Source organism: Pogona vitticeps, chromosome 2, assembly GCF_051106095.1.
Source record: "Pogona vitticeps strain Pit_001003342236 chromosome 2, PviZW2.1, whole genome shotgun sequence".
Classification (NCBI taxonomy): Eukaryota; Metazoa; Chordata; class Lepidosauria; order Squamata; family Agamidae; genus Pogona; species Pogona vitticeps.
Window position 1 is genome coordinate 246,789,375 of NC_135784.1, and position 144,179 is coordinate 246,933,553.

The window sequence follows — 144,179 nt, forward strand, 5'->3', positions numbered from 1 at the left end:
CTGAGGAGTTCCACAGGGCTCGATTATCTCCCCAATGCTGTTTAATATCTATATGAGGCTGCTGGGTGAGGTCATCAGGGGGTGTGGGGCATGGTGCCATCAGTATGCTGATGACACTCAGCTCTAAATCTCCTTTTCTCCAACTGCAGTGGATGCCATTCTGTCCCTTCAGCGCTGCTTGGAGACTGTGCTGCAATGGATGCAGGAAAATGGGCTGAGGCTGAACCTGGACAAGATGGAGGTCCTGAGGGTGGGTAGCCCCATCATCAGCGGTCTGGAAAACTCCCTCCCTTTTGGGTGGTGACTCTTACCGTGAAGACTGAGGTTTGCAGCTTGGGGGTCCACCTGGATCCGGCGCTCACCCAGGTGGCGTCAGTGGTCCGCTCTGCCTATTTCCATCTTTGGCAGATTGCCCAGCTGCATCCCTATCTTGATGTTGGGGCACTCACCACTCTGGTCGATGCACTTGTAATCTTGAGATTAGACTACTGTAATGCGCTCTACGTGGGGCTACCTTTGAGATTGATGAGGAAGCTTCAAATGGTGCAGAATGTGGTGGCCAGATTTCTCAGTAGGGTGAGAAAACATCAACACATCTCCCCCACCCTGGCTGCCTTGCATTGGCTACCCATTCGCTTCCACATTGACTTCAAAGTTTTAGCGATTACATATAAAGCCCTAAACGGTTTAGAACCTCAATATCTGGCAGAACGCCTCCTCCTTGTTCTACTCATATCACTCGCTCTAGCCAGGAGGGCAGCTGAGGAGCCTGACGCCAAGGGATGCCTGGAAAGAAAAAACAAGGAACCGGGCCTTCTCGGCGGTGGCACCCCATCTTTGGAACAATCTCCCCTCCGAGATCCATTTGGCCGCTTCTCTGGGGATTTTCAATAGCCAACTTAAGACCTGGCTGTTCAGGCAGGCCTTCCCTCTGGGCACCACTTAATCTATTCTCTTCTTCATCTTAAGTGACCTTCTATTGTTGTGATATTGTTGTTATTTGAATTGTTTTAAATCTAATTGCTGTGAGCCGCCCAGAGTAGACATTGTCGAGATGGGTGGCATATAAGTTAAATAAATACAGTGAATGAATGAATGAATGAATGAATGAATGAATGAATGAATGAATGAATGAATAAATAAATAAATAAATAAATAAATAAATAAATAAATAAATAAATAAATAAATAAATCTGTTACTTCAAATGGGCAGTTTGGGCAGAAAAGAGAGCTAATTTGTTGTTCTAGTTAGGCCTATTGGCTAGATGTGAATTTTTCTAGTGTCTTCAGTGTTAGGCTTTTTGGTGTCTGGTATTCGTAAATGTATTGACAGAGGAAAAATACAGAAAGACATAATTTTAAAATATTGTTTCTTCTTCCTCTGGTATTATTAGCACGAACAAACAATTCCAGTGTGTTTAGCCACAGCTTCAAATATTAGCATGAACCAAAAATTACAACATTCAGTAGTACTTCAAGAGCTTTTAATAATTTAGAAATATAGAACCATAGGGCTGGATGAAACCTCAAAAGTCATCTGCTCCATTGTTGGTCCAGGCAATTCGCTACAACACCAGTTCATGACATTTCGTGTATGATGCCCTAACAATCACCTTGCCCCCCAAACATACCCCTATACCACGCCCTATTACGACAGGAGCAAAAAGCCCACTTTTTCAGAGATGGATACTTCAGTCTTTACAGGTATTCTGTTACTCTATTCTTCATTCATGGTAATTTAATGGACAGGCAAAATGGGGGATTAAGAGAAAACCACCAATGTCTGATGTTATTTTTGTTGTTGTCATTGTTTTGTCCTCTGAAGTTGGAACCAACTAATGGCAACCCTAAGAGGTAAGTGATATATTTAAGGAGTGGTTCTACTTCCCCAATCAGTTTCCAGGGCTGAATGGGAATTCGAATCCTGTTCTCTAGAGTCCTAGTCTATCACTCCATGCACTAAATCATACTGGGAATGAAGTTGCTTTTAGTATGCCAAAAAGTCACAGACTTTCACAGTTTCACAGTCAAACAGCTGGTACTACTAAATAGTTCTTCCTTGCTTTTTTCAGCTATGTCTTTCACATTGACCCATTAGTCTGGGTCCTGTCCTCTGCAGCATGAGAAAACAAATTTGTTTCATTGTCTTTTTTTCTAGGTTAAGCTGGAAATTGCTGCTGGTGGAACAGTCATTATTCTGAAGTGGTTTCTCTGCCTCTTTCATGCAACATAATATCTGCCAAGGTATGACTCTCAACAGACGCATTTTGTGCTCTTGTGCCTCTTCTAGGTCTGCATATTGCACTCAAAGGTTGCCTTGGCAACTAATTGTTTCGTGACTGACGTGTCAGCTTTCCAAACACACTGTACCTACATCATTCAACCTACATCATTCCTTTGAGACCCCTTCAGTCCCAGTAAGGGTGACAATATTGGACAAATACTTACAGGGTTGCCTCTCATTAGTTGTCTTCAATGTATCCTGTGCACTTATGCACAGTATTATATGGTCCATACAGTAACTCTGACAAAATGCAGTAAAAAGGAAAAGATGCTGGTACGTGCTACCAGAATTGATTGCATTGGCAGGAACAGAGAGGTTGAACTTTCATTAACTGCCCCAATGTTCTTATATTGTGAGTATCATGATCACACAAAGTGTAGTAAATGTTCTTCTCCTCAGTTTGCTGAAATTTCATAGATAAATCTGACAAGCAGAATGCATTTTGGCAAGGTTGCTAAATGTTTCCTTTCAGAATAGGCTTTCAGATACCAGTAAGCGCTGTATGGATGTGTAAAAACTAAAGAAAACAGGCAGTTTTATTGAACTGAATGTGATGGTGAGGAAGCTTTCTTTCTATTAAGAATGTTGTTTTCTGATTTGGCCATGAAATATTTAACAGCCCAGAGGAAGGGAGAAAAGAAGGAATGTGCAGTAGTCTTGAAATCAAAGCTGATAAGAAAATAATGGAAGAGAAGGAGGGCTGGCTATGTGAGAAAAGCAGCCTGTGAGGTTCATCAACCTATCTGTGTAGTGTTTTTGCCTCTTCTTCTTTCTAGATCTACATATAGATTGGTAGGTTTATATCTCCTTCTCTCTGAAATGATTTCCTGCTTCTTTCTCTTCCTGGAAGAGGCAGATTCACTTAACTTTATCGTAAGAACTGAACGGATGGGCACACAGAGATGCCTCTCTTAGGAGACTCTATAACCATATATAGGGGGCTCTTTCTCCTGTACCCATTCATTGCTTGAGTAAATCCATCTCTGGGTGAATTTCCTCAAGCAAATGAGGATGCATCTGCACAGCAAAGGAAATGTGCATTCATTCACTAGCCATGAAGTTGTTCCAGGGAATTCAGATCTGTTCAATTGAAGTGGCTACACTTAAATTGAGCTGCTTGCAGTTCTACTTACAGCCTTGCATGTGGTGTTGTTCAAAGAACTGAATGAATAGGCAACGAGACAAGTTGTTCCTTGTCTCAGTTGTTAACTTCTGATACAGGGGTATGCATTATTAAGCTGTTAAAAAAATAAAAATAACATGACAGAGCATTGCCCAGTAGGAGATGCTTAATAATAATAATAACAGTAGTAGTCTTAGGAGAGAGGCTTTGCTGGGCAGGGTGTGTATGGTGTGTTTGTACCTTAATGAGATAAGAGCAGGAGATGAGGGATAAGATAGGAAGGTGCTTTGAGGGTGTGTGTACTTGCACCTCATCCCCCCTTTCTCCATGGATTTAATGGATCACATGCTTGAATCAACCTGAAAAGACATGAAATTATAAAAGGAAAAAGTTCCCTAGTGGACAGGAAAAGCTACAGATTGGGAAGGTGGGATTCTGGGCTGATTTGCATTTTGTCTGGAAAAAAAAATGCCACTTTGGGTGCTTTACAGCATATAAATACCATGAAGTACCATTTAACATCACAAAAACTAGGGATAATAAAATACAAATAAGCAATAAACTCAAAACATTAAAAAACATCAAAATAAAACATTTAAAAATATTCAAAGCAATTAAAACATTTAAGAATGGTGGACATTGGACAGATAGGCTAATTAGACTCAGCTGAGCTTGCAGGTACCCTATTTTCCCCCAATAAGACCTAACTTGAAAATAAGCCCTAGTATGATTTTTCAGGATGCTCGTAATATAACTGCCGCATACCCCCAGTGATCCCTGTGTGTTTTGCCTCTCACACAAGTTCACCTTGGGCACAACTTGTTCTTTACCCTTTTATTCACTGCCACCAGAGGATATTATCCCCACTATATCAATTATGAGTCTCACACTCTTGCTGCCAAATAAAACAAGGTTTATTCAAGGATACATAAGTGAATCACAGAAGGAAAATCATGGATGTTCTATTATCTTTCATTCAATAAACGTGTATTTCAGTACGTATAAGCTTGCTTGTATTCAGTTACTGTAATCAAGGTCTCAATATATTCCCTGTCTATGTACTTCTAATTCCTTTTAACTCTTTAATATACTCTAACAAACCAACTGTCCAATATCCTGTCAAAACACTTCACAGTCTTCTCTCTAACTGTCCAAATGCTTCACCATCTTGTCCCTAACTCTCTCTCTGTCACACTCTAACTGCCTCTCTGGCACTCCCAGTTCTCTTGACTCCGCCCCTCCTGTCCTGTCATAGGCCCCTGCACTGGAACTCTAAAATGACTGACAGGAGTGACGTGTGGGCTGTCTGCCACAATAACCCTACCCCAAAAATAAGCGCCAGTTAAGTGAAACCCCACCCTCCACCCTTGTGCAGTAACCAGAAGAAGATGACATGACTGTATTTGAATAAATGTAGATTGTTGTACATGAAAAAAAAAACAACATCCCCTGAAAATAAGCCCCAATGCAGTTTTGGAGCAAAAATTAATATAAGACCCCGTCTTATTTTGGGGAAAATATGGTATGATGTTTTAGCCAGGTTTGTAGTGACTTTTTAAGTATTGCCAGCGAAGGGGCCAAGTGAATTGCACAGCCAAGGAGCCACTGCCAAGAAGTCCAATTTCTCATCTTCTCCCTCCAGGCCTCTCTTGGGATTAGCATCCTCAGATGGCCTGCTTGGGATGTTCTTGTAGGATGGGCAGATCTTGTTAAAAGCAGACATTCTGCCAGGTAGTGAGGTCCCCAACCATTTAGGGCTGTGAAAGAAAGTTGAAAGAGGAGAGTGCGCCATCTCCTCCAATAAAAGAAATTGCGTTAACAGAATCAAAAGAGGAAGTGAAAGAGCAGAGGAGTTGACTAGAGATGAAAGGGTTAAAACAGAGATTTTTTCTGGTAAAAGAGGGAAACGGAAAAGAGGAGGAGCTAAAGTATGGGAGGAGAAAATTACAGCAGGAATGGGAGAGTTTTCAGTGTACCAAGACATCAGTGTAGAGAAAAGGAGGAAAAGGGATACAAACAAGCGTGTGATCTTTTAGATGATTTTCGGAATTTAAAAGTAGAAGGTCTTCTACCAGATCCTATTGAGGGAAAGGATGAGGCAACTGTAACTGAGACAACAGAATGGATGGTGGTCGTGTTCCTGAGAAGACATGGTCGCTCAAAGATGGTGGTACGCCCAGACCCAACTTTCAACAAGCCTCCTCCCGAGAGGGACTGGGCACACCACCCATGCTGTGACATGATTTGCACGGTATGGAGTGTACCCTTAAGGAAACCGTTGGATGAGAAACGATTTGGTCTGGCTCCCCAGACAATGTTAGTCAAAATGTAATTACAGAACTGAATGGACATTTACCAGAGTTGAGTTATTTTGATCCTACCAAAGTTGTTGCTGACTCTCTTGAAACCAAATTCAATAAATCTGTTAATGTTTTGAATGAACCGTTGCTTTATTTTCCTGCGCAAAATGTGCAACCGTCAAAATTTTATAAAGAACCCAATCACAAGGGTTTTATAGGTTAAAACCATCACCTTGAAGCTGGCACAGAATCAGACAGGTAACCAGTGTAAGGTGGCCAGAATTGGAGTGGTATGTTGATATTTATTCACTCCATTCAATAGTTTGGCCGCCATGTTCTCGACCTGTTGAAGTCAAGGCAGGGATGCAGCTGGGCGGAGCAGGCCACAGATGCTATCTGGGACTCCGTTGATAGTGCTGGGTTACGGAAGTACACCCAAGGTGTGAACCTCATTCTTAGTGGAGAGGGTACACACACACACACACCCAAAGAGAGGGCGGCATCCAATCTGCAGACAGGCAGACTCTGAGTTTTAGTTCCAAAAAGGAACTTTCCCCATGTCTGCAACTTGCCCAACAATACAACGAGGCATTGCACTGCCTAGTTGTATTGGTTGCATTCTGTGAATGAATTATTTTCTATGATCAAGTCAGCATCCCATGCTGACACACTGTGCCTTTGCAACAAATGTGTGTGTGTGCATGCATAGTTTGTGCTCCTTTGTTTGAAGAACTGGAGTGTGAAACCCAACCCACAGATGCCTCCACATAACTTTGAAACAACTTTCTGCCCTATTTAAGATGGATGTGCCTGGCGAAATTCATCTTACCAAGAACTTTACATCTAAGAAATACCTCCTGGCAAACCCCATTTTGCCATGAACATTTGGACGTCTGACACTTGCTTTGAAGATGTAGGATTTATCCACAAAAGCTTGTATAATATATGTATATATTACTTTTTTATTAGTGGCCTATAAAGGTATTGCCTAGTCTTGCATTTGTGTTTTGTAATGGCCACATGGTTCACCCCTTTTATTTCAATGAAACATGATTGTAGCTCTATCACCGTTAAAATGGCTACCAGACTATGAATGATAAAATAGTAAATTTTAATTCTAAGAGCTTGTCCTCTTGAGTGTAGGCTCAAATGCTTTGTACATCGCTCTATTTAATGACACGAATGCGCTCAGCATGGATTGTAATCAAAATTTCAAATTAAATACAAAGCAATGTGAAAATCTGTTGTGAATAGGCTAAAAACAGAAACCTATTCAGCTAGGGCAAATACGCATATCCACCTGACCCTCTTTCAAATCAACTCTTCCATGGCAAGTACAGCTCAACTAGATCAATTTGTCGGGGCCAGCCTTGTTGGACGAGGCGCTGCATAGAACGGTATACATTATTATGGCTTTAAAAACTAATTGGCTTTTTGTTTTCTCAACACGGGAAAGGCACAAAGCCTAAGGGCTGTTTCCAGCTTTTTAAACGAGTGTTCTAATGATTGTTTGCCCTTGGTGGAATTATCTGAAGACGACTGGATGGGTGAGAGGGTCATCTGGGAACTAAATGACAGAGTGTTGAAATCAGAACATAAAAAATCTTCTATAAGGAGCAGCTTTTGGAAGTGTAGGGCATACATACTAAATAGTACTCTTCACTGTGGAGGTGTCAGACACAACTATATTAATAACCATTCATAGCCTTTCTCTCACAAAAGTCTTTTGGCTCTATTTATACTGAAAGGTCAATTGTCATCTGTTTAGAAGTGTGACAAGAAGCTGACCAGTTTTGCCTTGGTGCTGAAGTACATTTTCAGAAACAGTGAACAGAATGACTGCAATTATTATGTGATTGAATAATCTCATGCCAAATACATTTGACAAGTAGGACAGCTGAATGAAGCAGCGATCTAAATGGGAATAGACTGGTCAGCCACATGCTGATGAAATCAAAATTTGCGTGGGCAGTTCATGCATACTGTGTTATCTTTACTATATCTGTGTATTATTTTTGCATTCAAACTCCCTGACCAAGATCAGTCCTCTTTTCCAGTACTGTATATGAAATGTAAAAAGAGTGGTCTTTGTATTGCCATCACCATATGCAGGCTGCTTAAAAGGTCACTGTTGAAAATGCCCTGCCTGACACTCAGTGAGGGAATGTGATCTGATGAGACAGCAGATTGTACTGAATGATCCTCTGCTCCCTCTAATCCTCAGGGATTCTGCATTCCAGGCACCAGACAGATAGCTATCAACTTTAATGCATGGCAGATCTCTTGAGGAATGTGACAGAAGAAGTGAGAATTCTAGGAATCATGACTCACAGTGTAACTTAGAGTATGCCTACATTAGCTGCTGGAGAGAGCTAGTGTGGGTCTCCTGACTGTTCACGTAGAAATGGCTCCTACCAACACCATGGAGCAGCTTAATAAATGAGCCATTTCAGGATACAGTGGACCCTCTACTTACGGAATTAATCCGTATTGGAACGGTGGCTGCAGGTTGAAAAGCCTGTAGGTCGAGTCTCCATCGACCTACAATGCATTGAAAACTGATTAATCCCGTAACCGGCCGTTTTTGTTCCATTTTTGTTCCATTTTGTTTTTTTTCTGGTCTGTAGGTCGATTCTCTGGCTACAAGTTGAACCTAAATTTTGCGGCCAGAGAAGTCTGTAACTTGAAAAGTCTGTAAGTCGAGCCGTCTGTAAGTCGAAGGTACGCTCTATTGGCAAATTAATCGCTTCCCTTGTTCAGCAGAGGGCAGGAAAAGTGGGGTAGGGAAATATTGACTGTATATAATTGCGAGAGACCTGGCTCAGCAATAGTACGCAACTGGTCCAACTCTGGAGGCATTCAAGAGAAATTCAGAGAACCACCTGGCATTTATCCTTTGATTTGTATTCCTTCATTGAGCAGGGGGTTGGATTCAATGGCCTTATACGCCCCTTCCAACTTTATGATTCTATAATTCCATTGCTTCTGTGCTACATTAGTTAGAAAATTTAGTTTGAAAACATCTTTTCTTTGCCTTCTCTAAATGGGCCTGTCCAGAAACTGCCTGCAGTCAAAGCCACCACCATAGATTGAACTGTGGGTGGTTTCTCGACTGTCCCTTTAAGGCAAGGCAAAGAAAATATTTAATTTTTTAAATTAAAAAAATAACTTATATAGATAAGCAGAGGAAATGATTAAGTTGCCAGTGTCCTAGAGCAGCTTAAGCTGCTTCACAATATTGGCAAACTGAAAGAGGAAGGCCTGGCTTACATCCATTCCAGTGATCACACACTTTGACCCTTATTCAGACATGGATTGGTGAGGAGCCTGATGCACATCCCAGTGATGCTTCCCTGCTGAAGGATTTGTTCCAAAATTTACCTAGATTTGTTACAGGCTTAGATTAATATTTTATCCTCAATTCCATTTTGGGATCTTTCTAAATCTTACTGCAGTGGCATAGAAACAGAGGCCAATATCCTGTTGAATTAATTATATGCTTAAGTAAAGGTAATCATGTAAGTGCCCCCTCTCCCGCCAACTCCTGTGGGCTCCTATTTGTATCCCTAGTGTTTTAACAAAAGAGACAAAACATAAAGAACGGCTTTCTTTTTGGCATTTTATGTTCTTTTGTTGACTGCCAAAAGCAAGCCACTGAAATGCAAGCATTTGTGCTAACAAAAGAGGGGTATACAAACGTTTCATGTTTCTTTCATGCTCCCTCATTCATTTATCTCTTTTTTCAGGCAACCTCTCTTTCACACTTTGTCTGTCAAATCACAGAATATTTTTTTATCCAACGTGCAAGCCTGCTTTCCCACATATCCATAAGAAAGCATTTTAAAAAACCACAAGTAGCCATGCTATCTCTAAAGAATGGAAGAAGGATATCTTCAGTTTGCCTACTTCACAGGGTCAGAAGTATAGAGACATACTAATTTGTCACAATTCCGTTTGGGGGCAGGGATGAAAAGAATGCATAGTGAGATCTAGCTGTTTCTGAATCAAATCATGGCTTCCAGTGCTTAATTTGAATTCATTATTAACTTGGGCATAGCAAGAAACCACAGTTTTACATGACATGCTTCCTAAGTGGGCTTTCATCATGGAATCCTCCTGCTTTGTTCCTGGGATTTTATAATGGGAATGAGTCCAGACAACCTCATTTGTTTTCTTACCCCTGCTATAGTCATTTTTTTCCTTCTGAAAAAAAGGAAACTAATACCCTTTTGATTTGTAAAAAATGAACCAGCAATAGCTACACAGTGCCTTTTGACTGACAGCTCTAAGAATTGTGCACTGGAAGCATATCTGTTGCTCAGATGAGGTTTTAGGCCAGATTTGATATTATCTTGCATAAGAATTAAAGAAAAGGAAGAGGAACCTATCACATCCTTTCTGAATGGATTAGGTGTAAAGCCCCCTCAGAGAGTAACAGGCTTGACTTGAGCAGTCCTTCAAATGCAATAGATCCCAGATTCCAACTCCATCTAGGGGAGGTACTCCTTTCACGAATCCTAGAATGGTGATGTCAATCTGCCTCCCCAACGGGGAAAGAAACTAGCAACAGTTGTCCATTCTGAGCAAGCAGCCACTACTGAACACTTTTCTGTGTTAACCAGGAGCTAAACTGAAAGTCAAACTAGGTACCATATTTTTCTGGGTATGACACCCCATGTATAAGATACCCCCCACTTTTCTAACCCAAAATTTCTTTATTTGCATGAAAGTGGAGGGGGAAGGCAGGGATCAAAACGCTTTGTTTCCTGCTTTCCCCCTGTCACGTTCCTGGGGGTTACAACAGCAGAGTCTGATAAGACAGTCCTATGTCAGGAATTCAGGGAATGCAGAGCCGACATCCAAATACCAAAGCCAACTCGCACAACGTAGTCCAGGGTCAGAGTTCAAAGCCAAGAGTCTGGAGAACAAGGTTCCAGGTTGTCAGGAGCGTGAATGCAAGCCAGAGGTTTGACTTGTTGCTTCCACAGATTTTCAGCCATCTGAGAGCTGTTATATAGTAAATCAGCCCCTTGAACTGCTGGAAGCCTTTTCATCCTGTCAGAACTCAGGGCTAGTTGATCGGATGTTTCTGTGGGCAGCCTTCAAGCGATCCTTTGACCCTTTTGTCATACGTCTTCCCCGAAGTCTGGCCCTCAGCCTGTCTACTGGGGGAGGAGAATCTGGAGGTGATTCAGGTGTTTGTATTTCTAATTGTTCAGCATTCTCCTCAGCTACAGTTAATCCTTCAGGTTCCGGATCTTTGGCTGCACTCATGACACCCCCTCCACTTTCTTGCAAGGAAAGTGCATTCCCCCTCCACTTTCTTTGCAAAAAGCTGCTTTCCCCTTGCAAAAAGTGGAAGGGGAAAGCACTTTCCTCCAATAAAGTGAAGGGGAAAGAAGGAATCACTTTTTCCACCACCTTTTTGGTGAGGAAAGTGCTTTCCCCCTCGACTTTCTTTGCAAAAAGTAGAGAGGCAAAGCAGGGAAGTTCTTTGATAGTTCCCCTCCTCCTTACAACCGTGTATAAAGGGACCCTCAATTTTTCCTCTGAATATTTTAGGAAAAAGTGTCATTTTATACACAGAAAAATATTAATTAATTAATTAATTAATTAATTAATTAATTAATTAATTAATATGCCGCCCACAAAACCTAAAGGTCTCTGGGCGGCTTACAACATTTAAAAAACAATAAAAAAGAAAAACAATTAAAATACAGTGGTGCCCCGTATAGCGACGTTAATCCGTTCCAGGATTAACATCGCTATACGCAAACATCGTAAAGCGAAATTAAAAAGCCCATTGAAACGCATTAAAACCTGGTTAATGCGTTCCAATGGACTAAAAACTGGCAGGGACAGGGTGGGTGGGGGATCCCGAAGTCTTCCAGGCAAAAGCCTGGAAGCCTTCAGGACCCCTCCTCCCTGTCCCCGCCGCCCCGCGCTGCCTTCCCTAGCCGAGATCGGACTCCCAGGAGCCCGATCCAGGCTGGGGAAAGCAGCGAGGGGTGGCTGCCAGCTAAGGGGACAAGGTGGAGGGGGATCCCGAAGGCTTCAGGACCCCTCCTCCCTGTCCCCGCCACCCCGCGCTGCCTTCCCTAGCCGAGATCGGACTCCCAGGAGCCCGATCCAGGCTGGGGAAAGCAGCGAGGGGTGGCTGCCAGCAAAGGGGACAGGGTGGGGGAGGGATCCCGAAGGCTTCGGGACCCCTCCTCCCTGTCCCCGCCGCCCCGCGCTGCCTTCCCTAGCCGAGATCGGACTCCCAGGAGCCCGATCCAGGCTGGGGAAAGCAGCGAGGGGTGGCTGCCAGCGAAGGGGACAGGGTGGGGGAGGATAGCCCTGCCATGGCTGGACTCTTGGGAGTCCAGCCATGGCAGGCTAGCCCCCGCGGGTCCAATCCAAGCCGCGGGGGGAGAGTGGGAGAGCGGGGGGATCCGGATGCCTTTCAGGCATCCCGGGCTCGTATCCCACCCGCCGCCGGTTACCCAAGGCTGGGTAACCAGCGGCAGGTGGGATCCGAGCCCAGGATGCCTGACAGGCATTGGATCCCCCCACCCTCCCCCCGCGGTGGCCTCAAAAGGACCCTTCGGAAGGGTCCTTCGAAGGCCACCGCAGGCATTTTCCCCCAGCTGAGTGGCAGGAGCGCTCCTTTGGAGGCTCCCGCCGCTCAGCCGGGGGAAAATGGTGCCTATGGGGAAAACATCGCAAAGCGATTTTTCCCCATAGGCACCTTCGTTATACGATCGCAAAAGCGATGGCATTTTTGCCATCGCTATGCGAATTCGTCATTAAACGGGGCACTCGTTATACGAGGCACCACTGTACAATTAAAATATATACTCTTAAAATTGTCATCAGGACCCACAGTTGATATTATTTCAGTTAGAAACCTTCTGGCACAGGAAGGTTTTGATCTGGCGTCGGCGCCAGACGAATCTTCCTCGGGAGGGCATTCCATAGTCTGGGGGCAGCTGCCAAAAAGGCCCTTTGTCTACAAGCCATCCCTCTTACCTCCTTGAGGGACGGCTCTTTCAAAAGGGCCCCCTGGCTAGATCTTAACTGCCGGGTTGGTTCATATGGAAGGAGGCGGTCCTTCAGGTATCCAGGGCCCAAGCCATTTAGGGCTTTATACGTCAAAACAAGCACTTTGAATTGGGCTCGGACAGCAACTGGTAGCCAATGTAACTTAAACAGAATCGGCTTGATGTGTTCCCTAGAGGCCCCACCACTCACTAGCTGTGCAGCTCGATTCTGGACTAGTTGCAGTCGCCGGACCATCTTCAAAGGCAGCCCCACGTAGAATGCATTGCAGTAATCTAGTGCATTTATAACTGTCATGAGCCTCTGCTCGTCCAGGTGGGGCCATAGCTGGTATAATTTCTGCAGCTGAAGGAAGGCGCCCCTGGCCACTGAGTCCACCTGGGCTTCCAGTGTTAGACTGGGGTCCAGGAGCACCCCCAAGCTGCGGACCCTGTCCCTTAGGGGGAGTGTAACCCCATTCAGGACAGGGAAGTGGCCCTCCAACCTGTCCGGCGAAGCACCCACTAACAACACTTCCATCTTATCTGGATTGAGTTTCAATTTATTAACCCTCATCCAGTCTATTATCAGGTCCAGACACGAGTTCAGCACAGAAACCGACTCACCTGGATTGGTGGGAAAAGAGATGTAGAGCTGAGTATCGTCACCATATTGCTGACTCCTCAGCCCAAACCTCCTTATTTATTTATTTATTTATTTATTTATTTATTTATTTATTTATTTATTTATTTATTTATTTATTTATTTATTTATTTATTTATTTATTTATTTATTTATTTGTATCCCGCCATCTGGTCTATGCGACCACTCTCTGATGACCTCTCCCAGCAGTTTCATGTAGATGTTAAACAGCATGGGGGACAGTATAGAGCCCTGAGGAACTCCATAACATAAATGCCATGGCACAGAGCAACTGTCCCCCGGCACCACCCTCTGGACGTGGTCAGCTAGGAAGGAGCGGAACCACAGTAATGCGGTGCCCCCAACTCCCAACCCAGCCAGCCTATCCAAAAGGACACCATATTTGATGGTGTCGAAAGCTGCTGAGAGGTCCAGGAGTATCAACAGGATCAAACTCCCCCTGTCTCTCTCCCAGCAAAGTTCATCATACAAGGCAGCCTCCATCCCAAAACCCGGCCTGAAATGGATCCAGAAAATCTGTTTCATCCAGCAGTGCCTGGAGTTGCCCGGTCAGAACCCACTCCAACACTGTACCCAAATAAGGGAGGTTTGCCACTGATCGGTAGTTAACCACCAATCTTGTATCCAGGTTAGGCTTTTTTAGGAGTGGCCGAATTACTGCCTTTTTCAAGGTGATAGGGACCACTCCCTCTCTCAAAGAGGCATTCACAGCCTCCTGGACCCAGGTGCAAACCCCCCTAGTTGATCTTCCAATTAGCCAAGATGGGCAAGGGTCAAGTGGTGTGGTGGTAAAATGGACAGATCCAAGGACCCTGTCCATGTCCTCAGGTCTCAACAATTGAAACTCATCCATTAATACTTGACCTAAGCACAGCACATCCTCTGATTCTGCAGTAATGGTGGAGTCCAACCCACTGCGAATCTGAGTGATTTCTCCCTCAAAATGAATGGCAAACTCATCACAGCAAGTTGATGAGCAGTCCAGGACCTCCACCGGATTTCCCAGCTGAAGAAGATCCCGGACCACCCGAAACAGCTCTGCTGCATGACATTCTGAGGAAGCAATAGGGCTGGAGAAATATTGCCGTTTCACCAGCTGTATTGGCACGAAATAGGCCCGATAATGGTAATATGGGCCTGCTCCCACTGCCGGAATAAACCAGAGGGATTTTTATCATTATTATTCAGGCTAAAGTCGCCTTTACTTTAACCTCAATACAAAACTTTTGTGTTGGTGCGTGTGTCCTCACAGGTGAGTAAGCAAGTGAACAAGGGGTCAAGTGAGCAAGGACAATTGGGCAAGAGAAAGGATGAGCAAGTGGGGTGGCCAATTAGAGGCAGGCAAGTGATTTATTTTATTTATTTTATTATATTAGATTTATACCCCGCCCATCTAGTCCAAAGGTCTACTCTGTTGGGGGTAAGGGGTGAGTGATCAGGCAGCTGCTAGCTTTTTGGCAAGCCCAGTGCTTTAATTTTTTTTAAAAAAATTCTGCTATCTGATATAACACTATAATCAGATAGCAGGAATTTTTTTAAAAAGCGGATGTGTCATTCAGTGTATCAATCCCACATCTGTCATGAAATAAACAGACTTTTGGCAGGAGAGCAGAAAAACTCTCTACCAGCACAATGCTTTGCATATGCACATACCTCATGTGTATGCTAAAATTAATTTTTTTAAAAAGCAGAACCTGATACAACATTGGTTTTTATTGTCAAAGGAATTGAGTCCTTTGTTAGTAGGTTGTTAGAAACAGAGCTTCCTTGCATAAACAGCTCACGGGTTTCCAGTCGTGTCAATAGATGTTTATTGCTTAAATAGTCCAAGCTTTCAATGGCAATATCCTGAGTCATCTTCATCAGGGAAGACATGATATGAACTAAAACAAATATCTTGCCTTCCTTGATGAAAGTGACGTAGGATATTGCCCTCGAAAGCTTGGACTATTTAAACAATAAATGGCTGTAAACCCATGAGCTGTTTATGCAGAACATTCATCATGAAAGTTTGAGATCTCTCAGAGCTTCCTTAATTGATGGAAGATGTCTGGTTTTCCCATTACAGTGGTGCCTCGACTTACAAACGTCCCTACCCAGCTCCGGTCGCAACATTTTGCTTTGACTTGCGAATGGAGCTTCCACTTACGAACAGAAAAAAAGGCAGGGAAAAAAGGCGGGCAATTCAGATTTCTAACTGTAGGTGGTGATGCGGCTGCTTTGTACTGTAGCTCTTTAACTTTTGGCAGTTAGAGAGTGTGTTGTCTTGGGAGAGCCTCCTGCTTCGGTGTGTGTGTGTGTGTGTGTGTGTGTGTATGGGTGGGTGGGTGGGTGTGGGTGTGGGTTTTGGCTGGGGTGGGTATGTTTCTGTGCTGTGTTGTTGGTACTTACTTTCAACCAGCTCTCTACCATGCATTCCACAGAGTGTTGTTTGCTGATTGGGGGGGGGGGGGCGGGAATCAATTTTTATTGATTGCTGAGCCTGTTCTCTCCTCAGAAATCACTGTGTGGGATGGGGGGGAAGACTAATGATAGCTGATATGCATTTTCCTAAATATCTCATTTGAACTGAGCAAACCAGCTTTTATATACAGGCTATGAACAGGGCTGTGTCCTCACAGCTACCCTGTTTGGGATCTTTTTTGCTGCCATGCTGAAGCACACCTTTGGAACTGCAACATAAGGTGTCTATCTCTGGACTAGAACAGCTGAAAAGCTCTTTAATCTCTCTAGATTGAGAGCAAAGACCAAAGTCCAGCTGAAATGCATGCGGGACTTCCTCTTCACCAATGATGCAGCTGTTGTTGCCCATTCTACTGAAGACCTCCAACAACTCATGAATCGCTTTAGCAAGGCCTGCCAAGACTTTGGATTAACAATCAGACTAGTTTGAGAAACAAAATACTTTTATATTTAGAGGGGCATGACTTAGAGCTGGGATGGCATGCCTTTTTTTGGTACCAGAATGCCAAAACCCACAGGTACTTTCAAAACCATTATATTAGAAATTAATTGTACACAATCTGGGGAAAAAATGAAAATGAATACAAAGATACCAGGATGGGTTTCACCTATAGAAGCATTCATACATCCCAATCTTCTGAACTTTGAGAAAATCTTGACATATACAGATATCTTAGATGTAAATAAGAAATTAAAATCGAAAAAAGATCTGATAGATCAAGGACTAGACTCATCTTGGTGGCCCATAATGCAACTACAATCTAGGTACAAAAGAGATTTACAAATACATGATTTTTGTAAAGAACAGACAACCCTTGACCAAATAATTTTAATGTCAGATGATAAATTAATTGGGAAATATATATAAACTTCTCTTAAATTGGAAAATGGCTGATGAACAGGTCAAAGAAACAATGGTACAATGGGCAAAAAACTTTGGATACAATATTAATCTTGAAAATGGCAAAAGCTGTGGATTCGAAACTATAAAATGACAATGGCATCATCTTATGAAGAGAACTTATACAGTCGTGCCCCGCTTTACGATTGCCCCGCATTACAACAAAACCGCATTACGACAACGTTTTTGTGATCGCAAAACGATGGTCTGAATAGGGTTTTTTCACTTTGCGATGATCGGTTCCCTGCTTCAGGAACCGATTCTTCGCAAAATGACAATTTTCAGGCAGCTGATCGGTGGTTTCAAAATGGCCGCCGGGTAAATAAAATGGCTTCCACTGTTTTCTGGGACGGATTCCTTGCTGCACAAGCACCGAAAATGGCCGCCCTATGGAGGATCTTCGCTGGACGGTGAGTTTCCAGCCCAATGGAATGCATTGAAGGGGTTTCAATGCGTTTCAATTGGCTTTTTATTTTCGCATTACGTTTTCGTTCTGCAGCAATTTCGCTGGAGAGAATTAATGTCGTAATGCGAGACACCACTGTATAAAATGTTCTATAGATGGCATTTACCACCTGATAGACTAACTAAAACGATCAAGTAAATTTTTGATCAAGTAAATGTTGGAAATGTCATAAAAAACTGGAACTTACTATTATCTTTGGTGGACATGTGATAAAGCAAAAAGGTTTTGGGTAAAAATACATATATGGCTTGTAAATATAACCAGAAAACATGTAAATTTTAAACCAGATTTTTTTTTCTATTAGGTAAAATATCAGAAAATGTTGATAAGCAAAATGTATATTTAATTCTGTGTATTTTAACAGCTGAAAGGATTATATTTGCACAATACTGGAAGAATGAAGAAGCACCTCCAAATGAAGAAATAATTAAAAAATACTGGACTGCTTGGAAATGGACAGACAGACATTAAAAATCAAAGGGAAGGAAGATTCAGAATTCTATCAAACTTGGAATCTGTTTTATCAATGGCTAGAAGCACACTGTATAGAATAAGAACTTAATATGTATTGTAGCTGTATTAACAAATGATTATAAACAAAACCCAGGAGACAGGATGTTAAATAAGCACAGATAGATTTATTATTATTATTATTATTATTATTATTATTATTATTATTATTATTATTATTATTATTATTATTATTATTATTATTATTATTATTATTATTATTATTATTATTATTAATAATAATAATAATAATAATAATAATAATAATAATAATAATAATAATAATAATAATAATAATAATAATAATAATAATAATAATAATAATAATAATAATAATAATAATAATAAAACTTTAAATCAAAACAATCAGACTGAAGAAAACACAAGTCATGGGCCAGGGTATGGATTCACCTCCCTTATTAACATCTCCACACAAGAACTGGAAGTTGTTCATGACTTTGTGTACCTTGGCTCGACAATCTCTGACACTCTCTCCCTAGATGTCGAGCAGGATAAACGCATTGGCAAAGCAGCTACCATGTTCTCTAGACTCACAAAAAGAGTATGGCTTAATAAGAAACTGACGGCATATACCAAGATCCAGGTCTATAGACCCTGTGTCCTGAGTACACTCCTGTACTGCAGTGAGTTCTGGACCCTTTATGCATAGCAGGAGACGAAGCTGAACACGTTCTTTTTCTTTTTATATCTTTCTTTTCTTTCTTTCTTTCTTTCATCCTGAATAACTTCTCTATTAATTGTAAAAATTTGTTATATTTGATAAATGGTTTATATGTTAGCAGCCTCCTAGAGTGGTCGTTTGACCAGATAGGCGGGGTATAAATACAACAAACAAACAAACAAACAAACAAAATATGCGCTGTCTCCGATGCATTTTTGGTATCACCTGGCAGGACAAAGTTCCATATAGAGTAGTCCTAGAACAATCTGGAATTTTAAGCATGTATACATTACCAAAACAGCGACGTCTATGTTGGCTCGGGCATGTCGTGAGAATGGCTGACGGTTGGATTCCAAAAGATCTCCTGTATGGAGAATTAGTGCAGGGAAAGTGCCCCAGAGGCAGACCACAGCTGCGATACAAGGATATCTGCAAACGGGATCTGAAGGCCTTAGGAATGGACCTCAACAGCTGGGAAACTTACATCTGAGCAGACAGTGCAGCATGGCCTCTCCCAATTTGACGAGGCACTTCTTCAGCAGGCCGAGGCAAAGAGGCAATCCTGAAACCAGCCAAATCAGGGAGCTGGACAGGGGACAGATTGTATTTGTCTTCAGTGCGGAAGGGATTGTCACTCTCGAATTGGCCTTCTCAGCCACACTAGACGCTGTTCCAAGTCCTCTATTCAGAGCACGTTACCATAGCCTCTTGAGACTGAAGGATGCCTAATCTAATGCACAGGGACAGAACAGGGCCTTCTCTTGCACATAGCGGAGTGCGATTTACCTTGAACCAGCACATATGTCTACCCTAGTCCCTGCTATTCCCTTATGGAGGTGCCCAGTTAGTAGATTCCCAGTTCAATTGTGACAGAAGCAACTTTAAGAAGTCAGAGCTGCAACAAATTCAGCTTTCAGACAACTCCTCGTACCCCAAGAAAATGCTGACTAGGAGATTCCAGGAGCTGTCCTCTGGAAAATGGTTTCATGCTTTCAGGTTGGTGGTGGTGGGCACCTGAATGTGTTTGTTCCCAACCTTGGAATCTGTTTAATAAAAGGTTCAGAGTTTCACTTTGTGGGATTTCTAACTTGGACCACCTTAAGAGTCACAAATGCATTATATATGAAACGTTATATAAAACATTAGAGAGGAATGGGGAATATATTCTCTTCCCCGATTCCATATGTCACCCCAACCCCATATTTGTAATAAAATTGGGCCTCATTTTTAATGCATTTATGTTTTCATGTATTATATTTGTATCTTTAGTAAATGGTAAACAGACTGCTCTCTCAGTTTCTGCAAGGAATTGTGCCATCTGCTGGATGCTGAAGGCAATCCAACACAGAATTTCACTTCCCTTTGCAGGAATCTAGAAACTACATTAAAAGAAATCAGTTACAGCAGTTATAATAGTTAACTGTCTAATGGCCATGCGGAATTTTGCTTGTCCAAAACCCACACTTGAAAAGAAAGTCAGGTTTAACTGCTGGTCTTCCTCTGCTATCCTGTGCACATGTGTTGTACCTTTTCTTTACATCCGGGTGTGACTGGCTAGTTTGTTTCCATAGTAAAGGGATGCATCTTATCCTTTCCCTCCAAAATCACATATATCAATACATAGGTCCTAGATAATATGGTAAGAATCATATTGCCAATTTAGCTTTCTTAAGACAGATTGTATGTCTTGGTGGCAATCTGCCGCTCATTAATGAAGGGCTACTTGCATTCCTCGGCATATTTGTAGGAACATACCTAGCATCTCATTAATAATAATTCTGTGACATCAAATAAATTTTGACTTACAATAACTCTTTCCAGAGGTTTCTAGGTAGAGAATACACAGAAGTGGCTTACAATTCCCTTCTTCAAGGGGCACCTTTGGACTACCATGCAGCTTGCCCAAGCCAACACTTCTCCTGGGACACTTCATGATGACTCCAATTCCCAACCTCTGACTCCACAACCAGATCCCTAAATCATTGAACTGTCCAGCTCATGATTAGATGTATATCATCTCATCAATGAAAACACATTGAAATTAACAGTGAAAATTCAGTGTACAAAATATTGGTTAGAATATGGAGATTGAGCAGTGGAGATAAACATTGTTAAATTTAAGAAGGTATTTTGTGGTGAAAGAATATATGATAAAATAAATACAAACTAATGGTTATAACATTGATTTAGAGCAATAGACATAAACTTGGCGGGATCATATTAAACCTATAAAATTAATAAGCTTAAAAAGAAAAAGAAAGAGAAGGTCCAAGAAAATGGAAGATTAGTAATGATAGATATCTTGAAAAATTGCTATAATGTTTTCTTTTTCTCTTTATATGATTTCCATTTTTAATATATTGTATAAGTGGATGTAAGAATATTTTTTGCTCTCTGGAATTCTTTCCTACCCTACCCTCCCCCTTTAACCTGGTTCCTCTATTTGTACCATTACCCCTATCCCTATGAAAATTAATTTAAAAAATTAAAAAACCAACAAGAGTGAGAATTCAGTGCCAGCAGCAACCACTCCCAAAGTCATGAAAATAGTACAAAGATCACACAATCTGACAACCATCTATAGCACACGTTCTCCCCCAAAATAAAAGGTCCTCACTAAAAACAACAGCTTTTGTAGAGAAAAAAATTAGTCAACATCAGAATTAGAAAATCACTCAGCTCCGTATTTCAGCCGACTGAAAATGTTAGTTTACCCTTGATAACCAAAGGTGTAGATAAGCCTTCTGGAGAAGGCATTCGATAGTATGTATTTACTTACTGAAATAGTTCTGTACTTTTGTTGTTTAGTCATTAAGTCGTGTCCGACTCTTCATGACCCCATGGACCAGAGCATGCCAGGCCTTCCTGTCTTCCACTGCCTCCCGGAGTTGGGTCAAATTCATGTTGGTAGCTTGGATGACACCGTCCAACCATCTCGTCCTCTGTCATCCCCTTCTCCTCTTGCCCTCACACTTTCCCAACATCAGGGTCTTTTCCAGGGACTCTTCTCTTCTCATGAGATGGCCAAAGTATTGGAGCCTCAGCTTCAGGATCTGTCCTTCCAGTGAGCACTCAGGTTTGATTTCCTTAAGAATGGATAGGTTTGAACGCCTTGCAGTCCAGGGGACTCTCAAGAGTCTCCTCCAACACCATTTCTGTACTATTTAACATAAAAAGACTCACACAAAAAACATGCAGTTTGCAGAAAAGGATTGATATGCAAGGGACAAATAGTCAGCAGCAATATTTACAAGCATATGTCAGATATTCATTTCTTTGGATTCCTGCACTGAGCAAACAGTTGGATTTGATGGCCTTATAGTCTACTTCCAACTCCATTATTCTATGATTCCATGAAAATGCTTATGTGGGGAAAACAAATTTTAATCTAGAACCTAAAAATAATGGGATTGGTGCCAGATATGGTTCCTTAGAGCAGGAGTCCCCAAACATTTTCACCCTGCAGACCAGCTGGGGAAGGTGGGGCACCCCATGTGCTTGTGCATATGCATATATGAGCGCACACATGCATGCGCAAACAACAGCATGGCACTTGTGTGGGGGTGTGCTCATGCACATGTGCAAACGGTGGTGTGGTGCTTGTGGTGGGGCACGTGCACTCGTATGCATGTGCAAATGACAGCACTGTGCTCTCACATGCGCAAATATGCTGCGCGAGGGTGACTGCATGCAGGGGGTGGGGTGGGAGGTCTGTCTCCACAGCCCGGTCCAGCTCAGGCCACGGACTGGCACGGGGCCATGGGAGTTGGGGACCTCTGCCTTAGAGAACATTTCAAAACCATAGTCACAGAGGTCTCACCTAAAGTTGATCTCTTCCTCATTTTCAATTTATAAAAATGCACTTGGGAAAAGTTTTTGACTGGTTATAACATGTTGATTACAGATTCATATTGGAGCTGACATTTATTCATATACTTGGGCTTTAAAAGAAAGTACCAACACTCTGGACTCAAAAGGAATTGGCAGCCTGTAAAGACCGAAAAGATGTGGTTTGAATGACCTGATTAATGTAGATGTTACCACTAAGAATGTATGTTCCTCACGTATGGGTGGGGTGCCCCAGTTGCTGCTGGACTGCAACTCTCAGAGTTCCTCGCCACCAACTATATTGGCAGAGAGTTGTAATCCAACAAAAGCTGGGCATTTGAATGGATATCCACCAAATTTTGATCAGTGAAGACATCCAAAGCAAGTTGTTAGATGTTAAATGTGGCTTAAATACCAGGGAAAGTGGAACTTCAAATACCAAGGGTCCTAAACCATTAGAAGTCTGTAGATCAGACATGGTTATGGGTTCTGCACTATTGTTGCCAAACCTTGGTGAGGACCCTTTCTTACTATGTACTGTATGATTAAATGCATCCGGGTATGAAAGATAATAGTCTGAAGCTCAACATCAACAAACAAAGATCATGGTCACTGGTCCCATCACCTCCTGGCAAATAGAAGGGGAAGATGTGGAGGCAGTGACAGATTTTACTTTCTTGGGCTCCATGATCACTGCAGATGGTGACAGCAGCCATGAAATTAAATGATGCCTGCTTCTTGGGAGGAAAGCGATCACATACCTAGACAGCATCTTAAAAAGCAGAGACATCACATTGCTGACAAAGGTCTGCAACGTCAAAGCTATGGTTTTTCCAGTAACAATGTATGGAAGTGAGAGCTGGACCATAAAGAAGGCTAACCATAGAAGAATTGCTGCTTTTGAATTGCGGTGCTAGAGGAGACTCTTGAGAGTCCCCTGGACTGCGAAGAGAACAAACCTATCCATTTTGAAGGAAATCAAGCCTGAGTGCTCACTGGAAGGACAGTTCCTGAAGCTGAGGCTCCAATACTTTGGCCATCTCATGAGAAGAGAAGACTTCCTGGAAAAGACCCTGATCTTGAGAAAGTGTGGGGGCAAGAGGAGAAGGGGACGACAGAGGACGAGATGGTTGGACGGTGTCATTGAAGCTACCAACATGAATTTGACCCAACTCCAGGAGGCAGTGGAAGACAGGAGGGCCTGGCATGCTCTGGTCCATGGGGTCATGAAGAGTTGGACAGAACTTAATGACTAAACAACAACAAGAGATGCATGGAGATTGCATTGACAGGATTTAAGCATGAGTTTGAGAACATACCCTAATGCTACCTGTATTCCTGAAGCTTATCACAGTTGCCAAGAGATATAAAATGGAAAACAAAATAGGCAGCTGTATCAATCGTGTGAGCAAAACTAAGTTATTCTCCCTCTACTTTTAGTAGAGATTAGTCCAGATCAAAAGGGCAAGGGATACACAGTTTGCAATTTTACCCATAATCTTATTGTAGAGGGACGTGGTGGCACTGTGGGCTAAACCGCAGAAGCTTGTGCTGCAGGGTCAGAAGACCAGCAGTTGTAAGATCGAATCCACGCGACGGAGTGAGCGCCCATCGCTTGTCCCAGCTCCCGCCAACCTAGCGGTTCGAAAGCATGCAAATACAAGTAGATAAATAGGGACCACCTCGGTGGGAAGGTAACAGCGTTCCATGTCTAAGTCGCACTGGCCATGTGACCACGGAAGATTGTCTTCGGACAAAACGCTGGCTCTATGGCTTGGAAACAGGGGTGAGCACCGCCCCCTAGAGTCGAACACGACTGGACAAAAATTGTCAAGGGGAACCTTTACCTTTACCTTTTACCTTATTGCACTGTGACATACAGCACAGTGTTTTTATTGTCTTCTGTATTATGTACAAAAATTTTAGTCATCATTTTATGAATAAAAAAATCAGCATGTAACCATATTGCTGTAACCACCTAGGCTTGTTTATGACAGAGCAAAAAAGATGCAAGCCCACAGCAGGGGATATCCTTCACATGTGGTTAAGCTAGCTGGACACTGTAAGCTTGTAGTTTCCGTTCTCATCAACTTCTGAAGCAGTTTGATCTCTGATTCCAGTAAAGCCTACCTAGAAACAACAATAAATGAGATGCTTGTTTTAGCAACCAAGTTATTTTTCTTATTTGTTTCTATATAAACTTTATTTGAAAAACAAGAAAAACTCATACGCGGTCTAACCCACCCATATATATGAAATTTCACATAGGCTCTTATAGCTGATATAGATTTTTTTTTTTTTTTACTAATCTATACTCGTTCACGGCTTTTCAAAAACGTATTTGAAGGTAGCCTACAGTATTTTTAAAAATGTGAAACAATCTGATATAAGTGGAATCAGACCCAGCAGTTGTAACAGATATTAGCCTGTTGACATATTTAGGATATTTTCATTTTACATAATAGGTACAAAACAGCATATGATACACTAAAATCTTGCTGCTTGGGGCTATGTTCCAGTGCACATGATACCAAAAACTATCTCAAATCTATATAAATAAAAGTAAGTTTCTCTCTGCTTGCCTATCTGTTTCTTATTGTATCATGTAAAAATGGCTGAACAGAGTTTCACAAAATTTTTAGTTTAGGTTTGGAATTGTCTGATTGCTGGCTGGATAGCTCAGTGGTTTAGTTCTCTGGAGCCAAAGATTGGTAGTTCAATTCCCCATTATGCCTCCTGTGAGTAGAGCCAACATGTGCGGCCTTGGGCAAGCTGCACAGTCCAAGGGATCCCCCTAAAGAAGGGAATGGTAAACCACCTCTGAGTATTCTCTACCTGGAAAACCCTGAAAATGGTTGCCATAAGTCACGGTTGACTTGATGGCACATGGTTATTATGTTATTATTTCAATGGTCTGAGTTTAAAAAACATTGTGGGGCACACTGTGGCATCTGCCCAGATCATGAATATTAATGGGCTTTCTGCATGTACCAATGAGAGTGCTGGGGAGGCGGAGTCACCAGAGTCCCTGCAGGAGGGGGAGAGAGAAGATTTGTGAATTTGGAGTTTGGGAATGGAGAGAGAGAGAGAGAGGATTGGTGGTTGAGGGTGGATGAAGTGGGATGTTTTGTTAAGAGTTAACAACATTGACTGTACCTTCATCACCTGTAATAATAAACAACTTCTATTTGGTTCTTTTTAAAATGACACATTGCTTGGACCTCTATCATTAATAATAAACAATTTTGATGTAATCAACTGGTCACAGCAACACGACACATAGCTTGTGCCTTTTGCTTGGTGAAACAACCTAGGGACAGGCGGGAATGTGACAAATTGGTGGCAGAGCACTGGGATATGAAACAATCCAGCAAAAAATGGAATTGGTTTGAGTTTGAAGGTATTCCTACCTAGGAGGGGTTAGGATCTGTGGTAAGAAGTGGTTACCCATTACAGTCTTCTGGAAGACTTCGTTTCAGGGCTTCCGAACCCAGATCTGGAGAATCCTAAGATAGGGAAAATACCTACTCAAGATAAACCATTTATCTCAGATTTTACAAGACCAAGTGGCTAGCTCAAAATCTGGAGTTCTGAGGGTAAAGAGCAGTAGCAGATGGAGTATAAGCCTAAGTCAGGATAGGTCTGAGGTGATAATAAAAGCTAAAAGTAAAGAAAAGCTAAGTAGAAAGTTCTTCTTGTGTCTGGAGACAAGAATCGCACAGACAGCGAAATTTTGTGGCAAGGGTTGCACGCTTGGAATTAGCCAAGGCAAGCTGCTTGGAAAAGTGCAACCTTTTCAGCAGTGGAATAGGCTGCCTCGAAGGGTGATGGAGTCTCCTTCTTTGGAGGATTTTAAGCAGAGGCTGGATGGCCATCTGTCGGGAAGTTGGACTGGATGGCCTCAATGGTCTCTTCCAACTCTATGACTCTATGACTTATTTATAAGGAAAGCCACTGAAAAAAAAGTCCGTTTCGATCTTGTGAGGGAAAAGAACCTGTCTAGTTTAATAAGGAATTGTGTTGCCACCCAAACAAAGTAAAAAGTTGGTTATGGAGGCACAGGTTGACCCCCAAGGTGCTGAGGAAAATGGGAACTCTCAAATTCAAAGTGAAGAAGAAACTGAGGGCTCAGTAATAATTGCCTCAGAGGGAGAAAATATCCAAAGCACCCAAGTGGGTTGGCCACTTTGGTCAAGGATATAGTACTATTTATACAGACCCTACTTATTAGAAAGATTGAAATTGCCTCGAAAAAATTAAAATATCAAATGTTGGGGACTTTGTCTGCCCAATTTCAAAATCTGGGAATAGGGACAAAAATCAGATGAAGAATGGCAGGCTACCATGCAAAAGGATTTCAGCAAGTAAATTAGCGTCTCAGTCAGATAGAAGATCTGATGGAAGAGAAGTTATCAGACGTTAAACAACAGTTAAATGAAATTGCACTAACTTCAGAACTGTGTTTATTGAGTAAGGTACCAGGTAATATAGATGGGTTAAAGAGTTACCCAGTGAGCTATTTAGCCACAACGGTCATAAAATGTTATGTTAAAAATTGGATTACTGTTTTGGATCCATTCTTCTCTTCCAAAATTGGAAGAAAGCAGGGCTATGGAAACAAGAGGAGTGTACTGAGAAAATATACTAAGGGACAGAAAGGAATATTCTTTCAGGTGTGCTGAATGATTGTCCAAATCAAAAGGAAATTGAACAATGGGATGTATTTTACAAATGGTCTTGGTTTCCTTAAAGTGTTGGAGTAACTTAGGTTTAAACTAAAATATAATTGTAGGTTGATAACTGGAGGGTAATCAAATAGTTTTAAAAAAGAAAGCAGAAAGTTGGTTTGATATTGAAATATGAATAGTGCGGATGACTGTATATTCTCTGTTCTCCCATCCTCAAATTTTTTTCCCTCTCCCCCCACTAGTAGGTAAAAAATAAATATTTTTTTAAAAAAGAAACTTTCTTGGTTTGGAAGGATTGCGCTGATGAAAACATTAATTTTTTATTTAGGATGTCACCAGTACAATTAACAGAAGATGATTTTAAATTCTGGCTAGGATTGATTAATAGGTATTGTAACAAAGGAAAGAAAGCCAAAATAAATAAAAGGTATTCGTATAAGACAAAAAAAAGAGAGGAGGTATAGGTATACCAAATATTAAAAATTATTATGCAGCTAATCAGCTGAGGTTTGTGGTGGAAGTTATATTTAACCCAGAAAGGTTAATTTGGAAGAAAATGGAATAATCAGAACTACAGGGAGGTATTGAAAAACATCTGTTTGGTATAACTAAAAAATATAAAATAAGTGAAATTAATAATCCTCTTTTTTAAAAAAATGATGTTAAATGTGTGGTATATCTATGTCCATTTAACTCTCCATTAGGATTAGTGACTAAAATAGAGAATTTCCTTGCCAATATGAAAGTCTATTTAGAATTATTTAAAGAAAAAAACTGATTAGATTAAAAGATTGGTTGGATAAAATGAGATTGAAATATCAAATGAAACAAATTCTTCAAAATAAGAATATATCATGATTGAATTATATGCAATTAGAAAGATGGACTAATAAATGGGTAAACAAGTATAACAAAGGTAGAAAATGTACAAAGTATGAAAAAGTTTTATTATCATATGAAGCTGTTCAGATGACTGAGTCAGTGAAGGGTGTAGTAAGTAAAATTTATAGACTCCTGCTAAATTTAGGAGAAGAAGAGATTAAGAATGAAGGATTGAAGTTAGTGTGGGAACAAGATTTAGGAAAAATAATAAATGATGAATAATGGATGAAGATATACAAAATGAGGGTTTTATGATTTATGTCAGTGAGAAAGAATTTTTTTAAAAAACTAGGTTTAAGATGGTATTTGACACTGATAAAATTGAGTAAAATTAGTTGTAATTATCTGAATGTTTGTTGGAAATGTGAAAAGGAAATTGGTACATATTTTCATATATGGTGGGAATGTGAAAAAGTACAAATATTTTGGAAACTACATTGGTGCCTCGCTTAACGGTTACCTCGTTAAACGACAAATCCGTTTGATAATGAGGCTTTTGTGATCGCTTTTGCGATCGCAAAATGATGTTTTAAGGGGAAAAATTCGCTTAACGACGATTGGTTCCCTGCTTTGGGGATTTTTTGCTTAACAATGTTTTTAAAACAGCTGATCGACGGCTCTCAAAATGGCCGCCCGCTGTGCAAAATGGCTCCCCGCTGTTTTTAGGATGGATTTTTCACTTTACAGGCACTTGAAAATGGTCGCCCTATGGAGGATCTTCGCTGCATGATGAGGTATTTAGCCCATTGGAACGCATTGAACGATTTTTCAATGCATTTCAATGGGCTTTTTAATTTCGTTTGACGAAGATTTCGCTCTACAGCGATTTCACTGGAACGGATTATCCTCGTCAAGCGAGGCACCACTGTAATTTTTAAAGAATTAACTGATACATGTGAAAGAGATATATAATTTAATCCTTCGTTATCAATATTTGTAAATGTGGAATATGATATGATGAGCAGAGTGTTGATTACCAATTTATTAACAGCAGCCAGATTAATAATAGCCAGGAATTGGAAATCAAAACTTGAATTTCAAATGGAAGAATGGTATAATGATATATGGAACATTGCTATAAATGATACATTAACTTGTAATTTAAAGGTTAAGAAAGGAGAGATTAAAAAAAACCTTTATGATATGTGGGGCAGATTTATTCAATATGTGCTAACAAGAGGAAAAGGGAAAGTTCCAAACCAGGAATCAATGCAGTTCTGGAGAAGAGGACAATAAAGGAAGACAATGGGTGAAGAACATTACTGCAACAGGCCCCAACTAGGGTGGTGGGGAAAACAACTGATTCGTATTTTGGTTTATGTATTTTATATTGTATTTTATGAAAAAAAAGTTTAAAAAAAACAGATAGGGGGAGCTTTATCTGAGATCTATTCACAGATGTCTCTGGAACAAGCTAGAGATTTTGAAAGGTATATTCCCGATTTTGGATTAATTCAAAGCATCTAACGAGAAAATTTAGATCAATTCCAAAGAAACCTGAGGAGTCTTTTGCTCAACTTAGGGCACGTTTGACTCACTTTCTTAATAAATGGCATGGTTATTATTTCAATGGTCTGAGTTAAAAAAATATATGTGGGGCACACATACAAATCATTTTGGGAACCCCTGGGGGCATCTCAATGATTTGATCTTAAACAGGTACAGTATATGGATTTTCATCAAATTTGAAGGATATATTTGGAGTGCTGTGACTTAAAATGTAGGCTATGTAACTACATTGTAGCACACATAAAAAGTTTCTTTGGGGGTTTGCAAGGCCATCTCCAAATGTTTCTCTTAAATAGCTGGCTGAATTTTCCCTGAACCACAAAAATCACTGCGGGGATCTCAGGGGCACCCAATGTTTTCCTCTTAAACACAGGATTGATTTTCACATAAAGGGTATCTTTTAGGTGTTGTGACTTAACAATGTAGGCTATGTAGCATACACAAATATCATTTTGGGAGCCCCTGGGGCACTCCAATAATTTTTTTCTATATGACTGGAAGGATTTTTACCAAATGGAAGGGATTATCTTGAGAATGTTCTGATGTAAAATATAAGCTAAATGGTATGTACGAAAATCACTTTGAGATGTCTCAAAAACTGTATTTTTTGTTGTCTACCAAGTTGTGTGACACATAATTTTAAATACATTGACAAGTTGAGTTTGGAAATGAACATGTTTTGACAGGCCATAATTTGATGGATGAGGGGCTCAAAATGTTCATTAATAGGAGCCCTTCTGGCTGAGAGATTCTGTGAAGTGAACTCATATTAACTGAATGAGTACCAAGATTAAAAAAGAGAGAGAGGCACAAAACAAAGGTACAAAAAGAAGAGAGAAGGCACTAGGGTGAAGAGGGAGGTCAAGGGAAGTCAGAGCCACTGGCTCATAAGGGTACAAAACTTAAGAAATTATGCTTTCCAACATAACTAAAATCAAATTTTCATTTGCTTAAACAAATTACAGTATCAATCTGATTTGCCATCAACTGACAGTTCCTTCAAGATACTTGTTCAAATTTCCTTAGCTGCTGTTACAAATAATGCAAGTTGTCAAGCTATGCCTTTATTTTTAATTTTGCCACTGTATAATTTATTAATCTCCTAGTACACGAAGACAAATGACAAAATTACAAAAATTGTTTTGGGAGAGTCATGCAAGACAGAAAACTATAAATGATGGGCTATGCCTCCTGTTCAGCTTCCTCCATAAACATACAGATCTGCCTTTTAAATAGCAAAGTAACCTGTGGCCCTTGGAGTCAACTTCATTGGATTGGTGCTCCCACTATCTATTGCTATCGTCTATGCTGAGTAGGGCTGATGGAAGCTGCAATCCATAATCTGCATCCTTGCCCTACAGTAACATACCAGCAGCTGGTATCAACTACAAAGGCTCTTCTCAGATGTGGAAGAGTGTTTCCATAAATACTTTGACAAGTTATTATTTTTCTTTAAATACTGAGAATAATAATTTTTCATCACGTCCCTATCCATACCTGTTTGGAATTAAGCAGTTTGCTCATCCAGTCAGACAGGAGACAGTGTAAAAAAAGCACACAGTGCTGCATCTGCCTGATATGTACTATTTATGTCACCTGTTTGTACCAGTATTTCTTTGACAATCTTCTGTCAACCATTTCATTTCTTTGACAGTCTTCTATCAGCCATTTCATTAACATCTTCTGGAGCCATTATTGAATAAATGCAAAAGAAGGGAAACATACCAGCCCTGTTCTTCCCTGTGCATTTCCATGTCTCTTCAATAACAGTTTTTGTGTTTATTCAGTAACATTCACAGTCTTAGTGGGGTTGGTGTAAAGTTGGCACAACTTGCCACAGGTAAGTGCAGCTAATCAATGAGGTGCCAGTCATACCTCCATTGTGCAATTGGGTACATGACAAGACATGCAACCAAGATGCACCCCAACACCTTGTCATTTAGCTGCAAACTATGTGAAATTTATGCAGATAACAACAGAATTCTGGCCACTGACCAAATATGGCTTTAGTTTGCCTCAAATCATACCCTTAATGATACATGATTAAATAGAGGATAGGCCTGTTTCCACTTATAGGATGGTTACTGGTACACTCATGGATAACACAAGAATGCCTCAAAAATCTCTTTTGTACTATTTCCAACGACTTCATGCAAACTCACAAATGTAGAGAACATGGTAGGTGCAAGGAACATAAGTAATATCTAAAATGTCTTAGAATTTCATTTTACAAAATAGAGATGATAGAATTATGCACAGATGCACATGTGTGCATGCACAAACAAATGTATGTAAAATTTCAATATACATATATAAATATAGATAGCATAATATGGTTGTTTGCCTTCTTTTGTAGATGCACTGTGGATATATAGACCTCTGCAAATTGAGATGACTAAGCACTGGTTTATTTAAATGTCATTTTTTCATGGCAAACAATATTCAAAGCAGTTCACAACAAGATGAGAAAAATTTAGATGACAAAATAGATAATTCAATAACAATTACAAGTCATTGTATTATTCAAATATACATATAATTTTTGAAAAAGTAATGATCAAAACCATGTCATATTAATAACACCTAAGATTAAACAATCCACCAGTATTTTGAGCAAAGGACTTTTAAAAATCCAAATAACATCAAAAAATAACATTCATTTAATATTAAAATCTGCTACAGTTTGAATTTCCTCTGCCACCTTCAACAATAGGAGGAGCTTCTGTAGCTGCAATCAGTCTGGGCTTCACCATCTCAGAGTTGGCAGAATACAGGCAGAGACCACAGAACAGGTCTGGCAGAGCTTACAACTTAGAATGCTCTTTGATAATATCTTGCAACTTTCAGGTGTTCCTACAAATAATTGACTATGTAAAGAGATTCTTTAATGAGGAAAGTTATAAAATGACTGAAAGAAAAGGCCGGTATATGACTTTAAGCTCTAATTCTAAGGAACTCACCAAAGTGTTGTGCTCAGTAAGGCATGTCTTAAATGGAACATATTTTGTAACACATGAAGGATCACATCATTTAGGGTGTTGGCAGAAAGAAATCGAATGTTAATACTGTAAATGCAACAATACCTATCAATGAAAGGTACTATCTGAATTGCTTATGCAGAACAGTGAGGTCTCAACTGAGAAATAGTAAAGAGAAACTTCTGTTTGCTGTCAATGAAATCTCTGTGTAATCTTCTAATTCTTCTCCTACTGAATGTTGGACATCATCACAATATCATTACATACCCAACTTATTTCAAGATGCAGGACTTTTTTTTTAGACATAGTTCTCTTCACCCTAAAGGTTTTTATCCCTGCAGATTTGTCATCTTCTAGTCTTTCCAAAGCACTAATCATTACATAATATCCAAGAGGAAAACCAGCTCAACCTGCTGAATGGGAATTTTACATATTGGAAAGTTTTGAAATGGCAAGTATCTAAGTCTTGCATAACCTGCTCATCATTTTCCCTCATTCACACCTTTGCATAGGAGTGGCTGGGAATGCCCTATTATTCTACAGTAGGAACTCATTGTAGGATAAATTCTACATAAACATACTTTCAGGAGTAGATGGAACAGAAGCCCACTTCTTGCTTATTCCCTCCCTCTTTCTGGATGGCAAAGCCCAGTCTTTCCTGCTGCATCACTCAAAGAGATAGAATGAGCAAGTATTCCAGTGTTGTGCTGGTAAATTTGGAAGTGTAGGTGTTCAACACCGCAATCTCCACAACCATGTTCATAAAGAATATCTGAGGTGGGAGAGAGCAGTTATTGAGCTTTATCAACAAATTAGTTCTATCCGTTTCCATCTCCACTGGGAGCAGGTTTTCTATTCAAGACCAAGCAATCTCCAGATACTATGCATCATATTATGTATAGCCCCTGAGCAGTATTTTCAGCTTCTCCCCAGTTATTTATTTCTCCCTCAACTAAACTCCATGTGAACAGATGCCTAAGCAATGGGAAGGGCAAATTATGTCATTTTTCCTGCAGATCAAAAATATAGGGCACTTCAGTCCTGTAAGCCTTGGCGCTACCACACCACTGGATTTGGAGATGGGGGGGCAAGTCAACAACCATGGAGAGCAAAAATTTTCACTTGCTTAATTCATCCTCTTATAGTTGAGAGCAAAAGGTTGAGGAGCTCTTCTGAGGTGGTGTCTGTTTCTGTAAGCAGTGGGGGAATGCTTCCAGGAAGAAAGGAGGAAGTATGCAAACAACACAGGGCAGCTGTTATTTCTACTTCCTGACACTCACCCTTTCCTGGAACTGTGGCAAAATGGACCAGACTTGTGGCACTCTAGCAGAGGACAGAGTATTTTTAAGAAAGAGGTGTTTGTAGCACTTTTGCAGCAGAAAGCAGTGATTTTTCTGGAGCACAGCACTGGGAAAGGGTAATCTCTGCCTTCCCAGCCACCCCACTGAAAAATACAACAGGAGATGATGATCTGTCCCCTCAACCTGTTTATCTAGTCAGTCTCACTGGGGTGGAACTGAATATGGTTCAGTGAGTTGGGCCCAAGTGCCCTCAACATGCCACTTCTGAGAAGCCTCCTGGTGAAGGCATGAGAAGGTGCTGCTCCTTAAATAACCAATCCTCTCTCCGGAGAGAGATCAATAACCAAGCCAAGGTGGCTGGGATCTCTTTTCATCCTAGGCTCGCCGCTTGTTCTTTAAAAATAAAGGCGGCACCCGTTATCATGCTTTCCAACACGAGCTCAGAGTTATAGCAGGTCCCCACCAGTCAATGGGATCGGATGAGTTTACAACACGGTAAGTGACAAATGCTACACTCGATCCCCAACCCCCCCCCCCCCCCCAATTTCACAGGAGTCCAAAATTTCCGGACACGTTACTTTCCCCCCACCCGGCCTCGGGCCCCCGCAGTGTCCCTTGGTTTAGTCATTCGGGTAAAAAAAAGAAGCCTGCACCTCTTCCCCCCCCCCTTCCCTGTTTATTCGCCGGCTCTGAAACTCTCTTAAGCAAATGAAGGCAGATGCGCTTTTTGCCCGACGAGGAAGTGTGGCTCAGCTTGAAACCCAGCGCTGAGGAAATAGCTGGGGCTGCGAGCGAGAAAATGAGGAAGCTAGCGCTCCAGTCATCCTGAACGGACTTTGGGGCCTCAAGCGGGGGGCCCACCAGGCGTGGCACTGAGGGCGACGGCGACGGCGGCCGCCAGAATTTCTGGACCGGGCCCTTCGCTTCCCACCGTCGGAAGAGAGCGAAGCTGGAGGTCGGGGCGCTTCCCGTCAAGAGCTGGGACGCGCCCTCGCGGAGACTGGCGCGGGTTTTCGTCCGGGGAGGGTGGCCTCTTTGCCTCCCCGCCGCCCCGCTCCGCTCCCCGCTGGCGAGGGCAGGTCCCTGGCGGGACTTCTCAAAGAGTTTTCCCAACCCTTTCTCCTCAAGGTAAGGGCCTCCGGCTTCACCTGTCGAGAGGAGGCGAGCGGGAGGGGGGCTTTTGGGAGAGGGAGCTCTTCGGCCTTTAGGCTGCGGGGACGTTTGGCGAGGAGGAGGAGGAGGAGGAAGTGACTCCCAGGAAGGCGTCCCGGACACCTGGGCTCCTCTGGGAAACGGGGGGGCAGCTAGAGCCCTAAAGACGTAACTCGTAGGGTGTCTGTCTGTGGCGGAGGGGCCGATATAGGGAGCGGCCTTTCTTCAGGGAAAGGGAAAAGAGGCGTGGCCATGGCCAAGCTGAGGAAGAGAGGATTTGGAAAGGGAGTCGCTTCACCTCGGCGAGCCCCCTGCCAGTCCTGGCGCTGGCGCTTCTGGTTTTGGGTTGAGGAGAACTGACGAGGGTAGACGTAGAGATGGCGATTTCCCTAGAGGACAGCCCACCGACCTTCTTGGCTCTGCAGAGCCCTGAAGCCGACGCCAAGCTTCCCCTGTCAAAGTGGAGTGTTGGTTGTAATGCACAGTGTACACAGCCTTGGCTTCCAGGCTGGGCGGCCGACCTTTCTCATAAAGAAAATGGATTTTAAAAACAGTGCACTGAGACTGTGGATACTCAGTGTGGTGTGATGAATACGTGCATTTCTAAACCTGGCATGTAGATTAATAAATATGCAAGCTTGTCTTGCACAACGGCTCTTTTATTAATGTGCCCAACCCTCAAAAAACATTTTAGTCTGTTCTGCTCCATAAGTAATATGGACTGCACTTAAAATTCATATTGCACATGCATGTAATGGAGGCGGAATTACAATTCTGTAACCCAAAAAAGTCTCCACATCCAAATTGTTGCTGTTTGGAGTCATCTAAACTAATGATGATAGAACAAAGACAACTAAAATAACGGGCTTAATGGCTGTTACTTCTTCTGTGTGCTAGAAAAACCCCTCTGTGTTTCTTCCTTTTTGTATCCCCCAAAGCAAAATCTCAATACAGAATTCTAACTTAACATGTGGAAGGATTTCACAATTTCTTCAGTTCATTTTGGTGTGAACAGTAGTACATGCCATTAATCTTTAGAGAAACTAGAATACAGTATTCTCTTTTAGTAACTGTACGGTAGTATCTTTACTGAGACCGTTGGTGGCAAGTTTTTCAGCTCTCTAGAACTCTTCTTGAAACTAGATATTTGTTTTTTATTGTTTTTGTTTATGGATGAGTTGTTGCATGGAAAGTGGGCAGTTTGCTACAGCCTTAAAATGGAATACAGTATGTTTTTTGCAGAGCTAATTCAGTTACAATTGCAAAGATTTGTACAACATGAATGTACAGTTTTGCTATTTAGACAAAGAAACATTACAGTTGTTCATTTTTTGAGAGAACTTGTTTGACATGAAACATCAAATACACTGTTTTTAGGATGTGTGTCCGAGTCAAACTCCATTACTACTGCATTCACAGTGTATGCTGCATGACAAGAAATACTGTATAATCCTGTACATTCAGTATGGCTAGACTGGGTTACATCCATGAGCAGTGAATTAAAGATTTCCTTGCTTATTTACAAAGATTAAGGCAAAGAGCAGGCATTTTAGACAAAAATAAAAGTGGTAAGCTCTCTTTAATAATTTAATTGTTGTGCTAAATAAATCATAACTAGAGTAGGCCCACTGAATCAGTGGAAATTATGGAGAAGTTGACTCACCAAATCTCCCACTGATTCAATAGGCCTACTCTAGTTGCAACTTACTGTGCTAACCAGCGTGATTTCAGTCAGACAGTTACACTGGCAGAGAGAAAGTGCCACAGAACTGAATAACCAGCATCAAGACCACAGTTTTCAGTGGCAATCCTCCACTTAATTCCCCCCCCCCTTTGAGTTACAGGCATAAATGTCTTAGGAGAGCCACAGTTTGCACACAACCAAAACTGAAGTAAAAGCTATAATGTAGTCAAAGGAGAATTTGGAATCTTTTGCAAATAATTTTACAAGAACTTTTAAATACAGTTTTATTAGAATGAGAGCACAGTTGTGTTTGTTTCAGGACACTATTTTTGTTTTTAGCTTTGTGCCTCAGCATCTTAGCCCATATTGCACCAAGTTGGTCGTAAGAGTAAGAGTAATTATTAGTCGGGTGATCACCAGGACGGTTGTGTGGCAAAACAGTGGGGATGTGATTGTTGGCCTCTGCCCAATGAGGCCATCGATGGGTTTAAAGAATTGCCACGGGAAAATCAGAACCTGGTGCTCAGGAAGGTTGAGGCACTAGGGCAGGAACTGAGGACCCTAGTCGAATCTTTCCAACCTAAGAGCCCCCCCGCAGGACTCTCATCCCCTCGGGGGACCAAAGCCCTAAATACACCGACTGCCAATGAGCCCACGATATGGGCAACAGCTGGCAAGGGCAGAACCTCCTCACACAAGGAATGCCCTCAGGCAGAGCTGCCCCCAACCACTCACTTAACGGCAGATCACGTGCTGTTATCCGCCCCTTTGCCTACTGGTGTTCAGCTCAACAGAGCAGCCCAGAGACTGCTGGAGGACCTGCCAGGACGCGATGGAAGGGGTCACAGCAACACAGCTCAACTTCCAACTCTCTCCCAACTACCCATCACTCTAGAGCCCAGCCAGAGCGAAGACTTCCTGACACCTCTGCAAATGCACTGCTCCTCATTCAATCCAGCTAAAGTGACTGTGGATATTCACAATCCAGAGGAGCCCAATGATTGCCCCACGGCTCCGCCGGATTTGTCAGAACCCTCGGACATTCCGGACGCAGACAACTTAGCCAGGTTGGATTCCCACACTGAAAGCTTGCCTCCGGACCCAACGATGTGCGCCCCATTGGATCCAACGACACACGCCCCACTGTTGTCTACCAATTGACTCACTGCCAATTCACTCTCTATTGTCCCCTCTTCCAATCTAAGACTGATTTCCTGGAACGTGGCGGGATGGTACAGTAAAATGCAGGACCCTGAGTTCAGTGACTTACTTCGAGGCTCTAGTATCATACTGCTACAAGAAACGTGGGCAGTTCACCCCATATCCCTAGCTGGATACGCCGTACACTCTCTTCCAGCACAAAGGCCCACGGCAAAGGGCCGCCCATCTGGGGGATTAGCAATATTAGTAGCTGACTTAATAACCTCAAATTCCATACTTACAATTGATGGCAACTGCAAAATTCAGGGCATAAAACTTAAATCCAGGAATCAAGAGCTCCTAGTAGTCAATGTTTACATGCCTCCAGCATCCTCTAAGTCTCACAGATCTAGCCAATGGGAATCCTTGAGCTCTGCCCTAGACAATCTCGAGCTCAAGTTCCCAGGGATGCCTTTGCTGTTGGCAGGGGACTTCAATGCCAGGGTAGGCCAGGGTGAGGCCATTTTCAACCGTCTTATGGACTCATTCAGCGACGCCTCCCCCTTACATCCCTATGTCTCAGGGAGGCTGTCCAAAGACCACCAAATCAACGACGCGGGGATTCACCTGGCACAACTCTGCCTACTCCGAGGCCTCATCTGGCTAAACGGCCTTACAGAGGCTGATTGCGAGGGTGAGTTCACGTTCATCTCCCCACGCGGATCCAGTACAATAGATTACATTCTGATCCCGATCTCCTTGCTACCGCGTGTGGCTGAGTTCCGGGTGGGTGAGCCTCTAGCCAGTGATCATCTCCCCTTATGCTGTAGTCTTGCTCCCAACATAGACTCGACACCCTTGACCAACCTGGCCCCTGAGGAGCCCTAGTGACCCTGCCCAGAATCAAATGGAATTATAGAACCAAACAATACTTCGAAAAAATAATCAATCTAGAGATGACACCGCAAGGCTCCCTCAACTGGCTATCTTCACCAAAGCCCGAAGACCTCATCCAAGGATTCGAGAACTTAATAGACTCCATAGCAGCTAGCCTTGGGCGGCCCCCCCAACAACTTCAGAAAAGACAGACCCTGCCCACACGTCCTAGATTAGACAAGGACTGCATCGCCCTGAAGCAGGACATGAGGAGGATCTACAACAACTACAGATCCTCTAAGGCCCCTAAGCTCCCCTCCCAGTACTTTGAGCTGAAAACCTACCTCAGGTCAGCCCTACAGAAACTTCAGCTCCGCTCTGCAATGGTCCGATGGTCCTATCTAGCTGAGGCGATCAATTCAGGCAACAACAAAAAATTCTGGGATGTGGTTTCCGGTTCCTTCATCTTTAAGAAGACCTCACAGGACCTCCCTCATATACCAGCCGAGACGTGGGAACATCACTTTCTGGCCACTTTTCACGACAGCTGCAAGCCCACAGTGCCAACTGATTCGCCTCCACCTTGCGATCTCCCAGACTGGGCACCAGTCACAACTAGCCAAATAACAAAACTCATAGGCCAACTTAGAACTGGAAAGGCCCCAGGCCCCGACGCCCTCCCTTCGGAACTGCTCCAGGCATACACCGAGTGGTGGGCGCCGGTGCTCACTGCTTTATTCACGGCCGTCAATGAATCCGGTATGATGCCTAGGACGTGGACACAGGCTATAGTAATCCCGATTTACAAGAAGGGCGACAAGAAATCCCCAACCAACTACAGACCTATAAGCCTGCTCGACATTATTGGGAAGATGTACGCCAGTCACCTACTTCACCAACTTCAAGATTGGCTTCTAGATCAAGACATCCTGGGACCCGAACAAGCGGGCTTCAAGGCGGGAAAGTCCACACTAGATCACTGCCTGATCTTATCTCACATGATCTCTAAATACGCCTCACAACCCAACACCCGTCTCTATGCAGCCTTTTTAGACCTAAAAGGGGCCTTCGATTCTATCAACAGAGACATCTTATGGCTAAAGCTGGCTAGGTTGGGCATCGATAGGAGACTTCTATTCTTAATTCAAAAATTGCATGCAGGCTCCACTTGCCGTATAAAAATTTCGTCGAAGGGGGCTCTTTCCAATCCCATTCTCGCTAACAGAGGAGTGAAGCAAGGCTGCGTCCTGGCTCCCACCCTGTTCAACATTTATTAATGACCTCGCCCCACTTCTACGCAATACCATCGGACACAGTCCCAAATTAGGCCATTTACAGATACCAATCCTACTGTACGCGGACGACATGGTCCTCCTTTCCCGTACAAGGGTTGGACTAAAGCGGCTAATTACCTGCTGCCTTGACTACCTATCACATAACAACCTGCAACTAAACTTCGAGAAAACCAAAATCATAGTCTTCGGCAAAGCTTGGAAATCCTTCCCATGGTCCTTCCACGGGAATTCCATCCAGCAGGTCAGAGAGTTCAAGTACCTGGGTGTCTTCTTCCACTACCGACACTCCTGGACAACTCACCAACGGGCAGCAACTAAGTCTGCCAAGCTCTCAACACAAGCCATCCTACGCTTCCATCACACCTGGGGCCATGGCTACATCCCTGCAGCCCTGCAGATCTTCAACGCGAAATCAGTCTCACAGCTCTTATACGGCGTCCCCATCTGGATGTCTTCACTACACAGCTCCGTGGAGAGAGTCCAATCTGTATTTCTATACAAAATCCTAGGCCTCCCCCACTGCGTTCCATATGCTGCCCTATGTCTTGAAGGCGGTCAACAGAGAATTGAAACTAGGGCCTGGCTTAGATTCTTAAAATACTGGGTCAAAATCTGCTTTTTTTCTCCCAAGGACATCCTACTCCAAGCTCTGCTTGCTGACAGTCTGTTACCCAAAGGCCTGGCCCTATTCCTCAAAAAAATTAAGACCCTAGGGCTGTCACCAGACTCAATGGGTTCAATTCCCCCCCCAGGGTCTTTCAAACCATCAAAAACAGGGTCTTGGACATAGAAGGGCAAACGCTGTTTAGCGCGGCCCTGAAAGTCTGCTCCCCGCTGCACTTTCAGCTACCCCTTACCCTCGGATGCAGACCCAGTTACCTACATCATCTAGAACAGCCACAAGACCGCTGGGCATTCACCCTCGCTAGATGTAACATAGTACCATCAAGTCTAGCGCAGGGTAGGTACAAGGGCTTACCAACAGAACTGAGAGTTTGCCCATGTGGCCAGGGAAAGACTGAATCCCTGCAACACATGCTATTTTATTGCACACTGTACAAGGACATCCGTCTGTCACATCTGACGGTTTTTCTCTCCTCTCATTCCGGATGGGCAGACCTGAGGAAAATACAATACCTTCTATGTGACCTTAGTAAGGAAGTCACTCTATCCACTGCTAGATACGTCCAGGCCATTATTCAGAGACGCCGCAACATGCTTCCCCAAAACGAGGGGCTCCAATTACGATTTCCTGGCACCTCCTCTTGCCTGTAATGAATCTTTCCCCAGTATTTTATTGTGTTTTTATGTTATTTATGCAGCATGCCAATAAAGGTTTCTGTTTCTGTTTCTGTTGGCCTCTGTAATGGGCAGGATGAGAAGAGAAGCAGGCAGCAAGTGTAGGAAGGGAAGTGTGGGTAGTGAACTAAGTCCTATTATAGTTTCAAAAGCCAAGGATAGACAGAATCTGTTGGGAGGAGCCACCAAGTACTGTACTGGTGTTCCAAAATCCTTTGTGGAGAGGAGAATTAGAGATGAGGTTTGGTTAGGAAGCCTAGATACCACCAGGCTCCCATGTCCACCAGTAACCACAAAGGGAGTTCCCATTTTCATCAGCCGCCTGTCCTTTTTCACATGTTTAGCTGCTTCACTTAATTAATTTATCCTACTTTCATTTTCTTCTAGTTTCAGTCTTCATCACAGCTAACTTTCAGCCTGTGACGTCAGACATGGTGGACAGAGTGCTTGACCGCTGTCATGCCACCACCTCCTCCCTTGGCCCTTGCCCAGCCTGGCTAATCAAAGCAGTCAGGCCTATAACATCTGAATCGACTATGGCAATAATTAATGGGTCTCTCCCATCAAGTAGACACTCATTAGGCCCATTAGGAAGAAACCGAGCTTGGTGGCAGACGATATTGGTAATTATAGGTCCATCGCCAATGTATCTTTCCTCAGCAAGGTAGTTGAGAGGGTGGTGGCCGATCAGCTGCAGGCTCTTCTGGAAGAAACCAATCCCCTGGATCCGTTTCAGTCGGGCTTCAGGCCACGCCACGCCACGCCACGGAAATGGCATTGGTCACTCTGTTTGATGACCTACTGAGGGAGGCCAATGGGGCAAAATGTCTCTGCTGGTCCTCTTCAATATCTCAACCGCCTTTGATACCATCAACCACGGTATTCTCCTGGGGAGGCTCTCCAAGTTGGGAATCGGTGGCCAGGCTCTTGCATGGCTCTGTTCCTTCTTGGAGAACTGTCCCCAGAGAGTGCAGATTGGAGAGAGTTTCTCAGCCCCATGGAGCCTCAATTGTGGGTTTCTGCAGGGCTTGATTATCTCTCCAGTGCTTTTAACATCTATATGAGGCCGCTGGGAGGAGTCATCAGGGGATGTGGGGCTTTGTGTCATCAGTACACTGATGGTACTCAGCTCTACATCTTTTTTTCCAACAACAATGGATGCTGTTTCGTCCCTTGAGCACTGCCTGGGGGCTGTTCTGCAGTGGATGCAGGTGAATGGATTGAGGCTGAATCTGGGCAAGACGGAGGTCCTTTGGGTGGGTGTCCCAGACATCAGTGGTCTGGGAAACTCCGTCTCCTTTGCAGGAGGGGTGACTCTTACCACCAAGAGTGAGGTTCGCAGCTTGGGTGTACATCTGGACCTGACACTCACCATGGAGACCCAGGTGTCGTCAGTGGTCCATTCCACACATTTCAACCTTGGGCGGATTGCCCAGTTTTCTACAACTATCTTGCTGTGGGGACACTCACCACTTTGGTCCATGCACTCGTAGTCTTAAGATTAGACTACTGTAATGCGCTCTACGTGGGGCTGCTTTTGAGACTAACATGGAAACTTCAGATGGTACAGAATGCGGCGGCCAGACTTCTTACAGGAGTGAAAAGATACTATCATATTTCCCCCACTCTGGCCGCCTTGCATTGGCTGCCCATTCATTTCCCTGTTGATTTCAAAGTTCTTACGATTACATATAAAACCCTAAGTGCCGTCTTCTCTCACCCAGTTCTGCCAGAGTCACTCATTCCAGCCAGGCCGAGCGGCTGAGGGGCCTAATGCCAAGGGAGGTCCGGAAAGAAAGAACGAGGAACCGGGCCTTCTTGGCAGTGGCCCCTCGCCTTTGGAACATCTTGCCAGTGGAGATCCGCCTGGCTCCCTCTCTGGGTGTTTTCAGGAATGAACTTAAAACCTGGCTATTTGGGCAGGCTTTCCCTCCTGCCGTATCTTAATTTCTTATACTTTTGCCACATTGAAGCTGACGGCACATACCAAGATCCAAGTCTATAGAGCCTGTGTCCTGAGCACACTCCTGTACTGCAGCGAGTCCTGGACCCTTCATGCACGGTAGGAGAGGAAGCTGAACACCTTCCATATGTGTTGCCTCCGACGGATTTTGGGTATCACCTGGCAGGACAAAGTTCCAAATAGAGTAGTCCTAGAACAAGCTGGAATTTTCAGCATGCATACATTACTGAAACAGAGACGTCTACGTTGGCTTGGGCATGTCGTGAGAATGGCTGATGGTTGGATTCCAAAGGATCTCCTATATGGAGAATTAGTGCAGGGAAATCGCCCCAGAGGGAGACCACAGCTGCGATACAAGGACATCTGCAAGCGGGATCTGAAGGCCTTAGGAATAGACCTCAACAGATGGGAAACTCTGACATCTGAGCGTTCAGCCTGGAGGCAGGCGTTGCATCACGGCCTCTCCCAATTTGAAGAGACCCTTGTCCAGCAGGCCGAGGCAAAGAGGAAGTCACAAAAGCAGCAAAACCAGAGAGCTGGACAGGGGACAGATTGGATTTGTCTTCAGTGTGGAAGAGATTGTCACTCTCGAATTGGCCTTCTCAGCCACACTAGACGCTGTTCCAAGTCCTCCATACAGGGCACGATACCATAGTCTCTCGAGACTGAAGGATGCCTACTATGCCACATTGAATCTATAATATATGTTTTCTTTTGGTTTTATTGTTTTAAAATTTGTAAACCGCCCAGAGTAAACCTTTGGTCTAGATGGGTGGGATAGAAATCCAATAAATAAATAAATAAATAAAATAACTGCTCTGCATAATTAGTGTTGTAGTGGAAACTCTGATCCAATCCTCTTGCTCTTCCCTGTTTTATGGCTAGTGCTCCGCACGAATTCTGAATGTGTAGTATTGACATTCTGGATCGTAGTTGACTTGGAAGGGACTAGATTTTCCAGAATGTATCTTATGACATGAAAGTGGAGAACCAAGAAGAAAAGGGATGTTAAAGATGCTTAGATGTTTGGAGCAACAGGATTTTGTGATTTAAAAGTTCGGCCAGAGACATTTTGAAGACTAGACACTTGTGCCTTCAACAAATATTCAGTCAATTCTAGGCATGCCTGTCCATATTTCATAGCCAGCAGTGGAATTCACATCTCCGGGAAGTGCAAGATGAATCTTGCTGTTCTTTGCTCATTTAAACCCCATGTGCCTTTGGTCCTTCTCCCATTGTTTATTTGATTTGATATTTGTCCCCTCTTTCATATAAAATTGGAACTTAAGGCAGTTCGCATCAAAATTAGTTAAAAAAAAGAAGCATAGGTAAAACACAACCTATTACAATATCTTATTAAAACAAAATTAACTAAATTATAATATTAAAATATGATTGAATTTAAAGGGTCAAGCCACTTCCAAATTAAAAACACAGAAATAAAGAAAATTCACATACACCCATTAAAACACTCTCTTCAGCAAGCAGCATATTACTAGAAGTTCATTCAGGTTTCTTTATCGCTGCCTTTCTCCCTACAGTGGGACTGAAGGTGGCTTCCGGATAATTGAAACAACAAGAATTAAAATAGAGTTTTATTTATGTGTCTTCAGAAATACAACAGGGAGGAGTCTAGCCTAGCCCAGCCTTATTTGAACTGGAATATCACACCTTAATTGCTGTCCTGGCTGTATTTATTAAAACTGCTTTTCAAAACTGAAAGAACCAGTCACATGACTCCTCTCTCATTCTGTAGCAGTTCTGAGTGAGTGAGAGAGAGAGAGAATCACTTTGCAAATTGCAAGAGCTGGAAGAAAAGCAGAAAACCTTAAAAGAAGTGTTTAATGCCATGCATTACAGGAAATAGCACCAGCAAATGAGTTAGCTTTTACTTTGTGCACTTTTTTTATTTTATGAAAAATAATAGGTTTTGTACTACTTTGGCACAAATTTAGTACTGTAGGAGTGTAGGGTTGACCTGGCGTATGTCCCAGAGGGAATGTGTACATGATGAAACAAAAGGATGGAATTAACACAAAACCAGGATTATACTTTTTGAAAAAATTATATAGCTCCAAACATTAATAAATAAACACTTTAAGCTCTGCATTTTCAGGCTGCAATTTACATAGTACTCTAATACAATTTACTATGCTAAGCACCACGATTTCGGTTGCTAAATATTATTTAAGCAAAGGGTGTCAAATTTGGGGAGGCTATCCAGAAAGTATGTTGCACTTGTAACTATCCCAAATTTCGCTCCAGTTCTTTCTTTCTACAACTAATCCACAAAGGAGTAAAAGAAGGAATAGCAGCACAATTCCCTTTGATTGTTTAGACTGGGACCATTCCATTTGGAAACACATGAGGTTGAGACGTTAAGTGCTATATTCACATTTTCATTCAATCTCTGTACTGTTTTCTTTTAATTGCCTCATAATATAAACCCAGTCAAAAATGTCAAGGATTAAATTCTGTGAGGTGTGTTAGCATGTGACTAGATTATATGGCAACACTGGAAATTTGTGAATATTACATCCTCATCTGACCTTGAAGGTAAAACAAAGAGACATGCATACATAACCAAGATGAGGCTTCCAACAAACATTAACTCTGTGTTCAAACATACAGAGGGAGATGCAGATGCAGGGGAACAGGGTTACGTACAGTATACCTGACTGACTGGGTTTAGTGTCTATGGTGTGTCTCGGACCCAGTGCCAAACTGACTACAGGATACTTTTCTGCTTTAAACACAACACTTTTATTAAACACAACAGGTGTCTCTTATCGACAACATCTTCAAAGGGTTCATCTTCCAACTCCTTCTGTTTAACCAGGTCAACAACATTATCAGTAACTGTCCAATCTTCATATGTCAGAGGGGGACATGGTTTCCCAAGGTCTTCCTCCTTCTACTCCAGGGGAGTGGTCTGCTGGATCCCCCTGCGCCTTCTCGTTCCCAAGCACCTTTCTCCCCACCCCTTGTGTTTTTCTTCAAGGCTGCCAAAAACCTCCTCATCTCTATTTGGGGGCCATTCCCATTTTGCTTGCCTCCCCAGGTCCTGTTGTTTCTTCTCTTGTTAATTCCTGGTGACACTGACAAGGAGGCCACCCTCACTATTCTTCTCACACTGATCTTTACATAATTATTATATAAACACAAAAATGCCCTTGCCAAAGCAAAAATGTCTTAGGTTCTTTATTCCTACCCCTCATCCTATGTTACAGCAAACCCTGAAAAGCATGATTTGAGTTTACATGGAGGAACTTCTATACCTTTAGACTTGTATACGTGGAACCATTTCAGACCTTATAATGAACATTTGACTATGAAACACGCACAGCCCCCTGTGTCCCTCCATGCATGATGATACTGAAGCAAGGTTTCAGTTCGGTTTGGCAATATTCAGTGTATCTAGTCTCTTTCCCCAAATAACTGTTTCTGGTTACTAAAACTGTAACCCTATGCCTAGCTGCCTCAAAGTAAGTCAATTCAGTATGTATGTATGTATGTATGTATGTATGTATGTATGTATGTATGTATGTATGTATGTATGTATGTATGTATGTATGTATGTATGTGTATATATAATTTTATAATATTGTTGCTTTTAATGTCTTTTACAACAGTTTTTCCTCCGCTAGTTCTAAAGTTTGTTTAATTCTTTTTTTAATATTGTAATAGTTACTTGTTTTAGCTTTTAATATTGTTTCTTTTATTACTGTAAGACACCTTGGATCATTTTAAGAGAAAGGTGGCATATAAATATTTTAAATATGTAATCAATTGGATCCAGTTGATTATGCTTGAGTAAACCCGATTAGTTATGCTCAGTGTAAACCCAATGAAATCAAATTAGCCATAGGCACCTAAAATCCCATTGATTTCAGAGGATTACTTTTAGCGTGGTTATGTATGGATTCAATAAAGTAAGTCTGATACAACTGTGTGAAAAGCAGTAGATGTGACTGACTTTTGAATATGTAGTTACTCGTGCAGAACTGAGACCATGACTGCGGAATCTTGTTCAGACTGCAAATTTATCTGAAGCATAGACAGCAATGAAATTTTTGAACATAAGGTTGTTACTATGAGAAGGGTTACAAGCCATGTTTTTCTTTAAATACCGTATTTTTCGCTCCATAAGACGCACCGGACGTTAAGACGCACTTAATTTTTAAATACCGAAAATTAAAATAAAATAAAAATATATAAACAGAGCAAGTCCCACACTGGGACTGCCAAAAAAAATCACCAAAAAACAAAGCAACATAGAAACATACCCCCCAGCCCAAACCTACCCTCCAAAACCCACCCAGAACATTTTTAAAAAGTAAAAAGCAGCAACTAATTTTTAAATACCAAAAAATTAAGTAAAAATAAATAAACAGAGCAAGTCCCATGCTGGGACTGCAAAAAAAGTACCAAAACACAAAGCAACATAGAAACATACCCCCCAGCCCAAACCTACCCTCCAAAACCCACCCAGAACATTTTTAAAAAGTAAAAAGCAGCAACTAATTTTTAAATGCCAAAAAATAAAGTAAAAATAAATAAACAGAGCAAGTCCCATGCTGGGACTGCAAAAAAAAAAAAGTACCAAAACACAAAGCAACAAAGAAACATACCCCCCAGCCCAAACCTACCCTCCAAAACCCACCCAGAACATTTTTAAAAAGTAAAAAGCAGCAACTAATTTTTAAATACCAAAAAAATAAAGTAAAAAATAAATAAACAGAGCAAGTCCCATGCTGAGACTGCAAAAAAATTACCAAAACACAAAGCAACATAGAAACATACCCCCCCAGCCCAAATCTACCCTCCAAAACCCACCCAGAACATTTTTAAAAAGTAAAAAGCAGCACCTTACCAGTGGAAAGCCTCCTGGAGGTCCTCAGAAGCCAGCGATGGTGGTGGTGGGGGACCCCCACGGGGCCTGCTGAGGCCTCCGGAGGCCTCGGAAGCCAGCGATGGTGCCTGGGGGAGGCCCCCACGGGGCCTGCTGAGGCCTCCGGAGGCCTCGGAAGCCAGCGATGGTGCCTGGGGGAGGCCCCCACGGGGCCTGCTGAGGCCTCCGGAGGCCTCGGAAGCCAGCGATGGTGCCTGGGGGAGGCCCCACGGGGCCTGCTGAGGCCTCCGGAGGCCTCGGAAGCCAGCGATGGTGCCTGGGGGAGGCCCCACGGGGCCTGCTGAGGCCTCCGGAGGCCTCGGAAGCCAGCGATGGTGCCTGGGGGAGGCCCCCACGGGGCCTGCTGAGGCCTCCGGAGGCCTCGGAAGCCAGCGATGGTGCCTGGGGGAGGCCCCCACGGGGCCTGCTGAGGCCTCCGGAGGCCTCGGAAGCCAGCGATGGTGCCTGGGGGAGGCCCCAACGGGGCCTGCTGAGGCCTCCGGAGGCCTCGGAAGCCAGCGATGGTGCCTGGGGGAGGCCCCAACGGGGCCTGCTGAGGCCTCCGGAGGCCTGGGAAGCCAGCGATGGTGCCTGGGGGAGGCCCCCACGGGGCCTGCTGAGGCCTCCGGAGGCCTGGGAAGCCAGCGATGGTGCCTGGGAGAGGCCCCCACGGGGCCTGCTGAGGCCTCCGGAGGCCTCTGAAGCCAGCAATGGTGCCTGGGGGAGGCCCCCACGGGGCCTGCTGAGGCCTCCGGAGGCCTGGGAAGCCAGCGATGGTGCCTGGGGGAGGCCCCCACGGGGTCTGCTGAGGCCTCCGGAGGCCTCAGAAGTGAGCGATGTTGGCAGGGGGAGGCCCCCACGGGGCCTGCTGAGGCCTCCCGAGGCCTCGGAAGGGAGCGATGGTGGCGGGGGGAGGCCCCCACGGGGCCTGCTGAGGCCTCCGGAGGCCTCGGAAGCCAGCGATGGTGGCGGGGGGAAGCCCCCACGGGGCCTGCTAAGGCCTCCGGAGGCCTCGGAAGCCAGCGATGGTGCCGGGGGGAGGCCCCCATGGGGCCTGCTGAGGCCTCCGGAGGCTTCGGAAGCCAGTGATGGTGCCGGGGGGAGGCCCCCACGGGGCCTGCTGAGGCCTCCGGAGGCCTCGGAAGCCAGCGATGGTGGCGTGGAGGGGACAGTATTTGCTCCATAAGACGCATACACTTCTCCCCCCACTTGTTTTGAGAGAAAAAGTGCGTCTTGTGGTGCAAAAAATACGGTATTTTGTTGATAATCAGTATATTCTTCTGTAAATGTATGAAATTAAGGTGAATACATCTCATTAACATTAGTTCTGAATTTTCTTTAGAATTACTGTGATAGAATAAAAGGTATGAGAGAAGGAAAGAGAATAATCAAGAAATTGCTTAATAATCATCATCTGACTCCAGAAGATGAGTGCAGTAGGTGCTACCTTTATTAAGGATTAAGTAGGGTTTAGTTAAGGATTAATTATAAATCACTATTCAGAGATTTTTCAAAGTAGCTGTGTTAGCCTGTGTATATCAGATAAAAACAAAAAAAACAAAGGAAAAAGACAATAATATTGTGGTACCTTGAAGTCTAGCTGATATTGTGAGCTTTCATGGAAGTGGAGTTAATCCAGGGGAGCTCACATTAAAATATAATAGTTGTTAAGGTGCCAAAATGTGTTTGTCTTTTATTATTTTTAACTTTTATTTATGGTCTTTTGTTTTGCTTTGCTTTGTTTTGTCTGATAAACTATTCAGAGTCAGTTTAATTATGTGACCTTTCCCCCTGAAAAGTTGTATTCTTGGTTGCATAACTTGAAAAAGAATTTTTGCAACTCAGAAATACAGACTTTATTTTTAGAAGGCTCACGTTGTGAATTTTAAAAAACAGTAATAGGTTCTGAAAAACTTTCAGTTTACTTCTGTAGTTATATCAGAAAATGAAAAGTTGTTTTAGCTATCGGTAACTTTAGTTAGAGTTGGAAAACTGGAATAATTATCTGTTCCTCATTTCCAGAAGTATGTATCTCTGGAGATGAAAATTCAATTTGAGTATTGAAAAATGTATGATGGTACTAATGTACTAAATTTATTACTTGGGACAACTGAAGGACTAACCAGAAAAATCTATGTAGAAACTTGAGTTATTTCAGAAAATTGTTGGATTCTGTTTACAAAACTTGAAAAAAAAAGATTTGCATGAATACAGGGGTCAGTATCCTCTTGCATAGTTGTGCCACAGTAGGAAAAATGAAGTCAGCAACAGAAACAGATTGTCACTAAATAAAGAACCTGCACTTTAATTCCAGGTGAATTGCATACAACCCAAAATCAAAGCAGGGATTCTTTAATTAGTGGCAATAAGTGGTAACGTACACAAATGTAGCTGTGCAACAGGATTTTGGTCATTGTTTCATCATATGAATTAGAATCATAATCACATTTTTGCACTATAATTACTTTTAAATCAAAACTATAAATCCTTATAGCTTTTTTGGAACAATAAACAGAATTGTAACAATAAAAATCAGGCAATCTGATAAAAAATAATAAAAATAATAGAAGACAAAACTATTGTGGCACCTTAACAACCAGCTGTTAGATATTAGTGTGAGCTTTCTTGGAAATGGACTTAATAAATTTTAAAAATTTGAAATACTTTTTATAATCTAATTAATTTTTTATTGTCTATTTTTATTCATTCTGAGATTTTATTATATGTTTGCATGCTGTCCTCAGACAATGTGGCTGTAGAAGAATGTACAAGGGAGTTGAAATGCATCAAAAGTACCACAGACAGCCTTCGATATTTACAGAAATCACAGTAATTATTTTAGCATTGTAAATGTGTTGCATAACAAGGCAGTTCATTGGCAGGGAGGAGAGATAGCCAAATCAACCAGCCAACTTGTTCTTTATTTGTTTTGGCCTCTAAACTACAGCTGTCTAGTATGCCTTCTGTGTTTCCTCAGGTCTCCAATTGTATGGCAAAGTGGGGGATATTCTTTTTGCTAAACCAGATTATAAAGTCAATTAAAGAGACTTTGGGTTGGCTAAAAAAGCTAAACTGAAATTTAAGATTAAACCGAGGCTGCCATATTTTGGGCACATCATGAAAGGACAGGACAATGGAAAATACTAATGCTGGGAAAAGTTGGAGGCAGCAGAATAAACGGAAGATGGATCATCTCAATAAAGTTGGATTACCTCAAAGGAAGCTGTAATCTTGAGTTTGCAAGACCTGAGTATGGTTGTAAACAGTACAACCTTTTGGAGGTTACCCATTCATCAGCCCACTGTAAGACAGAAGCAACTTGATGCCATATCAATTGTTTTCTCTTTGTTTTATATACAGTGGGGTCTTGACTTACGAACGGCCCGAGTTACAAACATTTTGATTTACGAACCACTCTCATAGGAAAATATTGACTTGACTTACGTACTTAGATTTGAGTTACAAACTGAAAAAAACTGAAAAAAACCACATGGGAGGCAGGGAAAGTGCAAAATTTGAACTTTCAGTTAACTGTTGGCCAGTAAAAGGGGTGCCTGTCTGCTTCCTCACTCCTCCTAGCGTTTAGAGAGTGGATTGGGAGACAATCTTCAATGCCTGGTACTGCCTGGACTGTATTTTCCCTGCCTTCCCTGAACCTTTCTTGACCTAAGAAAAAAAGAACCAAAATATCCCCCTCTAGTGGTCGAAGGCGGAATAGCAGCTTCCCATTAGTTTCTATGGACGGAAAAGAGCAGATACGGATCAAATGGTTTTCAATGCATTCCTATGGGAAATGCAGATTTGACCTGCAAACTTTTTGACTTGAGAACCACCTTCCAATATGGAATAAGTTCTCAAGTCAAGACCCCACTGTATATGGTCTAATAATTTTTGCTGTCAATTTTATTGACACTACATTATGCCAATCTTTCTGAAAATCTGTATGAAAATGTATTAACAATTCTTTACAAATAAGTTCAGGCTCACACATACAAAGCAATGCAATATAAACAAGTACAGACTATTTTAAACAAATTGCCTGGTGTTTCTGCGTTTTCAAAAAATATCAAATAAGATCTAGAAAGAAAGAGTTGGTAACTTCAAAAGTGCTGCTTCTAGATCAATCACATTTTCAGAGAAACACAGGAAGTTGCTTTTCAGTAAATTGGCAAAGATAGTTCTTGTAAGACTGATGTAGAGTAAATTTAATTAATACAAGCAGACAAATACTCAGAAAGGATAGAATATCCACTTGGGTAAATTCAGAGATAACAGATAAAGTATCATAAGATAATGATACATAAACCTTAGAGAGAATTGATTCTTCAGAGTTTCTAGATCTCCTCTATTTTATAGTCATATTGTTTTCTTAACCATTAAGGCCAGTTTCTGATATTTCAGCCATATCCTTGAGTTGCAGGTAGGTATGACTCATAAAGCAAGGCTGGTGAGTTGCCATGGCAAATGTATGTACTTTCTTGTACTTATATCTTTGAACCCAGTATCATAGACTTGGTGAGATGATGTCACCTCTGACTGGAAGCTTTCTAAATCTTGGGGCTCTTTTGCATGCTGACCCAGAGGTTCTTGACAGGTGTTTACAAATGACCTTGCGCCTTTTAATGGTGATGATGAAAAGCTGCTGAAGAACTTATCCAGTTGTTTCTGAGGGATCATTCTTCCTTCCTTTCTTCCTTCCTTCCTTTTGTGAAGAATGGCAAACATAATTAGTAGTGGTGCTGCAGAATATAAGGCAAGAGTGAGCAAAGGGCAGCCTTTCAGATATCGGGACTGCAGCTCCCAGTGTTCCTTCGTATTGGCTCTGTTGGCTGAGGCTGGTGGGAATTATAGGCCCGCAGCATCTGATGGGTCCCAAGTTCCCTAACCTGCCATAGTGGAGGGCAGCATGGGAGAAGATGGAAGTGAACTCTAAAAACTGGAGTCAATGGCATGTGTCCAGACCCTAATTTTAGAAATGGAATTTAGAAAGGCCAAGCTGGATCAGAGAAACACTCGAAAGGAATGAAGAAAACATCTTATTCTCCTAATCTGGGACAGTGACATGGGTTGAGCTGCTCTTACAGAGAGGTACAAGGGTCGTCTCTGGATTAACATGCTTGCGTTTACAAAAAAAAAAAAATGGACTGAAGTTTACCCATTCTTAAAGTAAACTGAACCAAAGCTTAGAAAAGTTACTTTTGGGAACTATAGCGATCCCATGGAATCAGACATCTATCAGATCTGCTTTGATTCAGATTCCTACATGGAGTGGGGGATTGGACCCAGTAGCTTTAGAGTCCCTTCCAGCTGCATGAATATGTTATTTTTCTCAGAGATGCAGATTGATACAAGAAACGTTTCTAGCTTAACTTCCTTTGCTGTCTGACTTTCCATGCACGCCCATAGTCATGTATAAAAGCAAGAGCCAATCCAATATGATACTCCCAGTCCCATTAGCGGTTGTTTGGGAATGAGATTCAAACCAGACTTGAAAATTTATCTTCTGTGCTACACCATCTAGAATTCATCAGCCACAATTGTTTTCAAAAAGTTGTGATGTTAGTTTATGCAAGCATATCAGACAAAAATTAAAAAACAAAATAAAAAAGCAAGAGCCATAAACACTGCAGCACCTCAAAGACTAACTGCTATACAGTATTATAATTTGAACTTTCATGGATCAAATACACTTTCTCATTCATTAGAGTCACAATTTGCTGTGTCTGTTCACACATAGTCCCATTATACATGGACATGGAACCCATGTATAAATATGACAGTCATGCCGTCTTATGCTAATGTCAAAGGAAGTGGATTTGATCCACAAAAGTCACATTAAAACTGTATTTTTAGTAAGTTCCACAATATTTTTGTCGTTTTTTTAAATTTGATTTTTTTTTTGTCCAATCTAATCAGCCAGAATAGCTGGAATTAAGATTGTCGGAAAAAATATCAACAACCTCCGATATGCAGATGATACCACTCTGATGGCAGAAAGTGAGGAGGAATTAAAGAACCTCTAAATGAGGGTGAAAGAGGAGAGTGCAAAAAATGGCCTGAAACTCAACATCAAAAAAACAACATCCTAAGATCATGGCCACTGGTCCCATCAACTCCTGGCAAATAGAAGGGGAAGATATGGAGCCAGTGACAGATTTTACTTTCTTGTAAAATCTAGACAGCATCTTAAAAAGCAGAGACATCACCTTGCCAACAAGGTGATGCCACCTTGTCAGTGGTGGTGGTGGTATGGAGGATTTGAGGATAGAGAGGGCCACCTGTTCTGGGTGGGCCACCCTTGCTTTAAGTAAATAATTACTGAAATACTCTGGAGGATATTTCCGAAGACTGGTTTGAGCATCACTACTTCTCTCTTCTGCCATTTAGTTTCCTGCTTACTAACGAAAGGTTAAAGCAGCCTTTTTTTCTTCTGAAGCAGCTTTTTTTTTTTCTTCTGAAGCAGCCTTTTTTTTCTTCTGAATGTCCACTACCCACAGGAGGAAATAGAAAGGCAGGTTATACACTGAACAGTTGAGCTGTTGTGGCTTCCTGTGTAAAGTTAAAGTAATGATTTTAAAAGCATTGGCCTGAGACCATTGCTGTTAAAAAAACCCCCACCAGGCCTTAAATTAAAAAGTGTAGGGTATAGCCAACTGCAACAAAGTATAAAAATAGTAGGTATAAAAGTATAAAAATAATTGGCAAGGTACAATCTATAGCTATAGAATCATAATCAGACCTAGAATTTGCTTTTAATTCAGTACATGTAGCTTTCAGAGAGATGGAAAATGCATCTGCATCTCTAGTAGATTGTATATTTCAACTGTATGTAGGAATGTAGACAAACCTTTAAGTAACAGCTATACATGAAAGCTGCAAAATCCCTGATTCTTAGGTTCACATAGTGCTGCCTTCTACGGAGTCAGACCATTTGGCCTGACATGCCTTCTGTCATGGACAGTGAGTGGAAATATCTGTCCAGGCTTTGAGGCACAATTCTTTTCTTACACTATCAATAGATGACAGCAGTTCAACCTGGGATCTTCTGTGTACAAAGAATATGTTTTCGCAGCCCTTTAAATATTCCATGCTATGAACTTGTTGGCTAAAGTACTTTCAGCCTATGCTACACACCAAGAACATAGGGATGATAACATACATCCTTTACTGGAGTAAGTATTCACAAAGCCTATTATTTACCCCTTGGGATGGTAGGGGGAAACACCATCGCATCTGCTTCTGAAAGCTAAATAGAGTCAGTCCCAGTTCAGTTCTTAAATTGAAAACCATCAAAACGTATTGGCTATCTCTGAGTACAAGTAAGAAAAAAATCCTCATTTAAAACCCTAGAACAGTAGTCCCCAACCTTTTTAACACCACGGACCTTTTGGCGAAGGTGGGGCATGCACTTGTATTCGAAGGAGTGGGGACATTTTGCATGCACAAAGGGTGGGGGACGCTCATGCAGGCTCACACACATGCATGAAAGGCAGGGTGTGCGGGTGTGCATGCACTTGCATGCGGGCACGAAGGGGCTGTGCGCGGGGGGGACAGTGTGTGCAGGGGGAGATCTGTCTCCGCAGTCCGGCCCAGGCCATGGACTAGCACTGGGCTGCGGACCGGGGGCTGGGGACCCCTCCCATAAAGAGCTGCTGCAACTGGAAACTGACATAGTGAGCTGGATTAATTATCTCAAGATGACAGTTTTCTATGTGTCTGTTTAAAAAAATCAATTTTGTTTGTGCCTCTGGACATTTCTGTCTTGTGTAAGTGTGAGATCATGCCTTCAACACCTGTATTATTTCTTCTCTATGTTATGAAAGGTTAAGAAAACCTGCTCATTGCTGCATCATCTTTCAGCTCCATTCATGTAAGAACTTGTATGCAGGCCAAATATTAGAAAGCTGGCTTTCTAGTACTTGGCCTGCACCGAAGTGCTCATTTTATTATCTGCTAAGAGCTCAGCTCAGCTGATTCGAGCTAGTTAGTCAAGTAAAATGAAAGTTGCCTTTTGTCTCACACTTGTTCCATGAGCTTTTATTCCTTCATTTACTGTGTGTGGTTTTGAGGCTTTATGCCATCAGGTTATGCATGTTAAGTCTGTGCCATCAGGTTATGCCTCACCAGCTTTGGTACTTCATTATACTGTATATTTCCAGAAGCTGTTCTCTATATTTTACTCCTTGCTTCCTTTTGCTTTAAAATGAATTTACTTCCTTAGAGCTTTGGGCATGTATGCATTTTCCAGCAAGGACTCTGGTACAGTAGTAAAATCACTGCCTTGTTAGCTTGGATTCTTCTCCTACTGTTTGATTCTTCTCCTACTGCTGTTATTCTCATGCTAAGGAAATAAAATACTGTAGACAGTTTGATCCTTATCTCTGTAAGGTCTATGTGGTGTGTGTCTCCCAGCTCAGACCAAACTGGACAAGAGAGAATAGACTTGCAAGTATCTTTTTGAAGGGGTGGTTTTGGTCTCTTGATTTTGCTTCTTTCTAGCTTAACACACCTCTCTATTGACACTTATGCAGTCTTCGCTCAGGCACAACCTCCTGAATTAGCTTAGAACTAAAGTTGTCAAAAGAAAAACACTTAAATATTTTATTTTCTTGTAGTTAAATCACATTCATGCCCAGTTTTTCTACTCCAGGCAGCATACATGGCTTTCGTTCTTGTTTTATGCTTACAACAACCATATGAGGTGGATTAAATTGAGAGACAGTCACTGACCCCAGTGTGTTCTGTAATTTGATACTGCTGAGAGCTGAATTGACAACTGAATACTACGGTACTGTATATAAAAGCAGCAACATTTTCAAAATATCTAATTTTATTTATTTATTTATTTATTTATTTATTTATTTATTTATTTATTTTGCTTTGCAGTGTCTCCCACCTGTTAATAAGCAGGCAATTCTGGTCTACGTGTAAGGTGGTGGCTTACATATTGTTTTTTGAAAAAGACATGTATTATGAAAAATGAAGACAAAATACAGCACACACATTTATGCACTTAAATTTGCACATCCAAATTTTATGCAGAATTAGAAGTAATGACTATAGTTAAATCAAAATAAAATACAAGTCTCCGTAACATGGAAGGCTGTGATCAGGTGACTTCTTTCTCTTCTCAGTCTGCTTTCTTGGTACAACTATTGCAGGTGGGCAACTTACAACTTCCCAGCTGCCTCTTGTTTGATTTCCTCTTTGAAGTTACTTTTCTTAAACATATGCTCCTTTGTTTCCAGGTGTAAGATAATTACTGCAAAGAACTAAAAAGTGAAAGGAAAAAATGGCAAGTGTTAGTTCCATCAGCCACCTTCCTTATTTCTTTGGTAACATCACACGGGAAGAAGCTGAAGATTATTTGATGCAAAGTGGACTGAGCAATGGACTGTACCTACTGCGACAGAGCCGAAACTATCTAGGTGGTTTTGCTTTGTCTTTGGCGCATGATGGAAGAGTTTATCATTATACCATTGAGAGGGAAATTAGTGGCACTTATGCCATTACTGGAGGAAGATCCCACAGAAGTCCTGTAGAACTCATTAATTACCACTCAGATGAGGTTGATGGTCTTGTTTGCTTACTTCGAAAACCTTGTAGTCGACCACCAGGAGTTGAACCAAAAACTAGTCAATTTGAGGACTTGAAGGAGAATCTAATCAGGGAATATGTCAAAAAAACATGGAACTTACAGGTGAGTTCGTTATCTTCCTTCTACAATGGTATTCTCTCTGTGCTTTGGCACCTGATGCTAAGGAAAAAGATGGAACGTAAGAAATTGACAGTGAATTGAATCCTCATAGTTTTTTCTGTAGCACCCAAAGCGTGTATGCCAAGTCTTGTACCCTAACAAAAATGCTATTCTTTCTGGCTGGCCTCTTTTTCTCTTCTAAATTTTGGGAATAAGAAGCTGAGTATTCGAAATAGCATCCACATAGCAACAAGTCTGTATTAGTAGCCAGGGTATTACTTAAAGCATATTTCTTGGTGGTTTTCTTCTGTGATTCTTATTCCTCTGAAATCTATCCCCGTTTTGAAGTATTGAGACTTATTTTTCTTGTTGTCTCTTTTGTTGTTTTTAGATAGCTAGCTAGATATGAAACAACATGTTTTGCAAGGTACAGCTTCAGACATTGTTAGACAAATACCTGTTTGCAAAACCTTTGAAAGTATCTATACCACTGTAAGCTTGCCTTGCCTTATAGAGCTGTTTTGTATTACAGTCTTACAGTTTTGCCCCATTTTGTCCACTTGCAGGGTCATGCTCTTGAGCAAGCAATTATTAGTCAGAAACCCCAGCTAGAAAAACTGATTGCGACAACAGCACATTTAAAGATGCCTTGGTTCCATGGGATGATATCTCGTGAAGATTCAGAACAGCGTGTTCTTCTAGGGACAAAGACCAATGGGAAATTTTTGTAAGTAAACATTTCCCTCTTCAATTTCCAGAACTTAATGCTGACAATTTCCAGGAGTAGTAGGAAAACTATATGACACATTCCTTGTTTCTAAACATTTCAAGTTGTTATTTTTACTGATGTGGCATATCCAAGTTATACTGACAACAATATAACTTTGCACAGATTTGGGTCCAGATCCTGTTGAGTTTTTTTTCTGCATATGTTACCATAATTACAGAAGTTGTGGTGATTGCTTGAAGCTAATTAAATAGGTGCTAGTCATGTGCTTGGCCACATGACCAGGTGTACAACTGGTATCTTATTAGCTAACTTAAATTAGCCAGTTCAACTTCCATTATTGCACTATGAATCTGGAAAGAAGCCAATAGAGTTTTCATCTGGTTATTTTGTGAAATGTCAGACCTTTGCACTTCCCCTTATGAATATGTATTGTGAAAAGCGTTTTAGTTTCCAAACAGCACTCTTTCGTTACTGTTGGATTATACTTTAACATTTATTAACCAACTTTAGCTAATAAAGTTTTCTAAGAGAGACTAAAACATTAACAGTGTTTCGGCGAATCGCTTTTTCTCTTTGTCGTTCTGTCACACATGAAATGCTGTGCCTTTCTTTCAAGCATTTATCTCAGTTCAATAAAGAAATGTGCCCAGCAGGAAAAGTTGGAACACCATTCACTTCTTAATCTTGCTTAATCTCCATTCCCTGATATACAAAAATAACCTCACAAATTATTGAGTTGGGATTAACAATAACTTTGTTTTTAGAAAAAATATTTGTAATGTTTTCATTGTAAGGGTACTGCACATGCTTTTGAAGCACACTGCTGTTAAAAAATAATTTTTATACTTTTATAGATGAGAATTTCTTTCCTTTGTGGCCAGGGGGAATGAGAATTATGGTAGCTACTGTAAATCTGCATGAAAAAAATATATAAAAAGAAGAACTGGAGTCAAAAGTGAGAAACAAGTTGCTGTGTGGCAGGCTGCCTAGTAAAGCTCTCCACTTAGGGATCAGAGCCTTAATCAGGGAACCATCCATTTTTTATTTTTTGTACTGTTGCTTCACTTCGTAAGCACAGTTCCAGCCTATTTTGTTTGTTGTGCTGATTTCCAAAGACCATGCATTATCTCACAGCAGCACGTCTGGACTGTAGGCAATAAATACGTGAATGACTGTAAAGCTTGTTGGGACCAGATCTGCTCCTGATTAAGCTTTTGGGAGGTAAAGGTAAAGGTTCCCCTTGACAATTTTTGTCCAGTCGTGTTCAACTCTAGGGGGCGGTGCTCATCCCCGTTTCCAAGCCATAGAGCCAGCGTTTTGTACGAAGACAATCTTCCGTGGTCACATGGCCAGTGCGACTTAGACATGGAACGCTGTTACCTTCCCACCGAGGTGGTCCCTATTGATCTACTTGCATTTGCATGCTTTCGAACCGCTAGGTTGGCGGGAGCTGGGACAAGCGACGGGAGCTCACTCCATCGCGTGGATTCGATCTTACGACTGCTTGGTCTTCTGACCCTGCAGCACAGGCTTCTGCGGTTTAGCCCGCAGCGCCACCACGTCCCTTTTGGGAGGTAGAGGAGACTAATTAAACACCTGGAACTGAACCTACTGCACATGGTGTTTTCTGTAGGTGTAGGTTTGCCAATCCAGCACAATCCCATAGTAAGGCTAGGCTCTTTTTGGAGATGTAATTTCATGTCTTCAATTATTACAGCCAGAATGAATAAAGATCAATTATTCAAATCAATTCCATCTTTAAAACTCAAATGATTGTTTTGATTTAAATTGTCAAATAAATCCAATGTTTAAAATTTAAATGGTAATTTAAATTGTGATTTCAAACGGATTTAAATCAAATCCACCCTGATTACAGCTGGACTGCAGATTAGTTGGACCTTTTTGCCCTGTAGAATGAAATGTTGCTAACACCAGACATAAGAAAAGAAAACGGACATTCTTTACAGATAATTAAATGATTCCCACCAGAGTATGAATTGTATTTGCTAGTCTGAACAATGATAACAGTAATAGAAAATAAACTTTGCAAAACTTTCTTTGTACATCAGGTCCTGCTTAATAACTAGATGTGGCCATTTTCAGTCCATAGATTTTTCTGAACTTCCACAGCTAGTGGGCATACAGAAGCACCACGACAGAGGCTATACATCCTACAGTTGCCACAATTCTTCCCTGCCATTGCAGCTGTATTTTCTGTAGTCTTAACATATATAATTTTGACAATGTGGTCCTTAGGGACCAGGAACTAAAACTGAGCAGTGCTCAGTAGTGTCTCTGATAGATGTTTCTAAAGTTGCAGTACATCTCCAATAGCTGAACATAATCATCATCATCATGTATTGTCAAATCAATTCTGACTTATGGTGACAATTTTCAGGATTTTTCCAGGTAATGAATACTCAGAAGTGGTTTACCATTCCATTCTTCTGAGGATGACCCAGGACTGAGCAACTTGTCCAAAGCCACACAGGTTGGTTCTACAGTGATGCCTCGGCGTACGAACTTAATCCGTATTGGAATGGTGTTCGTAAGTCAAAATGTTCGTAAGTCGAAGCACCATTTCCCATAAACCGATTAATCCATTCCAGCCGAAGAAAAAAACACCAAAAAAAAAAAAAAAAGAACACAGCAAGCCCAGTTGGAAGGCACTGGAGCTTTAAGAAAAAGAAAAATCTCCAAAAATAAACAGTAAAGCCATCTCCGTTGCTGAGACTCCAAGAAGGAAAGAGCCTCCAAAAATAAACAGTAAAGCCACCTCCATTGCTGAGGCTTTAAGAAGAAAAAACTCAAAAAATAACAGCAAAGTCACCAACAACACAGCACAGAAACATACCCGCCCCAGCCAAAACCCACCCAAAACAGTTTTTAAAAGGAGAAAACAGCAGCTTACCTCCCTGCACACACACACTCACTCACGCTGAAGCAGAAGGAGGCTCTCCCAAGCCGACAACACACACTCTAACTGCCGAAAATGAAAGCGCCACAGTACAAATAAGCAGCCTCATTGCTACTTATAGTTAGAAATTTTAATTGCCCACCTTTTCCCCCTGCCTTTTTTCTGTTTGTAAGTTGAAGCTCCGTTCGCAAGTCAAAGCAAAATTTTGCGAACGGAGCTGTTCGTAAGTCAAAATGTTCGTAAGTAGGGACGTTTGTAAGTCGAGGCACCACTGTACTTGTAGGAGGCACAATGGGAAATCAAATTCACAACCTCCAGCTCTACAGCTAGATATCTAAACCACTAAGCCACCCAGTCAGCAGTTGAACATTAGGCCAAGGAAATAAGAAACAGATCAGAGGAGCTGCAAAGCATACTAAAATGGCTGATAAAAAAATCTGTGAATTTGTTTTTGTGCAAAAATAAATTCTGTAACTGCATAAAGAAATTATCAAAGCATTTTTTTCTATTCGGGGCATCAGCTCTTTGTTATACTACCCTTGATGGGTATTAGAAGCCATGGATTTCTCCATGTTGGAACAATCATTTTCATCCTGCATTTTGGGACTTCCCTTCATCTGACTACACCATGTGATGTCAACATTTGCAATGCACTTCTTCCTCTATTTCTCTTAGCAGTTACCTTTCCTATTTATAGACAGGCCAAAAAGTGCACAATGTGCCCATAACTCGGAAACGGGAAAATCTTTCTCATCCATGTAGTTTGGAAGGCTTCTGACAAGATCATATTAGTTTAGTTGTTCTGCCTGTCTCTCCTTTTCCTTCATTCTTTCAGAAAGCCTTGTTACAGGAATATAATAAGTTGATGCATTTTCTTTTTCGACATTTGTCTCAATCTAATTGCTTTTTAAAGGAGGGATAGTTGTACATAGAGGTGGAAGAACCTTTGAATGTTAGGATCTGATAGTTTCTACAAACAATAAAATGAGTCTCTAATTTAGAAGCTCTGAATTGTCAGAATTTCTAGGCACTTGTGTCTGCTTCAATGAACATTGTGAAATTAAGCAGGTATCCTTTTAAGTTAAAAATATTTTGGAAATATATTTATTTTGAATCCATAAATATTACACATAGGGAAAGAATGGCTGGTATATTGGAAATGAAGAAATTAGAACCTAATAATGAGCATTTTTGTTAACAAACTAGACTACCTGAGCAATTTAGAACAGTTTTTCACCTCCTGATTCTTAACTTTCCATCGAATGTCAGTAGGGAAAATGAAGATGGGTAGTACTCATTATCCAAGTTTATGCACCAACCAGCAATACTGAGGAGATGGAAATTGACCAATTTTATGAAGACATACAACACCTTCTACAACTGACACCAAAGAAAGATGTTCTTCTCATTATAGGGGATTGGAATGCTAAAGTAGCGAGTCAAGAGATAAGAGGAACAACAGGTAAGTTTGGCCTTGGAGTTCAAAACGAAGCAGGGCAAAGGCTAATAGAGTTTTGTCAAGAGAACAAGCTGGGCATCACAAACACTCTCTTCCAACAACACGAGAGGCAACTCTACACATGGAAATCACCAGATAGGCAATATCGAAATCAGATTGATTATATTCTCTGCAGCCAAAGATGGGGAAGCTCTATACAGTCAGCAAAAACAAGACCTGGAGCTGACTGCGGCTCTGATCATCAGCTTCTCATAGCAAAATTCAAGCTTAGACTGAAGAGAGTAGGAAAAACCACTGGGCCACTCAGGTGTAATCTAAACCAAATCCCCTATGAGTACACAGTGGAAGTAAAGAACAGATTTAAGGAATTCGATTTGGTGCACAGAGTGCCTGAATAACTTTGCATAGAGGCTGGTAACATTGTACAGGAGGCAGCAACAAAACCATCCCAAAGAAAAGGAAATGCAAGAAAGCAAAGTGGCTGTCCAATGAGGCCTTACAAATAGCAGAGAAGGGAAGGGAAACAAAATGCAAGGGAGATACGAAAAGTTACAGAAAACTGAATGCAGACTTCCAAAGATTAGCAAGGAGAGACAAGGGGGCCTTCTTAAATGAACAGTGCAAAGATATAGAGGAAAATAATAGAAACAGAGATCTGGAAAATTGGAGGTATTAAAGGAACATTTTGAGCAAAGGTGGACATGATAAAGGACAAAAATGGTAGGGACCTAAGAGAAGCAGAAGATGTCAAGAAGAGATGGCAAGAATACATGGAGGAATTATACCAGAAAGATTTAAATATCGCAGACAACCCAGATAGTGTGGTTGTTGACCTTGAGCCAGACATCCTAGAGAGTAAAGTCAAGTGGGCCTTAGAAATCATGGCTAACAACAAGGCCAGTGGAGGTGATGGGATTCCAGTTGGACTATTTAAAATTTTAAAATATGATGCTGTTAAGGTGCTACATTCAATATGCCAGCAAACTCAACAGTGGAAAACTCAACAGTGGCCAGAGGACTGGAAAAGATCAGTCTACATCCCAATCCCAAAGAAGGCCAATGCCAAAGAATGCTCCAGTTACTGTACAATTGCACTCGTTTCACACGCTGGCCCATAAAGAAGGCTGACCGCCGAAGAATTGATGCTTTTGAATTGTGGTGTTGGAGGAGACTCTTGAGAGTCCCCTGGACTGCAAGGAGAACAAACCTATCCATTCTAAAGGAAATCAACCTTGAGTGATCATTGGAAGGACAGATCCTGAAGCTGAGGCTCCAAGACTTTGGCCATCAAGACTCCCTGGAAAAGACCCTGATGTTAGGAAAGTGTGAAGGCAAGAGGAGAAGGGGACGACAGAATCTAAGATGGTTGGACAGTGTCATCAAAGCTACCAACATGAATTTGACCCAACTCCAGGAGGCAGTGGAAGACAGGAGGGCCTGGCATGCTCTGGTCCATGGGGTCACAAAGAGTTGGACATGACTAAACAACTAAACAACAAAAGTGCTCATCTTTGATGTCCCATTGAGATGCCTTGATACATGTTGTAATACATAATAATATAAAATGGAGAGACTCAAGAGTTTTATGGAGCCTATTTCTGCCTGTACTCAAAAATGTGTGTTTTACTTTCTCCTTGTCTTTGCAGGATTAGAGAAAGAGACAACAATGGATCATATGCCCTCTGTCTCCTCAATGAAGGAAAGGTAGCACATTATCGCATTGATAAAGACAAGAAGGGAAAACTGTCGATTCCAGATGGAAAGAAGTTTGATACTCTCTGCCAGGTTCGTTCAGTATTGTATGTTCTACTTTCTGTGGGAAGGGTATATTGAGAGGATATTATCAGTTCTGCTTTGATAGGAGGCCAACTATATCAGATTGAATAGACTTTGCCTATCATTTGTTTTAGCAAAAATAGAAAACTTTGCTTGCCAAAGTTAATATGAATCCATGTATCCATTTTTGAAAACTGTCAGCTGATTTGGGTTATTTTTGTGGTTGTGCAAATTGTTAGCATCATTGAATACAAATTAATTTACTGATAAAAATGGCAAAATAATATAAAACACCAAAATGTTACAGCATTTTTGTTATGCTAGTCTGAAACACGGGATAAAGTTAGGATTCTGTTTTGAAGCATCTGTTGTCATCCTTTAAAAATGCTATAGTTTGAGTCAATGAAAGCACAAAAAGAGTCTGAAAATGTCAGAAATCAGTTTATTTAACTTATATTCAGTATAGTTCTGTTAATATTGATAAAACTGATACTGTACTTCTTTGTTGTTGCACATGTATTTTATTACTTTAGTATATGGAGAATTGGATCACACAGATTCATTGTATAAGTTTCACCAAGTTTTTTTCTCTTGCAGTGACCTCAGTTTACACAGAACTAGTAATAGTATATGTATGAGTGAGTCATACATAGTGTTTTTGTTATTCCGATGCAATATGGAAAGGGGAACTTGTATCTCTCCTCTCAATGAATTTCATGAACTGTGTCAACTTCTAGTCATTTCCAGGACTCTCTATATCCGAAAGTTAATTCAATTCTCCTGTTCAGCACTTTGACCATTAGCCTGTGGTCTCAGGCTTCCATAATTCCTCTTACTTTTCACATATGCATTAAAAACCTGAAAGTGGCTGTCCAGAATTTTGTGGTCTGGTACCACCAGTGTAAAAGGGACATGATGGCGCAGCGGGTTAAACCGCAGAAGCCTCTGTGCTGCAAGGTCAGAAGAACAGCAGTAGTAAGATCAAATCCAGGCGATGCAGTGAGCTCGAAAGTGTATAAATGCAAGTAGATAAATAGGTACCACCACAGTGGGAAGGTAATGGCATTCTGTATCTAGTCGTGCTGGCCGCGTGACCACAAAAACTGTCTATGGACAAATGTTGGCTCTACAGCTTGGAGACAGGAATGAGCACTGTGCCCTAGAGTGGACACGACTGGACTAAATGTCAAGGGGAACCTTTACCTTTACCTTACCACCATTGTGCTGATAACACCCAACTCATTCTGCTTTTAAAGATCTTCCAAGAGGCCCTTCTCTCAGTCTCTCAGGTCCCAGTGTGTAGTCCCCCCCATTTCACTGTAAAATCTATAAGGGATGAAATATATCATTTAAACATAATTTTGCCTTCAGACCTCATTTAATCCAGATTTAGCCTTTTTTAGAAACTGGAAGTGACCAGCCTGTCACTTCATATTTTTTACTAGCCAGGCTGCATGTGTTGCATTTAAATGGCAAATAGTTCTTCCAAGATTTCTGAGAGATGTGAAAAATTGAGGGGCTGTGGTGCAGCCCACCAAACACTGGGGTTGGGTAGGAAATGATAGTTCCCAGTCCTTCAGAGGTTGCCTTTTCTGGTATAAAACACATTCAAAGAATCAGAAATGTGTTTCTCAAGGATACCCATAAGCAGATATCATTCATCTTTCTTTAGCTTAACTATCTGTTACTTCTTCCCAGTGATCATGTGACTTGAAACATCCTTAGAAGTGCTGTATGTCAAGACGTGAGATCTTTCATAGCCATGTCATTGGCACAAAAATTAAGATTATATTCATTAATTAGTTCAGAAGTGAGAGCCTTTGGGCTCTCTGTGTATATTGAAATAATAATAATAATTCTCTGCCCCTGGCCATGCTGGGTGGGGATTCTTGGATCTGGAATCAAAATATTTGACTCAATATGATTTGGTTTTCATGCTAGAATACTGCTGTTTTCACACTGAATTTTTAAATTGAGCAAACAGAAAGTACATAATAACTGCTGTGTTTATTAGCAGAATTTTAACTGTCTAGGAGAGTATTGTAGATTCTGTGGTGAAATTGGCATTATATCAGTGCACTCCTGAACTCCAATGCTGCAAAGCCATACATGCCCCACAACAGGAAACAGAATGTCATAGCTTTACTGAGATTTACATAGCTTTACTAATTCAGATCCTATGCAAAAGGGACAGTGTTCATGGTTCAAACGTTACTGGGATTCATGGCCTCAACAATGGCTGTTATCTTGCATGCATTGTTGAAAAGGACTACAGACACAATAAATATTTCATTCTGACTACAGACACAATAAATAATTAGCTAACAGATATAGTAGCTGCTTCAGTTGTATTATTTACTACAAATTAAATTATTTGCCAGAAGGCACAGTTGGATTCACTTTTAAGGAGTTTCCATACACATTATTAAGCTAGTTCTTCTGTGTCTTCTGGAGAAATTTCACCACTTGCTGCTGAATGCAGCATAGGTAATCCTTTACTTTCCATGCTCATATTTTGGAAATGATACTTCAAGAATTCTGTCCACTCATCCTTGCATTGAACTTCAGACTCTCAGTTCATAACAGATGAAGATCTAATGCAAGCTTATGTCTTGAAGGAGGGGATGTATTTCAGACAGTGATGCTTAAATAAACTGTTACGTAGTCTCGAAACTACTGCCGCTCAGCAGCAATAGTAGCAAAAGAGCAAAATGCACAGGGGACATTTTCAGGGCTAAAACCAGAGATCCCATAAGAGTGGAAACCTAGAATGGGTGGCTGTATTTTATATATTAACTGAACATTATCAATAGAGTCTTTGGTTGCAGGCCATTAGTAACAATTTAATAGCGTGTTTGTGCAGTTATTTTTCTACTCTTCCAATGTTTTCTTTCTTTTTCTCTTTCCTTTTCAGCTAGTGGAGCATTATTCCTATAAAGCAGATGGACTTCTAAGAATAATTACAGATCCAGTTCCAAATCCAGATGCTCACTTGACAAATGGTGAGTGACCAATGCTTTTAAAATTTGGAAGTTAAATCCATACATTTTGTGTGTCGTTACTGAACTTTAGAATACCACTGAGGAAATGGGCACCATGGATCAGATACCATGGACCTATGTTTTCAAAGTAGTTCAAGCAGATTGCTAACCCTAAGAACAGTACTGACATAAGCTGTCTGCCAACTGATGTGAGAGAAGACTACCATTACATATCACACCAGCACAACACTCACCAGAACAGAGAAGTAGGAGGAGCATGCTGGTGCATTGTTTTTGGTGCTGTTTTTGCAGTGTGTATGGACCATGCTAGCTAGCTGTGTGAATAATTCTTGAAGCTAAAGCATTATTTTTTTGGGGTGGGGGAGAATTACCTGTCCCATAATGTCTTGGCCCCAAGGACCCTCAGATTAACTAGTTAACCAAGAAGCAGCTGGTGTTTGCACATGGGTGGCAGCTGGAGGAAGAAAGATTGTTAGTGGCAGCCACTGTCTCAGGCAGTAGCCAGATGAGTGGCAATTGTGGATCTTCCACCCTTCCAGGATTCTTCTGCTTGAGATGACCATCTCAGTTTAGCTGATGGCCAGGCTAAGCTTGACTGAAAGTCAACAAAGCTTATTGAAGGTGTTAACGATATGGTTAACCTATCTCTAAAAGGCTCCCACTCAAAATAACATACAGTAATGGGGACCTTATAAAATCTGTGATAAATGTTTTTATACAGCTTGTTCCAAACTAGAGTGGTGCTAACTGTAGGACCGATTTTCCAATTGGACAGAGTACAACATGCAGTGGTTTTAAAACTTTCAAATATGAGCTTTCCTCTCTGTATATCCCTGTATGAGATTTGATTAGGTTATAGTTTTGATCTTAACTCACTGACCTGTTGCTGGCTTTTCCATTTTGCACTAGAGACAGGATGAATGCAACACATATTTATTCTAGTTCACTCGTAATCTGCATACCTTTTGTGTAAAAGTTCTAGAGAAGACGGCATGGGCCCTGTTACAATTTTTTTGTACAGATAGCATTGCCAGTTTTACTTTCCCATATTTCCTATAGCAGCACAAATGAAAGTAGAGGTTAAAGCAGCACCTTTGGTTTAGGCAAGTTTGGCAAAGCCATTTTGTAATTTTTTGTAATTTTGTAAAATCTATCTTGTGCTGCCTTTTAGTTAGTAGCACTAAAGCTTCTTCACTAAGTTTGAAGTTTTAATAACCATAAGATGGATGGTAGACTGTATTTAATAGTTTGCTGTAACAAAAGAGTTGCTCAGTGGGACATTCACGTCCTTATTTTGTAATGGCATTTCTTCATTGGAATCAAGCTAGAACTAGATTGAGCTATGTGAATCTACTTTCTGAAGGTTTTCTGCTGGACATTTCTCCTATAAACATATTCTTGCAATTGATGTTGTAGTAGTAATTAGTATATCTCATTATCTTAGGTGAATCTGATTTTAGTCAAACACCAGCACTTCCTGTACGTAAGGTAAGACAATATTCTGGTCAAAACCAGTAATGGCTATTTTTAATACAGTAAAGTATCATAGTGTTTAATTGTTAGTCTTTGAAATGTTAGTATATACATACCTATAGAATGACATACAACATTTTTCGTATGTATATACAGTATTGAAATGTTTGCATATTTTGATACAGTAGTATTGCACCTTGCATAGATTTACTTCCTTTATCTTCAGACATTATGTAAAGCTAATTATTACAAATGTAAGTACAACAAAAATAAGTGCCAAACTGCATGCTACCTAGTTTTTTCTGCTGTATATATTATATAAGATTATTAGTAGTCGCAATCTTCTAGATTTTGAGATGAGAAAACACTGATTCTACATTCAGAATAATAATTGTAAGTATGTTGTTCTGCATGTATTTACCTGCTCTACTATGTAGCCTTCCTTCCAAAAATTCAGCTACATACCGGTAACAGGTTTGAATATATTGTCAGGAGCTGAAGTGGGAGAGGGCAAGGTAGGAGACAGGATGAAAGAAAATCATGGAGAATCAAATGATGTTTTAACCAAGAAACTATGAAGTCATTTTGAGTGTGTGGAAGTGAGAAATAGAACACCGGGTATAAAAATTCTTAGTTTCATATATTGAGCTCTACTGAAAATTCCCACAACGTTTTGTAAGGTGAGGCTTTAATCCTTGCAACTCCCATCTTGTCGATAGCACACTACAGTAAATTAAAACTGAGTGGAAGATGATATCTCCTCTGGCTTTAGTTCACCCAGGCAAATAACTGCATGTGTAGCTGCTTGGCATGTACTGTAGCTGTCTGTGAAGCGGCTTGGCGTGTAAGTCTGATATCATTTGTTAGTGGCAAAAGTAAACACCTTGACTGCTGCTTCTGATATAAAGGAAAGAACGTGAGCTTAATTTTTTTAAATAATTTAAATTGCTAGAGCCTGGAAGATGAAGAATGCTGCATATAGACAGCTTGTCTTATAGAGGGGTCTTTGGACATTTATGTTTAAAGATGTTCCTGTGTGGCTATATCCATGGGCTGAAGAGAGAAAGATTTACAAACTGATTCCCTTTGTTTTATTTGCTAGTAGTGCCTATGTGGAGATCCCCCTCATTGCAACTTTGATATATAATAATATATATTAGGATTTAGCATATAAAGATAGCCAATGAATTTCATACGTATAGCAAAGTCCAGTATTTAGTGTCTGTCTATGAAGCATGGGAAGACAGCCATTATCTGAGAAGCATAGAGACACATATCTTCCTTACCTTTAGCAAAAGTATGCTAAAACAATAAAATAGGCTTCATTCTGTAGGAATATTAAATGGAAATCCTGAGAAAGGAATTTCAAAGAAAGATCTTGAGAAAGGGATATCAAAGGAACTTCCTGGGAAAGAAAGTTCAAAGGATTACCAATTTAAATTACTTATTTTATGTCCCTTGGTGTTTCCTATATAGCTGTGTACTATCTTTGGTTCTGTAGACTGCCTTTACACTCATTGCTATTGTTTATATGACTGTCTCTACTGGGCAGTAGGAATAAAAGTTTTCCTAAACCTTCAATGCACCTCATTACAAATTCTTAAGTGAAAACAATTACTGTTAAATATAAGCTATGTATAGACAACAAAGAATCTAAAGATTCTATTTTCAATATTTAGATATATTCCCCCACATTGTTGAGAAAATGAAGATTTCTTCATCCAGTGACATTTATTGATGATCTCCTGCATTTATTTTTGCTCATTGTATCACTATAAAGACATTTTTATAATTTGCAAATTTTAAAATAGGCAAACTGTCAAGTTTATTAAGCTAGTCATTTTAAATTTGGAATATATCCTGTATTTTTCTTGGAGGCCACATTTCTTATGGTTTTGAAAAGAAAAGAGGCTGTGCAGGAGATATTATAGTGTACTGCACAAAATGTACTTAAACATAGGTGAATGATCATTTTTATTTAATAAATAAAATATGTGAGATCTGTTTATGCTCAAAACCAGTAATGGCTATTTTTAATACAGTAAAGTATCATAGTGTTACTTTAGTGTAAGTTCTGTTGCAGCTCACTCCACACTGTTTTGGCATTTGAAGATGTGTAATTTCTCAGAATATACGATGTCTTGCAAAAAACAAACAGTTGGCATCTTGCAATTCTGCTCCTGCTGATTTTCATGAATGTGAAAAGCTCTGGATTTCTCAGTTCCCTAGAAAACTATACAATGGTCATAAGTGTTCCATTTTACATGGTGTGCTTATCAAGAATGTTTTAGAAGAATGCTTGAGTTCAGAAGTAGTGCTAGCCTATGGTTTCTCTAGGATCTCTAGGCAAGTCTCAGATCCGTCCACACTTATTCCATTGGTGCAGTAATGAGGAGAAGAGTCAAAGATTTTTGTTATGAATTTTTTAAAAATAATCATAGTTTAGGTTATCTCTGTAACCTCAAACTGCAATTAATCTTAACTATGGATTGTTGAAACAAACTACCATCACAAACAGAAACATTTTGTTGGTGTGTCTCCATAAACTGTGGCTAAAATTAGCTGTAGTATCTCCAGGTTTGGATATAACATTTAATTGTTGGTAATAAAAAATGGAAATGAAAGCATCTTACTTGAACTTGCAGTGGAAATGAAAATTTCCTTGCAAGTGTTCTAGGACCCATAGATCTATAAATTCCATAATAATACATCGTTGTTCATTATGTCTGAAAGTTCCTAGTGATTTCTACATAATTCGACAGCCACCAGTGTATTACAGTGGACCCTCTACTTACGGAATTAATCCGTATTGGAATGGTGTCTGCAAGTCGAAAAGTCTGTAGGTCAAATCTCCATTGACCTACAATGCATTGAAAACCGATTAATCCCATAACCGGCGGTTTTTATTCTATTTTTGTTCCATTTTGGGTTTTTTCTGGTCTGTAAGTCGATTCTCCAGCTGCAAGTCGAATCTAAATTTTGCAGCCAGAGAAGTCTGTAACTCAAAAAGTCTGTAAGTCGAGCCGTCTGTAAGTCGAGAGTCCACTGTACATAAATAATCAAGGGGCTGTAGGTCTATGAAGTGTGAGTGTCATGAATGGCAAGCAAGAAGTATTAAGGATAGGGTCAAAGGGATGAATCAGGAGGGAGGAGAGTACGAAAGACCTAAAGAAACAAACATGCATGTTAAGTATTCCTTCATATTTTTCTGATATACTTATTTATCCTTTTGCTATCCTTTATGGTTTCTAGATTGGCACACAAGGTGGAATTATCACCAGAATCAAATCATACACTTTCCCAAAGGCAGGAAGAAAAAAGGTGCATAAACATAGTGTTCTGTAAATATATAAATAAGTGGAAAGAGTTTCCCACACTCATCTCACTTATATCTCTTATTGATGGTTTTACTGTGTGCCTTGCTTCTAATCCTCTGTGTGTATTTGCAAATTTTCTTCAGCTTCTACTTTGGCCTTAGCTTGTAGCATTAACCCACAATTTTTATTTTGCAAAAATAATAAAGGTTGGATCCAGATTTAATCTTACTGAGTGTAACACCATTTAAATCAGTGGTACTTAAATTAAACCCTATCTAGATGATTGCTTGATAGTTTGAATAGCTATATTGAGAAAGAGGAGGCACAGGTAAGTCTCACTCCCAGTGTCCCTCCCTCTCCCCAAAGTCTGCTATACCTATATGTGTTGAGGCATATGCAGATTTGTTTTTGTTTTTTGGAGGATTTTTATGAAATGCAACTCTCAGAATACTACTTGGGGAATTCTTGGAGAATTCTGGGAGTTGCAGTCCAATTCTGGGAAGTTCTGCCTATGGAATTCTGGGAATTACAGTTTAAAAGCATGAATCTGAACATGTCTGTTTAGCTGAATAAACATAGAGCACTCCCTTCATCAGGAGCACTGCCTTATTGGGGCTCCTGAACCCAAGGGCTCTGTAAGGTCATTCAGTAAAATGTGCCCACAGACACATTTTTATTAGATCTTTGTCATTGGTCTCCAAAATTAGGTCTTTGTCATTGGTCTCCTTATAATTGGCCACAATCCTACTGGTGTTTGGTAAGGTTTGTTTAACTTACTATGGGTAACTGATAAACTGCCATCATAGTCATGCACATGGTCATGTGCTCAATTGTACATCCAATATGTGCCATGGTACCCTTTCTGTAATTAGACATGGCATATTACACAAACATCCATAGGATTTTGTCCATTATACGGGATAGTGGACCATGGAATGGATTCCAGTTTAGAATCCTGGATTTCTTTCTCTTGTTTTTTGTCAGTCTCTTTTAAAGGGCCTATCCATGTTTCATTCATTTAATGGTATTAAAAAGTAACATTGTGTTCAATAAAATATCTGAATTTTTCGGGGAACTATTTTCTCTGAAATGTTTCCCTCCTGCTGCAAGAAGAAAACCAATCTTTATTATGCACAAACTTACATAAACTGCAAAGAACTTTGGCTTCAGTAGAAGATTCAGTGAAATCTTCAATAGGAAACTCTTGTTACAGAAATTGCAGTAATAGTGCTACAAGCTGGGGTCTTTAAGTTATCAACAAAAGTGTCATCTACTCACACTAATGGCAAATATATCCGGGATTAAGCTTTCTGAGTAGACATGTATAGGTGTGCATTATCATGTGCCTAGCAAGGCAGGGAAATTGAGCTACATATACACATAATAGGCCTTTCTTTATACTAGACTCCTAAATTTGCAGAAAAGTATGTTGTAAATTTAAAAGCTATCAGTGAGAAAGCAAAGCATCCTACTGAGTTCTAAATATGCTTGGGAATGATATAATGTGAAGGGCGGATGAATATCAGTTGAAGATAGTATGTCCAGGTGGAGGATTGGCCTCCATAAGCTCCTAACAGCTATAAGATTGCTCACATTACACTGGTTGTAGTGATTTTATTGTTCTTCATGCTTTATGTGATTCATACTAATGGGTTGTTCTACACCTGTGCAGATGTTGCCAGAATCTTCCAGAGCCTAGGAAAAAACTTGTTAGCCCTGCCCCATCATTCAGTGCCTGCTCCTCTGCCTGATGGTTAATCTCTGTTCTTTTTTATCACTAGTGAAGTAGCACCTCACTGATTCCAGAGCCAAAATTCAACAGAATTTTTAAATAGCTACCGTATTTTTCGCTCTATAAGACACACTTTTTTTCCCACAAAACAGGGGGGTGGAAAGTCTGTGCGTCTTATGGAGTGAAGAAAACATTATTTTTCCCTGTTTTCTTCTCCTAAAAATTTGGTGCGTCTTATGGAGAGGTGCGTCTTATAGAGCGAAAAATACGGCATTTTCTCTTTCTTAACTTCTCTAGTTAGCCCATTTGCTCTCTTTTCATATCGAAAAAAGAAGAAAAATAATTAGTTTTTAATATTTCACTTTTAATATTTTTAATATTTCACTTTGTTCCCACCTTTTTATGGCTTCATTTAATAAATGTGAGGAACCAAAGACAGATATCTGTACTCCAGATATCTGTACTACCTCAGGAAGAGTCACCAGACACAGTCCTGCAAATTTTGTAAGAAATTCACCAGAGTTGTAATGAAAATTTGGCAGTTGAGACTCAAATTTTATTTCTGGGAAAGATCTCTCCAAAGAATCCACAGAAGCTTCGGTATCCATTTGCAAGACCCCAGGAAAGTCCCTATGGATAGAGGCGCCACAGCGCAGCACTACACAGAACACTCAAGAGGAGTTGATTACATTAGCTCCAGGAAATCGCTTCAAAATACATGATGATGATCCCATCAGTCTCAAAACTGACCCCATGGAGCAAACAAGTAAAACAGCTGATATCGGTGGCAGTGCATCCTTCGTCCAACCCCACAGCCCTTAGATTCTGCAAAGGAAGAGCTTGTCTGCCTTTGTTCCATCTCAAATAGGACACAGCTCCACAACTTTGTCTGAGTGCCTTACTACCTCTCACACAGTCACTCATTTGGGACCTCTCCTCTCAAACATCAGAGGGAGACCCTGCATTGCACTGGTCACAGAAACATACCAAAAAGCATTGACACCACAATGATACCAGTACCTGATCTCAACCAACATCTTCAGAATTGGACACTGTTCAACCCTCTGCCTCTCAAAACTTTCATAAAGACTGGCCTTCTCCTCTTCTCTACAGTCACATAATGGGGGATGACTTCTATCATCCCCCTTTCTTCTATGGAGTCTTGCTCCTATTATATGTGGGGGCTAAATGGCTTTTCATGTCACCCTACACTGATTTGCAAAGGGCAGAAATGATGGGACATACAGTCCTGCACTGAGGCTCAGTGCCAGGCTTCCTAGTGCAGGCTTTCCCATCTCAGAATACCACCATATCAGGTATAAGACCCAAATATGCTGTTAGCCGCCTAGAGTGGTCTTAACCGACCAGATAGGCGGGATATAAATAAAATAAATAAATAAATAATAAATAAATAAATTCCTCCACATCCTCTACATTTGGTCTCAAAACAACACAGGCAGTAGTATCATATACCGTACATGCCAATGTGTTGTGCCATTCATCAACCCCTGGCATGCCATTGCCAATTAAGGTTGGGTCTTGTCTATTACTGCCCACAGCTACACAATAGAGTTTTCCACTCCGCCTCTTAATAGGATGCTTCAGGATAGTGCCATCATCTCTAATTTTAGAAGAAGAGATAAAGACACTTCTGGAAAAGGATGTGGTACAACCTGTAAATCTCAAAAATCAGGGGGTTTATTACTTCATGGTCCCCAAGAAGGATTGCATACTGATGCCAATTCTAGACTTGAGGAATGTCAGCTCATATAAAGAAGCAAAAAAGTTTAAAATAGTAGCACTGTCCAGTGTTGTCTGCAACCCTGTCTTTGCTGAAGAAGGGAAACTGATTTGCTGTGATAAATCTCAAGGACACTTATTTTTACATATCCATCTGACAAGATCAAAGATCATCATTTTCTATGTTTTGTAATGAGCAACAGGATCTACTAATTCAAAGTCCTTCCTTTTGGTTTATCTGTAACACCCAGAATATTCATCAAATGTATGGCCTCTGTGTCAGTGTACCTCAGACTTCATGATGCCTGTGTTCCTATACATCAGCAATTGGTTGGTTGTGGCAGATTCCCAAATGACAGGACGGAAGCATGGCAATTTTATAGTGAAAAGTCGCATTTGAAACTGATGTGTATCTTGCAATACATAGGCATGATATAAAACTCAAAAACAGTGAGAGCTTATCCATCTCATGAAAGAACATAAAACATTTAACAATTTGTTGAAAAGTTTCAGGCAAACATCCTGGTCACAGTCTACATGGCCTCAACTATAGCCATCACTGCTCATGCAAAGCAATGAACAATGCAGTAGGGAGAGGATTTTTGTTTTTTCAAACTAAAGCATCAATCTCCACTCTGGAAACTCTGCCTAACTTACAGCTACCTGAATGTGGCTCACCTGGAAGAAAAGCCTCAACTGGGAGACTTTGAGGCTGAGCTAGGCCTAGTTCCACCTAGCTTCCTGTTAGAAAGAAAGCTCTCTGCTAGCACTGGGGCAGAAACAAGAAGCCTGGGTAGAGCTAGGCTTAGCTCAGCCTCAGAACCTTCCAGTTGAGACTTTTTCCCCAAATGAGCCACATTTTGGTGTCTGTAAATCAGGTAGAATTCCCAGAATAGAGATTTATGGGATTTGTAGTCTAAGAAATTAAAAAAACCATCCTTAATAGTAAAGTCTGAAATAAAACATGTTTAATATTTGTTGGTTGATTATACTTATTAATATAGGGTGTTTTGAGGAGACGTAAATGGGTCAGATTGCTATTTCTTCATATTTTAAATGAAAAATTACTGCTCTGCTTGCTCTCCCTACTGCTCTGGTCCATGGGGTCACGAAGAGTCGGACACGACTTAACGACTAAACAACAACAAAAAGTGCTTGCTGATTTTTAAAGCAGATTGACTCAAGTGCACCTCCTTTCTTGTCACATGGGCCAGATCAGTCCCATTTTTTAATGGGAAAAGTGAATTTGTACATCTTTGACCTTCATGCTAGTTCTAATGAATGCTAATGTGAACCACATTTATATTTATAAGTGATGTTCAGATTATTTAAGATCACTTAGTACATTTAGTCTACTGAGTGGAACTATGCCTTCTCTCAGTTCCTCATTTGTGAATAGAATATGGGCTTTGGAGGAGAAGAAAATACAAGTGCCCCATTATTATATCTCCATGCTTGTCTGTTTCATTCAAAAAAGAATTTTTGCATCTTCCCAGCAAATGAATATACCTGAGTACAACATATTAGTGTCAGTTCTCAGTTGTATAGCACATAAGCATTAATTGCTTAGCACTTAGTCCCTTGAAAATACTTTACTTCAAGCTGACTAGTGTAATGATACTGCACCAGTGATGCATAGAAACATTTTGCTCCCTGTTTTTATGTATGTCATGAGACACAGCAATAAAATATGGATATATTCTTTATAATTGAGAAAGTTTTGTAGATGTGTTTTTTTCTCTTCATAACATATAGCTGAGTTCACATTGTTGTCTCAGCTTCCAAGGAAGTATTTGGGATTGTGGAGTAAGAATGCAATCACAAAGGTAGCTTTTAGAAGCATGCCCTCTTAACATTAATTACATATACAAGTTATTCCTGAATGAATGTGTAGAGTATTTGTTGCATTTTTGAGATACGGAGTTGAAATGTCAGACTCCCTAATTAGTTACCTATTCCTTATGTTTTTGTTTTCTTTGATTCAGTTTTATGTCAAGCAATATCAGAAAATGTTTTCTTTGTCAAAGGTCCCTAGGGTGTGTACCTATTTGGTAGATATTTAGGAAGACTTAACCAGAGCAAAACTGATAAATACAATCAGAATTTTTTCTAACATAAATGAGCCAGTTACATGTACAACCAGCAGTACTTTTTTTCAGCAACTGGAATTAATGGGTGTTTTTTCTTTTTTTTATAATAACAAACATAAAATAACAAGATACTATGAACATAACAAGACATTACACAACCAAAAAACCCCAACCACATTTTATAACATAAAGGCTTCAAAGCAATTGTATCAAGGTTCCCCCCCCCCCGCACTGGGACCATTGGAAATATAACCAGTTCTCTTCCTTTCATTCCATTCCCTTTCCAATGACTCTTGCAATGGTGAGCTTCCCTTTGTCTTTATTAACACATAGCCAATGAAGTCTCCCCAAATATCTGTAAAAATATACATTTTTAACAGTCTTTACTTTAATATTACATGCAAATTTAACATTAATGGCTACAGACCATACTTCTTTGTGCCATTCATTTAACTGAAAATCATACTTTATTTACAATACTTAGCAATCATTAATTTTGCTGCTGCAGAGTCAAAGGAGGCAGAAGCAGGAAGGCCCGCTCCCCAGCATGAACCGGAAAAATGAACAACAAACCAGTTCATTTTTCTGGGGTTTTGTGGTAGTTCTTGGTTAGCCATGAACCATCATGAACCACCAATTTCCCGGTTTGTGCCTACCTATAATCCTGAAATAAAGCAAAGAACCAAAAAAAATATATAAGTGGTTGGTCATTATCCTCTGAAACTTTGTAACTTTTGGCTATGCTTACTGATCTGGAAGTTCTAGTCCAAAAAAGCAATGGCCCGAATCCAATGGGAAATTATGAAAGATGCAGCAGCAAATTGATGCTCATTAATAATGGATGCATTCCCAGGAATGCAACCAGCACCTTTGCTACCACAACTTCTGCAGTTTTCCTTACACTGGTGTAAATTGCCAGTATAATTCCGGCCATTGTTTCCATGCCCTAAATAAGATCCAAGAAAAATCAGTCAGTGAGATAACGTAATCATTTTAAGTTAAAATAGTGCTAGATGTTAAACCTAAGTTTACTCTATAGAGAACTGATTCAAAATTTATATATTTTTAGGGATAGGACATAAAGAAGCAGGGAGGACATAGAACAATTTGCAGTACCAGAATATGGAAAAGGTACTTTCTTGGTCTTCCACTCCCAAAGTTCTGAGAGTTCAAAAAAGTAACTTTTCATGTTCTGTGACATAAAAACAGCTTCCTACAAATGTGTAAGTTGAACACAAAAGCTCTAGATGTAAAGTGCTGTAAAGTTTTTGCAGAGCCTTTATGCACGCCTTGTATTCTGCTGACATATATGTGCACCACAGTGAAGGACTTGAAAGCTTACATATGCTTTGCTCCCATTGTCATGCATTAATCCTTTCCTGCCTCTTTCACTGCTCAATAATTTGTTGTGTAATCCTCTCCTTAACTCACCCATTTTGCAAAAGGCATTAAAAGAAAAATCTGTTTGTGTGTCGTAGCTACTTTCACCTCTTCCTGGATGGAGCAAGGGCTCTACACTGTTTGCATCATTTAACAATTATGTGCCACGGACAAAGCAAGGTAGGCAATTACATTATCTCACTCTCAATATTGACTATTATTGACATTAGGTAATAAAGAAACTATTTCTTGCTGTTTAGCATATTATTTTTTGTAGTCCCTGTGTGTGTTACATATATGAGTCTTTGGCTGTGCAGAATCATGGTTTGGAAATTTCTGGTTCTAGAGAGTTTGGACTGTAGCCCCCGCCCTCACTGTCTACAGTGCATGTGTGAGGGGATTGTCCCTTGGTATTGCTTGGTCCACCTCAGCTATAGTGCATAATAAGAATCTCTGTGGGAGGCTTACCCTTCAGCCATACTTTAAAGGGGGAGGGAAGTGTTTTCCATATTTTTTGTTTGTTCATTTTGCAGATGTTTAATTTTTTTTCCGGTAAGGCTTTGTTACTTCACTTTTAACCCAGAACTCAGAGTCCATGGGGTCTTCATGAAGAGCTATTCCATTTGAGGTGGGAAAATTTCAGTCAGGCATACACACCAACTGCCTTTTTTATTTGGTAAATAAACAACAAAACTCCCATTGTCTTAAGATCTCTGTCTTTTTTGCCTAGACAAAGTGGAATGACAGTGTCTTGTTTGAAGTTTTTTGTTTTTTGTTTTTTGTTTTTTGTTTTGTTTTGTTTTGTTTTGCTGAAGAAGGCTATCTGCTCAGCTATTGCATCTCCAGAAATTTATTTATTTAACTTATATGCTGCCCACACTACGCAAAGGTCTCTGGGCAGCTTACAAATTCCCTCCATCTACAGTCTCTAGTTCCCATTAGGCTCTCTTTTCAGCATTATTGTCAGCCATCACGTCTGTATTATTGGCATTGACATCCATGACATACCTCAGGTGGAGAGAGAAAGAGAAAACAAAAAAACATAAGCATAGTAAGCTTCTGCCCTTATATGCTTCTGTTGCTGGTATTCCAGAGGTGGAAATACTCTTTAAACAACTATAATCAGTGATACTTTACCTAGATTTATCCCTTCCAATTCTAGTTCAGCACAGCTCCCCTGTGAGTCTTTGGCCATTGGTTCAGATTCTCAGAGTGAAATACCAGCAAATTACTGTGGCATTAATATGAACAATTGGTGTGAAATAAGTATCAATCAAGTTTGATCAAGAAGCTGATCTAATTATTTTCTTAGTAAGCATCTTGGGCCAAGAGCAATAAACATAAAATCATGACTGCAGAACTGTGTATCAGTGGCTTTTTCGTTGATGTCCTCTTAAAGGCTCAAACCACAAAATGATCTTAGAATTCTCACCTTTTGAAAAGTCAGTCTAAACATATGGTAAATTCTAAATAGCAGTAGCTGTGGTATTAACATCCTCCTTGTGGTGGATCCATGTTAGGTAACATTTGATGAGATCAATTAAGCCTTTTGTGCATACTTTCCAAATTTAGCTTGTGGCAAGTTATTGAAACTAGACTCCATGAACAGAGCAAGTTGATTGCCAAATATGGTTAGTCACATTAGTTAAAGAAAAGACATTTATTCTGCATTTTGCTTTTTCTGTTAAAGTCCTAGTCTGTCAAATACCTGTAATAGACTATATAAGCATATAATCACACAGGGACATGAAAGTACCTGTATTTTATATTGCCATTTTAAAGTACCTCTGAGCCTTTTGATGTTGTTGATATTATCACCACTACTTAACCTTGACCAGTAATGTGCTACGTAACTGTGTGAAATACAGAAGTGTCAAATGTCCTGTCCAGAAGATACATCTACATTATAATCCAACAAAGCAGAGAAAAGTAGGAGGGAAGGGGTTAAGGATATGATGGGTAGTAGGTAGTGAAAATGGCATAAGATGGAAATTGAGTAACAGTCGAAGTGCATCTGAAATAATTATGGAATTATGTCAGAAAATGCTTTTTCTTAATAAGTAGATTTCAAAGAGAGAAAGAAGGAAGAGGATTGTGAATAGTGGGAGAGAATGCTTGTGAAAGGTCCTGTAGTCCAGAAAACAATCAAGCCAGGAGTGAGAGAGAACTGATATTTGGTAGTTCATATTTTAGACGTGACAAGAATATAAATATTCAGAATACAGAAGGATGTGATTGTAAAATATGTTCTTCCATTTAAGATACAGATGATCAAAGGGAAGCACTGCCTATGGACACAGAGGTTTATGAAAGTCCATATGCAGATCCAGAAGAGGTGAAGGCTAAGAATGTCACCCTTGACAGAAGTCTGCTAACTCTGGAAGAACAGGAACTTGGTTCTGGTAATTTTGGCACGGTGAAAAAAGGCACCTATGAAATGAGAAAGTAAGTTGCAAAGTTCTGTCACCTTAACATTCCTGCATCATGGTTATTTAAAACTATTTAATCATTTTTCTTTCCACATGGCTGACACTGCAGGTAAATAATTTAAACCATTGATATGCCATCCTTTAACTGGCTGTATAACTCAATGAGTTGTGTCCTCAAGTACCAACCCAGAGGTTTGGAGCCCAGTTCCTCACCGTGCCTCCTGGGAGATGCACTTGTGTGGGCTTTGAGTAAGCTCTATGGTCAAGCTTGCCCAAAGCTACCTCCAAAAGCAAGCTGTCTCCAAAAGAATGTGCTGGTAAACCATAACTGAATATTTGATTCCTAGAAAACCCTGAGGAGGTCAGAATGGCTTTCAGCATGCAGAACTATTCTTTACAAGGTGTGCATTTCAGAAGAAGTTCCATCAAATGACTATGTTTCATTTGTCTCTAATCTGCTAAGACATTTATTATTTTTCAATTTATATATAATTGCTTTCTTATAGTGGCCAAAATTCTTTTGGCTTAAATATACACAGTGGAAGCAGGTACAGTGGACCCTTGACTTACAGGCAGCTTGACTTACAGACTTTTTGAGTTACAGACTTCTCTGGCCGCAAAATTTAGGTTTGACTTGCAGACTGAGATTTGACTTACAGACCAGAAAAAAACCCAAAATGGAACAAAAATGGCCTGTTACGGGATTAATCGGTTTTCAATGCACTGTAGGTCAATGGAGACTTGACTTACAGACTTTTTGACATGAGAACCGCCTTCCAATACGGATTAAGTTCTCAAGTCAAGACCCCACTGTAATAGCATCAGCTCTGGCCAGTAAAATTTAATTTAAATTAATTGAAAGCTTCCTATCTCTCTGTTTTATGTTCTGAGGCTCTCTAGGGCTCCCTTAGGATTATCTTTTAGGGGGGAAACCGTAAGTTCTTGGATTTTTCTTTCTCTCTTCGTTGTTTTTTTTGGGGGGGGAGAGGCTTTCCTTTTTTAGATTATTCCTGCTGCACAGTGGTCTGCTTGCTGGATGCAAAGAAGAAAAGAAAAGGCATCGAGGAGGAGGAGGAGAGAAATCTCCACATATTCTATTAGTTTTTGGGAACGATTTGTTGTATTTTTTGCCTTTATTTGCTTTTCTTTGCTTTGGGGAGACAGTGCTCTGTGTCTGTGTGTGTTTTCCTGTTTTTTCTCTTGGGAATGTGCTTTCCTGTTTGACTGATTCTTTGTTATTTGGTTCATTTACTGTTTATTTGTTCTATTAAAATGTGTATTTTGGTGGTAGGCTTGGTAGATTCGTTTGCTTCAGTGAAGGTGTGCCTCATGGCATGGACTTTGTTACTGTGTCACTGGACTGTGTGGCTGGTTTTTGTTGATGGTTGAGCATGGCTTGGGGCATTTCTTTCTTGTGTTGTTGTTTGTTTTGATGAGTATCTGTGCCAGGCTGCCAGATAGGTGGTACTGGCTGCCTAGGTCTAATGATTTTTCTTTCTCATACCTGCTTTTGGAGTAGATTGACCTTTGCCTCTGCTTTTTTGTTGTTGTTGTTTGTTTGTTTTTTGGAGTAGTTTGTAAAGATTCTTAAGGACCAGTGCCAAAAAAAAAAAATGAATTGCAAACGTAAAAGAGGCTTTCCTTTTCATGTAAACAAAAAGACTGGTATATAAAGAATATGAAAAAGGCACCTCCCCAAAGAATTCAAATTGAAAGAAATATGAAAAAAAAAAATCACCATGCACATCTCTAGTCAATGTTGCCTTAATAAGAGAAAACCATATGTTCTTTGTGTGTTACTTGTTACTGTTATACCATGGAGCTTATTGTAGCTGTTAGTGGACAATTGTGATATTGTACCTTGAAAATAATTTATTTAAACAAATTTAGAAGAAAATGCAAATGAGTGCAAACAAAATTGGAATGCTTTTTTACTTGACAAGAAACATTCCTTAAGACTGATAAAAAATTGGAATGAAATCCCGCCAAAAATTCTGTCAATATTCCTCTAAAGATGCCCCTGTATGCTCTTTTAAAATAACTTTTAAAAGCAACCAGAAAACATTAGTGATTCCATCAATAAAACATATTCCCTCCTGCTGATTACATAGAAAAGATTCTTGTTGCAGATAAATACATTACTTGTTACTTTAAGGCTCTGGTGCAGTCCTGTATATGTTTGCTTTAAATTAAGTCTCACTAGATTCAGTGGGGCTCACTTAGTTACACATAGCCAATAGTGAGAAGAGATGTGAGCTGCAGTGTGGTGGTATTTGGAGGGCCACATACTGCCGATCATCATTGCCCAAGGGAGTGTGTTCATAACTACCATCATTAACAACTTGTTGAGGGTCCCTTTTAAATTGGCACTCTTCTTTTTGTTTTCTTTTAGTCCCTCATATGTATTTGTCATGCATGCTTTTCAACACATACCCCTTTTTATACAGCATAGAAAGGATACCTATTTTGCACCTAAAGGAGAGAGAATCTGTAAGTGAACTATAGCAATATGAAAGAAAGGAAAGAATACTAGCACTTCCTGTGTTTATTTTAATCTGGTGTCTGGGTAGTAGACTTTGTAACTGATAAAAAAAATATTCTCCTCTACTCCTTTTTATGGTATTTGACTAGCTTGTGGAACGATTTAGCCTGTGGTATGGCTTATGTCCCTGACCTGCTTATTCCAAAATCTAGGGAGCCTTAACAGTCTGGATGCACCACTTGAATTAAGTAATAAAGTCTTCCCTGCTTCTCTGGCCTCATATGTAAAATGTAGCACACACCAAGAGTATCAAAGACTTGATTTGCCACCTATAACTGCACTTCCTGGAAATTCCTTTGCAGGGGGAAAAAGACAGTGGCTGTGAAGATTCTCAAGAATGAAAATAATGATCCAGCCCTAAAAAATGAACTGCTGAGAGAAGCAAATGTCATGCAGCAACTAGATAATCCATATATTGTCCGAATGATAGGTATATGTGAAGCTGAATCATGGATGTTGGTAATGGAAATGGCTGAACTTGGACCCTTGAATAAATATTTGCTGAAACACAGGTAAGTTGCACTCCATGATCCCCACTACTGTGTTTCCCCAAAAATAAAACAGGGTCTCATATTAATTTTTGCTCCAAAAACACATTAAGGCTTATTTTCAGGGGATTTTTTATTTTGTTCATGTACAACAATCTACATTTATTCAAATATAGTCATGTCGTCATCTTCTGGTTGCTGCACGATGCTGCACAATGGTGGTGGGCGGGGTTTCACTTAACCAGGGCTTATTTTGGGGTAGGGCTTTTATTATGAGCATCTTGAAAAATCATACTAGGTCTTATTTTCAGGTTAGGTCTTCTTTTTGGGGAAACAGTAGATTTTGAGCATTAATAAGTGAAATTGATGGAGTTCAAGTTACACATACAGATAATGAAGGCAATACAGGCAAATGCTAGTTCTTGAAACATTTAAGGAAGCACAGCTTTTGTTCATCAGGTGACATTTTCTAAATCCATTTTCAGCACACATAACTGCTTGTTCATACAGAAGGGTTTACTGTCATGTCATTTTTCAATTTTCAGAGGCTGTCACCAAAAATGAAGCTATACATACAGTGGTGCCCCGCTTGACGATTACCTCGTTAGACGAGGAAATCGCTTAACAATGAAGTTTTTGCGACCGCAAAACGATGTTTTAAATGGGAAAAATCGCTTCACTATGATCGGTTCCCTACTTTGGAAACTGATTTTTCGCTTTATGACGATCAGAAAACCGCTGATCGTCAGGTTTCAAAATGGCCACCTGCTATTTAAAATGGCTCCCCGCTGTATTTAGGATGGATTCCCCGCATTACAAGCACCAGAAAAAGGCCACCCTATGGAGGATCTTCGCTGGACGCTGAGGTATTTTGCCCATTGGAATGCATTGAGTGGTTTTCAATGCGTTTCAATTGGCTTTTTCATTTCACTTGACGAGGATTTCCCTTAACAGCAATTTGAACGGAACGGATTATCCTCGTCAAGCGAGGCACCACTGTATTCCTATGTTAGGATTTTTCCTAAGGTCAGATCAGGAAAGGGTACTGATAATAAAAGGGCTCAGGCAGGGTTAACCTGGCTCTGTGAAAACCGATGCTCTTACATGCTCCCATTACAGTTTTCCAAACCTCCCTGTTTCTCTATAGTGTATGGTACTTGGCTGATTTTAATATTCTTCAAGTAAATTTCCTGCACAGAAGGCATTTTAATGTAGAATACTCATGCATAGCAAGTGTATGAGTATTCATTAGCCGTCTGTGTACATACAGTAGAAAACTGTATTAAGCAAATTCCTAGTAATTGTACACTATTTCTAAATGGAAAACTCATTTTAGGAAAGCTCCCTTGAAGCAAAACTAAGCACAGCTTCTTCTGACATACAGTTTTCCATGCACTTTTCCTTAAGAGACACGTTTCTGTATGGAGCTTTCTCTTATTTCCAGCATGGCTTATGATAGCAAGTCTTAACAGTCTGGATGGAGTCTGGACTCTCCTTATGTAGCCACACATATGTAGCCTGTTATATTTTTAAAACGAAAAATGTGAATTATGTAGTTTGTGTCACTTAAGAGTAGACCAGTTATCTCCCATCTCCAATGGGACCCACTGTTTCTTAACATGTAAAGGTGCACAAACATAATTCTTAGGAAGAATCGTCTGGTGGGGTAAGCACACATTTATTATGTCATAAAGATGCTCATGCGCTACTTTTCTGTGCTAAAAAGCCCTTTCCTCTGAAGGTCTCACATGAAAACACAGACAGAAGACAATAAAGCTCATTTAAAATCTAGTAAAACTTTGGAATGCAATAATGCAAAGTGCAAATGTATTTAAAGGCCCAGTTGTGATGTTTTCAGAGATGTCACAGAGAAGAATATCATAGAGCTGGTTCATCAGGTTTCTATGGGGATGAAATATTTGGAAGAAAACAACTTTGTGCATAGAGATTTAGCTGCAAGAAATGTCCTGCTGGTTACCCAACATTATGCTAAAATCAGTGACTTCGGACTTTCAAAAGCACTTGGCTCTGAGGACTATTACAAGGTAACATTTTACATTACAACACATCTTTACTGATACTTTTCACTGTGCATTGTGATGTCTCAAAAGTTCTGAACCTGATAGCAACTGCCAATTTTGGGGGAGAAAAGAGAATAGTTGAATACTGTTTCTTCTAGGAAACACCTATAGCTACATGGATTAAAATATGTTGTGGTTTATTTTATCCAGTTAGTAGATGTGAGGATCTAACCTCCAGTATAAAATGCTACCAGACTGGCATAGACTGACTAGTACTATGTGACTGGAAAGTACTATTAAAAACATAACTCCTTGGACCTAAGCAAGATAGAGACCTAGAAGCATCATAGTATGCCATACTTGCTCAAGATACTCCAGTTCTGGCTTGAGTAATTCTCAGAAAATTCTGTGGTTTTGGAGGCCTGTTTTCCCCTACCTGAACCTGTGGGGAGCCATGCTGTTTCCATCATGTTACTGAATTTTCCACCAAAATTTCGCATAATAACAATCTTCACTCTTATTATCATCATCTACCTTTTCCTTGAAAACAAGGTTCATGAAACATGCATGCCTTGTCTTAAAGAACAAAAGATAGGAGTTTTTTTTCCACTGAATTACACAGCATTGGCAAAGGAGATGTGGGGCTGCATATATGATCAGGAGACTGCATGTGTCCACTAGTCATATATTGTCCACCCCTGCTATAGGAGTTTGCTTGCAATTTGATATTCTTTGCAGTGCTGTATCAGGGAAAGGAAACCTCACGCTGACTGGCCGTCATTTATCTTTATTTATTTATTTATTTATTTTATTTTATTTATATCCCGCCTATCTAGTCAATAGACCACTCTAGGCGGCTCACAACAGGGGTACAACAATGACTAAAAACGAATTTACAAAGAAGAAAACTTTCAACCATAAAATTATAAACTAAGAAAAAGAAAAAAGGAAAATCAGGATTAGCTAAGGGGGGGTGGGGGGGAAGGCCTGCCGAAACATCATTGTCTTTAATTGCTTTTTAAAAATACCCAGCGAGGGGGCCGCGCGAATGTCCGGGGGAAGGTTGTTCCAGAGGCGAGGAGCCACCGCCGAGAAGGCCCGATTTCTTGTCTTCTCCTTCCGGGCCTCGCTCGGCATTAGGCTCCTCAACCTCACCTCCTGGCTCGCGCAAGTGACACGGGTAGAACTTGGTGGTAGAAGGCGTTCCGCCAAATATTGAGGCCCTAAACCGTTTAGGGCTTTGTACGTGAGCATCAACACCTTGAAGTCGATGCGGAATCAGATGGGCAGCCAGTGCAATGCGGCCAGAGTGGGTGAGATATGTTGGAATTTTTTCACCCCACTAAGGAGTCTGGCCGCCGCGTTCTGCATCACCTGAAGTTTCCGCAGCAGCCTCAAAGGTAGCCCCACGTAGAGCGCATTACAGTAGTCTAATCATGAGATTACAAGCGCGTGCACCAAAGTGATGAGTGCCCCAACATCAAGATAGGGCCGCAGCTGGGCCACCCGCCTGAGATGGTAAAAGGCGGTTCGGACCACCGACGTCACCTGGAATTCCATAGTGAATGCCGGGTCAAGATGGATTCCCAAGCTGCGGACCCCATCCTTAGCGGGAAGGGTCACCCCCCCAAAAGAGAGGGAGTTTCCCAAGTTCTCGACTGTGGGGGCACCCACCCTTAGTACCTCCGTCTTGTCCGGGTTCAACCTCAGCCCGTTCTCCTGCATCCATTGCAGTACGGTCCCCAGGCAGCGCTGAAGGGACAGAACGGCTTCTCCTGCGGTAGGTGGAAAGGAGATGTAGAGCTGAGTATCATCGGCATACTGATGACACCGGGCTCCACACCCCCTGATGACCCCACCCAGCGGCCTCATATAGATGTTGAACAGCATTGGGGAGATGATCAACCCCTGTGGGACCCCACAATTGAGATTCCATGGGGCCGAGACGCTCTCCCCAAGCTGCACTCTCTGGGGGCGGTCCTCCAAGAAGGAACGGAGCCAAGCCAATGCGAGGCCACCAATTCCCAACTCGGAGAGCCTCCCCAGGAGGATACCGTGGTCAATGGTATCAAAGGCCGCTGAGATGTCTTTACTGCAGAAGCAGAGAATGCCTCTGTGAACCTTCTAGAAAAAGCTGATATTTAAAAGGCTAGAATATACTCTTGTGTGCTATGCCTGATCTTACTGACTAATTTTGTTACATTTTTGTAGGCAGAACATTATGGGAAATGGCCAGTCAAGTGGTATGCTCCAGAATGCATGAACTTCTTCAAATTTTCAAGCAAAAGTGATGTTTGGAGTTTTGGTGTGTTAATGTGGGAGGCTTTTTCCTATGGGCAGAAACCTTACAAGGTAGGTGTATTTGCTTTGTCTTCATTAACACCTTCCGTCCTTACTCCCAAGCACAGAACTAGTAGTAATCCAGTTAGATGAAAGGTTGCATGGAGATACTCTTAAACTGCCCATTATAGCAACTATTTTGGGCGGCGGGGGGGCAGAATCAGAGGTTGTGGTGCTCCTCCTATCATTTGAGGACCAAACCACCATCACTGTACTCTATTGTACCTATAACAGATTTATCACTGTGTTGCAGGGTATGAAAGGAGGAGAGGTTGCACAGATGATTGAAAGAGGAGAACGGATGGAAAGTCCACCAGCTTGCCCTCCTGAGATCTATGATATAATGAAATTGTGTTGGACATATAAGTGAGTACAATCATATTCATGTTTCTATGATCAAAATAATTGGTTTGAGATTTTGTTTTCTATTCTTTGTTTTTTCCATTTTTAACTAGGGATAAAATGACTGAATAACTGGATTATCAAGTTGATTTCTTTCCGCTAATTATAGCTAAGACTAACCATAATTTTTCTGAATTCAGACGTGTCAAGCTGTTGTCAATCTGGGCTTCCCCCCCCCCGTTTTATATTATGGAGTAAAATTTACAAGTGTTAAATATTTAATTGATGTTAGCTGCTTACACCTCTTTAAACAATAAATAGAATATACATCAGAAGTAAATCTTCTGATTTGTTTTTTTGCAGCTGACTAATGGAAAAGGGAGGAGCATGCAAACCTGAAGCGAATCTAGGCTAATAACAAATACAAATCATGGTTAATATGGAATCTGAACAAGCCCACTGCGGTATTGCTTACTGAATCAATACATTTCACAAATATGTGAGAAGAACCTCTGTGTTCTACATTACTGCTGTAGGGGACTTTGTATTCCTTCATCCATTTTTTTTAATCGGGGAAATTATTACTAAACTAGCGTTCCACCTGGGCAGCTGGACCACAGCTGCTCTAATAAAAACAAGGTGCATGAAAAGCGCATGTCTTATCTTAAATAGAAGCAGATAGAGGTGCCAATAACAAAGGTGATACATCAGGCAAAATCCAAAGTATCCTGCTATGCTTGCACAGACTAACACAGCTACATCTTCCAAAACTGATATACAAGTAGATCATGTTACTTGTGTGTTAAGCAGATGCCTCTTACCTAGTTGGGACTAATCTGATCCTTGACCTTTGGTCAAAGAGCCTTGGAAGCTTTTAGGCTGAGATCTGCACAGTTCTCTGAAAGAAACTGCATAAAACAAGAGCGTTCTGATGGCTGTGCTTCCAGCTCTTACCCTTGCACTACAAGGGAGGCTAATAAGAAGTAGCTTGTGGTTGCCAGACTTTGCCAGTTCTCCTGTTGCAGCTGAGCATTAGAGTCCTTTTCCAGCTGCCTGATATTTTATCATACTTTTTATCCCTTTGCTTCATGGGATGGGGAAATTGTGCTGGTATCAGCTTGTTTGTGGCTTATGTTTATTGGCTTGAGTTATACGTCGACCTTCCCCATTTCCATCAAATCCAAGGGTGGGCAAAGTCTTCTTTCTTGCAACCCAAGGACCCATGTTCCATCACCTACTAGCAAAAAGTTGTTTGCCCATCCAGGAGGAGTTCCAGAGACTGCTTAAGCCTGCTAGTGAGTTATTTCCTATTTTAAATTAAACAGAACCTTAAATGTGTATTCAAAACCCATGTCCAGTGCTTCCAAAATATGTCATTTCACTTTAAAACACTGTTCCCACCACTGTCACTGATGGAAAAGACTGTTATCATCCAATCCCTCTGGCTGGGCCACAGTCAAGTGTGTTGTTCTGCTATATTAGGAAACTCCAAAACACTGTGTGATGAACACTCGTATTAATAAAGTAATGGGAACTACCGATCAGGCCTTAAATAATAAGGGGCTAATGTGTAGTGAATACAGAAACATTTGTTGTTGTTGTTTTTCCAGTGATGATGATCGGCCATCATTTTCTGCTGTGGAGTTACGGCTGCGCAATTTCTACTATGATGTTGCACAATAAGCGTATTGGCTTACATGAATGGTTGTGAAAGAAGACACAGTGAGAGACAGATTGGAAGAATTTCTTTCTAAAACAACTTGCGGCATTACCAGTGTGGTCTCCAGCAAAACCATTGTTTGAAGAGCATTACTGCGGAATTACCTTGCTCCTTTCAAAGGCATTCCCATACTTGCAAAGTGGGCTTCTAGATACTGTTTGTACTTCAGTTATGCTTTAAACTATCGACTGGAAACTAGTATAGATGTTTATGTGAGACTGAAACTTCCTACAAGTTGTCCCAAGGCACCTTTCCTTTTTTGCAGTCAGGTGCCTATAATGCTATCAGGAATCATAGAACAGTGACGTTAGAAGGGCCCTATAAGACCATGCAGGAATACAAATCAAAGGATATCTGCCAGGTAGTTGTCTTACGTTTCTCTTGAATGCATGCAGTGTTGGAGCACTCACCACCTCTCAAGGTAATTGGTTCCAATGACCTCAGTAATTTATTAGTTGCTGCTTTTAAAAGACATTGATAATGGCACTTGCAAAATCTTTGCTAGAGTTCCTCAAAGCAAGGAAGAGTTGATTTTGATTCAGAAATGAGTCCTCTAAACCAGCTGCCCCCAACCTTTATAGCCCCGCGGACCAGCTTCCATTAGAAGGCAAATGAGTTGGTGGGCATAACATTTCAGAAGCCCCTTGCTATGCAAAGCTATCCATTCACACACACCTTCAAATAACTCTTGTATCTCCTCAGAGTTTGTTGGCTCTAGTATGGAGAGGCGATATGGAACTTAGCTGGTGAATATAGTAAAAGTTTCCAGATGTTTCATGCACCATGCAAATGTCTTTTGTAATGGTCCACGTGCTATATCTGTCACATCTAAACTGGCCCAGATAGTCTGCATTTATCCAAACAATGCAGAAGAGTTGGCAGAGTAAGCATCTCGGAATTTCCATTCCTTACTGTGTCTTAGAGCTTTTAGATTTAGGGTGCTTACATATGAGGCTTCTGTTGTACAGCTCCCCTGCCTCATTCATGTAATTTAATTTGGGTCCAAATGATGTTGTCTGCCACTTGTAATCCTCCCACATTTGCCTATTGCCACTGTTTGCTTCTTGCCATCAGTAGTACTTGGACCTGTCCCTCTGGAAGCATCCTGAGCAGCTAGGGATTCAGGCAGCAGGTTCCTGGAGTGCCTGAATTTAAGCATCGTCCCTAAGCAAAGAAAAAACCGATTTTGCACCTTACCACTGAGTCTTCCGGATTGGCTTGTACTTGCTACTCTTTTAAAGCTCTCGGAGTGTTGTTATTTTATTTATTTTGCTCTTGTCCAGCAATAATTGTAGCTCTGTGTCCTGTCGTGAAGATTTAGGAACAGAAAAAGTCTAAATTACTATGAAAATACGTACTTTTTAAACTTATCAAGTGTAAGCCTTTCTGACTTGAAATGAAAATGTTTTATTTTGCAATCTTTAAACCGTGTGTATTTCATAATAATGGAACTGAATAGGCAGTTCCCAATTATATTGTTTTGCTATTTTTGCATACTTCTCAGGAATCGTAAGGCCACAGGTGACATCACAAATATTTGCAGTTTGTAGAGGATTCAGAACCAGTATCTATATAATAAATATCATCAGAATGTATGGCATAGTTTTGAACGTGGTCTCAAAAGACAATTCATTGGCCGGAAATAATTCACATTTCTATATAAAACTGGGCTCATCTTGATTTGGTCTGCTGTCCTGTACCCAGTGAGGCCCTGCAGAGTGGTGTGGGTGTAAGAGAGATTCATCACCCTTCGTGCTCTGCTTCCCAAAGTGGTTACTTTACTCTGGTTCACGAAAGGCTTGCCCTCCTTGAGACAAGCATAACAAAGGGATGGAGGCTCCTCTGTGTCTCTCAAACTACATCTACAGGAACTCTTCAGATTAGAGCAAAACATCACAGTGATACAAGTTCTGTTCTAATGTGGTTTAAGTCTGGTTGATTCTAGCATATTTCAAAATTCTTAATATCTCATACATATAAATGATCAAAATGTATGTAAATATCCTCAAGCATATGCTCTACATTTTCCCCTTCACAAGCTAACAAGTTTCTTACACCTTCGCAGCTGGCTAAAATGTGGATTCACACCCATGTCTTCTTCACATTAACAAGCATATCTCTTCTATTCAGTTTGCCTGCACTGGGATGCTTCCATATTAGACATAACATTACATGTGTCAAGTAAAGTGTAAAAAATACAGTTGACCAATAGATGGCAGCCTTTGAATATATATTGCAACTCTCCTACTCTACTTTTTCCTTACTTTTTTCTTTTATTCCTTGCTGGGCTGCAGACTTTCACAACAAACACAAATGCTTTGTAAATATAAAGAAGGCTCAGATAAATTACTACCTCTCTATCTCTAAGATACAACAAAAAGGCATCCCTGTTTCCCAGAGTTTTTGAAGCATATCTATAACAAGATCTTAATGGGAGTATGGAGAACAATGTTACTGTTGAAAAATAACCAGCTCAGTCTGCCAGCAACTCAAAAACAGAAGCAGTGTTGTGATTAAAGAGTTGATTTACATGGAAGCAATACTGAGAGCCCATGCCGCATATTCTCTAAAATGGAACAAGGTGGCATAATTAGACCAACAAATATGCTAACATTTAAAAAGAACAGTATTGTAAAGATGATCTCCATTAATACTCTACATGGTTTAAAAGCAGGAAATGATGGCAAAATATTAAAGATATGTACAGTCTAAAAGAAACACAGCTTGTCTTTCATCCCAGATTAATCACAAATGATGACAGCAACCACTACTTGAGAGAAGTACATCTTCAAAGAGTACTTGTACTACCCAGGGGGACAATATATATGTTTTTCTAAGAATAACTTTCTCAGTTACAATTTTTCTAAAGTTTTCTTTTACTGCAGTACTTCCCAGCCTTTTTCGCCAGTCATGATCGCCTTTTATAGTGGCCAAGTAAATTGTGACCCCTTGTCATGTTTTCATAAAAAGGCATTTTAATGAGTTAAGGAAATCACATTAAATTTTTTTTCAGAATGTAATTCTAACTTAATATGAATGTGATAATATATAATTATGTCGGAGGCTGTAAATCTGCCTCTGCCAGATAAAATATGAGAAGGAAAAATGTCTATACATTTTGAGTTTACTTTTCTGGGCATGGAAATGATCCTTCTTGACTCCTCCCCGCCAAAAAGCCCCCCCCCACTGAAAAGACCCTCCCCCTGAAGCACAACTAAGCACCTCCCCCTTCCCAGTTCCCCTCCCTCACCTTTTTGCCCCTCTTACTTTCCTCCTCCATGACTCAGGAGGGGCCTGGGGGCACATCCCTGCCCAGATCCTCTCTCCCTTTGCTGTGTCACCATTTCCACACCTGGAAGAGTGGAGACTTAAGTAGAGAAAAAGGCACTGCTAGCGCAGTGGCAACTTTTCAATCTTGTTACCGTCTTGGGCGTCAGCATTCCCAGCATGCACCATGCACTCATCTCATTCAGACCTTTCTAAGTCAGGCTAACTCTTGGGTCCAAAGAACTGATGTCAGTCCTCCAAAGGTGGATGCAGAGGAGCAAGTAAGAACTGCTCTTTCTGAGGCGCTTAGGAGTGCTGTGCATTGCATAAACAGAAAATCTACCCAAATGGGCTCAGAAATAAATGAGAAATTTAGGTTACCTAAAGTTCAGATTAAAAATATCTGTTGACCAAGAGGATTGCAATAAAACATCACTGTGTATACCATGTTTAATATAAATATAAATATAATTGGGTCCCTACCACTTGGTTGATTTGCTGTAATAAAAAATAAATATTAAGCGGGGAAAACTGAAGTGCAAATGTTATAAATGTGTTAGAATGATGCATTGTGCTATAAAGCTTTACTAATGAAAAATACAGTAACATTGGAAGGAGCCAGCACAACTAGGAATATTGCTGCCAAGGAATTACAGTGAAGCATTAAACTGGAACAACTACTTAATAGAGATTCTGCCTTATCAGTCCTTGATCTTCTTGTACTCAGTATTTTGATTAAGGACTTACATGGATGATAACACAGATCATGTAATAGTGTAAAAATGCTTTTGAAAATAGGCTACAAATTCTAAGTTTTATATAGAACACAAATTTACCAGTGTCTTCACACATTTGTGTGAAGTACCAATCAAAACGATGGATGTGGAAAGTTTCCTGATCAACCCTACATGCAAGGCAAAGAAAGAAGATTTTGCATATTTAATCTGAGTGGTTCAGAACATCAGCAGTGGTCTAGCACTGGCAAAAGTAATAATTTCACTTTACTCATCCCTACGTAGAGGAGCAGGGAAGTATTTAATTGACAGTTGAAGGAGTTTGAGGTTTGCTTGAGGTCAATATGCCTTTTGGATAAGAAGATTGTCTCAAATGGAATATTCCTCCCCCAACCAACCTCAACCAACTCTATTTAGACTGTACCAGCACATTGCAAATGGGCTTGCGTAGATGTGCTCTATCTCTTGTCTGCAGTCTTATTTTGAAACTAAATCAGCAAGACTATTAGACCTATCAACTAATTTTAATGGATGAATTTCAACTATTGAGATCTCATGATGCAGACAGGGTGCTTGGATCTGGTGGGTTTATTACCACTCCGCTCGACCCTTGCCCATCTTGGCTAACTGGGAAATCTGCCAGGGGGATTTGTACATGGGGTCCAGGAAGCCATCAACACCTGCTTGAGAGAGGGAGTGGTCCCTACTGCCTTAAAAGAGGTGGTGATTCCTTTAAAAGCCTAATCTGGACCCAGGGCCAGTGGCTAACTATCGGCCGGTCGCAAATCTCCCTTATTTGGGCAAGGTGTTGGAGTGGGTGGTGGCTGGACAACTCCAGGCACTGCTGGATGAAACTGATTTTCTAGATCCATTTCAATTGGGTTTTAGGCTGGGTTTCAGCACAGAGACTGCCTTGGTTGCCCTGTACGATGTACCTTTGCCGGGAGAGAGAAAGGGGGAGTGTGACCCTATTGATACCCCTGGACCTCTCAGCGTTGTTCAATACCATTGACCATGGTGTCCTTCTGGATAGATTAGCTGGATTGGGAGTTGGGAGCACTGTTTTATGGTGGTGCCACTCCTTTCTGGCTGACCATGTCCAGAAGGTGGTGCTGGGGGACAGTTGCTCTGCCCCATGGCATTTATGTCATGGGGTTCCTCAGGGCTCGATACTGTCCCCCATGCTGTTCAATATCTACATGAAACCATTGGGAGAGGTCATCAAGAGGTTTGGGCTGAGGAGTCAGCAATATGGTGATGATACTCAGCTCTACTTCTTTTTTTCCACCAATCCAGGTGAGGCAGTCTCTAAACCGGACCTGATAATGGACTTGATGAGGATTAATAAATTAAAGCTTAATCCAGACAAAATGGAAGTGCTGTTAGTGGGTGGTTCGTCGGACAGGTTAAAGGGCCATTTCCCTGCCCTGAATAGGGTTGCGCTCCCCCTGAGGGACAGGGTCCGCAGTCTGGGGGTGCTCCTGGACCTGGTCTGGCCCTGGAGGCCCAGGTAGACTCAGTGGCCAGAGATGCCTTCCTGAAAGTGCCAAAACTGTTCCAGCTGCAGCCTTACATGGACAAACAGAGCCTCATGGCAGTCACACATGCACTGGTAACAACAGTTTCGACTACTGCAGTGTGCTTTATGTGGGGCTGCCTTTGAAGATGATCCTGCGACTGCAACTGGTTCAGAATCGAGCTGCATGACTGGTGAGTGGATCAGCCACAAAAGAACATATTCAGCCGATTCTGGCCAGGTTACACTGCCTACCAGTTGTTGCCCGGGCCCAATTCAAGATGTTTGTTTTGACATATAATGCCCTAAACAGCTTGGGCCCTGGATACCTGAAGGACTGCCTCCTTCCATACGAACCTACCCAGCAACTGAGATCTAGCCAGAAGGCCCTCCTGAAAGAGCTGTCCCTCAGTGAGGTGAGAGGGCCTTTATTCAGCTGCTGCTGCCAGTCTTTGGAATGTCCTCCCAAACAAAATCCAACCGGAGCCGATGTTACTGACATTTCGGCGGCAGGTTAAAACCTTCCTGTTCCAGAGGTTTTTAAACTGAAGATTTCTAATTGAAGGTTTTATTTTCAATTGAAGTCATGCATCTAGATTGTTTTTGTAGATTGTTTTTCTTTTTCTTTTTGCTTTTGTAGAGTATAGATGTAACCGTATTGGTTTTTAGTGTCTCTGTTTTTAACTGAACTGTTTTAATTGATATTGGAAGCCACCGGGAGATTCTTGCAGAGTGCGGGCAGCACACAAGTTGAATGAATGAATGAATGAATGAATGAATGAATGAATGAATGATTAATTAATTAATTAATTAATTAATTAATTTACTTGTACGTTACTATATCTGCAACTTCCGTGGCAGGAATGGGGCATTTGTACATTACAAGAATGGAAGTATGCAGCTAAGAAACATAAATGGGAGGATTTTGACAATAACCTTTTGGCTTAGGTAGTGCCAGGCCCACAGTTAGGCAAAGTAAGGTGATTGCTCCATATACCATTACATAAAATTAATTTGTCCAAATTAATTAATTTATTATGGTATTTCTATTGCAAGAGAGGATGGGACTTTCTGTCTCAGTTACTAAAATAATTTTGCTAGCCTTGGTTATTATGCACCATTACTTGGGAGAGCCATTTACTACTCTGCTTTGTCCATCAAAATGCCTTGTGCTAGCTCTGGTTAGCAGTTCACCTTAGCAGTGCATATGTGAAATAGTTAAAAAGGTCTTGACCACTGTTGCAGCTTGGACAAATGCTATGCCAAAATGAAATGTTCCTTTTCTGTGGAAAAAGAAACACTCTTGTATCACATTCTGCTTTTTAAAAAAACACAATCCAGGTTTAATTAATATGTCTCCATGACATAAACAGAAACATGGAATAGTTTGCCAGCGAAGCATGGTTTCTGGTTGGAAAGCGACGTAAAATACTGTTGCATAAGTGGGTCATTTATTTTAGCACACATATGAATTTCTGATTTATCTTAATCAATTCTGCTTATCTAAACGCTGATGCTGCAAGTTGCCTCTTTGGGTAACCAACAGAGGTGGGGGAGCAGCAGCAATAAGGGCCATGGGGAGAGGGAAGGAAGGAGGGACAAACAGGCACTGGGAGCCTGTGAGGAAGGGGAGGACACGGCCAGCCCAGTGCAGGATTGGAGGGGTGAGGAGCTGTCTTTGGTCAAAAAATGGATCAGAGGTACAGATTTACGTGCTTTTAAAGTAGGATCGTCCCCAAAACAATCTCAGTCACAGGAACCATCTCTGGCCACAAATTGGACAGTGGCTTGGGTACGATCCCATGTTAAAATCATGTTTTAACATGGGATCATACCCAAACCACTGTCCAATCTTGAGGATCCATGCTTGGATCAATGTTTTTGCACCACTGCGAAGCTAGGCATTTAAGTGGTGCATTCTATGAATACAAATAGGACTTAAGATTTGAGTGTGTTTGAGGGCAGATCCCATGTTGAAACCCTGGGGGTTGAGGATGATCCATGGCTGGATCAGTGTTTTGTGTTGTTGTTGTTGTTGTTGTTGTTGTTGTTGTTGTTGTTGTTGTTGTTGTTGTTGTTGTTGTTGTTGTTGTTGTTGTTTTTGCACCACTGTAAAACCAGGCATTCTTCATTTCGGTGGGTAACCTTTCTTAAAGGGACAGAAGCAGCCAAGCTTTCTAAAGGAATCAGGAGCATTGCCTCCTCCCTCCCCTCCCTTCCTCACAGCAGCTGGGGCAAGCAGCCAGCATGAGGGCAGAGTGGACAAGCCTCAAATGAAATGATTTTAAGAGCTAGTGTAGCCCACTCAACTGAAATATAATACAGCTTTAAATGTATTAAAAGTTTTCCCAAGAAGACACATACTAAAAATGCAGTGTCCTAACCACTTTCTCAAGGAGATGCAGACAGCGATTCATATGCCACGTGACTGTCACATGACTTTAAATTGCAAGAAAAAGACCCTCTTATGTATATCATGGGGTTAATCAGTAATGTAGATAAGCCCTGAGTTTGTCATCCTTGTTACAGGTTATTATTCTGAAGGGTAGGGTTAGGTAATTCTGTGGGGCACAAAATGGGGCAAAATGTTCAACCCGCCGGAAGTGAAAGTGTTCACACTTCTACCTTCTCCTTGGTGTTGTTTTTCTTGCATTCTGGCCAGTCGTAAGACTTCCCATGAAGGCACAGAGGGTTTCATAGTCCTGCTGTCACTGTAGTTGGCTTTGTGATGATGTCACATAGGTGTTTCAGGACAAAATCAGATCAGAATGAGGGAAGCAGTCAAAAGCTGTCAATCTGATGTCTTCCAAGAGAAAACCAAGTGAAAAACAAGTGTCAGTGGTTGCAATGAAAAAAATTGAGTAGTTGCTTGGTTGCATGAATTTTTTTGCATCCTAAACCATACTTATTGCCCTGACCACATGCCAGACAAAATCCAGGTGTTAGCCTTCAACAGAAGAGAGGTATGCTGCTGGCCCACACTCACAGTCTCAGCCCTGATTCTTTCTCACTTATGTGGGACATATTGGTAGAAGGGAGCCTATTGTGTATATATTATGTGGAATCCACAACTAAAGCAAGTTCCCACATACACACATGCCTGCCCCCAACATGATTGATTCAAGAATAACACATGGCCCCTGAGGTAGTATATATGACGCTGAGAGAGGCCCAGAAGGAAAAGACACGAAACCGGGCCTTCTTGGCAGTGGCTCCTCGCTTCTGGAACAACCTCCCTTCAGAGATTCGTGTGACCTCTACGCTGGGAATCTTTAAAACCCAATTAAAAACGTAGTTGTACATCCAGGCCTTCCCTCCAGTCAATACCTGATTTCTTTTCTATTCCTTCTTATTTTATTCTCACTCTATTTTATTGTAACTGTATCAAATGATTATGTAATGTTCTTGTGTTTTATTGTTTTATCCTATACTGGAAGCTGCCTAAAGTGGTCGAGTAGACCAGATAGGCGCGGTATAAATCAAATTAAATCAAATCAAAACAAAACAAAATAAATAAATAAATGAATGAATGAATGAATGAATGAATGAATAAATAAATAAATAAATAAATAAATAAATAAATAAATAAATAAATAAATAAATAAATAAATAAATAAATAAATATTCCTTATTGTTAACCCATTTCCACCACCAGAAAAGAATTTCTTTTTTCAAAACAGCCTGCCTCAGTACTTGGACATTCGAATTCAGCCCTTGTCTGCCTTTCAATGACCAATAAAGCACAGGCAAGTACAAGATATGAAAATCATGCAGAGACAGAGATATTGCAGTGTTTACAAGAATCTTTCTGAGTATTTGTTGAATGTATCATCTGGTTTGACCCTTTCAGCAAGTACTGTACTTAAAAAGCACTGCTTCAGTACCATAGATTTTTCTGTATTATTTCTGAAAGCAGTAAATGAAAAGACAAGAATCCAGTCTAAATAGACCCAACCACTTAATCTAGTTGATGGAGTCAAAATGCATCCTCAGCTGGAGAATCTGTGGATATGTGCTGAAATTTCTTCCCTGTTCCCTCCTGCACAAATACCAGATGAAATCACATGGTTCAGTGCAACATTTCAGTGCATGAACAGCAAGCAAAACTGCACATGCAACATAGTCCTTAAAATATGGGTGGGTTGTCTGGCTTTCCAACTGGACTGCAGCTTCCATCTGCTATAGCCAGCATAGCCAATGGTAGGGGAATGACAGGAGTAACAAGGCATCTGAGGGGTCTTAGATTCTTCATCTTGCGCTTTAACAGATCATCATAAAGTGTCTGTGAGGGTAAGGGGATGGGAAAGCACTGAATTCAGTGGCCCACTCAATTCTTCCCAACAGGCATTTGATGAACGTTCAGCTTTGTTTACTGGCTGTGTACCTTGGTTGCAAAGGAAATAATGTTCAATACACAAATTAAAAACTAAACACAACCCCTAGTGTGTTGTTAGGGGTTGTGATCTCAACCTAGCAACATACAAATAGCAGGAAAGAACAGAGGGGTGTGTTCTAAGTCCCTGGATTCCTGTCAACAGTTTTATGGTACGTGGTGAGTCAGTTTTGCACTTTTTCTTCCAGGGTTTGTGTCTGCCTGTGTGTTTGAGAGAGAGAGAAAAAATGGAGAAGGCTGATTTGCAGGAAAGAAGAAAAGTCCACAGGCGCTAATAGATGTGAAAAGTATTTGCTTGGCATTGGCTGCATAAACAAAACATTGATTTGACATGTAAAGTTGGATTCCTAGAGAACTTTGTCTCATCTGGCATGACAGCGTTCTTGGACAATGTCCTATTATCTTCTAATTTCCATGTGCTTTACTTTAGAGAGGCAGCAGGACGTAAAGTAGAAAAACTGGCCCATCTCTCTCTCTCTCTCTCTCTCTCTCTCTCTCTCTCTGTGCATATGGGTGCCTTAATTGTTTCATTTGCTCCTGGTTTTCCCCCCATCTCTTTACTGCCATTTCCAACAACATTGAAACTTAGGCCCTGCTCCCGTGAGGGAAATGTTCTCTAGTTCTTCCAATATTTTCCATATATCTGTTGTACTGATTCTTGGTCACATGGGATATATATTAGGGTGAACAGCCCATGAACCTTTAGTAGCAATGGTTTATTTCCTCCTGTTTGAATCATTAAGGCCAGTGACACCATGGGGCTGGTTTATTTTCCCTCTTGTTTCAAGGGGCAATCCAGCCCCTTGGTTTTTATATACATGAGATAAACCAGCCCCATGGTGTTACTGGCCTTAATGGTTCAAACAGGAGGAATATATCCCAATCTCTTCTGCCTTTCAGCTTAATCTGCCATTTCCTTTCCCCCACTCCCCAGCAACCCTTTCATGACTTTCTCCTCACAATGACTGGCAAGAAGCAGCATGTCAAAATGCCAATAGTGCAGCAATGGCTTAAATTGCTCTGTGTCTTACTTTTACCAACATATTGATGTAACAGCTATGAAAAGTAAAAATTAAAAAATATGCACACCACAATAATGGCAGCCACTTTCCTGGCTTCGATTCTGAAAAGAAGCAGGGCAGGCCGTGCACACAGGCAATTCCGGTAAGGAATGCACTAATATAACAGAGGTACAAAATAAGACAACCCTCCCAGAGAGTGGAAAATAAACTGCAGTTACATCACTAGCTGGGAAAATGTTTCAATCTTGACTGTGTGTCATATGACTGGGGAGGGGGGAAAGCAATACTCAGCGGTCCCCAACTGTTTTAGGTCTGCGGACCAGCTGGGGAAGGCAGGGCACCCCCTGTGCTCATATGCATGTGCAAACAAGCGCATGTCTCTCTTGCACAGGCATGGGAGCACTCGTGCACATGTGCAAATGGCTGCATGGCACTTCTCTGGGTGTGCACACTCGTCCGCATGCGGAAATGGAAGCGTGGCACTCACAAGGGTGTGCTGGAGCAAGCACGCAGCCGCAAATGGGCTTTGCAGTGGTGAGTGCCTGCGGGGGGGGGGGAGGTCTGTCTCGGCAGCCCGATCAGGCTCAAGCCACGGACCGGCACCAGGCCGCAGACTGCGGGTTGGGGATCTCTGCTCTAACTGGGGGCTAACTAGGGAACATTTCCCTCCTATGACCAGGGCCTTACTCTACTCTACAGGTTTCCTTTGCTGCTCATCTACAACACAAGCTTATATGATTTCACAGCCTGCAAACTGGTTGAAGAAGGCTGATGGTATGAAGGACAGAGGGAGAAATGGACAAGCTGGTTGCCTACACCAACATTTTCAGTGCACCTTTTGGCAAACTCTGGAAACGTTGCTTTCAGGAACCGCAACTCCAGCTACTGGCTGGGGATTGTGAGAGATGCAGACCAAAATAAAGTAACATTTCCATGCTCTACTGTCAATACCTGGGGTGGTGGTGGACATTATTTTTCAGGCCTAACTCCACATTTTAGGGGTCCTGAGTAAACCTCCTTTGATGGACTTGACCCAGAGGCATCAGCCCCCTAAGGCTTTACTATCTGCCATGCCTGCTCCCTTACTCATAGCAGTGGCACTGAGCCATGCAGCTCATGCTCTCAACTTTGGCATGGGCATTTGTCCCATGGTCTATGCCACACTCTCATTGTCCATTTTGATATTCATCCTGTAGATTACAGGACAGCAAATTGTGAGTAAATTCAATCTTTTGGCCTCAGCATGTGGTACACTTTGCTTAGCCAGCGAGGGCTGAGTTTTTTTGACAATGTTTCTACATACACTTGTTTGTCTCATTGTGATGTTATGTGATCACATGTATCAGCCCCAGGGGCGGGGGATGGGTCTTGATCAATCGTGAGATATACAGTCACAGTGGGTCAGCATGAGGAGAATGAACATTATTCCTTTTCTCCTGGCACCTGCTGTTATCCCTAAGGGTGATGTTTCCAAAAATTGTTTTTAAAAAATTATCCTAATTTAGTCCAATTTCAGCGCAGTGATGCAGCACTCTCTTTGACAGCCTGGAAAAGCTGTGTCTCCTTCCAGTCTGTTGTACGTAACTATCCCATGTCAAGTCCTGTGGCTATACCTACCGAACCTGTCTCCCTCTTTCCTGTGCAGTGTATTTTTAAAAACCAGGTACTCTGAACGAAAGCCAGTCAGAAACAAGGAGAGAGGGAGGAAGAAGGCTTCCCTTCCTCTTCTTCCAACACCCACTTCATCACCATTTTCTCCCCACTGTCCAGAGTTCAATGGATAAACCTGTATTAAACTCAAGTAGGATCAGTCCTCAGGGAAAGTGGGAGTGTGCCAACATAGAGTAGGATATGAAATATTAAAATAAAAAGATGAAGGAAGACACTGTTTCACTCACAACTGGAGAATATGTGGGAGCAAGCTGTAAAGGAGTGAACGGGGTGGGGAAGAGGGCAGTGATAACGCAACAGGAAGATGAAGGGGAAGTCCGGGGGGGGGGAGAGAGATGTGACACAGAGGAGCAATTCATCCCTGTGTGTGGACAATTGACACACAATTCCCTGGGGTAAATAAATATTTGTGTGTGTACAGTGTCTGTGAATATGACAGGTACAAGCTTCGGAGGAACTGCACTTTAACATGGCACAAATTGTCTAGTCATGCCCTTACTGCCTCCTTCCCCTCACATTAATATTTGGGCCGGTGAAATTGAATTCTTCATATAAATGCAGAGCTCCGCCCTGAGTGCCACCCTTTTCTTTACCCAGGCAGGATAAACAACAGCGAGAGCAGTGGTGGGAGGTGATGGAGGTCAGCCGTGCCCTTGGTGCTGGAAACAAAAGCAGCCTTCCTGGCTGAAACATCCACAGTGCGTACTCGAGTTTGCTGTGCGCTGCTACCTAGTTTCTTGTACACCCACATATTTTTCTCTCCCACAATAAAATCTAGCATTTTAAAGAGGTTTTTTTTTAAGCAAACAAGAAACATTGTAATCTCTCCATTTAGCAATGCTGAGGTCAAGTTCTTTCACTGAGAGACATGAACACATGGTTGCATTACACAAGACAGTCCACAGTAGAAAGACAGGAAAACAATATAATAAAATAATAGTACAATATATAGAAATATGTTGTAGAAATCCAAAATAAAATTGCCACATTAATATTTTTTGTGTGCGAGCCTTCTAAAGACCCAAGTAAAACTAGATTGGCACAAAGTCTCAGAAGATTTCACAAGAAATGTGCTGTCATATGAAATACTCTGCAGTTTTCAGTGGCTAACGCCAACAGGCAAATATATATGGAATAAGGTGTTACCTTATTGTTCTTAGGTACTTGGACATAAGTCATATAACAGAAAGCAAAATAATAGCCTAAAATAATAGCCCAACTAAAATGTCACAATGCTTCTTAAAAACACAAAGTTGAAGCTTAGGTAGTGGCTGAGCTGATGTGTAATCTTTCAAGTCCAATAAACCAAGGTTTGTCAGACAGCCATTAGCAATAATTTGGAGCAATATTCTTCCTCCTCTTCTGCCACCAGCTTCCAAGAAGGTGTTTCTGTTTGTTAAAACATGATTTCCAGTGAAGTTTAAAGCAAGAAATTGTGGTTTAAGGGCTCCTTAAAAATTATAGTTGCCTTTAAGGGAGCACTAAAACTATGAATTTCTGCTATGTATGTCATAGGAAACTGATGTACCAGTTCTATTCTTTCAGAAAACTGGCTCAAAAAATACAATGTTTTGTCTAAGTCCAGGCACACAGGGTGAGGAGCAGGGTTGCCAACTCAACAACTTTTCCTGGAGATTTCAGGGTCCCAGCCTGAGACCAGGGGATGGATCCTCCTGATGTCACAGATTCTTGGATGGAGGGAGGGGGGAAAACTATTTCTGTGCAGCAAGAAGGGTCATGAGTCACAAAACTGTCATTCCACTCCTTGATTTGCTTCAGTCGTTCTGTGGGCCTCAGTGCACATACCCACTCTCTTACCCTCCCAATCTCTCCCCAGCTTCTGGCTTCTTAGTACACCACCACTGTTAAAACACTACATGACACAGAAATGTGTGAACAGTAAGTCTTGGCTTCATAAGGGAATGAATGGAGATGTACATGTGTGGATTTAAAGTCACTTCATTTGCAGAAATCAAACTTTCTTCTCACATCCTGAGATTTGTCTCCCTGACTTGAGATGAGGAGAAGCACAGCAATCCCTTGAAATGTCATTGATGCCTTGAGAGTGCTCAATTTTGCCACTTGCTAACAGTCCACAAACCATGAATTTGGGGATTTGGGGCTCTAACAGAGATGTAAACAAAGAATACCATCCATTTTCAGAGTGTGCCACCAGCCTCTGACTCTACAGCTAGGAAAATATGGAATATATTATTCCAGCAGGGGATCTGAGGACAAATGTCAGAATGGATGACTCACGTATCTAAGGGACTAGTGTGACTCACCCTGTGTCAGAAATAGCCAGTGAATCACATTGAAGCCTCATCCAGACTCTGTGTTGGTTAGACATTCCACTCACCTACACACTCACTAGACAGTCCTGAAACTCTGATGTTTACTGACATCTATTTCTTTCTTTGGAGGAGCAGCGTCAGACGAGAAAATGAACAGGCTGGAATAATAGAAAACCTGTAATATGATAACTTCAATTGTATTAGGATCTCATATACTGTATACATATATATGAACTGACTGAGAGTGGCACTAATAGGACTTTCACAGTAAGTGAGATATTAAAGGAGTGGTTTAAACCACCGAGCCAGTGCACTGTCGATTGAATGGTCAGCAGTTCGAATCTGCGCAACAGGATGAGCTCCCGTTGCTTGTCCCAGCTTCTGTCAGCTTAGCAGTTTGGAAGCATGCAAATGCAAATAGATGAATAGGTACAACCTTGGTGGGAAGGTAACTGCGTTCCGTGTCTAGTCACGCCAGCCATGTGACCACAGAAACTGTATAGAGACAAACACAGACACTTCAGCTTACAAAAGGGGATGAGCACCAGCTCCTAGAGTTGGGCACTACTGGACTTAATTGTCAAGGGGAACCTTTATCTTTTTTTATTTTTTTATTTTACCAATTCCAATCCCCCAGTAAGTTTCCATGGACAAGTGTGGATTTCAAGCCCTATTCTTCAGTCCTAGTTTGTCACTCTTCTACTCCACCATGCTGGGAATTATCCATATATGTGATAATAATTATTACACACGCGCGCGCGCGCGCGCACACACACACACACACACACACACACACACACACACACACACACACACACACACACACACACACACACACACACGGAAGATTGGCCAAACTTTAACACACAAAAACCCTGAAACACATGTGAAGGTATTTTTGGGACTCTCCAAGGATTTTCTGTTTCTGATCATGGGGCATTCTTGGCAAAGATACTGGAGTGGAATTGCCGGTTCCTATTCCAGGTGGATTGCGTTTAGTCGGAACTCTCCACTATGACCTGTCCGTCTTGGGTGGCCCTGCACGGCATAGCCCATAGCTTCTCTGAGTTGCTCAAGCCCCATCCTGGCAAATAGAAGGGGAAGATATGGAGGCAGTGACAGATTTTACTTTCTTGGGCTCCATGATCACTGCAGATGGAGACAGCAGCCACGAAATTAAAAGACGCCTGCTTCTTGGGAGGAAAGCGATGACAAACCTTGACAGCATCTTAAAAAGCAAAGATATCACCTTGCCAACAAAAGTCCAAATAGTGAAAGCTATGGTTTTTCCTGTTGTGATGTATGGAAGTGAGAGCTGGACCATAAAGAAAGCTGACCGCCGAAGAATTGATGCCTTTGAATTGTGGTGCTGGAGGAGGCTCTTGAGAGTCCCCTGGACTGCAAGGAGAACAATTCTAAAGGAAATCAACCCTGAGTGCTCACTGGAAGGACAGATCCTGAAGCTGAGGCTCCAGTACTTTGGCCATCTCATGAGAAGAGAGGACTCCCTGGAAAAGACCTTAATGTTGGGAAAGTGTGAAGGCAAGAGGAGAAGGGGACGACAGAGGATGAGATGGTTGGACAGTGTCACCAAAGCAACCAACATGAATCTGACACAACTCCGGGAGGCAGTGGAAGATAGGAGGGCCTGGCGTGCTCTGGTCCATGGGGTCACGAAGAGTCAGACACGACTAAACGACTAAACGAACGAACGAAAGGATTTTCTGAGCAAGCTGGACTCCCAGAGCAGATATTTCACACCTCTTCATCCAGTGGTCTGTCATTTCAAAGCAGCCTCGAAATCAATGCATAGTGTCCTGTGTTACCTAAAGTCCTGTCCTTGTTTATTCAAAGTTCAGATGCCTTAAGCAAAAGGTTTGCCCTCAGGTTATGGTGGATGCTAAGTGAGGTACTTACACCTCAATGGCATTGCTATTCAAGAAGGCATTGCTATGGTTACCTTTGCTACTTCACTCCATGCTGAGTCAAAGGAGATTACAAGTAATTACAAGGAAGCCCATAGTATACATTTCAACAGATTGTTCCTGTTATGTGCTGTCCAGTCACCTCCAACACATGGCAACCCTATGAATGAGCATTTTCCAAAATGTCCTGTCCTCAGCCACTTGCAGGTTCAAGCCTGTGGTCTCTTTTGGGGAGTCAGTCCACCTCGTATTTGGTCTTCTTCTTTTCCTGCTGCCTTCCATCTTTCGCAGCATTATTGTCCTTTCCAAAGAATCCTGCCTTCTCAGGATGTGCCCGAAGCAGGACAGCCTCTGTTTCAACATTTCTGCCTCCAGAGATAGTTTAGGCTTGATTTGATCTAGGAGGCACTTGTTTGTCTTTCTGGCAATCCAGGATATCTGCAAAGCTTTCCTCTAGCACCACATTTCAAATGAATCATTTTTCTCCGTGTCAGCTTTTTAAACTGTACAGCTTTCACACTCATATATGATGATCACAAATGCAAGAATGGGGATGTTCTTGGTCTACAATGATACATCTTTACACTTGATTATCTTTTCACTTTCCTTTATTGCTGCCTTTTTTTATCTTATGCAATTATCTTATCAATTCAATTTTCATGTTTAAGCATTTGTACCTATAGCTTTATTTGTAACTGTAAGGATGTTTTTAAGGAAATATGACTGTGACTTCTGAAAAAGTTAAATGTTTTCAATAACTCTTGAGTAGACATGAGGATGAATATAAAAACAAATGAGGATATTCATTTAATATCCCTGATTCATCAGATATTTGTTGTTTCATATTCTTGGGGTCCAGAGACCCCAATGAATATGAAGCAATGAATAAAACCCTTTTATATTCCTTCTTTCCTTCCCTATCTGCTTATGCCCCACGGATCAGCTGTCCCTCGGGGGCATAAGCAGAGAGGGGTTTTCTCTTTGGGTGGCTTGCTAAAGCCTGCCTGAAGGGAATCCCTTCCCCGGGGCTGGGGGATGGCTTAGTTCTCCTTTTAGCAAGAGAAGGGGGAAAGGGATCAAAGCACTGTGCGATCACTTTGATCCCTGCTTTCCCATTCCTTCCTAAGGAAGGAGGTCTCTGTATCTCTGTAGGACTCCTGGAGGAGTCAAGCGCACTATCTGGGGTCTGACACTTTCACACATATATATACACACTTGTTTGTCTTATGTCTTATATTACAATTACAAGCAGGACAGAAGAGTCTCTCAACTGAAGAAGGCTTGAAATGTCTCATGAATTGTTATCTTTTCTATATACTAGAAAACACAATGTTTAAGCTGTAACATGTTACAAACCCACCCTTGAAAATTCTATATATATAGAAAATTCTATATATATAGAACCACGAACAATGGTTTAATTCAGTCTATATTTGTGTTCTTGATTTTCTTAGTGGCCTATTTCTATCACATTCAAAAGTTAATTTATTCCCTAACCAATTCGGTATCTTCATGTTATATTAGATGACATCAGAGACAGCACTCTCCACCGTGTTAGCATCATGCTAGATTAAATGAATACATCTTGGAATCAGCATGCTCTTTTTCGCATGTTTTAGTCAGCCAAATCATTTTTGTTTCATTACAGCCTCAAAGGCAGGCACGCACAATCTCTTGGCAGCTTTTCAGCAGAACTGGGGAAAAACACCTATCTTCAAATGTGTGTTTTATGTACTGCAGTACAAAGACTCTGCCACACCCTCCTGTCAGCAGTAATGTACAGTTGGCTTTTATAGACGGAAAGCCTGCTATCACTTCCACACATTAACATAAAGAACCATTCCCAGGAAGTATGCTGAATGCATTTCAATGGAATTTACTGCTCACAGGCAGTGTTTAGAATTTGGCCGTCTCCTTGGTTTTCTGAAAAACTGGAAACAATGAAAGAAATGGGAAGCTGACTATAGCACGAGAGGCAGAAGACACTGAGATACATTTCAGTGAATGCAGACTAGAGCCTGTAAATAAGGCATGTACTGCAGCAGTGATAACGGTAAGAGAGTTGTTTCTCCAGCATCATCACATCTGCTTAGTGTCAACAAGTGGGACTCTTCCCCCATACCTTTCTGAACACAGAATCGAGCCTGGGTAATGCTTGGATGGGAAACCACTAGTTACAATGAGATGTCTCCAGGTAGGGCTAGAAAAGGATCATTCCTGAAACCTGGGAGAACAGCTGCCAGTCAGAGCTCACAATATTTTGACATACCACGGTGGTCTGATTCATTATAAGGCAGCTTCCAATGTTCCTGTATATTGTGTTTTTCAGATGGTGAAAGTCCTTCTACTGTATAATCTGGACAAGGGATAACATGAGGAGAATGTTCCTTTTCAGATGAAATCACATAAAGAGTAGCTGGGGATCATCAAGGGTTCTTGAACTGGTAAGCAGGTAGGAGAGCATACTTCAGGACTCATCACACATAAACACTACACAGGTATCTATATGAGTCAGCTGACCAGCTAGCTGCTGCTATTGATATGCACTTTCATGATCTCCACACACACAATTAAAATAAAAGACGAAGGCAAGTGAGACTTTTTATTAGACCATTTTTAAAAGAACAAACTATCTTTTGACTCATACAAGTCTTCATTAGGCTAGGTATATGAAAGTTCCATAAATCATGGCAGATGTCTATGCCAGGTCTGTTTCCTCTGGGTTCCCCCCCTTCTTTCCCCCCCTTCATCTTTAGTTAAAGGATGAAGTGTTGTGCATACCAGGTACTTCTGTCATCTCTGCAACATCTTTTTGTGAACATGTTTCTGGCAGCTATTCAAGCTTTCATTTCTAGGACAAAACAGATTCGTCAGACAAAATGTCATAGCAACTCCCAATAAATGTGTAGTATACCATGGATCTAAAGAGTTGGAATCTAAAGATATATGTTGGAAGCTTCCCTGTAACAGGACATGACAGACAGATGCATGTGTTCCAAACAGCCTTCTGCCCTGAGGTGTGGTTACAGGATGCTGTCCTAACATCAGTGATGAAGTAAGATTTAACTGGCACTTCCCCTGTGCTGTGTTCATAAGATTTCGTCCTCCAATTCAGGATGCAAAATGTCTTAAGCTGATACTGGCTTGAGAAAAATTGAGTCTTTCAGGTCCTGCTGGAAGAATACTTTTCTCATTTATATTCTAGGGTCACACCTCATAGCAGTGTTTGAAGGACAAATCTCCTTCATTACCCCCTTCATCCTAATCTCCACATAAATTCCTGACAATTCACTGTTTTCCCAGGTCATTTTACATCTGGCCAGCTTATTAGATCACTCTCTCTGTTTTGTTCTAGCTTTGGAACTGTGTGTCGTGCTTTCAGACAGGCCTCTAGACCAAAAGCTGAGGTATGTAAAGGAGAAGAGTTTGGTCCCTGAAATGAGAGAAAAGCAGGATTTTAAACAAAGAAACAAACAAACAATTTGACGTGTTCAAGTTCTATAGGTATTATTAATTGCAACCAAATATTAATGATAAGGCATAAAATCCAATGCATCCTGTTATTTTGCTTCTTATTTTTCTTTTCAAAAGAGGAGTTTCTGATGTACCGCAAGTGGGGAAGATTTAATGGAGAAAAGCCACAAATCATTTTGGAAGCTTCTGTCATATACATGCAAAAACCAGCTAAGCTGAAGCAGTCCCATTGATTGATTAGAAAAAGCATAGTTTGAGAAGAAAAAGAAGAAGAAAACTGTTTTTTTGTGGTGGAATACAACAGGCTCGCATCCGGAACATCTGCCGGAAACAAGGCACCATTTGTGGGAGTCCAGCTACCCTCACAAAGCTGATGACTAAAGCCACAACTTAGAGCAGCTTTTCAGGTATGGTTAAGTAGTGGAGGGAAGCACTCAGACCCAACTCCTACCCAGCTGATATCAATCAACTCTTCTGTTTCCATCTGACATGGATTTTCTGAAAAACAGAAAATGCAAAACCAAAAATAATAAAGAGAAGATACCATTTTTGCAGGAAGCATCGGTATGGCCTTATCCTTGTGGTATACAGGAGCAGAACCACAGCATCTGCTTCTCCTAATTATAGGAGAAATTTGATTTTTGTAAGCAGGTGTATGCTCATTATAGACATGGATACATAGAAATGCAGAGATGGACACATATTCATAAATAACAGGCCATGTGAGACCACAGTGGTTTAACTGTCGAAATTTCACCACCCAAAGCCACCATTTTGTATAATAGCAAGAAGTCTTTGTTGGTTGGTTGGCTAGATGGTGGTGGTGGTGACTGTGTTCTTTGTGACAGCTCCATCTAAGTGTCTGTTTTAAGAAACAAACAGGTTGGCATGTAAGTCTATATTTTCAATATTTTTAAAGTCTATTAAATAGACTCCCCTTGAAGATCAAGGGCAACAGGTTGTGGATTTCCAATAATGAGTACATGACTTCAATATACAAAAAGTAACACAATAAGAATGTGTTGGATTTATATAGGCCATGCAAATGGAGAAGTGTAAGCAGATGTCACCAATACCTCCTTCCTACAGCAGCTGGGACCCTTGTTGAATGGATGAGCTCTGATACAGTGAAAAGATATTGGAGTGGGGAGGGGGTCATACTGTAACCCTTCAGTAAATTGGGCCCTTTCGTGCATGGACTGTACCCCCTTGATTCAACCTAGTCCATTGGATCCAAATTAATCCTGTTTTCCCAGGTAACACAAATGTTCTGTTGAGCTGCTGCTGTATCCAGTGTCATATTCAGCCTACCAGAGGTAATAAGGCAGTTAAATATCTTGACATCATGAGGTGTACATCCAACAATATAAATTATATTATACATCAATGGAAGAGAATTACAAAATTGGAGGAGGGAGAAATGGGTATTGGTTATAGCAGAAAAATATTTTATGAGGAAATGAGTGGTGGCAATAAAGGTCTTCATAATGTTCATACATTTTATAGATGCTATCATACCTTGGGCACATTGTGGGAAGTCAAGATTCACTGGAAAGGAGTTCTGGGAAAAATTGAAGACATTGATTGGAATAGTTGATTTTCCTTCATGTAACATCTTCCCTCATCTCATAAAAACAATTCCCTCCAGTGACAACCATTTCAAATGTAGGATTTCACTTCTCATGGGACTGGAGATAACAAACCAGCAGCCATTCGAATAGGCTTAAAGGAAAAGGAATATGATGACTAGACAAATGTTGATTGTAAAATTACATGGGCATCCTCCACCTCCAGCCTTGGACCACAAAACAGTCATATAAATCAATAATTACTACTGTATATCCTGTCCAGTTGTGTTTGGGGTTTAGCATAAAAACTAAAAATAGTATTGCCCTAAACTGAGAAGTAATCAGTTAATACAAATTACAATGAAGCTATTAACCATTACCATAAACCTAGAACAAACTAACAAAAAATTCCTAACTGCTCCCTATGTTTATTGCCTTCTCAGTTTATTCAGTTCCCTTTCTCTGTGCCAGAATAGGCTGATTTGTGGATCTTTCACAATCCGGAATAGACTATCAGCCCTATAGTCACTGAGCTTTTATTTTCCAGGGGATTAATTTATTAGATGGTAACCAAATATGACACATCACCAAGATGACACTTGGCAAGGGAAAAGTGATTGTGGATTGAAATCTTTAGGTAGCAATTGGGATTAGCACCATAGTCCCCAGACACAACCTGCCTACCCATCTGGAGTCAGTGAAATCAATTAAGCTTGTTATCTGTTGACTATTTTTCTAATTATCCTAAACTAAAAAGAACAAAACAACTTCCTTACTGTAGATCTGCCTCATTTTTCTTCCAGACTTGGCATGTCTTTTTAATCATGGCATCAGGCAAAAGGCACCAAAGTCTCCTTATAACTAGATTCTGTCTCCCACCCATTATTACTAAATCAGAGATCTTGCTAAAATTGTGGCCTACACCAAATTAATTATTATAACTGTGAGACTGGCGTGTGTAGGAAGGATAGAAGGTCTGGCACAACATTCCTGCACTCGCTCATGCTGAAAATGTGTAAGATCTTCACTTAATGGTACTTTGGATGTGATTATGGTCCTGCATTCTCACCCACAGCTCCTCTTGCCTGCAGGTTTTTAGTTATTAAAATTAAAACACAACTGGGCAGGATGTAGTAATTATTGACTTATAATTATAATAATAATTGACTTATATCACTGTTTGTGGTCCGAGGCTGGAGGTGTGTTTTGGGTTTGGCATAAAAACTAAAAATAGTATTGTCCGAAGCTGAGAAATCATCAGGGGTTCAGTACAGTCAATTATTTTCTGAGTTCCAGAAACACCTACATGAATGTTGATCACGTAGTACATGTGTGTTTAAAGTGACAGGCACAACAAAGAAAAGGATCTTGACATCCGAGCGTTCAGCCTGGAGGCAGGCATTGCATCATGGCGTCTCCCAATTTGAAGAGACCCTTGTCCAGCAGGCCGAGGCAAAGAGGCAGACCCAAAACCAGCCAAATCCGGGAGCTGGACAGGGGACAGATTGTATTTGTCTTCAGTGTGGAAGGAACTGTCACTCTCGAACTGGCCTTCTCAGCTACACTAGACACTGTTCCAAATCCTCCGTACAGAGCATGTTACCATAGTCTCTCAAGACTGAAGGATGCCTAATTTAACTACAGGTAAGTCCCAGTGTGGTTTGCAGCAGATCAACAAGTATTACCTTCTGAGTCCCAATCATTTATCAATACCCACTACAAAAATAATTGCTGTTCTCCACTACGTAGATTTTATTGCTGATATATAAAAAACCTGGTTCAGCCAGAAATGAAAATCTATGTAAAAGGACTGTGAGCACAGTTGAAGTTTTGGTACTAAAACCAGATTCTTGGGCAGCTCAGAGAAACCCTGTTTTTCAGTTCCATGCACAAAAAATTTTGCAGTTGGTTCAGGTTGGTGAATTTTTCCAATAATGGAAATGTTTTCCAACTCCAATTCTGGGCTGTTACTGCTTCATACTGTAGCCCATGTGGTTGCCTTGATCAGGGAAAAAGTTAAAGTTAAGATTAACCTTTAATTCCACCAGTACCATGTGGATATTCAAAGCAGCCATGTGGAGCTACTAATTATAAAAATAACAATTAATTTTTTTAAAAAAACTCTAACATTTGGAACATTCTGCTCATAGATCTTATGCTTTGCACTCACACTGTAAATGGAGATTTGAATATGATATGCTGCATTTATATGTATGAATCCGTAGGCTCTCCTGAGTCCGATTCCCCACCGTGCCTTGATGATCCACAGGGTCCCTTCAAGCTCTGGTGATGATGATGATTTTTTTCCCTCCAAAGCAATAAACAAACAAGCAAAATCCCTCTGCACAGAAAATTAGCATGGTAGGGAGAGGAAAAAAAGGCTACCGTCTTTATCCTTCCTGTTTGTAAAGAGAACTTTTGTTGCTTATTTTTCATCAGGGCAGCATTCACACATGGAAACCTGCATGAAATGCAAGGCCAGTGCTTCCAGGGGGCAAAGTGAGAGAACAGTCTCTGGCCCCAGAGCATTGGGGGGGGGCGGCAAAGAAGCTAATGAATTGCTGAATAACTCCGTAGTTTAGGTTGCCAGAGTTTGGGAGTTGTGGCTCCTTGAGAGGGGCTTGATTTGATCATCCATTGGGTCCCTTCCAACTCCACAGTACTCAGATGATGATAAAAACAAAGTCCCCAAACAGAAGATAGGTATTTTAATATCTATGTTTCTTTTAATTCATATACAGCATGGATTCCCAAAATGTGTGCCGTGGCACTGTGGGGCACCTGGGATCTGAACCAGGGATCCCATGGGCAAAAGGACAAAACATAGGGCTATGAAGGCAGTAGAGGAGCCGCTTATAGCTCTGTGTGCTCGAAGAGTCTACTCAGAAGTGTACTGAGCTCACTGAGACCTATTCCTTGGTAAGGGGGTATTTTGGCATCAAGTCAAATCATGCCTTTTAGGATGGAGGATCTTGGACTGTGCAGGTTTTAATGGTACAGCACACTGCACAGTCCCAGGATGCCCCACAGAAGAAGGGATTAGTAAACCACTTCTGAGTACTCTTTACCTGGAAAACCCTGGAAAGGGTCATCTTCAGTCAGCAGTGACTTGATGGCACATCATCATCATCATCATCATCATCATCATCATCATCATCATCATCATCATTGATGCTGTTATTTAATGTTTTAACTGCATGTGTTTCAATGGTTTTAGTTTTAATTGTATTAAATATTTTATTTTTTAAAAACTATTATATATGATCCTGTAACCCACCCGAAGATCTTGCAATAGGGAATATTTTATAAATGTTTTGAATACAGTAAATAAGTAAACATAAAATTGCAGAATAAGGCCCATTGAATTCAGTGGGGCTTACTTCCCTGCAGACACATACCAGATTGCACGGTAAAATCTTCACATTTTTATACTTTAAATGGAAAAGTCGACTTAGTACTTATTCTACTCTGACTATAAAATTTAATCTAGGGACCTTTGTATTCTTGAAGGCTTTCACGGCTGGGATCCGATGGCTGTTGTAGATTTTTCAGGCCGTTTGGCCATGTTCTGGAGGTTTTTCTTCCTAATGTTTCCCCAGTCTCTGTGGCCGGCATTTGCTTAGCTTACATCTCAGGGACATAGAGATTTTTCATTCTTGTCCCTAGTTTGTAATAAATCCCTGCATTACTTTAGTCCTATATACAGTTCCTAATCATTAAAAGGGGGAAAGAAAATCTTTCTTTTCTAGGCCTGTACAGAAATTAAATATTCATGCCCCTTAAAAGCAATTAAATTTACTGTCAAGTAATTTGCAACTCTAAAAAGCAAATGTACAAAAATAATTAGCATGGTTGAAAATCAGTTATTTCTCTGATAAGCTCATAAACCCTTTTAATTAAAATCACAATTTTTAAAAAAATTGCCAATGGGAATATTTTGTTTATAACAGAGGAACATTTCTAAGTTTAATTTGAGTTTCACACACTAATATTCTTGTAATTGAGAAACACCCTCTGGGGCTATGAGTATCCGTCTAAGGAAATAATGTATTTCCCACTAATAGTGGGAAATGCCATGCATAAAAATGGAAACATCTTTGGAAACATGGAAAGAAAAGTGAGTGTAAATGGATTGTGCCAATGTTCTTGAGGATAAAGATGGAGACTTGCATTTATTCACTTCTGCGCAGATCATCAGAGCTTGGGAAAATTTCCTTTTGGATTGCAACAATCAATCACAATTCCCCAACTAACATTCAAGGAGCTGTAGTCCAAAAAAGTAACTTTTTCCAATGACCCTTCTCATTGATTTGGGAACAGTTCAATGATGAAGCACACACTTTATGGACAGAAGGTCAGCCCTGGAGACCTCTAGTTAAAAGGGCTGAGTGGCAGGTGATGTGGAAGGCCTTGGAACTTGGAGTCCATGTGAGCCTTCTGTTAAAATAGGATAGGGAGCCTATTTTGTGCCAGTGGCCAAATTCCTGTTTGGGGAAAAGTCCCAGGAGCAACACCGTAACATCTGGAGTTTAATGTATTGAGAAGGGCACCCAAGGATAGGATGCTGTTGAGGCCAAAACAATGAGGCACAGCCTGAACAATTTACACCAGGCTTACAAAGCACAGCTTGTTTGTGAAAGTCTGCTCTGAAGTAAACACCAGTACAAAATGTTCAAGCAAGCAAAGCACTGCTTGATTCTACCCATGTCTGTTCAGAACCCACATGAAGGGTCTGTTCTTGTGAAAAGTAGGATATTTAAAGTTTACATTTTAAAAACATTTTCTTATGTCCAGGTAATCCTAGCTTTTACCTGCAGTCATTGGCTAGAGAGAAGCACAGCAATGGAGGAAAAAGGATCATATATAGCCAATGGTCAAGAATGCAGGCTAGGGTATTCAGGAAGTTCTAATCCAAGAGCATCTCTTCATTCTCTGGAGAATGATACTCTGTAAATACTGAAGATGATCTTCCTCAGCCAGAGGATGAACCCCAATGGACAGGATTCCCCACAAGTCAGAGATTCTCTATACCTATATCAGAGGATCTTTTATGGGGTATTATAAGTCATGACCACTGCAAACATGTGTATATAAATGACAAATCAGAACTGCACTCAGGCTGGTTTTTTAAAAACTGGGAAGCAAAATCAGATATAAAAGCATCATTAAGCAAAGTTGGAATATCAGGTTTAGGAATAAAAAGACAAATTTAGAGAATTTAGAAAAATGTGTCCCAACCATGAGTCCTAAAATTTTTGTAGACTACAGGTCTCATTGTCCCCAACATGGGAAAGATCAGGGAACAAGGCCAATGAAACACATTTATTTTGAAAGGGTAAAAAAAAAACTTTTTTGTGATATATTGGGACCTATCTGTTTAACAAATACCACTCTTTAGAGCAGGGGTCTCCAAGCTACGGCCCACGGGTGACATCCACCTTGCCTTGCCATGTTATGCAGCCCATTTCCTTCAGCACTGGGTTGGGGTGCATGCATGCAGGAGGTGAGTGCGTAGCGTCTGTGCAGGCATCCATGCAGGGGCGGGGGGCAGTGTGTGTGTGTGTGTGTGTGTGTGTGTACGGGTATCTGTGCAGGTGTGTGTGCAAGGGAGCGGACACCCATGTAGGCTGGCGTGGGGGCACTGGCAGACAGGGGTGTGGGTATGTGCGGGGGGGGCGTGTGCAGGCGGGTGTAGATCTCTTTTTTGAAGTCTATCTTGCATTTTTGTGTGAAATACATTATGATTTGTTTGTTCATATACTGCTGAAACCTCAAAGGCCAGAGCTGACAAGGTAAATGTCTGGTTTATATTTTTCAAAAATAATAAGTCAACTATTGATGGAAGGTGCTGAAGACATTTGATTCTAGATAAATTTGGTCATATGCTCAAAAACATATAATGCAATCACCATAAAAACCTACTTCATGCCCCTCAGTCTGGTGTCAGTTTCTCTTTATACTTGGGAATATTATCGGACTATTATTATACAGTAGGATGTATGAAAAGACATAGACACAAGAAAGCTTCAGAAGTTACTTTTCTGTCAACAGCTCCCAATGGCCATGCCTGCTTGTGGATTCTGGGGATTATAGCAAAAAAGTGACTTCAAACCCCCATTTGGCCAAACACTCCTTGAATATTTCACATACCTAAAATACTCTCTGAAGATTGTCATCAGTCCAAAGGAACTTAGTGGCACCTAAGAACAACAGCTTTCTTTCTGTGAAGTTCTATAAGATCATTATTGTAGTTTTATTACATATTTATGTGGGGTTTTTGTAAGCCACCCAGAATGGCCACTAGATGGGTGGGATAAAAATGTAAATAAAAAATTCAAACAAACAAGCAAAATGCAGTGTAACACTAACATATGCTTGCTAGAGCAAAGGAACTTCCTTTGCCTGTCCTCTTCTCTGCAGACCTTCACCTGAAAAGCAGCTGTGGGGAATTCCCAACCCAACAGAACTAATTTTGATGCTTCATGGGGATGGGGGGCAGGGTGGATTTCTTTCTTATCACTTACCAGCATCACAGGTGCAGGTAGTTTTATCAGTTGAACCAAGCCAACAAATCTTGGCCATGGATGGAGAAACCTATCTGTGATATATATATCTCAGTGCACACATATGTGCATCCACCCATTCACTGTCTTACAGATAAACACATACATATATACATACACAAACATATACCCATCTGCTGCCCCCCACCTTTGCTTGCCTCTCAGTACATGGGAATGTGGAAGTGTAAACTTCATCCCTCAACACCATCACATCACGCCATATTGCCCTCCATACTATCCAGCTTACTTTGGTACCCTTCTTAGGTCCTCCCAGTGCTAGCAGTTGGGCAGCTGACATTGGGATCGCTGGGGATCTGCAGGCCACGCTGAAGCCATTTGAGAGCAGCTACTTGCAATCTGTGGGTTCTCCATTTGCGACACACTTGCAATTTGTGGGTCTAGTGGCTATATTATTTGCCACCTTGATGAAACGTGTTTTCACACAACAGTGACAACCCAGTGAGGTAGGTCATCATGACTTAGTGAGGATTTGAATCTGGGTCTTCCAAGTCTCAGTCCAATATCCTAACCACTACATTACACTTGCTGGGGAAGACTTGCCCCAGCTTGTTAGCTGGGGGGGGTGGTTTCCTAAAACAGAACACAATCTTAATAACAAAACCATAAAACTTTATTACTTTCGAAAGCAGGAAAGACATCAAAATGCACACAGTATATGTGTAAAGAGTTTCTTTCTGAAAATGAAGCAGTGGTTCTTATAATTCTAAGTGAAGTTACCCAAGGTGCAAGCTGTATATCAACAGGAATGTACAGTATATATATAAACAAGAGTTGCTATAAGGACAATCTCCCTGTTCAGAAGATGTCTTTATCTATAAAACACTTCTGTTGACCTGACCCATGAAACATAACATCACTTTCCAGATCTGCTCAGTGCCCATATATAGACAGTTCCACAATCTGCTTTTTTTCCTCTTGCCTCTCACACTGATACATCTCTTGTCCTGAAACAAACAAGTTTTAAAGTTGTTTGAAACAGTGCACTTGGACTTCCCATAGCTGAGCCTCTGTCTGATCTAGCAGGGCTCTTTGGTATCCCCACACATTTGCAAAATGGGTTAGCAGATATAATAAAGGGTTGATTGTGTGACTCCATTCATTCCCTAACTCTCAGATGGGGAGGGAGGAGGCACAATTCGCCTCCAGTCATAGAAGGAAGACATCCTGCATATTTACTTTAAGGGTAATGCTAAAGCAGGGCAAGAGAAATCAACAGTCCAATTGGAAATGTTCTTGATACATGCTGAAATCCATTATTGAATATAATAGAAATTAAAATAAGAAATGAAAGATTAAGCTCTGGCAGTCAAACTGTGTGCCCCTTCTGGGATAATCTTTTAATATTTCTGATAGTTTAATCCATTTTTCTCCCGCTTGAAATATGTCCAACTCATATAATTAGATATTGCTGAGGCCTCATGTCTCAGAAGGACATTGGGTGGCACTCTAGGGGGCGGTGCTCATCCCTGTTTCCAAGCCGTAGAGCCAGCGTTTGTCCGAAGACAGTTTCTGTTGTCACGTGGCCAGCGCGCCTATACACGGAACGCTGTTTACCTTCCCACCGAGGTGGTACCTATTTATCTACTCGCATTTACATGCTTTCGAACTGCTAGGTTGGCAGGAGCTGGAACAAAGGAACGGGAGCTCACTCCGTTATGTGAATTCGATCTTACGACTGCAGGTCTTCTGACCCTGCAGCACACAAAGGCTTCTGTGGTTTAGCCCACAGTGCCACCACGTCCTTAGATGCAATATTTAATCTGACACTAAAGTTCTGCATGACCTTTGTTTTAAAAAATAGCTCATACTTTAGGAACGGATTATATATTACAAAGATTCATCAGCAGATGAATGTACTGTTTCATTCTCCAAAATAAAGACAATATATCAAAAGTATTGAGGAATATGCCTTGTAGCAATCTGATAACACTACCACAATATGTATTGTCTTATATAATGACAATGTGTTGTGATATTTTTTTTTTGAAATGACATATTAGCAAATAATTTAGTAAGTGCAAGATTTTGCAGTGTACCTTCATACAAAAACACACTACAAAGCTCATAAAATGCCAACAATGTACCCCATGTATTGCTGTGTATTGTACATAAATTCATCTACTGTTACCAGTTATCGAATTTAAGTAATGCAGATTAGTCAGACTGTGTCTTGTTGGTTGGTTAAAGGTAAAGGTAAAGGTAAAGGCAGCAGCTGAGACAAGCGACGGGAGCTCACTCCATTGCGTGGATTCGTTCTTACGACTGCTTGGTCTTTTGACCCTGCAGCACAAGCTTCTGCAGTTTAGCCCGCAGCGCCTGGTTGGTTGGCGCTATTTACTTATTTAATTTGGGACTGTGTGCTTTCATCACTGGTGGGTGGTTCTTCTATAAAGATTGAAAAACATATTTTGGTACTAATATAATATGTTATAACATTAATATCACATACCATGTTATTGATATTATACACTATGAGAATAAAGACAGCACAGAAATGTTGACATATCACACAAATCCAAATACCATGTGAATATGTACTGGCTGAAACCCTATTGTTTTAACTCATGTTGTATAAGACTGATGATGTCATCAGCTGCAATGATTTTTCAGAAATTAAAAACAACCCTACAAACCCCCTCACCCCATCCTAAGGTTCCTGTGAGTCACCTTTTGTCATTGGGAGGGCCTTGGGGGAGAGACAAGGTGGAAGTCTTTAATTTCCAAAAATTGTCCCCACTAGAGTGATCTTATTGGCAGAAGAAATTTTCAGAAATCAAAGACTGCCCCCCATCCTGGATCCCCTATGGCTACTTGATGATAAAAACCGGATTTCGGCCAATGTTTATTCATCCTTAGAGAAAGTTAAAAGTAGGTCTGCCAGGAGAACAGGTTGATGATGAATCACTAATATGACTAGTTCACCTTGAGCACAATCTCAGCCTTGCACATAATGTTATGCTTCTACTCAGAGTTTATCATGCCAAAAGAGTCAAATGAAGCAGTTCACATTGACTTTCCAACTCAATATGCAAACAATAGCAATGTTTTCATTAATGACTTGGATAACAATGTGCAGAGAATGCTTATCAAATTTGCAGATGACACAAAATTGGGTGAAAGAGTTGATACCTTGGAAGGCAAGAACCAATTAAAAAAAAAAACTGGATAGACACAACCACTAGGCTGAAAACAACAGAATGAAATTTAACAGGGAAAAGTGCAAAGTACTACACCTGGGGTGGGTGGGTGGGAACTAAATGCACAATTACAAGATGGGAAAACTTGGCTCCATAATACTTGAGTGAGAAGGATCTTGGAATGGTTGTAGATCACAAGCTGAATATGAACCAACAGTGCAATGTGGCTGCAAAAAAAGAGGCAAATTTTATTTTAGGCTGCGTTAACAGAAATATTCTTTTGAGCTATCCCAGAAAACATAAATAAATAGCCAACTGTGTGTTGCTAGAATGAAATCTTGCATAAACTGCTTGCTTATTCATTCATTCATTCATTCATTCATTCATTCATTCATTCATTCATTCATTCATTCATTCATTCATTTAATATCCTTTGTGGGCTGCCTTTTTCCAGGTTAGGGGACCCAGGTGGCTCACCATGTTGAAACCAGTAATACTATCATCATAAGAAAATTCAGATTAAAAAGCAATTAAATGTGCAATAATAATTTAAAAGCCATTAATTAGTTTAAAAACATTTAAAACTTAAAAAACAGACTTAGAAAAACAAATAAAAACCAGCATCCAGGGACTCAGTCATAGTTATTAAAAGTCTACCTGAAGAGGTGAGTCTTCAACTGTTGGTGGACAGATAAAAGGAGGAGAGAAGTAGCTGAACCTCCCAAGGTTCCAGTCACAGAGAAGGCCCTCTCTTACATTCCCATTGGAGGTCCTTCTGAGGACAATGTGGCTATCTTTGACAACAGTTCATAAACTTTTTAGTACATATGTTTCTGAAAGGTGCTCACCCTAATTGGAGTGAACATTTTTAATGGTCCATAAACATAAACAAAGGAGCAGACTAGGAATGGAACTTAAAAACATTAAGACATTGGACAACAACTCCCAGAATCCACAAGTTCACATGATCACTATCTCCAATTAAGTTGATTAATCCAGGTTCTGATTCGTCTTGTGTGCCATCACATGACTTACATCAATGAAGTCATGTGATGGCACATACTAGTTTTCACTAGCCTATGAACTAGTGAAAACTAGTATGATATAGAGCAGGGGTGTCCAACCTTTCACCTTCCCTGGGCCACATTAGAAGATGAAAGTTTGGTTTGGGCCGCACATACATTTGTTTTGGGCCGCATGGGGGGGCAGCCCTAGCCATCCTCTGCAGCCCCGCTCCAAGCGCGCTTACCGCCAGCTGCGATCTCAGACAGCAGAGGCTGCCAGCTTCGACTCCGGCGGCTTTATGGGGCCGGGAGGGGGTCCACCTATTGACAGGGACGGCGCAGTGCAGTCACGCAGCCCCCTTGTTCCCTCCCCTCCCACTCCTTCCTTCCCTCTCTCCCCCTCTACTGTTGTGACATGTCCCGGCCACATTCCGGCCGCAAGCGCCGGCAGTGTAACTTGAAACTTCAGAATTTTTTTAAAAATAAAAAATTGCACTGGGCCGCATTACGAGCTGACCTGGGCCGCATGCGGCCCTCAGGCCGCAGGTTGGACAAGCCTGATATAGAGGATAGAGCATTGCACACAGATTCAGGAGACCCAGGTTCAAATCCCTGCTCAGCCAGAGAAAAATCACAGAAATGACACTGATAAACCACTCCCTGTTTATATATTTGATTGCTTGTTTAACAGCTTTGTGCTTGCCTTGATTCCTTGTTCTTAAAACCATGTTCCAATTATATTTGCCATGCAGCATTAGAACTTCTTTTTGCTGATGGGCACAACAGCAGCTAGGAGTCCTTCTGGCTTTAATCCAGTAGCTTCCTGTTTATCCTTTGCTTCTCCCCAGGAGCTGATTGAATACTTGCCAGCTTAGAAGTCTCATCTACCAGCACTATCTCTCATTTCATTTTAGATGGCCTCATCATTAGGATTTCAAGGTCTAGCTATGGATGAAGGGGTTTACCATTTCCTGCTTCTGCACAATACTAACATCAGCTGGTTTGAGTGTCACTGCTGTGAAACATATTCCACCCATGTCATCTTCCACAACTGCAGCTGCTGACCTTTTAGAATTTTTGCACCTGCATCACACTACCAGTTCTCTTCTGCTGATGTGATTATTTATTCCTGAAGAGGGTGGATGCACTTTATTCTGGTGTCTCAGCTTTGATGATTCTATTTTGGCAGTCCCTTGCTAGGAGTCTAAACTCATCACTGAGTATACTCTCTTGATGATCCTGACACCATTAACTGCCCTCACCCTGTTAAGGTGTGCATCCAAGAAATGGAAACATCGGGTTGAGGGTAACTAAAAATGGGACCGTAAAAAATGATAGCTGAACTTTCTTCTCTCCTGAACATACACCTGTATTGTATACCTCTTTCCATTATTCTCCTCTCCACCTGTTCATGAGAAGATTTAAATCCATTTTGATTCTGCTGAACAACTCCAATAAGTAGGAGCGAAGAAGACTTCAGTGACAGCAGTGTGGCCAGGAGATGGCGCCATTGAGGCAAACGACTGTAAGATGCCTTTTGCCATGCCTCAAACATGATAGAGAGCAAACGAAACCTTTCACAACATCATTATAAAATATCTTCACCCTGGTATTTTCCATGCTAACGGCCAAATAGATGCTTAGCATGATATGTTGTGGATATATTTCTACACTTCAAAAGGGTTAGAAAGGTCTCTGTGACCTGAATAATAAAAGAGGCATGTTTTGTATTAAATAGAAGGACACTGAGAATTAGGTCAGGCCGTTCCTAGGGCAAGAAGGGAGAGAGTCAGCTGTTTCAGCTACAGTGAGTTTAGGCCTAGCTAACTTGCGAGCAACTGATCGCTCTGGGACATTGTTAGCAATGTGTTGAGCAAGACTCCACATGTGCACTGCAGGAAGGGAGGCAGGCTGACAGGAGTGAGCTGGTTGGGGTAAACTTAGCCTGTGGTGAAGAAGTGCCCTGTCTGCCCTTATGGGCCAAAATCCACTGCTAAGAGGTGTATTACCTCAGATACGTCACACTGTGCTGCCCTTTCCATTGACCTCTTGACTGTGAGGAGACTGTGAGAGACAGCTGATCAGCTGGTAGCCCCAGTGGTGTAGTGGACACAGGGCTCACAAGTATAAAGGTGTGGGGCTTTCTCATTAGCAGGGACTATAACATAACCTGCCATACCCCTCAGGCTTCCCTGAGTTTAGCTGCAACCTTCTGTGTAGCCAGGGAAGCAATGGATTCACTATAGCACTGAATGGAGCTTCAAATCCATTTTCAGATTCTCCCGATCTGCTTAACAACTGTTTAACCTGCTGTGGAGAGGACAATAGCATGGGTGCTCCTGTCAGGAGGCTGTTGCCTTCCCACCCATGGCCCAAAGAACAGACAGGCCTACCACCTGGAAAGGAGGAAAGGAATTTGAGGAACTCAAGTCAAGTCTAAAGGTCTGCACAAAGTCTGAAAGCATTATGTGTCATACCTAGAAGATTAATTGCATAATTTATTGCAGATTTACAATACATAATTTCAGTCAAGAATGTTGCTGCTCAACTTTAGTCTTGATGATATAGCTGGAGATGACATAAATGTATGACTTGATTCGGGCAACAGACCCGATCGAGGGTTACCATTCACCCTGAGATTTTTGTACAAATTGTGGTTGTTACCTTCATTCATGCTCTGTGCAAGCAGAACATTGGTAACATTAAATGAGTGGGACACTCATTTAATGTGGGGCACTCCACCAACAGTGTTTTCCTTTATCCTCACAGTATGACTCTTTCTACAAGCTACCAATCGTCCTGTTTCTATTGACTTTGAGAGACACGGCACTTTCTTTTTCCTGCTAGAGAAACTATGAGATAAACCATTTGAAATATCCCAAGGCATTGATACAAAGCAGGGTTTGACAGAGAGATTATTGCCAACTGGCTGCATTTTGTAAACAGGGTCTGCCTGTAGAAATTGTACAGCTCTGTTGTAATTGGATTGTGTGCTGGTTATAAAACCACCTCAGATGCACTGGTAGAGTCTGAGTTAAAACTTTCACTCGCTCAGAGTTAAACCAGAGTATCTGTATGTCATTGTTTTCTCTTGAATAAGACATCAATTAAACAAATGTAATTATCATCTTTTGTGGCAGGTTATTACACACTCATCATTCAACACATGCTGGCTTGGCTGTAATGCAATATACTGAGTCACAGACTTCATTCTATCTCTATTCCTTCAGGTTCTACTTCAGTGGCACCCTTAGAAGTTTTCTACATTCACCTTCTCCTTTCAGGCCCTACCATTAAGCGAAGTGAAGCGGCTGCCTCAGGCTGCTGTGATGGGGACTATATCTGACTGCATATCTTGAGCTCCTTCTGCAGTTCCCCTCAATTCAAGGACAGAGCTCTGTTTCAACTACGAACATCTGGTTTAGACTATGCCCTTCAGGTATAGGGGAGGACACTGTCTTGAAATAAAATTCAGTGGCTAGTCCAGTTCCCACTGCAACTGGAATGGGTGGAATGGGGGCTGCCTATCTCATCCTTTGATTCAGACAGCAAAATACCTTAGGTTGGCTCATGTCCCTCAACACGAAGCTATTTTTTGGGAGGCTTTCAAGCTGTTCTCTTCCCATCAGCTGCATTTCATTTGTTTACAGGAGTTAACAAATATTTTATAATGGATGAAAACTCATGCTGATGTTTTGGCACTATGTTCTTTTGGGTTATTTCTACCTTTACATTGAGCTAAGTACATCTAGCAGTATCCCAGCTTCTCTCTCTCTCTCTCTCTCTCTCTCACTCACTCACACACACTCACACTCACACTCACACTCACACTCACACTCACTCACACACACACACACACACACACACACACACACACACACACACACACACACACACACACACACACACACACACACACACCATTAGCAGCCAGAGGATCAGTCATTTTCTTGGCAGAAGCACTGGCTGTGACCACCACTGCATCTGATTGCTTAAACATATATTTAAAAATATGACGGTCTTTTTAAGCAAGTAGTGCTTCTGCCTGACAGCCAGAGGTGTCTACAATGAGGAGGAGCATCCACTTCAGAGAGCAGGCAGAATTTAGGGTGAGACAGGTTGGTGGATTAGAGAGAGAAACAGGGAGAGACAGCAGTGGTAGATGCCCTCTCACTGGGCTGAGCAGCACAATCGATGTGGTCTGATATGGTCAGTGCTCCTCTCGAAGCTCAGGTCACCCTATAGAATAAGGAGCTGACCCAGGCAGTTGACACAATTGCGCCTAACACCCTCTCCCTGCCTGCAGAGCCCAGACAGCTCCTTGGTATACTGTATAACTGAACTGTGGGTGATGAAGCGAGAGGGGAGATAGCTGGAGTGCAGGTGGAGGAAATCCTGCTGGGAGTCCGAACATGACTTAGAGCCCATTATGGGGCCCATTTCATGGCAATACAGCTGGCAAAATGGCAGTATTTCGCCATCCGTACTGCTTCCTCAGAACGTCGTCCAGCAGAGCTATTTCAGGTGGTCCGGGATCTTCTTCAACTGGGAAATCCAGTGGAGGCCCCGGACCACTCATCAGCTCACTGATGAGTTTGCCATTCATTTTTAGGGGGAAATCGCTCAGATTTGCAATGGGTTGGATTCCAGCATTAGTGCAGAATCAAAGGACGTGTCCAGTGTGCTGTGCTTAGGTCAAGTATTAATGGATGAATTTCAATTGTTGAGACCTGAGGATGTGGACAGGGTGCTTGAATCTGTCTGTTCTACCACCACTCTGCTTGACCCTTGCCCATCTTGGCTAATTGGAAGATCAGCCGGGGGGTTCACACCTGGGTCCAAGAGGCCGTGAATGCCTTTTTGAGAGAGGGAGTGGTCCCTACCACCTTGAAAGAGGCGGTAATTAGTCCACTCCTTAAAAAGCCTAACCTGGACCCAAGGCTGGTGGTTAACTACTGACCTGTGGCAAACCTCCCTTATTTGCGCAAGTTATTGGAGCGGGTTGTGGCTGGGCAACTCCAGGCGCTGCTGGATGAAACGGATTTTCTGGATCCATTTCAATCAGGTTTCAGGCCCAGCTTTGGTACGGAGACTACCTTGGTTGCCCTGTACGATGACCTTTGCTGGGAGAGAGATGGGGAAGTGTGACCCTGTTGTTTCTCCTGGACCTCTCAGCGGCTTTTGTCACCATCGACCATGGTGTCCTTCTGGATAGGCTGGCTGGGTTGGGAGTTGGGGGCACTGTTTTATGGTGGCTCCGCTCCTTCCTGGATAACCGTGTCCAGAGGGTGGTGCTGGGGGACAGTTGCTCTGCCCCAAGGTGTTTATATCATGGGGTTCCTCAGGACTCAATACTGTCCCCCATGCTGTTTAACATCTACATGGAACAGCTGGGAGGGGCCATTTCCCTGCCCTGAATGGGGTGCACTCCCCCTAAGGAACAGATATATAAAGCCCTAAACGGCCTGGGTCCTGGATACCTGAAGGACCGCCTCCTTCCATATGAGCCTACCCGGCAGTTAAGATCTAACCAAGGGGCCCTCCTGAAAGAGCCATCCCTCAAGGAGGTAAGGGGGACGGCTTGTAGACAAAGGGCCTTTTCAGCAGCTGCCCCCAGACTATGGAACGCCATCCCGAGGGAGATTCATCTGGTGCCGGCACTGATGACGTTTCAGCACCAGGTCAAAACCTTCCTGTTCCAGAAGGTTTCTAACTGAAATAATATCAAACTGTGGGTCCTGATGGCAATTTTTAGCACATTGTGTTTTTAATTGCATTTTTATTGTTTTTATCTTTTTATTGAATTCACATTGTTGTAAGCCACCTAGAGAGCTTTGGGTAGTGTGGGTGGCATGTAAGTTAAACAAACAAACAAACAAACAAACAAACAGACCACTTCCGGCATACTGACCTTACTTTCCTTCATAGTACAGCTAGTCCTGGGTATGCTCGTTGTGCGTGCAGTGGAATTCATAAAAATGTTTTTGTTTCTGATACAAGAAATGACTTGGTTGCAGGTCAGTTCAGGGTCAAATTGGCCAACACATGACAGGTGGCATACCTAGGCACTTGGTGATGCCCATGCATTCCAACCATGCCCACCCATGCTGATATCTGTCCTGTCTGCCCCATTGTGTATGACTGTGACACTGGGTATTGCTACTACATAACCGTACTAAGCAACACTATTGTGAGAGCCAGCACAAATAGTAATTACAATCACCCAGGCAAACGGGCATGATGGCACCAGCACTCTTCAAATAGGGCCAAACAGTTGCAACATTGGGTTTCCAAAAACTCAGAAACATCTCACATACCTACTCATGGCAGCTCTGCCTAGGACAGAGTTTGGAAACATTACATTTTAGACGGTATCTCCCAGCATACATGAGCCAGAATGGTCAGTGTCCATTTTGGGAGGGATCTCCGAGAGTTGTGATCCTAAAAAGTAACTTTTACAAGATCTGGACCCTGCATCACCAGATACTGCATGATGGGAAGTGTTACATGCTAGCCAGCCAACTGGCACAAAGCTTTGCAGCACCTGGCTCTTAGGCAAAGAGGACCAGCAGTGGCGCTCAGTGGCGCGAGGTGTGATAAGGTGCAAGGATGGGAGTGGCTGCACTGGAGAGACCCAGGTCAGTGATGTGACTGGTAGAAGCAGAGATAATGGGATAATGGGATCCCAAGCAGGATAGGCACCTACAGGAGTAAACACATACATAGTGTATGATACCAGCACTACCATCCAGAGGGCCCATTGAAGCCCAGTGCCCATAAGAATATTTATGCTAGCAGAGTGCAGTAGACTAGTGCTATGGTAATAAAGCTCAGATAACTTTTCTAGATACTCAGTCTAAGGTAAAAATAATAATAAAGAAAAACAAAAAGAAAAACTTACATTGCTGGAAAAAAAAGCTAAATAAACTTGGTTATAGAAATCCCTACCATGCAGTTTTGATGCATAAAAACATGCTTATAGCCATCGTGGAGACAAGACTGACTAGCGTCCTCAGTATGGGAAGAAACGGATCAATGCATGGCAAACAGTAATTAAATACCAAATGTGGTTATTGGGGGAGAGGGCAGGGAGGAAGGGTCAAAAGCAGACAAGATGCCTATGTGACAATCTCTCTCTCTCTCTCTCTCTCTCTCTCTCTGTCTGTCTCTCCCTCTCTCTCTCTCATTACCCAGTCTCGCTGGTTTATTTCTAAGAATGCCAGCCCCAAATATGTGGTTTGTCTTGTCTTTCTTGCTTGCGTCCACTGGAATAATTTTGCTCTATGATTGTGACAAAATCTAAGCAGAATCCAGAGCTGTTTTGCATCCATGTAAGGGCTTGCATGAAGTCACCCTGAACAGGAGCTCTTTAGGGTAATTCAGAGGATTTGAGAAAGCAGTTTGTGATGCCTCACTCACTAGGTGGGAGTAACTGGCTGTTGTTCAGGGAAGTCTGAAAGCCTGCCTCTGCTGTGCTCAGATTGTTTGGGTTGCTGAGTTCTTTAGAGTGGAACTCCGAGCCCTTCTGGCCTTCGTGAATGTTATGATTCCACACTGGAACAGGACTCCGGGTTTACAAAGTTCAAGACATCTTTGTACGCTAAAGCACATACAGTATAAGACACTTTTCTCCATTAGCGCAATTTTTCTTATATCAAAGCACTTTTCATTTTAGCATGACTGAAATACTGAGGGATCAACACCTCCTACATGTAGCAAAAGGGTCACACACTAATAACTGAGATTATAGATTATAGCTATAGAAAAAATGTGCTTATAGAAAATGAGCTATAGAAAAAATGTGCTTACATACTTACTAAGGCTACAGATGTACACACTTACCTGGGAGTAATTCTCATTGAACTCAGTGAGCCCTACTTCTGAGTGGAAACACCCCAGCTTGCTCTGTTACATCCTTTATATTTGTGTACCACCTTTCTGACAATACCATCAAGATGACTAGCAATTTTAAAGCCATGGTTTTCAGTCTGAATAGAAATGGGCTGTTAAAGACCAACAGAGGAAGAGGAAAGAATACCTCACACAAACAAACACACAAGCTCCCTAGCCACATGTCAAGGTGAGAGCACAGCCTCTGCATTCACTGACACCAGCTCTGAGGAACTGAAAGATTGAACTAGGAAGTATCCCTTCTTTGGGAGGAAGGGGGGGAGGGTCTCCCTGGAATTATGCTAAAAAGCTCCTGTTCAGGCAAGAGAGAAGCTGCCCTTTGCATTCAGTTTATGAGGTTTTCTTTTCATCCCACTCTTTCTCATGCCATGTATGCACTATTCTGCATGTTCCCCCAGATGCAGAAGGGCATTTGGGATTTCTTCTTCTTCTTCTTCTTCTTCTTCTTCTTCTTCTTCTTCTTCTTCTTCTTCTTCTTCTTCTTCTTCTTCTTCTTCTTCTTCTTCTTCTTCTTCTTCTTCTTGCTTCTGTCCTCCTAGAGGTCTTCTCCTTCTTCATTTGTATCAGGAGAATGGTTGTACAATAAATCAATATATCGGATAATTTTTGTCCCTTAACAGACAACATGAAGCACATTTGGGGTAGTTAACATTAAATCTACCATAGTACTTGTTGAGGGATATATAATACTCTGACAGAGGTGTGAAGTTGTCTGTTCTTCTCCACACTCACAAAGGACTGAGTTGATGCTCTTGGGTTCACTTTACTTCTTCCAGCTTCTTCTATCATATTATGCACCAGATTCTTCTAATGCATCTAACCATCTGAAAGCTGTCCAGCTGAGCAGCTACTAATATTCCGGATATGTGGCCGACATTCAGCAAACCACAACAGCAGTAGCATTCCTTGAGATTGGGGGTGGGGTCAAACCCTGAGCTCATAGAGCACAGATTCGAAATGTCAATGGGCCAGCAGTACTTGTGGAGACAGAGCTGATTCTGGGCCAACTGATTACGGAAACAAACATGAAATGAATCCAGGTAAATGCAGCTAACGTGGTCACATAACAAGATACAGCCAAAGCAAAAATGTTTTTGTTGACCAGGCAAGTGGCAAAAGGTACCCAGCACTTATGGCAGTTTCCATCATTCCAACTAGTCCTTGTATCCTACATAGCCTTATCAATGGCACATGACACACAGGAACTTTTTTGAGACCCAATGTGGCTTCTAGGGCTTGCAGAAAGCTCACCAGTAGCCTACACATAATTTTTTCATGTCACCCACTTGCAGTTGCCAGAGTTGGAAGTCTACCTAGCTCCAAATGGGGTAGTGTTGACTTGTTTATTTTTTAAAAAAAAAACACACACAGTATGCCACCACCCTCAACTCTCTCCCCAGGTGCCTCCCCTTGTTCCTAGCTTTTGGGTCTACCAAAGTTGCACAACTGTGTGCAACACTAATACACTTTTGTGCTGAACCAGTAAGCTCTGCCACTATCTCGAAATGAGTGCATAGGTCTGTCTTCACTGTAATGCAATCTCACATAGCAATAAGCATAATCATAATTATAATAGTAATCAAATACAGTTGAAAATAAAGAACTGGTAAAGCTACAGAGTACAGAGTACTTTTCTGCAAATACAATTATAAGTAAAGTACAGAGACCTAGCAGTTGAAACATCTCACTTGTGGATGAAACACACTTTTGTGGTCCCTGTAGTCATTGGGGCTTTGGGAACAGTATCAAGAAATTTCACACAGTACAACAAGCAGTTGCAGAGCTCAGAAATCACACCATTAGAGCTACAAAAAAAAAACCCCAGCAATATTAGGAACAGGATACATACGTACTGCACCAATATTTAACAGATACTTAGGTTTTTGGTGAAAACTTGTATCTGTTATATAATACCAGTCAATGTATGAAAATGAACTGGGATCAAGTAAGTCATAGTGGTTCTTTGTACCATCATAAGCAAAGTGTATTGGTCTTCAGTTCTGCACAGCAGCTATTTCAGTAAGGGTTGCTTTGAATTCATCACATAACAAAGTGGTTTTTCAAGCAAGCACTGATTATAGTAGGACTGTGCACCGGTCTCCTAATCTTGTTTGAAGGCCAATTCAAGGCTTTGGCATGCATCCCAAAGTGATTTGTACCTTATCTGATTAGATTTGTGCTCTAAATTCCATTCCATTTTTCAATCTCCTCTTGGCGTGCATTGAAAAGCCAAACTAGTGACAACTTTTTTGCTTTTGCACTGACACATGTTGCATTTGAAGACATGCTTGACCCTAAAGAGGGAAGTAAACCTGCCAAATTGCAGACAGTTTACCAGGCACCTTTAATTTTTTTTTCTTTTTTCAAAAAAGAGAGAGACAGAAAAGAACAAAGACTGGAGTTATTCATATTGCACTTAATTTGTGCTCAGGACACAAATCAATTTGTTAATTTGCATCTTTTTCTCCGAACTCAACCTGGTTCTTCCACTTTGACTGTACAAAATTTGTGATTTCTGTACAGTCAAGATGTAGTACTCGTGTTCTTATGACTGTACAGAATTTGGGCTTTGTCCAATAATCCTAGCCCCACAGATCCCACCACAGGCAACACATGTACAACTGAAATTTGTCAGGATGGCTGTAACCAGAGGTCTGAAACATTTGATGCCTGCTCCTCAGAGTTCCTTGATTTTGTGTGAAACACACTTTTTTGTACTTCTGTATCAGCATAACTCCAATTTCCGAGGCAGAGACTACCACATTACCTGGTGGATAGATAGACATAGGCAGCCTGTGGGCCATGAGTTGTCCTGTCCTCCATATTCATTTTCATCTGCAGCAGATGAAAAAGTACCAGCATTTTTTTTTCAATATTGTGTCTGTGGTTCCAACAAGCCTGGCATTACTTCCACTTTGTCAGGAGTGAATTCTGTTCTATTTCTCAATATTCTCTTGGAGGACTCTCATAAGTTTGTGTACTTCCCATTCACTAGTGGCATTCCTGCTGTAAGTGAATTAGACTAATCTAATGTAATCTTCAGAGAGCATCTCCATCAATATTAGATACACAAGATGGCCACGAACATGTGATACAACTCCCATAGCTTCCAAACAGCATACTTCACAGGCATCAATGCGGTGGTATCAGCTAATTAAAAAAAAAACAACTCTTTTCAGGTTTAGTAATATGTTTATAGGTGCACTGATAACTAACTCATTCTTTCCAAATCCATCCTTAATTTTTTTTCCACTCCTGAAACACTTTTGGTTCTGATATCTGGAATTATTTGCTGTATTGGCAGTAACTAGATAGGGTTTTAGTTAATTATTTTTCCCCACCTTTGCAGATCTAAGAAAGAGCTTTCAAACTGGCCCCTGAACCTTCACCAGCAGCTGGTATCCCCATAACACCTATCAGTCATCAATTTGGGAAATAACCAGCAGGCAGTGAGGGAATTCACTTCCTGTTAATGAAAAGGAGTGATCAAATTCTGTCCTTGCACGAAATCTTCCACGTGATGATAACATTCTTGTAATTTTCTTCTGTCTCCATCTGTTTAGTTATGATAACTTCAGTGCCCCAATCTAGCTTATCTAGAATCTCTTCCTTTGATGTGAAGCTACTCAGACGTCTTACATATATACTACACATGCACACACATCTTATAAATATTTCCAAATCTCAATTAGTTCAACACAAAGATCTCTGAAAGAAGTGACAACTACAGACCCAAATGTTAGCATGGATACTAGTATTTGCCCAAATTATCTCAAAATATTTATCTCACACTTGCATAATACAACAGTAATATACACAGAAATCTCTACAAAGCTTGGAAATAACTAGTTATAAGTAACATTCCTTTTTCCAGTAACAGTTATACTTACAATACATTACAATTTTTACTTAATGGTTGAAATCCTGTTACTTAGTGTAATAAGATGCAACAAAATAGGCTCACTGAATTAGTAAGGATTTGGTGAGTCAGCTTCTCCCTAAAATCCATTGATTCAATTGGGCCTACTCTGGTTGCAACATACTTTGGCATAGCAAATTGCAACTAGAGAGGTCCATTTGAATCAACAGAATTTATGAAGCAGTTGACTTACCAAATCTCCACTTATTCAGTGGGACTACTCTAGTGCAATTTACTAAGCTAAGCAACAGGATTTCAGCCAATGAACCACAACCTCACACCTGTTGCATGGCCACTTTTGTAGGGTGTGGCCTCACTTCAGGCTGGTTTAAGTATTGGCTCACATTCTGCCTTATCCTGCTGTTTCTACTGTAGGTATTACAGTGACTACAAAGCAAGTGGGAGGATAGCAGGTTTTGTACTACAGGCCAACAGGCTGTTGCATTCAAGCGTGTGTTTTTTTTTAATTTAAAAAATGAACTAAAAAGGCAACAATTACTTTTGAAAAATGTGGAAATGTTACTTTTCTGCAATTACAATTATAAGTAAAGGTAAGGGTTCCCCTTGACAATTTGTCCAGTCGTGCCCAACTCTAGGGGGCGGTGCTCATCTCCGTTTCCAACCCAATAGATAACAAATGATAACAAATTACATTTTGACCTTGAAACTCTAACTGTAACAAACTGGCTTTTAAAAGTTATTTTGAAGTGTTGTGTATGTGTGCATGCATTTATATGCAATTATATTCCTTCTATGTCTCAAGAATTCTGCTCCTGACAGTAGTATATTTCATCTAGTTTCAGTATCAGCTGTGAGAGATCAGTTTAATCTTCTCTGAAAATGAATTCAATGCAGTGTTTCCTCTTTTTTTCCTATTTTTATCCATTTACTGCTGATAGAACTGAATGAAAGAGAAAATGTAACTACTGGTAGTCATAGGAAGGAGCATTACATTTGTTTTTATGTTTTATTTTCAAACCTTCTATAGTTGGGGTGTTTCTGAGTCATTTTGTCCAAGGGAAACACAAGATCCGAAACTGTCCCTTGGGCACAGGACTGGTATCAAAAGCTCACTTACTAAAATAATCACAAGAGAGGCAGAAAAACCAAGGATTGGGGACAGCTGTTAAGGGCCCATGGTTCTTCATCGCAGTCTATCACAGGTTACAAGCCATGATGGGGATGTATAATCTCCAGGCTTAGAAGGAAGGTACCTCCAAATGCCAGATGCAGGGGAGGGGTATCAGGAGACAGGTATCAGGTATCAGGAGAGGCATCTGGTGGGGACCCCATGAGATACAGCAGTGGTCCCCAACCTTGGGCCTCCAGATGTTCTTGGACTTCAACTCCCAGAAATCGTGGCCAGTAGAGGTGGTGGTGAAGGCTTCTGGGAGTTGCAGTCCAAGAATATCTGGAGACCCAAGGTTGGAGACCACTGAGATACAGGAAGCTGGGCTAGATGGGCCCTTGGCCTGATCCAGCAGGACTCTTCTTATGTTCTGTATCTATTTGGTCAGGCAGTGCATTCATGAACAAAGTTGTCTAAAGATTTTAAAGATCAAGATCAAATCGGTAGGTTATTCTGGGCCTAGCATGCTGTTCTTCGCTATATTTTAGGTATGTAGTACCCTGCTCGTGGAGGTCAGACTAAAAAAACCCTGAGCAAGATGCTATTACAAAACTTGGATCACTGAGACTATTGTATTCTCATTTACCTCAGTTGGGCTGCAATAAGTAGGTGGTATGCAACCTACCCAAATGTATTATAACAAAAACAAATCTTATATTGCCTGAGGTTGCTTAGCAATGATCACATTGTCTAAGCAAAGCCACAGAGAAACACATATGTATGAAATGCCAAAAGTACAGAAAGATAAATTTATGCTCATTCGTCCAATTCTTTCCAAATACCATGCTTTCATCTTGGTTAAATGTCAGTCTAAATGTGCTTCATTCAAGACATGTATGGCATTGTAGAAATGGCTGTTATTATATCACAAGTCTATCACTAGTGCATGCAATTCTGGGTACCCAGAGAGTGGACAGGGCTTAATTTGTCCCACCTCTGTCTCCTGAAGAAGATCACAACTGAGCGTGATTTATTTAGATCAAAGGTGGGCAACTTTAGAAGAACGAGGAGGCAATTTTCTGCCCCCAGGATCCTCGAAGAGTAGTGTTGCATGAACTGTCAAAAATTGGGCGGGGGGGGGGAACAGCCAAGAAATGAAATTGGACATGGTTAAAAGTCCACTATTCATTTTTAAAATATATTGGGAAAATAAAGGTTACATACTTTTTTAAAAAATGAACAAAGTCTGTATTTCTCATGCCTGCAGCCAGAGAGGAATCAGACAAGATTTTAACTGTCATGTGTCATCCCTAACCAATTTTCATTGCTAGCAAATGTAATATTGGTCATATGCAAGGCTTGTGATTACACTTTGACCCTCTTCCCAATAACACATATACATCAGCATTTCTGCTGACGGTTCTCATGTACTGGCTTGAACAAGCAGGAGCCATTTCCCTTTTATACTCAAAAGGCAAATACGTACTGAACATAAAAGACTGTGTTTCCGTTACATCCACGAGGTCCCAATGAAAATTTATCATCTAGTGATTTACTGGCCACTGGTTCAAAAAATACATGAATGAGTATTTTGATTAAGATCATTTACTGGTTGCTCTTGAATGGACTGTCCTCCTCTTTGCCCATTATGGTCCACACTTCCTAACAGTTAGGTGGGCATCAAACCACCATTTCAAATCCTAGATTTACAACAAGAGAACAGTGTTCTGTTTCAGAGTTGTTCACTGGAAGTGAAACTATGAGTCAGTGAATGTATTCATGCTACCTGATTTCTTCAGAACTAGCTGAAGTACTCCTTACCCCACCTTTGTGCTGTTTTCTCCCCACTGTCCTTATCACGTCTTCTCTCTCCTTCCCAACTACTGACTCAGGCAGCTTTCCTCTTTCTCCACCTAACCTGTCCTTCACCTACCCCGGGACTCTTTCTTACACCTGAAGATCTGTACTGTTTCTTTCATCCTACCCAGTCGTTCTCCCCTTTTAAGAAACCAGCACATATTCTATTCTTTTGGCCACCCATTCCTCATGGGATCTTTTCCTCTCCCATGTGCTCTTGACCTCTCTCTCTGTTCCTTCCCTTTCATTCATCCTCCCCATGCTTTTCGTTCTCAGTGGTACTATCTCCTTCCACCTTGGCTCCTTTTCAGCTTTCCTTCTACTCATGTCTTCCTAATCACCAGGGAGTAGGACCTTCTGTTGCTCTCATTCTCCCTTAAGGTTTTGAGGGCCTTTCGGACCTGCAATGGGAAACCGCCATTTTGTCTGGCACATTGCTTTCTAGGCCCACAGGGTGCTGCTTAGACTAGGCACTCCAGAGTAATTGGTAAAACAGGCCTGACTGTGGTTTCCTATAGAGAGGAGCACAAACCACTGGTTTGGTGGCTTGGCACAGTTCATTTCTTAGCCAAAGAGCTAATCCACAGTTCAGCACCCTGCCCCCTCCTGCAGGCACCCATTCGGCGGCAGCGCCCGGAGAAGGTTTGTACCCATCTCTAGTTCCTGTGCTGGTTAAGAGCAGAGTGATTAAATCACTTGGTGACTGACAATAGTACTCCAGTGTGGGAAGCTCCTGCTCAAGGCTGTTAGTTGTTATCTGTTACAGTGAGAACAAGCACTCCTGGCAGAGAAGCAGCAGCTCCCAGCAGGTGGGGTGACCTCTCATTCTGCCTTTCTGCTTAGAGTTAGAGCACAAGTTCTAAGACTTTCTCCGGCCAATCCTACTGGTGATTAGGTAACTAGTATCCTATCTGAATTCTCACAACATATGATGTAACTCTTGTATTAATAAAAAGGGTTCTCAAGGCATTGCCTGGGGGCTCTGCTGGATTGGACATCTGCTTGTCGACTTCTTTGCCTTCCTATTGTTCTGTGATCACCCACATCATTGGCTTTTCTTTGTTCCGTGATCACCTACACTCCAGGTTACCATGAGATTTAAATGAATTAACATTAAATAATTTAGTTAAACTAGCTGGCTGGATAGCTCAATGGTTTATGTACCTGGCTGCAGAATCAAAAATCAGAAATTCAGTTCCCCACTGTGCCTCCTAGGGATACAACCAGCCTGTGTGGTCTTGGGCAAAATGCCACAGACCCAAGGCATTCCAAGAATAAAGGAATAGTAAACCACTTCTGACCATCCTCTACCTATAAAACCCTGAAAAGAGTTGCCCTAAGTCAGAATTGACTTGATGACACGTGATTCTTATTTTCTTAATAATTCAGTTAGAATCAAGTAAGCCTGAGGTTAAGCCTAGGGGACTCTCAATATGCATGTGAAAGCTCAAAGGTCTGTGTTTCCTGATCTTGAAGCTTTAATGATGACAGGCATGTACATGGGCAGCCAGGTTCATCAGGAGTGAGAATGTAACCCCTTTGGAATATTGGTTCAGCCTAAAGGAGTCGGGCTACGAAAAGAGCAGGGCTGTAAGTATGACATTTGAATCTCAGAAAGAGTGGGAGATCAGAAGGGGCGAGGGCTGCTCTTGCCACTTGGACTACTAAGGCCCTTGCCAACTTGGTCTACGTATAATTTTGATATGTCTGTGTTGGGTCGGTGGGTGTGAATCTACATAATGAATTCATGAATTGCATACAATTGTATTGATATTTTAATTTCAGGTTTTGAAGATTGTCCTGTGTTTTGGATACCCAATCCAGTGGAAGAAGTTACCTTGGATTTTTGTCTGACTTTGAAATCAAAGGAACTTTGTAAACTCTATAAACAACTTCTGTACTGGTGCTGTTGCCAAGGGCTTGGGTGCACAAATTGTAGCATTTTGTTGTTGCTGTAATTGCTCATGTTGTCTGTAAATGCAAATAAGAAGAGACTTACTTTGTGAAATTATGTTTGCGGGATTCATCAATAGTAAGCAAATAGCACCTTAGAACTTAAAAGTGTTACAACTCCACTGAAGATGCTGTTGATCATCTGTAGCTCCTAGCATTTCTCACTCCTGGCTTTGTTTCCTTGGGCCAACAGGAGCTGCACCATATGGAGGGTTATAATTTGAACCCCAACCAGGATAGATGGATATCCTTTGTACATTCATTTTTCAGAGATTCTAGACATAACTACAACTCAATCCATTCTAGGTTTTTCCTTGTTGTTTCTTCTGTTTTCTTTAGAACTAAATGATAGCTTTAAAAAAATCCAAAATGAAAATTACAATGCTGGCTTATCCAGTGCAGACTGTCAAATCACTGGTGCCTCTCCCAGAGACTGATCTTTTAATTAATAGTTTCCTCCCTACTCTTTAATCTTAAAGCAGCTTCTGCCACATTTGTTAATTTCTTCCTCCACACTTGTTTGACCTCAGAATTTTGAATAGAGTCTTGGTTATCCTGCAAAGAGATGGATTGATAGTTCACATATGTTGCCAGCTTTCAACAGAAAAGTAATCCCAGTTCTACAGGCTTCCTCGTGCAGGGCTGCCTTACCCTTAAGCAGGCAGATGTAGTTGCCTCAGGTGGTGAGTACTGACAGGTGGCAGGAAGATTTTGGAGGAAATTGCTCTGCTGCCCTCAGGTGCAGGAGAGAACACTGTCCCCTCCCCTGTGCTGAAGAACAGAACGATTTACTTGCCAGTCCCTTTGATCTTTGTACTTGGAATGGGAGGGGGGGCACCATCTTATCCTTTGTCTCAGACCACATGACTTGGGGACAGCCCTCTTCTAGTCAAGAAGTATCCTTGCTAGCATTCATCCACTGATCCATTACTGCCAAATAAGGATGCAGTGTGTGAAATGTTCTGACAATAAATAACCCAGTTCATTAGTGAAACAGAAAAAAAAACACAGAGAGAAAATCACAGTAAAAGAAAGATAAGTGTTCCAATCCAGGATATGTCTCTCCCTCAGACTCCATGGCTCTTGCCAAACTCTGGTGTTGTACTGTTACCCAGGTCTTTAAATAGCGAGTTGGAGATCAAAGGGTGTGAAAAGATTTGACGGAAAAAATGTGCTTGTAATTAATGATGGAGATATTGGAGCAAACCCAACAATGAAAGCAATTCTTGTTTTCTAACCTAGGGAACCAAGCCTTATGTAAACACACAGAGAGAAGGAAGATTACCATAGTAATAAAGGAGGGCAATGAAGTGAAACAAGATACACATACTGTACTCAAAAAGGTTTCAGACTTGTAGCTATTCCCAGCCAAGACGTGATCCATTCCACACGGTCAGATTTGGGATGTGAGACTGATGCATATCTTTGAAGGGGTGGGGGCGAGGAATCTAAACAAGTTAGCTGTATTGTTAGGTTTTTATAATTCGACAGCCATTGTCTTCCCTCAAGCTCTCAGCTCATTACTTCTCAGAAAGAATCATGTTTTTAAAACCAGTGACAATGGGTGACAATGACAAATAATCAATATGAGCACATAATTATTATAATAATCATAGAAACAATTATTGTAATAAAAACCAAACATTCAGTCCTCAAATAAATAAAAATCTATTGAGAGCTGTAAAAAAAGCTCTAGTCTGTTCAAGCAAACCTGAAAAAAATATTTTTCCTAAGTCTTCTAATGATAGTATTTGATCTTATACATTCCACAAATGTGGGGTCACTGCAGAAAAGTCTCTTTGCCTTGGGCTCACCACTGTAATTCCTCTCAGACAGAAGGATGTCAGAATGTCTTCTGTCAATGATTTTACAGTGACAGTAAGCTGAAATGGGCAAAGCTATTCTGTCAAGTAGCCAGTGTGGTGTAGTGCAGAGGTCCCCCGATCCATGGCCTCGTGCCGGTCCATGGCCTGAGCCGGACCGGGCTGTGGAGACAGACCTCCTGCCCCACCCCCACATGCACTCACCACTACACAGCTGATTCGCGCATGCATGCACACTCCAGCATGCCCATGTGAGTGCTGCACCACCGTTTGCTCATGCACACAAGCACAAGCATGCCCAGACAAGCGCCACACTACTGTTTGCGCATGCGCACAAATGCACACTTGTTTGTGCGAGAGAGTGTGTGTGCTTGTTCACGCATGCGCATGAGCGCGGGAGGTGCCCCGCCTTCCCCAGCCGGTCTGTGAGGTGAAAAAGGTTGGGGACCCCTGGTGTGGTGGATGAGTAACAGGACTCAGGAGGCCTGGGCTTGAATCACCAGCTCTGCCATTGGAACCCACAGGGGTGTGTGGGAAACTGGTGAAACCACTCCTCAAAGACCTCACTTACCCTGAAAACTTTACTAACATCACTATAAGCCAGTTCTGACGTAAGGGCGCCTAACAGCAATACTCCTTCAAACATTTTTGTCTTGAAATATTTAAGAATCCCAAGATGGGTTGTTTTCGGGGTTTTTTTTTGGGGGGGGGGAAATCAGCTCTTTAAGTTGTTCTTGGGTTGGAAACGCACTTGTCAGCTGTACAAGTGATGTAGAAAATTTCACATAAATAACTCACCCAACCTCCACCAGTGCCTAGGCAGGCACATTCTGTACTAGCTGATGTTTCTGCACAGTTTTGAAACAAAGATTACATCACATTAGTCCAGACGTAATATCACTCATAGTGCATGAATAACTAAACCAAGCTTTGCATATTCCAAAGAAGGCTGAGAGCTTGGAAAATTACTTTTAAATATGTCATTCATTGTGGCTTTTCAAAAAGTAATTCACTATTCTAATTCGTTACAATTTTAAGTTTGCTGGTTTCTGTATGTTAGCATACAGAATCCAAATTCAGTGATCTGTTTCTCCCTTAATAGGCCTACTCAAAACTGGAGTCTATTGATTTTGCTTCCTTCACATTATGGGTGCTCATTGCCTCTCACTGAACATCTCAGTGACAAACGTCTATAAAGCCAGGCTTCCCATGCAATTTCTTCTCTGTTACGCTAGAAGAACTGATACTTTTATACTTGTAGTGCTTCTACAAACAGGGATATGTTCCACATTGTTTTGCAATATTTACAAAGCAAAACACTATTCTGTAATATTTTAACTTACGTAAAAATACATCATATGCTCATAGGTGGGGGCAGCATTCAGAAAAGCCTTTTCTTGACTATAACTCTCAGAATTCTTTAGCCAGCATAGCTAAAGAAAGTGGAGAACACTTGAAGCTATGATCCAAAAATTAACTATTCCAAGCTGGGGAATGCCAATAGGCATTCAAATTCCACTGCTGTCACCGAGATGTTCAGTGAGAGGCAATGAGCATCCCATGATGCTGGTAGCATACAGAGTCCCACACTTGGCACTCTGTTTCTCCCTTAATCGGTCACAGACCTAGTCAAAAACTGTAGTCTATTGGTTTTGCTTCCTTCACAGACACCTAGATTTCATCATTCTTAGCTGAGCTGGAAAAGGTCTGCATTTGTCCCATTCGGAAGGCTTAAGAAGGTCTTGCACAAGATTATTTTCTAATGTGGTGAAAGTGGATCTGGAGATGCATCCTCTGTTGTGGAACCCCTTCTTTGGAACTCTCTCTCTCTCTGGAGAAAGTCACTGAGACATCTGTTGGCTGGCTGGTTTTCTTACTTGTTTTGGTCTTCATGTAATTTTCTGTAGACTTTTTATCTTGATCTACTGTGACTTCTTATACAGTAGTGCCTCGATTTACAAAGGC

General features: G+C 41.2%; 1 protein-coding gene across 4 annotated transcripts; it reads left to right on the forward strand.

The window, feature by feature from the left end:
* Positions 1-34,481: 34,481 nt before the first annotated feature.
* Positions 34,482-92,703, forward strand: SYK (spleen associated tyrosine kinase). 4 transcript variants are annotated; one of them, XM_020797541.3, is made up of 14 exons: positions 34,482-34,726; positions 57,147-57,598; positions 58,162-58,322; positions 64,348-64,486; positions 67,392-67,479; positions 68,924-68,967; positions 72,205-72,273; positions 79,310-79,391; positions 81,473-81,656; positions 84,485-84,694; positions 86,529-86,715; positions 88,903-89,043; positions 89,285-89,397; positions 90,984-92,703. In XM_020797541.3, the coding sequence occupies exons 2-14, from the start codon at positions 57,191-57,193 to the stop codon at positions 91,054-91,056; spliced, it is 1,899 nt and encodes a 632-aa protein (XP_020653200.1). In that variant the 5' UTR covers positions 34,482-34,726; positions 57,147-57,190; the 3' UTR covers positions 91,057-92,703. The 4 variants fall into 4 exon arrangements, with proteins under 4 accessions (XP_020653200.1, XP_020653201.1, XP_020653202.1 ...); XM_020797542.3 differs by having other exon boundaries at positions 81,479-81,656; XM_020797543.3 differs by lacking the exon at positions 72,205-72,273.
* Positions 92,704-144,179: the final 51,476 nt, after the last annotated feature.

Bases quoted from the DNA above. Each gene is read 5' to 3' on its own strand.
- SYK (XM_020797541.3), top strand. From the start codon at position 57,191: ATGGCAAGTGTTAGTTCCATCAGCCACCTTCCTTATTTCTTTGGTAAC. The intron at 68,968-72,204 runs GTAAGACAATAT...TATGGTTTCTAG, and splicing joins CAGCACTTCCTGTACGTAAG to ATTGGCACACAAGGTGGAAT. The intron at 72,274-79,309 runs GTGCATAAACAT...TGTGTGTCGTAG, and splicing joins CAAAGGCAGGAAGAAAAAAG to CTACTTTCACCTCTTCCTGG.